The sequence below is a fragment of the Arachis stenosperma genome, chromosome 7 (assembly GCF_014773155.1).
Source record: "Arachis stenosperma cultivar V10309 chromosome 7, arast.V10309.gnm1.PFL2, whole genome shotgun sequence".
Taxonomy (NCBI): domain Eukaryota; kingdom Viridiplantae; phylum Streptophyta; class Magnoliopsida; order Fabales; family Fabaceae; genus Arachis; species Arachis stenosperma.
Genome location: NC_080383.1, coordinates 9149792 through 9293970, shown reverse-complemented (window position 1 = coordinate 9293970; position 144179 = coordinate 9149792). Strand labels below are relative to the sequence as shown.

Sequence of the window (144179 nt, the reverse complement as noted above, 5' to 3'; positions counted from 1 at the left end):
TGTTTCTCATCTTTGAATGGTTGATCAACTGCCACCACAGCAGAGATGAGCAACAATGAGCAAAACAAGCAGAAAAAGAAAAAGGGCTTGGTATTCATATTTGCCATTGTGATTAATTAAAAGATATGTAGTGAAAGTGCATGTACTATGCGTTCCTCCTCCACACTATTTATAGTGATAAATGAAAAAGAAGATAAATCAAAGTGGTTGAAAAATTAAATGATAACCTTCCTTAAATACAACCTAAAACATTTATATTTCGATTGGGTTAAATTGCAATGAAATGAAGGGTCAACGAAGCTTATCAACACCGATTGAGCCATTCGATTTTAGAGCGTAAAATGTGAATAGTAGGACGCGTGGGAAAACTTAGGTAAGCAAATTGATGAAACCATGGCAACTGGCAAGTGGCCTTGGGAATATATATGCTAACCAGTATTATTGCATCATGCATGTATAATGTAACGTAAAGGACTCTGAAGGGTAGCAATTAATATACTCTTTATTTTTAAAAATAATTTTTATTATATATGATTGATATAAAAAAATATTCTTACTTTTTATTATTACTTAAACCAAAATATTTTTTAATAAAAATACAAAATACTTACGGCTAGAATTCAAAATACTAAAAATCTAAAATTATATTGTAAAAGAATAAACCGTTAATTTGAATTACTTGATGGGATCTGATCTAATAAAATGATCAGATCGATCTTATTACTTAATAATTCAATCAGGTGCCTCTAAATACTTATTATTTTGATTTATGTTATATTTATTTATTTTTATACATATTAATAAATAAAGTGTTAATAATACATTAGTTTTAATAAAATATTTTTTAATATAAAACTTAAGAAAATAATTTATATTTTATTATCAGGACAAATAAAATATAATAAAAAATAAATATATACTTCTATATATCATTGCTATTTTTTTTTTAAGTATGACTTGCATTCCCTCCTAAGTAATGCCCTTGCATTGTACATGTATGTAAAGACTTTTGCTAATCTACTCACGTTATTGGGATTATATATTACGTTGATCAGAATTGTTTAACTCATTTGTACTTATATAGTTATATGCACCAAGACTAATCAATCTGTGGCTGATTAACTTGTATGATTAACCTGTATGGGATGTTTCATAAAGATGGATAAAACGTCTTTTTGTAAAGATGTTTACGTGTCAGTATTATTATTAAATATATTAATTAATTTGTTATTTTTGAATTTTTTAACAAATTAAAATAAAATCGATTTTTTTATAACAATAATAATAAACTCAAATTTTTTAGGAATCTAATTGTATTTTTAAATTTTTAGGAATTTAAATATCTGCAAAACAAAAGAGTCAGAGATATATTTGTTTTTTTATTGAGTAAAGTATTGTTTTTGTCCCCAACGTTTGGGGTAAATCTCAAAATTGTCCCTAACGTTTCAATCGTCCTATTTACGTCCCTAACGTTTTAAAATTGACTCAATGTTGTCCTGCCGTTAGGGATCCGTTAATAAAATTAACGGTGGGACAAAATTGAGACGATTTTGAAACGTTAGGGACGTAAATAAGACTAAAACGTTAGGGACAAAAACGATACATAGAAATAAATTTTAATTTTATTCTTCAATAATATCAATTTTTTACTATACATAGTATTCAATTATTTTTAATCATATTTACACTTAATCACCTTATTTTCATTCTAAATAAATTAATTTTTTTTATAATTTTACGCTTAAAGTAATATAATTTTTTTATAAATAAATAAATTTTATACTTTCATTCTAAATAAATAATGTAATTTTACTTTCATTACTTAATCACATTACTTATATTTTTTTTATAGTTTTACACTTTCATTATAATCACATTACATTATTTATTTAGAATAAAAGTGTAAAATTTATTTATTTATAAAAAAATACATTACTTTAAGTGTAAAATTAAAAAAATAAATTTATTTAGAATGAAAATAAGGTGATTAAGTGTAAATATGATTAAAAATAATTGAATACTATGTACAGTAACAAATTGATATTATTGAATAATAAAATTAAAATTTATTTTTATGTATCGTTTTTGTCCCCAACGTTTTAGTCCTATTTACGTCCCTAACGTTTCAAAATCGTCTCAATTTTGTCCCGCCGTTAATTTTATTAACGGATCCCTAACGGCAGGACAACATTGAGTCAATTTTAAAACGTTAGGGACGTAAATAGGACGATTGAAACGTTAGGGATAATTTTGAGATTTACCCCAAACGTTGGGGACAAAAACAATACTTTACTCTTTTTTATTAAAAAATTTAAAGATATTCGATTTAGATTATGTAATTCGATCGGATCAAATCGAGTCTAATAATTATAATAAATTTATTATTATTGTTATAATAAACTGATTTTGTTCTAGTTTATTAAAAAATAAATTATCAACCGATTTAATAAATATGTCTAATGATAACATGACACATATAAACATCTTTAAAAAAATATATTTTTAGTGTTTTTATTAAAATGGTCTCCAACTTTCGTATACTTCTTTCCTTTCCAAAAAAAAAGAAAAAAAAAAAGATAACGAACACTATAAGTATGTCTTAATAATAACAATTATAATTATCTATTTGAATATATAATTATGTAAATTGTTAGAATTCATGATGAATTACAGAATAAATTAAATTTAATATTAAGAAATACAATGAGAATGTAGAATGAGAAATATCTATTCATAAACTAAGAATATAACTTAATTATAATGATAAAATTAATCTAATATCAAATTCGTTCATAAATATAAAATTTATATGAGATATATTTAGATATTAAATAAATATATTATATCTAAATATATTCCAACATGAATAATTATAAAACATAGAACAGTAAAAGTTATTCTTGAGAGCTCTATCTCAATTGTAAAAGAAGTTTTTTTTTCTTGATAATACACTTAATTATATTGAATCGATGGTGAATAATTATTAGGCCATAATATTAAAAATGCCTTTTAATATTTTATTTTTATTCCAATTAGTAACAGTGAAAATACGTATAAATACATTTTTATATATAATTTAGTGATCATAAAAAAATACTCTAATGAAATAATAATTATTTTTGACAGTTAATAACTGTAAAAACTGCTTATTTGTCTTGAAGGTAAGTGAGTGTATTGGGTAATTTTATTTAAATTGTTAACTATCATGGCTTGCAATAAATGCAACTTAAAAGATCTAAAATCTTGATTTGATTATTTTTCTTTAAAATCCATTGATGAGAGTTTGAGACTTAAACAAATAGAATTTAGATACTCTAAATTTTGAATTTTTATTTTAGACGATAAAGTATAATCTCTTATCTTGAATGGTTTTTTTTTTATATTTTCTCTTGGTTCTACTTATAAAATAAATGGTGAGAGATCACACTTTACTCTCTAAAATGAAATTCAAAATTTAGAGGATCCAAATCCAAACAAATAACTACTTAATTTACATGAAGATGTATTTATATAAAAACGATAATTAATTTATTAAATCAATATTTTATTTAAATTGTTTAATATAATACATATTCATATTTTAATATATTTTTTAAATTTTCATGCGCGAATGTAACAACTTTTTTACCATTTTAATATTGAGAAAATATTAAGTACGTGACAAAATACGAAAATACAAAAAACAAAATTAAAAAAATTTAAAATGATAAAGTAAGATTATATTTTTTATTATATAGAATAACTGACTGTACACATTAAAAAGGATACAGAGTTAGAGTTTGTTATTATTAGTAAAGTGGGTTGAAATATTTTGGCAGGGTTGTGTTGTGAATGATGAGTTTTTTGTTCTCTCATTTTTAAGATTATATAAAACTCACCTTAACTATAATTCAAACACAATTTTATAATTTATTTTTTTCAATCTTTTTCTCTTTAATTTTCTAATTCTCTGCTCAAATTAGAATTCGTTCATGGTATTAAAAGCTGTGGTATTTTGATCCATAATTTCATCCGTCGTTGCTGATTCTGCTAACTCAAACCCTCCAAATAATAATATTGTTATTGTTCCAGCAATTTTTATCCTAAAAAATTTTCAAAATCCTATAGCCAACAAATTAGGAGAGAACAACTTCAAAGCATGGCAAGTATAGGCACTTGCAGCAACCAGAAGTCAAGATCTGCAAGATCATCTCAAGCATGATTCAATTTCTCCTCAATTTGAATCTGATGTTGATGCTCTCACTGGTACTGAATCCAAGACTTAAAAGCAATAAAGACAAGAAGATTACAGCTTAATTTATTTCCTTCCAACCTTCATGTGGACGAAGATTTCAATAGCAAGATGATTGGTAGCACCTTTTGTTATGAAATGTGGAAAAAGTTTGAAGATTATTTCGCCAAGACTGTAAGATACAAAGTTAAACAACTCAAATCTCAAATCAAAACTATCAAAAAAGTTGGGTTAACAGTTACCAATTACATGAGTAAGCTCAAACACCTCTTTTATTCTTTAGCAGCATTGAAAAATTTTCTCACTACTTAAAAATAAATTAATGTTATCATTGAGGGTCTCAATGAAAATTATCAAATGTTTATATCCACTGTTTATGCAAAAACAGAATCATTCACACTCAATGAAGTTGAGAATTTACTACAAACACATGACAACATGCTAGAAAGATTTCACAAACTAAAATCCATGATTGTTCAAGCACACTATTCACAAACAAATTTTGGGGGAAGACGTGGAAGAGGAGCTAGGTTTAATCGAGGGGGTCGTAATTCCTACACCTCAACTCGTCCACAATGCCAGGTTTATTGAAAACTAGGTCATCTTGTGTGGTCATGTTATCATCGCTTCGATCAAAGCATTCCTTCCCCAACTAATTCTCAGGGTTTTCGACCTCCCACCAACTTTCAACAATCCAGAACTTCCACCACTACAAACTCCACAAGATCCTTCACTCTTCCACCACCCTCTTCTTCTTTTCATCATCCTTAGGCCTATGTAGCTACACCATCAATGTTAATAGATGATTTTTGGCATCCAGACACTGGCGCCTCACACCATCTCACTCCTGACCTGAATAATCTGGTTTTGAGCCATGAATATCACGAATTAAAATAGGTTCGATTGGGAAATAGTTCCGGTATGTTCATCTTACATTCTAAAAATTCATATATTCTTGCAAAAGACTCAAATTGCCTGTTTTATTTAAATAAACTTTTATATATTCTTGATTTAACAAAGAATTTGATAAGTGTTGGTAAATTTTGTGAAGACAATCGGATATTCTTTGAATTTCATGCACACAATTGCTTAGTTAAATGCGAGCACACTCAAAAAACTCTTCTACATGGACATAGGGCTCAAGGAATCTACAATTTTTGTTAATACTGTCACCTATAAAAATTATATCCTTGTTGTTAACAATGCTGAAAAATCTGACTCATGTAACTCTTACACTTTATTGCATTATAGACTTGAACATGCTGCTCCTAAAATTGTAAAACATGTCCTTACAAATTGTAATCCTCTAAAATATTATGTGACTTTTATCAATGCATAATCTAGATGTACCAGTATCTATTTGCTTGTAAATAAGTCACAGATTTTTGAAGCTTTTAAACAACATAAAGCATCCATGAAAAAATTCATAGGGCACAACATCAAAATGCTTCAACCCGACAATGGTAAGGAATATCTCTCTCATTCCTTTAAAGAATACCTTCAACATCATGATATTTTTCAACGCTTTATCATCCCCATACATCCCAAAACAAAATGGACGTGCAGAAAGAAAGCATCGCCACATCACTGAAATGGATTTGGCCATGCTTTCTCATGCCAAAATACCTCTCACCTACTAGGATGAATCTTTTTTAACTATTATATATATATAATTAATCGCTTGCCTACGCTTATTTTATCTCACAAAACACCCCATGAAATGCTTTTCTTTGCTAAACCTGATTACACCTTTTTAAGACCTTTGGCACCGCTTGTTACCTTCACCTTCGCCTTTACAATCCTGCAAAATTTCATTATAAGTCACATAAATGTATTTTCTTAGGCTATTCCACTCAACACAAAAGTTACAAATGTCTTTTTTTCACTGGTAAAATTTATATTACCCGCCATGCTTTTTTTGATGAATTTCAATTTCCATTTCAAAGTTTATTCTTTCCCAAACCAGACAACACAAAATTCTCAGATCAGACACTAGTTCCTTGAATATCAAATATACAACTAATTCTATCTCCACCTAGAACACCTACTATATCTAACAACAATACTGACCCACATATAACAACCTGTCCGTCCATCCCATCCTCAACCTCATCTGATCTTATACAATCATTAACATCTCATCAAACTTCTCCACTTGATGAATCCTTGTTATCTAAGCCCATATAACAGCAGCAACGCGTCTCTGTAGTAGACATTTCACTATCTCCCAACAGCACACACCCTACTAATACTCACCAAATGATTACTAGATCAAAGAGTGGTAAATCAAAACCTAAATTATATACTACTTCTATACATAGCACTAATGATATAGAATGACTACCACCCAAAAATGCTACTTTAGCTCTCAAAGTACTAAAATGGCATGATACCATGAAAGAGGAATACAAAGTCCTCATGAACACCAAAATATGAACCCTTGTTATACCTCCACCTCATGTCAATATTATTGGCTGCAAGTGGATCTTTACAATTAAAAGGAACCCAGATGGTACCATACAACGTTACAAAGCTCGCTTGGTGGCAAAAGGGTTCCACCAAGCTGAAGGTTTTGATTTTAAGGAAGTTTTTAGTTTAGTTATAAGACCTGCCACTATATGTGTGATTCTATCTATTGCTTTATCTTGGAATTGGGTGATACGCCAATTTGATTTTAATAACGGATTTTTAAACAGAAATTTACATCAAGCTATTTATATGACACAACCTTTAGGATTTGTTCAAGACACATCAGACATGGTTTGTAAACTAAATAAGAGCCTTTATGACCTCAAACAAGCACCAAGAGAGTAATTTTTGAAACTTAGTTATACTCTACAAAAATTTAATTTTTACTCTACAAAATCAGATACTTCTCTTTTTATTAGAAATGATGGCAAAAGTGTTATGTATTTACTTGGTATTTAAGTTATTTCTTAGGTATTGAAGTCTTACACACTCATGCAGGACAACTATATTTATCTCAAACAAGATATATGACCAATAATTTATCCAAAGTTGGCATGCAAGGAGCTGCTCCCATGTCCACTCCAATGGTCTCCTCCCTTCAACTATTGTCATTAGGATCTCAAGATTTCGAAGATTCAACTTTATATCGGTTTGTAGTGGAAGCTCTACAGTATGCCATCATCACTAGGCTTGAGTTTTCTTTTGCTGTTTGCAAAGTAAGTCAGTACACGCACAAACCACTGGTATCTCATTGGAAGACTGTTAAACGAATTTTGTGCTACATGCAAGGGACAAAGACTCATGATTTAATTTTTCATACATACAATGACTACAAAATATATAGGTTTTCAGATTTTGATTAGGCAGCTGACCTCGAAGACCAAAAATCAATCTCTTGGTACTGTATATATTTGGGAACTAATTTAATTACATGGTCATGCAGGAAACAAAACACAATCTCCAGATCTTCCACTGAATAGAGTTCAGGAACTTGGCTGCGCGTGAAGGAGACATTTGTTGGCTCACAAATCTGTTGATGGAACTTGGAATAAAGCTCCAGACTGCTCCTATAATTCTATGTGATAACATGAGCACAGTTCTCTTAGCTTATAATCTGGTGTTACATGACAAGATAAAATATTTTCAACTAAATATTCAAAGTCATTCGAGACAGGCTTACCAAAAGGTTATTGCATGTGATCCACATTCCGGGAAGTGAGCAAATCGCAAATATTTTGACCAAACCCCTTACTACTGTCACTTTCGAGCAGTTGAAGAGAAAACTCAGAGTGGTTCCAAAACTAATCTTGAGTTTGAAGGGGGTGAAAATGATACGGGTTAGTCAATTAGAGGAAGAAAAATTTGTTAGAGTTTGTTATTGCTGGTAGAGTTGGTTAATATATTTTGGGTGGGTTATTGTGAATAATGAGTCTTCTGTTCTCTCATTTTTAAGGCTATATAAAACTCAGCCTAACTGTAATTCAAACACAATTTTATAATCTCAAATTCTCTTTTCAGTCTTTTTCTCTAGTTCTCTAATTCTCTGCTCAAACTAAAATTCATTTAGACATACATATATATCGCACAAGAACATGAATGGTGTATGTAATGAAGTCCGTGGTAGTCCACGTAATCGCTAACTCAAGTGGTCAATGATATAGAAAATCACGCAATGATTAACACTGCTGTTGCTCCTTCAACCGATGAGGATGAAGGATTGGACGAAGAAGAAGAAATGATTAAGAGAATAAAATTGTACAATCTTTGCTAACCTCGCCAGAGGAGAATGAAGAGTGGCACGAAAACAACGGGGCAGTAGTGGATGGGCAGTGGGTGGAAGGCGCGTTAGAGTGAGCACCAGAGGGGGTGGCGCGTTCGGTTGACCGGCGGAGGTGAGGATCGGGATGAACAACAATGTGAGTGGAGGAGCGTAAGAGTGTTGAGATGAAATGAGAACGTGATGTGACGGTATATTAAGAGGAGGTTACGCTGCCTAACCCTAATAATTTAAAGGTGAATTTTATGGTGCCTATAACTTGATGCCTAACTTTTGCCTAACTTACTTCTTATGGCGACTTTTCAATATTTAATAATTATTTACTTTTATACTTTTAAAATTAAATATTGATTTTTAACCCTTTTTGATAAGTTAGGCAAACACTTTTAGGCACTGGTGCACGAAATTGCAATCACACTTTTGCAACCCCGCACAACTAACCAGCAAGTGCACTGGGTCGTCCAAGTAATACCTTACGTGAGTAAGGGTCGATCCCACGGAGATTGTCGGCTTGAAGCAAGCTATGGTTATCTTGTAAATCTTAGTCAGGATATCAGAAATTATCAGGATTGATTGTGAAAAGCAAAAGAACATGAAATAGGTACTTGTTATGCAGTAATGGAGAATAGGTTGAGGTTTTAGAGATGCTCCATCTTCTGAATCTCTGCTTTCCTATTGTCTTCTTCATCAAACACGCAAGTCTCCTTCCATGGCAAGCTGTATGTAGGGTTTCACCGTTGTCAGTGGCTACCTCCCATCCTCTCAGTGGAAATGTTCAACGCACCCTGTCACGGCACGGCTATCCATCTGTCGGTTCTCGATCAGGCCGGAATAGAATCCATTGATTCTTTTGCGTCTGTCACTAACGCCCCGCCTTCAGGAGTTTGAAGCTCGTCACAGTCATTCAATCATTGAATCCTACTCAGAATACCACAGACAAGGTTTAGACCTTCCGGATTCTCTTGAATGCCGCCATCAGTTCTAGCTTATACCACGAAGATTCTGATTAAGGAATCCAAGAGATATCTACTTAATCTAAGGTAGAACGGAGGTGGTTGTCAGGCACACGTTCATAGTTGAGAATGATGATGAGTGTCACGGATCATCACATTCATCCGGTTTAAGAACAAGTAATATCTTAGAATGGAAGCAAGCATGATTGAATGAGAAACAGTAGTAATTGCATTAATCCATCAAGACACAGCAGAGCTCCTCACCCCCAACCATGGGGTTTAGAGACTCATGCCGTGGAAGGTATACAAGGAAATGTGTAAAGTGTCATGAGGTACAGATACAATGTCAAAAGATCCTATTAATAGTAAACTAGTAACCTAGGGTGTACAGAAATGAGTAAATGACGTAAAAATCCACTTCTGGGTCCACTTAGTGTGTGCTTGGGCTGAGCAATGAAGCATTTTCGTGTAGAGACCTTTTCTGGAGTTAAACGCCAGCTTCTATGCCAGTTTGGGCATTTAACTCCAAGTTTTATGCCAGTTCCAGCGTTAAACGCTGGAAATTCTGAGGCTGATTTGCCACGCCGGTTTGGGCCATCAAATCTTGAGCAAAGTATAAACTATCATATATTGCTGGAAAGCCCAGGATGTCTACTTTCCAATGCCGTTGAGAGCGCGCCAATTAGGCTTCTGTAGCTCCAGAAAATCCACTTCGAGTGCAGGGAGGTCAGAATCCAACAGCATCTGCAGTCCTTTTCAGTCTCTGAATCAGATTTTTGCTCAGGACCCTCAATTTCAGCCAGAAAATACCTGAAATCACAGAAAAACACACAAACTCATAGTAAAGTCCAGAAAAGTGAATTTTAACTAAAAACTAATAAAAATATACTAAAAACTAACTAGATCATATTAAAAACATACTAAAAACAATGCCAAAAAGCGTACAAATTATCCGCTCATCACAACACCAAACTTAAATTGTTGCTTGTCCCCAAGCAACTAAAAATCAAAATAGAATAAAAAAAAGAGAATATACTATAGACTCCAAAATATCAAAGAAACATAGTTCCAATTAGATGAGCGGGACCAGTAGCTTTTTGCTTCCGAACAGTTTTGGCATCTCACTTTATCCTTTGAAGTTCAGAATGATTGGCATCTATAAGAACTCAGAACTCAGATAGTGTTATTGATTCTCCTAGTTAAGTATAATGATTCTTGAACATAGCTAGTGTATGAGTCTTGGCTGTGGCCCAAAGCACTCTGTCGTCCAGTATTACCACCAGATACATACATGCCACAGACACATAATTGGGTGAACCTTTTTTAAATTGTGACTCAGCTTTGCTAGAGTCCCCAATTAGAGGTGTCCAGGGTTCTTAAGCACACTCTTTTTGCCTTGGTTCACAACTTTATTATTTTTTTTTCTTTTTCTCTCTTTTTTTCGAAATATTTTTTTTTTGTATTCACTGCTTTTTTTTTCAAGAATCAAATTGATGATTTTTCAGATCCTCAATAACAGTTCTCTTTTTCCTCATTCTTTCAAGAGCCAACAGTTTTTAACATTCTCAAAACAACAAATTCAAAAGACATATGCACTGTTCAAGCATTCATTCAGAAAACAAAAAGTATTGTCACCACATCAAACTAATTCAACTAGTTTCAAGGATAAATTTCGAAATCCTGTACTTCTTGTTCTTTTGTGATTAAAGCATTTTTTTATTTAAGAGAGGTGATGGATTCATAGGACATTCATAACTTTAAGGCATAATCTTTAAATTTTATTAATTATGAATTAAGAACAAGACTCAAAAATAGATATAAAATGAAACTAAAAGAAAAGAATTAGAAAACAAAAATTTAAACTAGGCTCCTAATGATAGAGGTTTTCACAGAGTTAGGACTCAACAACCTTGATTTTGAGAAGTGGATGCTCCCTCAGCTTGAGAGGAGAGCTTTTGGCGTTTCAACTCTTGGAGTTCACGCCGCTGCTTCTCTTGTTCCTTCAGCAATTTGCAGAGCATGCAGTTCTGATTCTGCTGTTCTTCCTTAAGTTGCTCCATAGTCTCTTGCAACTTGTTGATAGATGCTTCTAGGCTGGCCCAGTAGCCAATTTCAGGGAATTCAGGGAGGAACTCCTGCGCCCTCCTTTTGATAGAGTTGTCTTGCATTTGTCCTTCCATTGACTTCTTGGTGATTGGATGTTCAATGGGTATGAATTCATCTACTCCCATCTTCACCCCAGCCTCTTTACAGAGCAAGGAGATCAAGCTTGGGTAAGCTAGTTTGGCTTCAGTGGAATTCTTATTTGCAATTGTGTAGATCTCACAAGTAATCACATGATGAACCTCCACTTCTTTTCCAAGCATAATGCAATGAATCATCATTGCTCCCTTGATAGTGACCTCAGAACGGTTGCTAGTGGGCAATATGGAACGCCCAATAAAGTCTAGCCAACCTCTTGCAATTGGTTTGAGGTCTCCCCTCTTGAGTTGGTTTGGGACACCCTTAGAATTGGTTATCCACTTAGTTCCAGGGAGGCATATGTCCTCTAGAACTTGATCCAACCCTTTATCTGCTCTCACCATTCTCCTATTAAAGGAGTCAGGATCATCTTGCAGTTGAGGCAATTTGAAGATTTCTCTTATTTTGTCCAGATGGAAGTACATAACTTTCCCTCTGACCATGGTTCTGTAGGTATGGTAAGCAGTTCCAGTCATTCTCTGCTTATCTGTTAGCCACAGATTTGAGTAGAATTCCTGAACCATATTCCTTCCAACCTTTATTTCAGGATTGGTTAGAACTTCCCATCATCTGTTTCGAATTTGCTCTTGTATCCCCGGATATTCATCTTCTTTCAGATCAAACTTCACTTCCGGGATCACTGACCTCAGACCCATTATTTTGTGATAATGGTCTTCATGTTCTTTGGTTAAGAACTTCACTTGATTCCAAAGATTCTTTGGATTATTCTCTTTCTTCCCTCTTAAATTGGTTTGTTTTCCCTTAGGAGCCATGATATTGATGAATCTTGGCTTTAGTGATCACGGAAAAGCACACCAAACTTAGAGGTTTGCTTGTCCTCAAGCAAAAGAAAGGAAGGAGAAGAGAGAGGAGAAGAGCAAATTCGAATGGTGTGGGGGAATGGTGAGGCCGAACATGTTCTTATAAGGGGGGAGAGATTTCGAAAAAAAGAAAAATTTGAAAGAAGATTTGAGAAGATACGAAAAGAATTTGAGAGAAGGGTGAGTTTTTGAACAAGATTTGGAATTGATTTGAGAGATTTGAAGAATGATTTTAGATTTTTGAAAATTTGAGATTGAATGATGAAGGGTTGAGATGTATTTTTGTAGAAAAGTATGGGTAAGAAAAGGAAAGTTTGAAAAAATTTGATTTGAAAACAAAATTGTGGTCCCCCCACCTTTCTGGCGTTAAACGCCCAGAATGGCACCCATTCTGGCGTTTAACGCCCATTTGTTGCCCCTTTTGGGCGTTTAACGCCCAGCCAGGTGCCCTGGCTGGCGTTAAACGCCAGAATTCCTTTATCACTGGGCGTTTTTCTAAACGCCCAGGATGCTGCACACCTGGCGTTAAACGCCCAGAATGGTGCCCATTCTGGCGTTTAACGCCCAAAATGGCACCTTAACTGGCGTTAAACGCCCAGAATGGTGCCCATTCTGGCGTTTAACGCCCAAAATGCCCCTTACTGGCGTTTTTTCGCCAGTAAGTTCTTTTTCTCTGCTTTTTGAGCTGAATCCTTCTGTAACTCTGTGAATTCCTTCATTTTTGATACTTGCCTCTGTAAAAACAAATCATATAACCTCCTAATGACTGGGTTGCCTCCCAGCAAGCGCTTCTTTACTGTCTTTAGCTGGACCTTTACTGAGACTTACTCAAGTCTTAGTTTTGAGCATTCCTGCTCAAAATTACTTTCAAGATAATGCTTGATTCTCTGTCCATTAACAATGAACTTTTTGTCAGAATCAATATCCTGAAGCTCAACATATCCATATGGTGACACTCCTGTAATCACATACGGACCCCTCCACCGGGATTTAAGTTTTCCTGGAAACAATTTGAGCCTAGAGTTGAATAGCAGAACTTTTTGTCCTGGCTCAAAGACTCTGGTTGACAACTTCTTGTCATGCCACTTCTTTGTCTTTTCCTTATAAATTTTTGCATTTTCAAAGGCATTGAGTCTGAACTCCTCTAGCTCATTTAACTGGAGCAATCTTTTTTTACCAGCTAACTGAGCATCCATGTTTAGGAATCTGGTTGCCCAGTAGGCTTTATGTTCCAATTCCACGGGCAGATGACAGGCCTTTCCATACACCAGTTGGTATGGAGAGGTCCCTATAGGAGTCTTGAATGCTGTTCTGTATGCCCACAGAGCATCATCCAAGCTCTTTGCCCAATCCTTTCTTCGGGCTATCACAGTCCGTTCTAGGATTCTTTTTAGCTCTCTGTTAGAGACTTCAGCTTGCCCATTTGTCTGTGGATGATACGGAGTTGCCACTTTGTGGCTAATTCCATATCTGACCATAGCAGAGTATAGCTGTCTATTGCAGAAATGAGTGCCCCCGTCACTGATTAGTACTCTGGGAACACCAAACCTGCTGAAGATGTGTTTCTGGAGGAATTTCAGCACGGTCTTGGTATCATTAGTGGGTGTAGCAATTGCTTCTACCCACTTAAATACATAGTCCACTGCCACCAGAATGTAAGTGTTTGAGTATGATGGTGGGAATGGACCCATGAAGTCAATTCCCCATACATCAAACAATTCTATCTCTAATATCCCTTGTTGAGGCATGGCATATCCGTGAGGCAAGTTACCAGCTCTTTGGCAACTGTCACAGTTACGCACAAATTCTCGGGAATCTTTATAGAGAGTAGGCCAGTAGAAGCCACATTGGAGGACTTTAGTGGCTGTTCGCTCACTTCCAAAATGTCCTCCATACTGTGATCCATGGCAGTGCCATAGGATCCTTTGTGCTTCTTCTCTGGGTACACATCTGCGGATCATTCCGTCTGCACATCTCTTAAAGAGATATGGTTCATCCCAGAGGTAGTACTTGGCATCTGAAATTAATTTCTTTCTTTGCACTTTGCTGTACTCCTGGGGTATGAACCTCACAGCTTTATAATTTGTAATATCTACAAACCATGGAGCTTCCTGAATGGCAAAGAGTTGCTCATCTGGGAAAGTCTCAGAGATCTCAGTAGAAGGGAGGGACGCCCCAGCTACTGGTTCTATTCGGGACAGATGATCAGCTACTTGGTTCTCTGTTCCTTTTCTGTCTCTTATTTCTATATCAAACTCTTGCAGAAGCAACACCCATCTTATTAGCCTGGGTTTTGAATCCTGCTTTGTGAGTAAGTATTTAAGAGCAGCATGGTCAGTGTACACAATCACTTTGGATCCTACTAGATAAAATCTAAACTTGTCAATGGCATAAACCACTGCAAGTAATTCTTTTTCTGTGGTTGTGTAATTCTTCTGTGCATCATTTAGAACACGGCTAGCATAATAAATGACGTGCAGAAGTTTGTTATGCCTCTGTCCCAACACTGCACCAATGGCATGATCACTGGCATCACACATTAATTCAAATGGCAATGTCCAATCTGGTGCAGAGATGACTGGTGCTGTGACCAGCTTAGCTTTCAGGGTCTCAAATGCCTGCAGACACTGTGTGTCAAACACAAATGGTGTGTCAGCAGCCAGCAGGTTACTCAAAGGTTTTACAATTTTCGAAAAATCTTTTATAAACCTTCTATAGAATCCTGCATGCCCCAGAAAGCTTCTGATTGCCTTAACATTGGCAGGTGGTGGTAATTTTTCAATTACCTCTACCTTTGCCTTATCCACCTCTATTCCCCTGCTTGAAATTTTGTGCCCAAGGACAATTCCCTCAGTCACCATAAAGTGACATTTCTCCCAGTTTAAAACCAGGTTAGTCTCTTGGCACCTTTTTAGGACAAGTGCTAGGTGATTAAGACAGGAACTGAATGAGTCTCCATATACTGAGAAGTCATCCATGAAGACTTCCAGAAATTTCTCTATCATATCTGAGAAGATAGAGAGCATGCACCTCTGAAAGGTTGCAGGTGCATTGCACAGACCAAAAAGCATCCTTCTGTAGGCAAACACGCCAGAAGGGCAAGTAAATGCTGTTTTCTCTTGGTCCTGAGGATCTACTGCAATTTGGTTGTAGCCTGAATAGCCATCCAAAAAGCAGTAATAATCATGACCAGCTAGTCTTTCTAGCATTTGGTCTATGAATGGTAAAGGAAAATGATCCTTTCTGGTGGCTGTATTGAGCCTTCTGTAGTCAATACACATACGCCACCCTGTGACTGTTCTTGTAGGAACCAGTTCATTTTTTTCATTATGGACCACTGTCAAGCCTCCCTTTTTGGGGACAACTTGGACAGGGCTCACCCAGGGGCTATCAGAAATAGGATAAATGATCCCAGCCTCTAGTAGTTTAGTGACCTCTTTCTGCACCACCTCCTTCATGGCTGGATTTAGCCTCCTCTGTGGTTGAACCACTGGTTTGGCATTATCCTCCAATAGGATCTTGTGTATGCATCTAGCTGGGCTAATGCCCTTAAGATCACTTATGGACCACCCAAGAGCTGTCTTGTGTGTCCTTAGCACTTGAATCAGTGCTTCCTCTTCCTGTGGATTCAAAGCAGAGCTTATAATCACTGGAAAAGTGTCACCCCCTCCCAGAAATGCATACTTCAGGGATGGTGGTAGTGGTTTGAGTTCAGGTTTGGGAGGCTTATCCTCCTCCTGAGGAATTTTCGAAAATTTCTTTGTTTCCTCTGGTTCTTCTTGATCAGGTTGAGCATCTTTGAAGATGTCCTCAAGCTCTGATTCTAGGCTTTCAGTCATATTGATCTCTTCTACCAGAGAGTCAATAATGTCAGCGCCTATGCAGTCATTTGGTGTGTCTGGATGCTGCATAGCTTTTACAGCATTCAACTTGAACTCATCCTCATTGACTCTCAGGGTTACTTCCCCTTTTTGTACATCAATGAGAGTTCGTCCAGTAGCTAGGAAAGGTCTTCCTAGAATGAGAGTTGCACTCTTGTGCTCCTCCATTTCCAGCACCACAAAGTCAGTTGGAAAGGCAAATGGCCCAACCTTGACAATCATATCCTCTATTATGCCTGATGGATATTTAGTGGAGCCATCAACAAGTTGGAGGCATATCCTGGTTGGTTTGACTTCTCCAGTCAACCCAAGCTTTCTGATAGTGGATGCAGGTATTAGATTGATGCTTGCTCCAAGATCACATAGGGCTGTCTTGGTGCAAGCGCCTTCTAATGTGCATGGTATCATAAAGCTTCCAGGATCTTGAAGCTTTTCTGGTAAGCTTTTCAGAATGACTGCACTGCATTCTTCAGTGAGAAACACTTTTTTAGTTTCTCTCCAATCCTTCTTATGACTTAAGATCTCTTTCATGAACTTAGCATAAGAAGGTATTTGCTCAAGTGCCTCTGCAAACGGAATCTTTATTTCAAGAGTCCTTAGATAGTCTGCAAAGCGGGCAAATTGCTTATCCTGTTCCGCTTGGCGGAGTTTTTGAGGATAAGGCATCTTGGCTTTATATTCTTCAACCTTAGATGCTGCAGGTTTATTCCTTATAGAAGTGGTTGAAGAAGCCTTGTTAGAGGGATTATTGTCAGCACTCTCAGGTGTCTGATCCTCCCTTGGCGTCTGAACGCCAGGATTGGGTGGAAAATGGGCGTTTAACGCCAACTTTTCCCCCTTTTCTGGCGTTTGAACGCCAGAACTGGGCAAGGAATGGGCGTTTAACGCCAGCTTTCCTTCCCTTTCTGGAGTTTGAACGCCAATAACATTCCTCTCTGGGCTCTTACTGTCCTCAGAGGGATTTTGAACAGTGGTTTGGTTATCCTCTGTCAATTGTTCCTTATTTGATTTTTTACTCTTTGGAGTGATGTTGTTCAGTGTCTTCCCACTCCTTAATTGAACTGCTTGACACTCTCCTGTTATCTGTTTAGATATCTGCTGTTTTGTTTGATTCAACTGCAGTTCCATGTTCTTGTTAGCAACTTTAGTTTCATAGAGCATTTCTTTAAATTCTGCTAACTGTTCTGTCATCAGGAGCAATTGTTGATTAAGCTCAATCATCTGTTCTTGAGGATTAGAATCAGGGACTACTGTCATGACTTCCTCTTTTGGAGAGAACTCATTGCTAGAGTATAAATATTGGTTTCTAGCAACAGTGTCTATAAGCTCTTGAGCCTCCTCAATCGTCTTCCTCATGTGTATAGATCCACCAGCTGAGTGGTCTAAAGACATCTGAGCTTTTTCTGTAAGCCCATAGTAGAAGATGTCTAACTGTACCCACTCTGAAAACATTTCAGAGGGGCATTTTCTTAGCATACCTCTATACCTCTCCCAGGCATTATAAAGGGATTCATTATCCTCTTGTTTAAAGCCTTGGATGTCCAGCCTTAGCTGTGTCATCCTCTTTGGAGGGTAAAAATGATTCAGGAATTTGTCTGATAACTGTTTCCATGTCTTTATGCTTGCTGTAGGTTGGTTATTCAACCACCTTCTAGCTTGATCTTTTACAGCAAATGGAAACAGTAATAGTCTGTAGACATCCTGATCCACCTCTTTATCATGTACTGTGTCAGCAATTTGTAAGAACTGTGCCAGAAACTCAGTAGGTTCTTCCTGTGGAAGACCGGAATACTGGCAATTTTGCTGCACTATGATAATGAGTTGAGGGTTTAGCTCAAAGCTGCTTGCTTTGATGGGAGGTGTACAGATGCTACTCCCATATGCAGCTGTAATGGGGTTAGCATATGACCCCAGAGTCCTTCTGGACTGATCAATCCCACTTAGGTCCATAATGGATAAAGGGAAATGATATGGATTGCAAATAGATAAATTTTGTTTGTTTTGTTTTTCTTTTTTGAATTAACCGAAAAAAATAGAATAAAATAAAACAAAAGGAAAATAAAATAAAAATTTGAAAATTAAAAGAAAATAAGATCAAAGCAAATTGAAAACTGACTCAATTAGTTGATTAAAAAGATTTTGAGATTAGCAATTAGAAAGATATGATTGAAAAATTTTTATGAAAAAGATTTGATTTTTGAAAAGAGGAAAGAGAAAAATAACAAAATGACACCAAACTTAAAATTTTTAGAAAATCAAACACAATTTTTCGAAAATTTTAAAGGAAAAACACAAAGAGGACACCAAACTTAGAATTTTTACGGATCAAAAAGGGACTAAAGACATGCAAAATCGAAAATTAGAAGAAAAAAACAAAAGCATGCAATTGACACCAAACTTAAAATATGAAACTAGACTCAACTAAAAGACTCTAAACCAACAAAAATAAAACAGTCCTAATCTAAGCAACAAGATAAGCCGTCAGTTGTCCAAACTCGAACAATCCCCGGCAACGGCGCCAAAAACTTGGTGCACGAAATTGCAATCACACTTTTGCAACCCCGCACAACTAACCAGCAAGTGCACTGGGTCGTCCAAGTAATACCTTACGTGAGTAAGGGTCGATCCCACGGAGATTGTCGGCTTGAAGCAAGCTATGGTTATCTTGTAAATCTTAGTCAGGATATCAGAAATTATCAGGATTGATTGTGAAAAGCAAAAGAACATGAAATAGGTACTTGTTATGCAGTAATGGAGAGTAGGTTGAGGTTTTGGAGATGCTCCATCTTCTGAATCTCTGCTTTTCTATTGTCTTCTTCATCAAACACGCAAGTCTCCTTCCATGGCAAGCTGTATGTAGGGTTTCACCGTTGTCAGTGGCTACCTCCCATCCTCTCAGTGGAAATATTCAACGCACCCTGTCACGGCACGGCTATCCATCTGTCGGTTCTCGATCAGGCCGGAATAGAATCCATTGATTCTTTTGCGTCTGTCACTAACGCCCCGCCTTCAGGAGTTTGAAGCTCGTCACAGTCATTCAATCATTGAATCCTACTCAGAATACCACAGACAAGGTTTAGACCTTCCGGATTCTCTTGAATGCCGCCATCAGTTCTAGCTTATACCACGAAGATTCTGATTAAGGAATCCAAGAGATATCTACTTAATCTAAGGTAGAACGGAGGTGGTTGTCAGGCACACGTTCATAGTTGAGAATGATGATGAGTGTCACGGATCATCACATTCATCCGGTTTAAGAACAAGTAATATCTTAGAATGGAAGCAAGCATGATTGAATGAGAAACAGTAGTAATTGCATTAATCCATCAAGACACAGCAGAGCTCCTCACCCCCAACCATGGGGTTTAGAGACTCATGCCGTGGAAGGTATACAAGGAAATGTGTAAAGTGTCATGAGGTACAGATACAATGTCAAAAGATCCTATTAATAGTAAACTAGTAACCTAGGGTGTACAGAAATGAGTAAATGACGTAAAAATCCACTTCTGGGTCCACTTAGTGTGTGCTTGGGCTGAGCAATGAAGCATTTTCGTGTAGAGACCTTTTCTGGAGTTAAACGCCAGCTTCTATGCCAGTTTGGGCATTTAACTCCAAGTTTTATGCCAGTTCCAGCGTTAAACGCTGGAAATTCTGAGGCTGATTTGCCACGCCGGTTTGGGCCATCAAATCTTGGGCAAAGTATGAACTATCATATATTGCTGGAAAGCCCAGGATGTCTACTTTCCAATGCCGTTGAGAGCGCGCCAATTGGGCTTCTGTAGCTCCATAAAATCCACTTCGAGTGCAGGGAGGTCAGAATCCAACAGTGTAAACCCCGCTAAAATCGGTAAATTGTTAGTTAATAAATTGAATTTTAGTTAGGAATGCTAAAAATGCAAAACTAATATCAAAATAGGATAGGTCTCGTTGAAACGAAAATTTTGATACCAATTTCGAAAATTTGGTCCAAAAACGGACCGAAAGGGCCAAACCGGTTGAACCGGGGCCCAAACCGGGCCCGTGGGTCCAACCGGACCCAAACACTTAAATGAGGCAGCAGCTCTTTTCTTCCTCACAAGCTGCTGCGACGCCATTACAGCAAGGGAGGGAGAGGAGATTCACAAACCCTCACCATTCCTTCCAACTACCATAACTTCCTCATCCAGGCTCCGATCGCCGCACCGTTTGCGGCCACGCGTCGGGCTCGTCAAGCTCTTCGATTATATCCAAACAAAACAGTAAGTGAATCGGTTTTTCCTAGCTTCATTTCAGCTGGTATATGAATTTCGAGTTTAAGGTTTGAGAAACTCAATTCCTTTATGATTTTTATGTTTTAGGGGTTCACTAGACTTGATTTCTTGTGGGTATTGCCCAAGGATCAGTGGGTAAAGGTAAGAGATCTCAAACCCTAATAAAATTTCTGAATTTAGGCATTTGGGTATTGAGTTGTTATGTTGGATATGTTAATTGTGGTTTAGGTAGTGTGTATGTGAATGTTGATGCTTGTTGGAGGCTTGTTGGTGATCAAGCTTGGTTTGGGGCTGTTTGATTGAGTTGGAGGGGCTGTAATTTTGAGTTGTGAGGCTGCCTTGGGTGAACTAAGTGATCGGCCAAGGTATGGTTTAAGTTTCGCACGTTTAATATTTACGGTGTTGTGAAAACTTAGGTTAGAAGAATCATAGGATAAGTTGAATTGTTAATGGCATTTAATGAGTAGCTTGGTATTGTTGTTAGTATAATTTTTGGTAATCATATATTGGGCATAGGAGGCCTTGAGGTTATTAATTTTATGCCCTTGGACTTGCTTATGATGGATTGTGTTGGTGTTGGTATAGATTGATGATTATGGTTGATGTTTGTTCTTGAAAAATTGTTAAGTGAATTGATGGTCTAATGCATGTATGAGAGTTGATGATGGCATTAATGGATTGGTACTAGGTTGATGGAACATTATGTGTGAAAGGTTGATATTGCGTAAGTGGAATGGTAATTGGGAAGGGTTGTTCATATATATTCACAAATGATTTTTAGTGAACCTTGAAGGTGAAGAAAATTGTAAATAGTGGCTCTTATGAAGAAAATAAGGATGTTAATGAAGTTTAATGTTAAGGTTTGATACTTGATGATGCATTGATGATAATTGCCATGGCTTATGAATGATGATATCTGAGATACGAGTTTCCCTGGGTAAAAACCGTGGCTCGCCACCACGTGTTCCAGGTTGATTCCCGATACTCTGTTAACCCTACGTCGTAAGGGTGACCGGGCACGTATAAATTCCCGGGTATGGATAGCCCCCATTGAGTGATTTTATGAAATATGAATGTGAACTCTATGCATAGACTCTTGGGGATGCGCGACGGGGGACAGTCTAAGGTTTTCGGACTTGTCGGGTTGGCTGGATAACCGACAGATGGGCCCCATCAGCCATAGGACAGGCATGCATCATATGCATTTGTTTGTTTTGATTGCTATGCATTTCCTGGGTTTGCCTAATTGATATATATATCACATGCTATATGTTATACTTGCTATTTGTACTATCTGCTGATTACTTGTGCGTGACCTTGTTTGGTTGCTTGTTTCTGTTGCATTGTGAATGATGGAGGGATGGAGGAAAAAGAGAAATGGTTTGGTGTTAGATTAGGACTGAAAATTGAAAATGGAGGATTAACCACATGAACGTATTTCGGTTCAGTGGCTATTGTGATTTCGGTTCGGTGGCTAGGGTGATCTCGGTTCAGTGACTATTGTGAATTCGGTTCGGTGGCTAGGGTGATTTCGGTTCGGTGGCTATTGTGATTTCGGTTCGATGCAAGTATGATTTTTCGGTTCAGTGGTTTGCTGTTAGGTTAAGTTTGAACTTGAGTAAGTTAGGCAGATTTAGAATACCTACCCTTGTTTATGGCTTCTATTTTAGTGCTTAAGTTGGATAATTGAATAACGGAGTTCTAGGATTGCCTATGGCATTCTCAGGACCGTATTTCTTATGCGCGTGGCACTTTTACCATGCTGAGAACCTCTGGTTCTCATTCCATATTGTATTGTTGTTTTTTCAGATGCAGGTCGAGAGGCTCCTCGCTAGGCGTCTAGATTCTGGGAAGCGAAGTAGTTCTTGGGTGTATTTTGGGTTCTATTTGTATATATGTATATATATGTGTAGCTTACTCTCCAAGTAACTTATGTATGCTGCTCCTCTTAGAGGTTGAGGGAGAGATAGGAGTTTACTATGGTATTTTGGTATATTTTGGGAACACTTATGTATGTTTATATGTATATATGTATCCTCCGGCCAGCCTTAGCTTCGCAGGCTGAGTCAGAGGCTAGTTATGCTGTTCCTTGGCTTTTCTTTATCCCTTCGTTTATTGTTCTATCATATTCCTATTAGGTTTCTTAGCACGCAAGTAATCCTATTCCTTGAGCGTTGCGCTTTTTATTTTGCGATTCTTGTTTACCCACTTTGTTTCAAGGCTCCTAGTATATTAATTTTTTCAGTATTATATGTATATCCTTACTAGTAGAGGTCTGTAATACCATACTACCTCTGTTCTATGACTTAAGCGTAAAACATTGTGTAGTAGGGTGTTACATTATGGTATCAGAGCAGTTCGTTCCTATAGAGCCTGAGGACAGACTGATTGTGCTTTTGTGCATTCTCTGTGTATGTGTTTATGTGCTATTAGGATATCTAATTGATATATGTGGCATAAATGTTCGTGAGCATGCATTTGGGACTTAAAGCACTGAACTTGAGATATTGAGACTGATCAACTTGATATCACTTGTTTGGTGTGTATAGGGACCAGATGTCTACTCGCGGACGCGGACGCGGGCGAGGTAGAGGCCGAATAGGCAATGCCATGCCTGAGGCATCAGGAAACACTCCTAATCCTATAGATTTCATGGCCGCATTAGGCAATATGGCAGCAGCAATGCAAGCGACAGCTGAAGCCCTGGGAAACCAAATTAATAATGGAAACAATGGAAACAATGACGAGAATGGTCCAATGTCACTGCATTCCTTCCTGAAGGTTCACCCTCCAACTTTCAGAGGGACCTCGAATCCGACCGATGTTGATGATTGGATACAGGCCATTGAGCGAGCATTACAGGCTCAACAGGTTCCGGATGAGCAATGGGTTGAGTTTGGGACCTACCAGTTGCATGGTGAAGCTCAGCACTGGTGGCAGGGCATGAGGCGCATTCTACAACCTGATGGGATTGTGATATCTTAGGAGTTGTTCCGAGATGAATTCTATAAAAAATATTTCCCCACTTCAGTTAGAAATGCCAGAGAACTTGAATTGCTTCAGCTTAAACAGGGGCAGATGACTATCACTGAATATACCAGTAAATTTGAGGAATTGTGCCGCTTCTCACGCATCTGTCAGGGAGCTCCTGAGGACTTTGCTGAGTGGAAATGTATAAAGTATGAAGGAGGCCTTAGGAGTGATATTCAGAGCTTTGTGGCGCCTATGCAGATTCGGGTGTTTTCTGAGCTGGTGAATAGGAGCAGGGTGGCGGAGGATTGTGTCAGAAGAGCTGTAGCAGAAAGAGGGAGTCTGAGGACGCCATTCCAGAGGACCACAGGGAGAAACTTTGCACCCAGAGGCAGACAATTCAAGCATGGTGGCTTTGTTCCTCAGAACAATCAGGGGCAAGGCAGCTCCAGGAGGTCTAATACCAGTGCTAATCAGGGAAGAAGACAGGGAAAGCAGCCACAGCAGGATATGAGTTGCCACAGGTGTGGAAAGTATCACTCAGGACCATGCAGGTTTGGGACTGGAGTCTGTTACTCTTGTGGGCAGCCGGGACACTTGGCTAGTAGTTGCCCCGAGAAGAAGGGGTATGAGACAGGCAGGGTGCAGCAACCAGGAAGGGTATACACTACTTCTTCTATAGGCGCTGAGGGGTCAGAGGCATTGATCCGAGGTAAATGTGAGATGGCGGGTAAAACTTTGAATGCTTTGTTTGATTCTGGAGCTTCACATACTTTTATTGCATTTGAGAAGGCTGATGAGCTAGGACTGGAAATAGTAATACTGGGGTATGATTTAAAGGTATATAATACTACCCACGAGGCTATGGTGACTAGATTAGGGTGCCCCCAAGTTCCTTTTCAAGTACAAGGGCGTGATTTCGTGCATAACTTAATTTGTTTACCGATGACTGGTCTTGATCTCATTCTGGGATTGGACTGGTTATCCAAGAACCGCGTTCTATTAGATTGCTCGGCGAAAACAGTGTATTTTATGCCTGAAGACACTGAAGGGCCAGTTATAGTGAATAACTACTACTTGAATTCCATGATGGTGAACTGTTCTGGGGCTGAATGTCAGGGGATATTGTTTCTAGCTGCAGGTGTTTCGGGTGATGATCAAGACTTAGAACAAATCCCAGTTGTGTGTGAGTTTCCGGAGGTATTCCCTGATGATATTGATGAATTTCCACCGAAACGGGAAGTTGAGTTTGCTATTGATTTAGTACCTGGGGCCGGACCAATCTCGAGTGCTCCTTACAGGATGTCGCCTCTGGAGATGACCGAATTAAAATCTCAACTGGAGGATCTGTTGGGTAAAAATTTTATCCGACCAAGTGTATCCCCGTGGGGTGCGCCAGTATTACTGGTGAAAAAGAAAGATGGAAGCATGCGCTTATGTGTTGACTATAGGCAGCTAAATAAAGTTACAGTGAAGAATAAATATCCGTTGCCAAGGATTGATGACTTGATGGACCAATTACAGGGAGCCGGTGTGTTCTCTAAAATTGATCTACGATCCGGATACCACCAGATAAGGGTCAGAGATGAGGACATTCCCAAAACTGCCTTCAGAACGCGCTATGGTCACTATGAATATACCGTTATGTCCTTCGGACTAACTAACGCTCCGGCGATATTCATGGATTACATGAACAGAATTTTCCACCCATATCTGGATAAGTTTGTTGTTGTGTTTATTGACGACATTCTTATCTATTCTAAGACCGAGGATGAGCATGCAGAACACTTGCGAACAGTGCTACAAATTCTGAAGGATAGGAAGTTGTATGCCAAGCTATCCAAGTGTGAGTTCTGGAAGTTTGAGGTGAAGTTTCTTGGTCATGTGGTGAGTAAGCATGGAATAGCAGTAGATCCTGCTAAGGTTGAGGCGGTGATGAATTGGGAGCGACCAACTTCAGTGACGGAAATCAGGAGTTTCTTAGGCTTGGCGGGTTATTATCGGAGGTTCATTAAAGGGTTTTCACAGCTCGCTTTACCCTTGACTAAGCTAACCAGGAAGGATGTTCCTTTTGTGTGGACTCCTGAGTGCGAGGAGAGTTTCCTTGCCTTAAAGCAGAGATTGACTACCACCCCTGTATTAGTGTTGCCTGACCCGAGAGAACCATTCGAGGTGTACTGTGATGCGTCCTTGAAAGGTTTAGGATGCGTGTTGATGCAACATCATAGGGTTGTAGCTTATGCCTCACGTCAATTAAGACCTCATGAAAGAAACTATCCAACTCATGATCTGGAACTTGCGGCCATTGTCTTTGCCTTGAAGATTTGGAGGCATTATCTCTATGGAGTGAAATTTCAAGTCTTCTCTGACCATAAGAGTCTAAAGTACCTATTTGAGCAAAAAGAATTGAATATGCGTCAGAGGAGGTGGATGGAACTTCTAAAGGATTATGACTTCGAGCTAAACTATCATCCGGGAAAGGCGAATGTAGTGGCGGATGCCTTGAGTAGGAAATCCCTATGTGCTGCTTGGATGATGCTAAGAGAGGAAGAGTTGTTGAGAGCCTTCCAAGGATTGAAACTGGGAATCAGAGAGGAGTTTGGGACTTTATGCCTAAGCCAGTTACAGATCTCAAGTGACTTCAAGGCTGAACTGATAAAGGCTCATCAGAATAACCAAGAATTGTATAAGATTTTGCCGGCGATTGAGAAAGGCAAGCAATGGAGAGTGTCAGAAGATAGAGATGGGTTGTGGAGGTTCAAGGGCCGGATAATTGTGCCAGATATCGGGGATTTGCGACAGAACATATTGGAGGAAGCACATAAGAGCGGGTTCTCCATTCATCCTGGAAGCACCAAGATGTACCAAGACTTAAAAACGATGTTCTGGTGGCCAGGAATGAAAAATGATGTGGCGTTACATGTTTCTAAATGCCTAACTTGTCAGAAAGTTAAGATTGAACACCAAAAGCCAGCAGGAACCCTTCAACCTTTGGAGATTCCACAGTGGAAATGGGAGAGCATTGCTATGGATTTTGTATTGGGCTTACCAAGAACTCGGACCGGTTGTGATGCTATTTGGGTGGTTATAGACCGACTGACCAAGTCAGCTCATTTTCTGCCTATTCGGATAAGTTGTTCTATGGAGGAGTTAGCACGCTTATATATAAAGGAGATTATGAGGTTACATGGCGTACCTTCCACTATTGTATCGGATAGAGATCCTCGCTTTACATCACGGTTCTGGAGTGCTTTTCAGTGAGCTTTTGGCACCCAATTAAGCCTAAGCACTGCCTATCATCCTCAGACGGATGGCCAATCAGAAAGAACAATACAAACCTTGGAAGACATGTTAAGAGCTTGTGTTTTGGATCAACCGATGAGCTGGGATCGATATATGCCTCTAGTAGAATTTGCTTATAACAATAGCTATCATGCGAGTATTGGAATGGCTCCATATGAGGCTTTGTATGGAAGAAAATGCCAGTCTCCATTATGTTGGTACGAAGTAGGAGAAAAGAGCTTGATAGGACCGGAAATGGTAAGTGAAACCACTGAGCAAATAAAGAGAATTCGGAGTCGAATGCTTGAAGCTCAAAACCGTCAGAAGAGCTATGCTGACCGAAGACGAAAGCCCTTAGAATTCGAGGAAGGAGAACACGTCTTCTTGAAAGTTACTCCGACCATTGGAATAGGGAGGTCCATCAAAACCAAGAAGTTAAATCCCCGCTACATTGGGCCATTCGAAATCCTGAAGAGAATTGGACCAGTGGCATATAAGATCGCGTTACCACCACATCTTTCGAACCTGCATGACGTGTTCCACGTATCGCAGCTTCGTAAATACACTTTTGATCCTAGTCATGTCCTAGAGCCGGAATCAGTCCAAGTGAGAGAAGACCTGACGCTTCCAGTAACTCCGGTTAGGATTGATGATACCAGCACCAAACGTCTCCGCGGAAAGGAAGTTTATTTGGTGAAAGTAGCTTGGAGTCGGGCTGGTATTGAAGAACATACCTGGGAGCTTGAATCGGAGATGCGAAAGGACTACCCACACCTCTTTTCAGGTAATTCCCTCTGAATTTTGAGGACAAAATTCCTAATTAGGTGGGTAGGATGTAAACCCCGCTAAAATCGGTAAATTGTTAGTTAATAAATTGAATTTTAGTTAGGAATGCTAAAAATGCAAAACTAATATCAAAATAGGATAGGGCTCGTTGAAACGAAAATTTTGATACCAATTTCGAAAATTTGGTCCAAAAACGGACCGAAAGGGCCAAACCGGTTGAACCGGGGCCCAAACCGGGCCCGTGGGTCCAACCGGACCCAAACACTTAAATGAGGCAGCAGCTCTTTTCTTCCTCACAAGCTGCTGCGACGCCATTACAGCAAGGGAGGGAGAGGAGATTCACAAACCCTCACCATTCCTTCCAACTACCATAACTTCCTCATCCGGGCTCCGATCGCCGCACCGTTTGCGGCCACGCGTCGGGCTCGTCAAGCTCTTCGATTATATCCAAACAAAACAGTAAGTGAATCGGTTTTTCCTAGCTTCATTTCAGCTGGTATATGAATTTCGAGTTTAAGGTTTGAGAAACTCAATTCCTTTATGATTTTTATGTTTTAGGGGTTCACTAGACTTGATTTCTTGTGGGTATTGCCCAAGGATCAGTGGGTAAAGGTAAGAGATCTCAAACCCTAATAAAATTTCTGAATTTAGGCATTTGGGTATTGAGTTGTTATGTTGGATATGTTAATTGTGGTTTAGGTAGTGTGTATGTGAATGTTGATGCTTGTTGGAGGCTTGTTGGTGATCAAGCTTGGTTTGGGGCTGTTTGATTGAGTTGGAGGGGCTGTAATTTTGAGTTGTGAGGCTGCCTTGGGTGAACTAAGTGATCGGCCAAGGTATGGTTTAAGTTTCGCACGTTTAATATTTACGGTGTTGTGAAAACTTAGGTTAGAAGAATCATAGGATAAGTTGAATTGTTAATGGCATTTAATGAGTAGCTTGGTATTGTTGTTAGTATAATTTTTGGTAATCATATATTGGGCATAGGAGGCCTTGAGGTTATTAATTTTATGCCCTTGGACTTGCTTATGATGGATTGTGTTGGTGTTGGTATAGATTGATGATTATGGTTGATGTTTGTTCTTGAAAAATTGTTAAGTGAATTGATGGTCTAATGCATGTATGAGAGTTGATGATGGCATTAATGGATTGGTACTAGGTTGATGGAACATTATGTGTGAAAGGTTGATATTGCGTAAGTGGAATGGTAATTGGGAAGGGTTGTTCATATATATTCACAAATGATTTTTAGTGAACCTTGAAGGTGAAGAAAATTGTAAATAGTGGCTCTTATGAAGAAAATAAGGATGTTAATGAAGTTTAATGTTAAGGTTTGATACTTGATGATGCATTGATGATAATTGCCATGGCTTATGAATGATGATATCTGAGATACGAGTTTCCCTGGGTAAAAACCGTGGCTCGCCACCACGTGTTCCAGGTTGATTCCCGATACTCTGTTAACCCTACGTCGTAAGGGTGACCGGGCACGTATAAATTCCCGGGTATGGATAGCCCCCATTGAGTGATTTTATGAAATATGAATGTGAACTCTATGCATAGACTCTTGGGGATGCGCGACGGGGGACAGTCTAAGGTTTTCGGACTTGTCGGGTTGGCTGGATAACCGACAGATGGGCCCCATCAGCCATAGGACAGGCATGCATCATATGCATTTGTTTGTTTTGATTGCTATGCATTTCCTGGGTTTGCCTAATTGATATATATCACATGCTATATGTTATACTTGCTATTTGTACTATCTGCTGATTACTTGTGCGTGACCTTGTTTGGTTGCTTGTTTCTGTTGCATTGTGAATGATGGAGGGATGGAGGAAAAAGAGAAATGGTTTGGTGTTAGATTAGGACTGAAAATTGAAAATGGAGGATTAACCACATGAACGTATTTCGGTTCAGTGGCTATTGTGATTTCGGTTCGGTGGCTAGGGTGATCTCGGTTCAGTGACTATTGTGAATTCGGTTCGGTGGCTAGGGTGATTTCGGTTCGGTGGCTATTGTGATTTCGGTTCGATGCAAGTATGATTTTCGGTTCAGTGGTTTGCTGTTAGGTTAAGTTTGAACTTGAGTAAGTTAGGCAGATTTAGAATACCTACCCTTGTTTATGGCTTCTATTTTAGTGCTTAAGTTGGATAATTGAATAACGGAGTTCTAGGATTGCCTATGGCATTCTCAGGACCGTATTTCTTATGCGCGTGGCACTTTTACCATGCTGAGAACCTCCGGTTCTCATTCCATATTGTATTGTTGTTTTTTCAGATGCAGGTCGAGAGGCTCCTCGCTAGGCGTCTGGATTCTGGGAAGCGAAGTAGTTCTTGGGTGTATTTTGGGTTCTATTTGTATATATGTATATATGTGTAGCTTACTCTCCAAGTAACTTATGTATGCTGCTCCTCTTAGAGGTTGAGGGAGAGATAGGAGTTTACTATGGTATTTTGGTATATTTTGGGAACACTTATGTATGTTTATATGTATATATGTATCCTCCGGCCAGCCTTAGCTTCGCAGGCTGAGTCAGAGGCTAGTTATGCTGTTCCTTGGCTTTTCTTTATCCCTTCGTTTATTGTTCTATCATATTCCTATTAGGTTTCTTAGCACGCAAGTAATCCTATTCCTTGAGCGTTGCGCTTTTTATTTTGCGATTCTTGTTTACCCACTTTGTTTCAAGGCTCCTAGTATATTAATTTTTTCAGTATTATATGTATATCCTTACTAGTAGAGGTCTGTAATACCATACTACCTCTGTTCTATGACTTAAGCGTAAAACATTGTGTAGTAGGGTGTTACAAACAGCATCTGCAGTCCTTTTCAGTCTCTGAATCAGATTTTTGCTCAGGACCCTCAATTTCAGCCAGAAAATACCTGAAATCACAGAAAAACACACAAACTCATAGTAAAGTCCAGAAAAGTGAATTTTAACTAAAAACTAATAAAAATATACTAAAAACTAACTAGATCATATTAAAAACATACTAAAAACAATGCCAAAAAGCGTACAAATTATCCGCTCATCAGGCACCATAGCAATCACCTAATTTAAATTTAAAAATTGATTATTCTAATAAATTGAGAATCTAATTTTAATAATTAATTTAACCTTTTTTTTAAACCATGGTTCACGTTCAATATATTTTCTCATAAAACTATATAGATCAATGCGTCCCAAATATTTTGTAGTTTGACACATATTCGCCGGAGTATTTTATCAGCGAGTATATCCACTACCGCCACCCCAACCACTATATTCTCTCCATCCTCCACCACGATATTCTCCTTATCCTCCCCACCCACCATGCATATCCCTAGCCTCCTCTCCGCTAATAAAATCTTTTGTCCGTTGGGTTATATTTTTAATTAGTTGTACACATATACCCAATAATTAATACAAAACAAAAGTACACAATAATTAATTTAATTTTAAAATAATTATTACTATTATTGTTGTTAAGAATATTTTTTTAAGAAAAAGTATAAAGAATTAACTTTTATAGTTAATTAATATTAATTATTTTTCATTTTAGTTCTAAAAACTTTTATTTTTTAGATGATTTAAAGTTTATTCTATTATAATTTACTAATTTAAAATTTAAAGTTAAAAATTCATAATTTAAGATATAAAATTTAAAATAAATAAAATAAAATTTTAAAAATTAGTTAATATTAGTTGAAAAAATTAACTTCTTAGAATTTTTTTTATTATTATCACAAGTGTCATATTAACCAAAGTACAATGAAATAGATATGTTTTTAATTTATGAAAAAATTATTGTTATAAAATTACTTATTTTAATATTTTAAATTTATTATTTTATATTAAAATTTTTTAATAATAAATTATGATATTATATCAACAAATTATTTATTAAAAAAATTTAGCACATGAAAACTGAAAAATATATATCTCTATGAATCTACGTATATAGAACTTGATAATAAGATAAAAAAATATATTATGATGATATTTAATTTGATTGATTTTTTCACCAAAAATTTTGTTAATTAAGTACATGCATGAGATTATTCTTTCAAAAAATCAATACGTACTCTTATATTTTTTTGATAGATTAATATATTTGAGTGTAAAATTATATATATTACATTAATTTATACATATATAAAAAATTAAAATAGTAGCTACCATAAACTAAACCAAAAAAATATTAATCATAAAAATATAAATTATGTATGTGTATATATAAAAAGTGAAATTCACTAATATTTAATTATTTTTTTTTAAATGGAAGTCAAATGTCCAAAAAACAAAAAGATCACACTAGAATAATTTAAAAAAATTTAACATCCATTCTATTAGCAAAGAAATAATAGTAAAACAAGAGAGATAGATATTCGAATTAATGACTGTCAGTCTCCTACTTTTGATCGTATTTAATAAGTGTATCAGCATAAAAATTAGTCTTTTTGAAGATGTACCTAACTTCAATTTCGTTCAATTTTAATAAAAGCTCTTTGAATGACCTGACCAGGGTGGAACTAGCATGTCTAACTAGTACATTTCTAATATAATTCTATCACCAACTCTAAGATACTCAGGTTTGGTGGCGAGCTTGACACCAGCATAAAAGTCCCAAATTTTTACCGTTGCGATGATAATAAAAGAGCACATTTACTAATTTTTTATTCTCTATACTCAATGAACTAATATCTCTATTAGTAGTTTTATATGTATACTTTATTTCTCATAATCATTTTTAGATAATCAACAAAAAAGAGCAAATTAAACACACAAAAAGGACTTCATCCTATTCATCTTCGCCATTGATGAGATTATAAAAAATGTAGTGAAGTGTATAAAATGTATGCAAATTAACCATAACTATTTATAAGGTTTCAAATTGGTGTGATACATATAGTATTCATGAGACGTTTTTTTTTGTCAATTAACTTTACCAATATCAGTTAAGCCATCATATATTATATCAGCAGTAAAGTGATAAAGTAAGACGCATGCATGTGAAACACTTAGATGAAACAAATTAAAAAAGAATAGCAAGTGAATCTTGAGAACATGACTGATGGCATCATATATCATATCAGAGAGATATTTGTCTACAAACACATCCATTCAAACACCCTGATACCAACCAAACAAGTGAAACTCATCTATATTTAACTATTTCTTATTATTTATACTTAATGTACTAATATCTCTATTAGTAACTTTATATGTAAGTGTATCAGCTAAGAAATTGGTCTTTTTGAAGATGTGCCTAACTTCAATTTCGTTCAATTTTATTAAAAACTCTTTAATTGACCTGACGAGGATGGAACTACCATGTCTATCGGATTGTTTTTCTTCAAAAGCAATAGAAGAGTACATTGATAATATAATTCTATCACTAACTCTAAGATACTCAGGTTTGGTAGCGAGCTTAACACCAGTATAAAAGTCCAAAATTTTTACCGTTGTGATGATAACAGAAGAATACATTTACTGATTTTTTATTCTCTATATTCAATGTACTAATATTTTTATTAGTAGCTTTATAAGTATACTTTATTTCTCATGATCATTTTTAGATAATCAACAGAAAAGAGCAAATTAAGCACACAAAAAGGACTTCATCCTATTCATCTTTGCCATTGATGAGATTATAGGAAACATAGTGAAGTGTATAAAATATATACAAATTAACCATAACTATTTATAAGGTTCCAAATTTGTGATACATATAGTATTCATGAGATGTTTTTTTTGTCAATTAACTTTACCAATATCAGTTAAGCCATCATATATTATAACAGCAGTAAAGTAATAAACTAAGACGCATGCATATGAAACACTTAGATAAGACAAATTAAAAAATAATAGCAAGTGAATCTTGAGAACATGACTGATGGCATCATATATTATATCAGAGAGAGATATTTGTCTACAAATACATCTATTCACACACTCTGATACCAACTAAACAAGTGAAACTCATCCATATTTAACTGTTTTTTATTATCTATACTTATTATACTAATATCTCTATTAGCAACTTTATATGTAAGTGTATCAGCATAAAAATTTGTCTTTTTGAAGATGTACCTAACCTCAATTTCGTTTCAATTTTACTAAAAGCTCTTTGATTGACTTAACGAGGGTGGAGCTACATGTCTATCATATTGTTTCCTTCAAAAGCAATAGAAGAGTATATTTCTAATATAATTCTATCACCAACTCTAAATACTCAGGTTTGGTAGCGAGCTTAACACCAGTATAAAAGTCCAAAATCTTTACCGTTGTGATGATAATAGAAGAGCACATTTACTGATTTTTTATTCTTTATACTCAATGTACTACTATCTCTATTAGTAGCTTTATATGGATACTTTATTTCTCATGATCATTTTTTGATAATCAACAGAAAATAGTAAATTAAGCACACAAAAAAGGACTTCATCATATTATCTTTGCCATTGATGAAATTATAGGGAATGTAGTGAAGTGTATAAAATGTACGTAGATTAACCATAACTATTTATAAGGATTCAAATTGGTGATACATATAGTATTCATGAGACTATTTTTTTCGGTCAATTAACTTTACCAATATTAGTTAAGGCATCATATATTATATCAGCATTAAAGTGATAAACTAAGACGCATGTATGTGAAATACTTAGATAAAATAAATTAAAAAATAATAGCAAGTGAATCTTGAGAATATGACTGATTGCATCATATATCATATCAGAGAGATATTTGTCTACAAACACATCTATTCACATACCCTGATACTAACCAAATAAGTGAAACTTTATATCTATACTTAATGTACTAATATCTCTATTAGTAACTTTATATGTATACCTTGTTTTTTGACATCACTGCTGGATGACTGATTAATTGTTATAGCAGAGATAATAGAAAAGAACAAATTAAGCATAAAAAAAAAGAGTAGGGGTGGCAGCAATACCCGAACCCGCGGGTACCCGACCCGTCCCTACCCGGTCGGGGCGGGTTTGAAGCATGGCGGGGTGGATGAGCGGGGCGGGGCGGGGCGGGGTCGGGTTTAGGGTGAACCCGCCCCTACCCGCCCCGGAGTGCATAAATATATATATATATTAAAAATTAGGGTTACTTGACTTCACTTTCTCGCCGTCGTCACTCATTTCATTTCCATTCTCAAATCTCAACCCTAGGCATTAGGCAAACTCTAAAGCTCACTTCGTCACTTACTCACTCTTCACTCCTTCAGGCTTGAGGCTTCAGGCCTTCAGCTCTTCTCCAACTCTCCAAGGCTGTCAAGGACCACATCCTCTGCTCAGTTGCGCCAGTAAGTCGCCATCACAGCTTGTCCGATCGTTCGTCGTCGCTCACCAAGACACCAACCGTCCTCATTCATCTCGGTCGCCTCGCCGCTGTCGCTCACGGAGCTCACGTCGGCGTCGCTCCCACTTCTCGCCGTCACTGTCCTCGCCGACTCGCCTCTCCAATCTGCGGTCTTTGGTCTGTGCTCACCTTGTCGTCCCTCCTTCCTCCGTCGTCGTCTCTCTGGTGACTGGTAAGCACTAAGCACTTCTCGCTCAATACTTACCGCTGATGTGCATGCTCAGTTTTTTTAATTTAATTTTTATGATTTATGTTTTATGTTAAAATAGTTAAGATAAAACTAAAATTAATTTTGATTTCAAAAAATTAATTTCTCGCTCTGGTGACTGGTAGATTCCTGCATTGTGTAGTTCTTTTTCTTGTAAAATTCAGTCCATGGAGAAGAAGAAGTGATTTATTCTGATTTTATTCTAATTTTGCAATTGTTATTGAGTAGTGAATGGACTCTTCAAGATTAGAGTGACTTGGTTTATGAAAGGGAATATGATCAAGGTGTTATAAACTTATAATTATGAAGAGAATCAAAGACTGTTCTGTTTTTTCTGTTAAGAACAAAGGCCAGAGCAATAAGTTTAGTGTTGATTATGTTATGAACTTTGTTTATCTATTTTGGTATGTTGCAGTTTTTGATTGAATAAATTTGGCTGAATTTTGCCTAAAATTTGTGTGATTTTTGTGCAATTTTACTACACTAGTTAAACAGCAGAAGTGCAGAACTGATCAACAAATTTTGCTGATAATTCCATTCCATGCATCTTGTAAATTTCTTCCTGTCCATGTGATAAAAAAATTCAATATTTCAGTTATATCTATCTAAAGAAATAAAAGGGTATTGACATAATTCTTTCTTGGTCATTATGATTCACTTTCCTAATCTCTTAATTATAAAAGTTGAATGATGAATTATCAAATCATATTCACATAGTTTACTGCTACTACTACTGTTACCAAATGAATTTTGAATTTAATAAAAGTAATTTCTAAATTATAAATCTAAATAAGCAAAGTCATAATCCTCAAAAAATAAAAGATGTTAACAACTTCTAATTAACCTACTTGAATGGAGTTATTTTCCTTGTCGAGTTCCTTATTTTCCTTGTCAAGTCTAGTAAGTTCTTCATGGAGTAATTGGACTTCAGTTCTAAGCTTTGCCACGGATCCTTTGAGCTCTTGGAATGCTTCCTAATAAAATTAACAGTTTTGTTTATAAATTGAAATTCAAGTTTTGAAGATATATATCAATCAAGATAATGCACATTTTTATATTGTATTATGTACCTGTTCATAATTTCTCTTCCTCTGAGCACATTTTCTGCTGGCCTCTCTTACATAGTACCAATTAATTTGTTAATTCTTACATCTTTTGATTTTCAGGTTTAAATTTTGATTTGCAAATTTTTAATGATGATGAAGATGTTGAAAGTGATCAATAATAAGGGTTAAAGATTCTTTTATATCTAATATTGTAATTTCTTTATTATGGTGTTAAGTTTGTAGTGATCTAACACTTTTTTTTTTAATTTCAAGTTATTTGAGCTAATGACATTGTATGAATTTCATGTTTGTATTTTAATTTATTTATGAATTTTAAGTTTTTTTTTGTCTTAATTTAGATATGAATATGTTAAAATTAAAATATTTAATTTTTATAGAGGCGGGTAGGGGTGGGGCAGGTATCCGCAGGGGCGGGTTCGGGTACTGCAATTTACTACCCGTGGGTTGTGACGGGGCGGGTAGTACCTGAGTTACGGGACGGCGGGGCGGGGTCGGGTAGGGTAAAAACCCGCCCCTACCCGCCCCACTGCCACCCCTAAAAAAGAGCTTCATCCTACTCATCTTTGTCATTGATGATATTACAAAAGATGTGGTGAAATTTTTGTGAAATGTATATAAAGTAACTACAACTGTTTATAGGGATCAAGTTGGTGATAGATATAGTATTCATATGAAGATTTTTTTCAGTCGGTCTACCTTATCAATATCGATTAAGGCATTGAAGTGATAAATTAAGACGCGTGTGAAATACTGAAGTAAACAAACTTACGAAACAATGGCAACTGGCAAGTGAACCTTGAGAACATGCCAACCTTAAAAATATGCAAATTAATTGCATCATATATATATTCTATGGGTATTAGAATGATAAACTAAGACACATGAATGTGAAACACTTAGATAAAAAATTAAGAAATAATGTCAAGTGAATCTTGAGAACATGCGAACTGAATGCATTATATATTATATAAGAGAAAGATATTTATCTACAAACATATACATTCACACACTCTGATACCAACCAAACAAGTGAAACTCATCCATCTTTAACTGTTTTTTATTATCTATACTTAATGTACTAATATCTTTATTAGTAACTTTATATGTATACTTTATTTTTTGATATCATTATTGGATGGCTGATCAATTGCTACAGTAGAGATTAAGCAAAAAAAAGAAAAAGGACTTCATCCTACCCATCTTCGCCATTAATGATATTACAAGGGATGTGGTAAAGTTTTTTTGAAATGTATGCAGAGTAACTACAACTATTTATAGGAATCAAGTTGGTGATAGATATAGTATTCATATGAAGATTTTTTTCAATCGATCAACCTTATCAATATCGATTAAGCCATTGAAGTGATAAATTAAGACACATGTGAAATACTTAAATAAACAAATTTAAGAAACAATGACAACTTGTAGGTGAATTTTGAGATCACGCCAACCTTCAAAACATGCAAACTAGTTGCATCATATATGCTATCGGTATTAGAATGATAAACTAACACGCCTGTCAAACAATTAGGTAAGTGAGTTTACGAAATAATAACTAGTAAATGAACGTTTAAGAACATGTCAACTAATTGCATGATATATTATATCATAACATGATGTAAGTAAAGAAAAAATTAAAGTTTACAATTGCTGAATTATGGGATATTTTTTTGTCTACAAAATACATTCCCTCACACACATTATCCACTCCCTGATACAAAATAAGTGAAACTCACCAATATTTTAACTGATTCTCTAGATCAGTAAGATAACAAATTAAATACAAGAAAATTTTTTTTTATCCTACCTATTTATTTTCTCCCTTAATAAGATTATAGAAGATGTAGTAAAATGTAGAAATGTATGCAAATTAACCAAACTATTTATGAGAATTAAGTTGGTAATAGATATAGTATTTATGTAATAATTTTTTTTTAATCGGTCAATCTTATTAATATCAATTAAGGTATTAATGTAATAAAATGTCAACATTAAAAATATGTAAAATGGTTGTATCATGTATCATATCATAACATAATGTAAGATAAAAAAAAAAACTAAATTGACGGTATTTTTTTATTTTTGGTTGATACAACACATTTATTCATATACACTATTTTTTTTTAAATTTTATCCGGATTCAAACTCCAATGTAACTTTTTAGATGACCAACTATTCTTTCATTGTGTTATTATTTAAAAGTTGTATATTAATTTGGTCAACTCAGTTGAAATTAATAAAAAAAATTATGAATTGAAGCTAGATGAGTATAAGAGTACAAATGGATTTGTGTCCATTAATAAAAATAAACCTAAATAAACTTAAAATTTATAAATAATGATAAAAAAATAATAGCAGAGTATTATTTAAAAAAATGTCCTTACAACTATTATTTTTTATTTCTATTTATAATACTTAACCTATATTTAAGCCTATTTTTATTAATTAGTCCAAATACAATTATACTCCTGTATTCATTATCCTCTATTTCTATTAATTGAACCAAATTCAATTGTATTTGTATATTCATTATCATATTTATACGTGTGTTATAAACAAAGAAAACAAAAGGTGAGAAGAACATAAAAGTCATAAATCAATATAAAAATTGACAAATTTGCATCATCAATAATTTTGTATAGAATCATATAAATTATTTGTGCAAAAACTAATAAAAAACGAGTATTAAAAATTTGATCAAATAGTTCATTTTTTATATACATTTAAAAATATAAATTACAGTAATTTAATTGATTTAAATATATGGGCATATATATGAATTAGAAAAAAATTTAAGAACAAACACTTTTATTAAAATTTGGCCAACACTTAATTATCAAAATAAAAATAAATAATTTTACACCGTTAAATATCATCTTACACCATTACATATATCTCTTTTTATTTAACTTTGTAAATTTTAATTAATTTTTTATGGCTTGTCACATTACACTGTGAAATCGTCGTCTTCTGAAATCCAGTTTCTTATTTCGTTTTTTATTTTAAATATTTGTTTTTATTATATTTTAAATATTGTTTTTCAATAATTTTAATTTTTATTTTAGTTTCAGATAATTTTTTGTGATGAAGTTGGTTAAATTAACTGAAAAATAAATTAGTCAGACTTTCTAATTTGTTAGAAAAAATATGAAACTTTGGACGTTCTAATTTCTAAATAGAACAACAAAAGCAACATTCAAAATCTTCTATTTGACACATTCAAACTTTGTTATTTAGAACATCCAAAAATCCAAAATACCTTCTCAAATGAATATGATGCACATAGACATAGTGATGACTAATATCTGAATAATGACTTATTATTTTGAATATTTTCTTTAGTTTTGGTGCTTTCAACTGTATTTTGTTTTCATTGAATATGTTCTTCGATTTTTTCATCTTCTTATTCTTCTCATTTGCATCTATTTGAGAGCGCGAACCTATATATCCGAGAAAGTTACAAAATTGAGAATTTAGTAGAGAAGAATAGTGCAGCTACTACTAAAAATAAGAAAAGAAAAAGGAAAAAGGGATGGATGAAAAAGGAAATATAGAAGGAAAAAAATTTGACTGATTATTAGCAACTAAATAATAATTTTTTAAATTAGACTAGTCCTATTATAAATCATCCATTCATCCTTAATGGCAAATAGTAGTGAAAAAACAACGCAATTACATGTTTCAAGGAAAATAATAACATTCATTATTCAGCCAACAATACAATATAACACCACAAGCAAAACAATAGAATTAAGTTAAATTAAAAACTTTAGCTATCATTAAAAAATAAAAACTACAATCATAATGAAAAACATACAAGATTATGATGTTGCTCCGGAATTTGGATCGACTTTTCACTTGATGATTACCATAAACATAGATAACATTAGGACAATGAACTCGAGCACATTTGTTTAATAACATTACTTTATTGTAAGTTACATATTAAAAGTATGACAAAGAACTTATTATTTGTAGCCTCGATTTTAGCGCAATATCGTGCTTCATCTCAGTTTCCTTCGTTCCAAATTCCAAAACCTTCTTTGCGGCCGATGCTATTTCCTCCACCACCACCGTATCCTCCTCCGCCTCCATGTCCGCCACCTCCACCACCTCCATGGCCGCCCCCACCACCACCTCCTTTGCCACCACCACCACCATAACCTCCTCCGCCTCCTTTGCCGCCCCCGCCGCTACTTCCGCCACCACCGTGTCCACCACCTCCACCGCTGCTTCCTCCACCACCACCTCCATGTCCACCGCCACCACCTCCATATCCGCCGCCACCACCGCTGCTTCCGCCGCCGCCGCCGCCTTTACCGCCTCCGCTGCTTCCTCCTCCTCCTTTGCCACCACCGCCGCTACTTCCGCCACCGCCGCCACCACCACCTCCTTTTCCGCCACTTCCTCCACCCCCATATCCACCGCCTCCCCCGCTGCTTCCTCCACCACCGCCGCCTTTACCGCCGCCGCCGCCTTTCCCGCCACTTCCTCCCCCACCATATCCACCGCCTCCACCGCTGCTTCCTCCACCGCCACCTCCTTTCCCGCCCCCGCCGCCACCCTTCCCACCTCCACCTCCGTAACCACCACCACCGCTTCCTCCGCCTCCGCCGCCTTTACCGCCGCCGCCACCTTTCCCGCCACTTCCTCCACCACCATATCCACCGCCTCCACCGCTGCTTCCTCCACCGCCGCCGCCTTTACCGCCGCCGCCGCCACCCTTCCCACCTCCACCTCCGTAACCACCACCACCGCTTCCTCCGCCTCCGCCGCCTTTACCTCCTCCGCCGCCTTTACCGCCTCCGCCGCCACCCCCCTTCCCACCTCCCCCTCCGTAACCACCACCGCCACTGCTTCCTCCCCCGTCGCCGCCACCGCTGCTTTCTCCGCCTCCGCCTCCGCCACCTTTACCACCGCCCCCGCCGCCACCTTTCCCTCCCCCACCTCCGTAGCCACCACCTCCGCCTCCATGGCCGCCGCCACCTCCATGCCCACCACCTCCACCTCCATGACCACCTCCTCCTCCATGACCACCTCCTCCTCCATAACCATCTCCTCCACCACTGTCACCTCCTCCATAATGTTCTTCATGCATCAAGGCTGCACAATAAATGAATCAAATAATTAAATTAAATGATACTTTATATATTTGCATTTCATGGAGTCCACTTGAAACTAGAACAGTTGCTTAGCTAGAAGATCAATAACAGTTTTTTCGCTTACCATTATCCCCAACGCTTCTTTTTTGAACTCCATTTTCTTCTACTGTATCACATAAAAACAACATTAACATACATGAGCCATGCAACTTCAACATAATTTCAATGACATGCGTTAAATAAAATTTGGTTTAATTTTTGTACTAAATTAGAAAGAATTCTTTACATTGCATGTATATAACGTATTCTATATATAAAAAACGCAATCATGCATGCCATTTATAGGAAGCTTTTCTTTGGGAGAGGAAACAATTGATACCTTGTAACTCATCCTCTTTGGATGGCTCATGAGCCACCGCAGAAGAGATGAGAACCACCCCTAAAAGGAAACACAGAAGAATAGGTTTAAGCCTCATTTTTGTTTTGTGACACTACTTGAGAAAAACGATGAATGCATAGTGTCCTCAATACTTCCCATATATATAGATGGTGCCGCAAGCTAAGAGCACTGGTAAATTCATGGAGGGAGGGGGAAAGAGTGGAACCCACTCAACCGCATAAATAAATATTTTTTGGCTTATTATCAGTGAATTCGATGCTCATTTTATTTATTTATTTATTTCTTATCAATATCTATTCAAAAATGATAATTTTAAAAGTATTAACAAATATTTAATGATAATTTTTCAGTAAGATAAATTTTTATATTTTATTGAATACATAAACATTTAAATATTTTTATTTATTATATTTTTAGCATATTTTTAAAACATTTAATTAGATATTTTTATTTATGATTTATTAGACTAAACGGCTAATTATAAAAAATTTGAAATTAATAAAAATTAAATAATATTTTAATGTAGGATTTACATTTTTTATTATTTAAAATAATTCTTTTTTTATTTATAGTTTCTATAACTTTTTCTAGTTTATTTCATATAATAAAATTTAAAATATTTTATTCTTTACAGATAACGACATCACGTATTCTTAAACGATGATGTAACAAGTTACTAATTATGTGACATATCTTCAATTCCTACTTCAGTATTTTAACTTGGTCCTTTAAAAATTTAGTTACCAAAAGATGTTTTCTAATTACTTTTTTCCCAGTCTACGTCTCTGCATACCATGTTCAATTTTGACTGACACGGAGATATGCTGAAGATTTTGATCGGGGTGAAAGCTCAAATTAAATTACTTGAAATGTGCACCTCGACTATATTTGTTTAAAATAAAATGTATGCTATTTATTTCAATTAGTTCGTTCCATGTTATCGGCTATCCATACGAAATCTGATGAAGGCGTTTCTTGTTATTTACTATAAAAGATACGTAACATAAAATGTTGCATATCGAGAGAAACTTTGAAATCCTGGAATTCCTGTTTCTGTGCCACCTAGAGTACAGGTGTTCATGATAGAAAGAACGATTCGTGAACCAAAGGCACGTCTTCATGAGTGTAATCGGTGCAATTAATGTACTTTTCTTAAAGAAGTAAAGGACAAAGAAGATAGGGGCAAAAAGAAGCTGCATGCATGGCTCTTCACTTTCATGTTACCTTCAAGTTAACTTGCATTTTAATTTTAAGAAATGGGTTTAGTTAGGAAACTGGTAAAATTATCAATTAAATAAATTTTTATAAATAAATATAAAATTTAATTGTTTACGTATTTGATAAGTAAATTAATTTATTGTGAATTTAAATTTTATTTAAAAATCTATCATTAGAAAAATGGTAGAATTACCAATTAAATATAAAATTTATTTTTTTTATGTATTTGATGAATACATTAATTTATTAAAGTCAGAATCAATTTAGTACATCTACAATGATAACATAGTAAATGACGTGTAAACGAATAATATTGTGACACGTTGTATAAGTTCACACATAACTAAATAATATTGTGATACATGGCACATTTATTCACATAAATATGTCACGTATCACTAATCGATTCGTTATCATATCAGTAATTAATGATCCACGTTATTAAATCACATCAATATGCTGTTAATGAAAAATAAGTCAAGAATGATTAATATAATGTATTTTTATCAATCTTAAAAATATAATTAGTGCAATTAAAATTTCAAAAATAATTTTAATGCACTATGTTAATTTAAAAGACCACTTTATAACTTAATTCTTATTACTATGTGGAGAATGCACACCCCTTTTTTTTCTAGTTCTTTATTTGTTTCATCAATTTTTTTTATTTTTATGTAACAATGCATAAATATTTTAACCATTAAATTTATTTAATAATTAACAATAAAAATAAGATTATTCTTAAACTCATTTTTGTAGTTTTTGCATACATACGTGTGTATGTCTTTTTTTTTTAATGGAAAATTAAATTAAATAAAAAAAACCAGTTCCTTCCTTTTTCTCTTTACTAAAAGGTTGATGTTGAAATAAAATCCTTTTAACTACATAAAGGATTTTAAAATATTAGTGATTTAAATAACTATTTTTATTTTTTATTTTTAATATTTTTTAATATTTTTTTATTCTACTTGTCAAATATACAATAAAAAAATAAATTTTATATTTTCAAGTGAAAAAAAATTAAAAAGATCCAATTTCGTATATTAATACGTATTAACTCATATTTTTATAAAAATTTAATTTTGATGTACTGATAATACATTATTTTTCAATTCTATCCATTATTCATTTAGGTTGTATTTAGTTATGAAAATAGGATAAGACAAGTGCCATACAACAATCATAAAATTTAAAAAGAAGTTGAATTGGAAGTTCGTGATTTGGATGGAGATTCTCATTATTTGGGCGAGAAATTAGGAGTTATTAAAAAGAAAGATGCAGTTACAGAATCATTGGCTCTTCACGTGCCTGATGATCATGTTAATGAGGCATGCATGGATGATGGAGAGGGCTAGCAAGAAGTGCTGCGTAAGAAAAAATTCACAATGGGCCATCCATCAGGTTTGAAGGACCAAGATGGAAAGCAGCACAAATATGGTTCGAGAAAGGTCATAAGGTCCAATTTGCATGGTGATAAAGGCAAATCAATTGGTATTAGAATAGAACAGTGAGAAAAATATGAAATAGTGCCATCTCCATCGCACAGAACTCTTGCACGTTGTGGAATTTCTCTCTGGAAACTTCCTCGACCTTCCTCCCTGCAGAACTTGCCGATTGGTAAAAATGGTGGCGCAACGAAGGGAACTTTAGTAGATGGATGTATGGCGAGTGCAGCTTTAAGGGGTCTGAGGGAGACAATTATTGAGGATCAAAGTGCGCCAGTACCGTCAGACAAACCACCTATTCAGGGTGGTGATTCTATTTAGAGTATTATTTTCTTATTTATTCTGTCCCTATTATTTATGGATAGTTTAAATATGATTGTTTGGAACATTAGGGGGTGCTTCTAGTAAATTAACCTGGGTGCATTGTACGGAACTTGTTAGAAAATCTAGACCTATTTTTTTATTGTGGTTGAAACTCACTCCCCTTTTCAGCATTTAAAATTGTTTTGGGAAAGGTTAGGGTATTACTCTGTTGGGATAGTGGAAGCAGAAAGGCATAAGGGAGGTGTAAGACCCGGTTAATTAACGGCTAATTAACTCATAAATAAGAATTTATTCTAGAAAGTAAAAAATGTGATTTTTATGGCTTAATATGATAGAGGAGATCAAGACGAGAATTTCAGTACCAATTTTGTGGAATTCGGACCAAAATTAGACCGAACGGGCCAAACCGGGCCAATCGGACCCAAAGTGGGCCTTTGGCCCAACATAACTAAACTAAAACCCTAGTTTTCAGCCTCTCTCTCCTCACAGCACTCTCTTTCACGCTGAAATGGAGGCCATCGAGGGAAGAACACTCTCTCAAGTTCTTTATCTCATTTGATCTTCAAACCACCAAAACTTTTGATCTAGAGCTCCGATTGTCACACCGTTTGCGGCCACGTGTTCACCGCGGAGAGCTCTACAAAACCCATACAATCAATCTTGAGGTAAGCCATGTTATGTTCTTCGAATTTTCAGCTTTGATTTCGAGTTTCATGAGCAAAAATATTGAGATTTTGGCTTCTTTGATGTTATAGGACCCAACTCTCTTGAAGGAGAAGATTAATCTTGTCTCCTTGGACCTTGAGTGTGGTAAGATTCTCAACCCTAGTAATATTTCTTGTTCTATGATGTTTGGGTATTGAGATGTTGTGTATGGGTATGATGGTTGTGGCTTAGGTTGTGTATATATGAATATTGGGGCTTGATTGAGACCTTGGAAAGTTTAAAAAGAGATTTTTAGTGGTAAAAATCTGTTCTTGGAGGTGTTGAGACCTAGAGGGCTTGTGGACAAGTGGTTTGGAAGTGCTCCGGTTGAGCTTGGGAAATCGGCTAAGATATGGTCTCGATTTCTCGTATCTAATATGTAATGTGGTAGAAAATACTTAGGCTAGAGGCCCTAAGATAGGCATTGAATTGTTGATATTATTGAATGGTTGAGATATATGATGTGGTCATATATGTGATGATGATTATTGATGCCTTGATGGTATGATGTATGAGAAGTATGCATGTTGTGATATATGCTTGATAATTGATTAAGGTTGAATTATGGGTGACACCATATTGATGGTGAGTATGATATTGAGTATGTGTAATAATGGTTAATTGGAAATGGTATTATTAGAAATTGGGATGAGAAAATATGTATGACATGTTTATGTGTTTGTCTATTAGCCATTTAATTGAGAAGTGTTAAAATGGTGGGATGATGTTTTGTGGAGTGTGGTGAAGTGTTGATGTGTGAGTTGAGGAGGCTTGATGTTGATTTTGGTATATTTTGATTGATTTCAAAAAGGGATGAAATTGGCATGTTTTGGTTGATTTTGAAAAGAGTTAAAAATGGCTTGTTTTGAAAATGGCACTTTGTGGTTTTGTATGAAAACATGGTTTTTGGGCATATTTTGATGGGACATAACTTAGACTATGGATCCCCGTTTGGTATTTAGAAATAAAATTGGATTCGGGATATTCATGCCGTTCAAAGAACGGGCAAAAATGTTTTGAAACGAGAAAGTTATGTCCGTCGGAAGATTGGGGGTTAAATCTGTGAATTCTGCAGCTTTTAACTTAGAAAATTTTTAGCAAAATGACCCCCCACGCGTAGGCGCACTTGGCGCGTGCGCATCGTTCTTCAAGAAGGCACCATCCACGCGTGCGCGCGGTGTGCGCGGGCGCGTCAATGCGCTGCACCAAATGCCCAGCCTTTTTCCCGAGAGTTATGCCAGAGTTGTGCCAGTTTTGTGCCTGGGGCACAAATGCACCCGCGCGTACGCATGGCTGACGCGTACGCGTCGTTTGGCTGTTTTTCAATCTGCGTGTCCGCGTGTATGATGCTTGCGCGTCAATGAGTTTTGCGGCCATCCACGCGTGCGCGTGGAGTGCACGTACGCGTGGCCCTGTTTTCATCCCAAAGTTGATTTTTGAGTTTTAAAAGCCAAATTTCATACTTCTAAGCCTCCGATCTCACCACTTGTGTCTTAAATCATTATGATATGCCTAGCAATGAGGAAAGGAACTAGCGAATCTGGTAAATTGTGAGTGAAGCAAGGGAAAAACGAATGATCAATGAGGATCAAAGATGATTATGTGAGATGCGGAGGATAGCGGTGGAAGTGCTTGTTATGCCATGGGCCAAAGGGCCGTAATTGTTAATGAATTGGCTGGTTATGGATTTAACCGTGAGCCGGATGGCTGGATTATTGCCGTGTTACGGCGGAGACATGATTATGGCTAAGAATAAATGCATATATGCTGTTGAATGAATTGTGAATGTTGCACTTCCACTATCGGATAGATGAGAGTTTCCCTGGGAGAAAGTAGTGGCTAGCCACCACGTGCTCCAGGTTGAGACTCGAAGCTCTTTTGACCCTATGTCGTTGGTGCACGAAATTGTGATCATCAATGGTGCCATCAACATGGTACACTCAATTGCAATCTCAACTCTTTATCACAACTTCGCACAACTAACCAGCAAGTGCACTAGGTCGTCCAAGTAATAAACTTTACGTGAGTAAGGGTCGATCCCACGGAGATTGTTGGTATGAAGCAAGCTATGGTCACCTTGTAAATCTTAGTCAGGCAGATTCAAATGGGTATGGGTGATATATGAATAAAGCATAAAACAAGGATAGAGATACTTATGTAATTCATTGGTGAGAACTTCAGATAAGCGAATGTAGATGCTTTGTCCCTTCCGTCTCTCTGCTTTCCTACTGTTTTCATCCAATACTTCTTACTCCTTTCCATGGCAAGCTGTATGTTGGGCATCACCATTGTTAGTGGCTACAGTCCCGTCTTCTCAGTGAAAATGTTCAACGCACCCTGTCATGGCACGGCTAATCATCTGTCGGTTCTCAATCAGGTTGGAATAGAATCCATTGATTCTTTTGCGTCTGTCACTAACGCCCAGCCTTCAGGAGTTTGAAGCTCGTCACAGTCATTCAATCATTGAATCCTACTCAGAATACCACAGACAAGGTTTAGACCTTCCGGATTCTCTTGAATGCCACCATCAATTCTAGCTTATACTAGGAAGATTCTGGTTTAAGGAATCCAAGAGATAAACATTCAAGCCTCGTTTGCTTGTAGAACGGGAGTGGTTGTCAGGCACGCGTTCATAAGTGAGAATGATGATGAGCGTCACATAATCATCACATTCATCATGTTCTTGGGTACGAATGAATACCTTAGAATAAGAACAAGCTGAATTGAATAGAAGAACAATAGTAATTGCATTAATACTCGAGGTACAGCAGAGCTCCACACCTTAATCTATGGTGTGTAGAAACTCCACCGTTGAAAATACATAAGAACAAGGTCTAGGCATGGCTGAATGGCCAGCCTCCCAAAGAGGGTTCAATCATAAAAACATGATCAAAAGATGAAAATACAATAGTAAAAGGTCCTATTTGTAGAGAACTAGTAGCCTAGGGTTTACATAAATGAGTAAATGACATAAAAATCCACTTCCGGGCCCACTTGGTGCGTGCTTGGGCTGGGCATTGAAGCTTTCATGTGTAGAAACTTTTCTTGGAGTTAAACGCGAGCTTTTGTGCCAGTTTGGGCGTTTAACTCCTATTTTTGTGCCAGTTCCGGCGTTTAACGCCGGGCAATTTTGAGCTGATTTGGAGCGCCGGTTTGGGCCATCAAATCTCGGGAAAAGTATAGACTATTATACATTACTGGAAAGCCCAGGATGTCTACTTTCCAACGCCATTGAGAGCGTGCCAATTGGACTTCTGTAGCTCCAGAAAATCCATTTCGAGTGCAGGGAGGTCAGAATCCAACAGCATCTGCAGTCCGTTTCAGTCTCCGAATCAGATTTTTGCTCAGGTCCCTCAATTTCAGCCAGAAAATACCTGAAATCACAGAAAAACACACAAACTCATAGTAAAGTCTAGAAAAGTAAATTTTAACTAAAAATTAATAAAAATATACTAAAAACTAACTAAAACATACTAAAAACATACTAAAAACAATGCCAAAAAGCGTATAAATTATCCGCTCATCACAACACCAAACTTAAATTGTTGCTTGTCCCCAAGCAACTGAAAATCAAATAAGATAAAGAGAAGAGAATATGCAATAAATTCCAAAAACATCTATGAAGATCAGTATTAATTAGATGAGCGGGGCTTTTAGCTTTTTGCCTCTGAACAGTTTTGGCATCTCACTCTATCCTTTGAAATTCAGAATGATTGGCTTCTATAGGAACTCAGAATCCAGATAATGTTATTGATTCTCCTAGTTAAGTATGATGATTCTTGAACACAGCTACTTTATGAGTCTTGCCCGTGGCCCAAAGCACTTTGTCTTCCAGTATTACCACTGGATAGTGGATACATGCATGCCACAGACACATAATTGGGTGAACCTTTTCAGATTGTGTCTCAGCTTTGCTAGAGTCCCTAATTAGAGGTGTCCAGGGTTCTTAAGCACACTCTTTTTGCCTTGGATCACAACTTTATTTATTTCTTTTTCTTTCTTTTTTTTTGTTTTATTTTGTATTCACTGATTTTTCTTGCTTCAAGAATCATTTTTATGATTTTTCAGATCCTCAGTAACATGTCTCCTTTTTCATCATTCTTTCAAGAGCCAACATTCATAAACAACAAATTCAAAAGACATATGCACTGTTTAAGCATATATTCAGAAAACAAAAGTATTGCCACCACATCAAAATAATTAATCTGTTATAAAATTCAAAATTCATACAATTCTTCTCTTTTTCAATTAAGAACATTTTTTATTTAAGAAAGGTGATGGATTCATAGGACATTCATAACTTTCAGGCATAGACACTAAGACACTAATGATCACAAGACACAAACATGGATAAACATATGCATAAAATTCGAAAAACAAGAAAATAAAGAACAAGGAAATTAAAGAACGGGTCCACCTTAGTGATGGTGGCTTGTTCTTCCTCTTGAAGATCTTGTGGAGTGCTTGAGCTCCTCAATGTCTCTTCCTTGCCTTTGTTGCTCCTCTCTCATGATTCTTTGATCTTCTCTAATTTCATGGAGGATGATGGAATGTTCTTGGTGCTCCACCCTTAGTTGTCCCATGTTGGAACTCAATTCTCCTAGGGAGGTGTTTATTTGCTCCCAATAGTTTTGTGGAGGAAAGTGCATCCCTTGAGGCATCTCAGGGATTTCATGATGAGTGGGATCTCTTGTTTGCTCCATCCTTTTCTTAGTGATGGGCTTGTCCTCATCAATGGAGATGTCTCCCTCTATGTCAACTCCAACTGAATAACAGAGGTGACAAATGAGATGAGAAAAGGCTAACCTTGCCAAGGTAGAGGACTTGTCCACCACCTTATAAAGTTCTTGGGCTATAACCTCATGAACTTCTACTTCTTCTCCAATCATGATGCTATGAATCATGATGGCCCGGTCTATAGTAACTTCGGACCGGTTGCTAGTGGGAATGATTGAGCGTTGGATAAACTCCAACCATCCCCTAGCCACGGGCTTGAGGTCATGCCTTCTCAGTTGAACCGGCTTTCCTCTTGAATCTCTCTTCCATTGGGCGCCCTCTTCACAGATGTCTATGAGGACTTGGTCCAACCTTTGATCAAAGTTGACCCTTCTAGTGTAAGGGTGTTCATCTCCTTGCATCATGGGCAAGTTGAATGCCAACCTTACATTTTCCGGACTAAAATCTAAGTATTTCCCCCGAACCATTGTAAGCCAATTCTTTGGGTTTGGGTTCACACTTTGATCATGGTTCTTGGTGATCCATGCATTGGCATAGAACTCTTGAACCATTAAGATTTCGACTTGTTGAATAGGGTTGGTAAGAACTTCCCATTCACAACCTCTTATTCGGATCTCATGTCGAATCTCCGGATATTCACCCTTTTTGAGTTTGAAAGGGACCTCAGGGATCACCTTCTTCATGGCCACAACTTCATAGAAGTGGTCTTGATGCACCCTTGAGATGAATCTCTCCATCTCCCATGACTCAGAGGTGAAAGCTTTTGCCTTCCCTTTCCTCTTTCTAGAGGTTTCTCCGGCTTTGGATGCCATAAATGGTTATGGAAAAACAAAAAGCAATGCTTTTACTACACCAAACTTAAAAGGTTTGCTCGTCCTCAAGCAAAAGAAGAAAGAAGAGAGTAGAAGAAGAAGAAATAGAGGAGATGGAGATGGCTTTATGGTTCGGCCAAAGGGGGAGAAGTAGTGTTTATGTTGTGTAAAAATGAAGGAGTGAAGATGGGTTTATATAGGGGTGGAGAGAGGGGTAGGGTTCGGCTATGGGAGGGAAAGTGGTTTGAATTTGAATGGTGAGGTAGGTGGGATTTTATGAAGGATGGATGTGAGTGGTGAAGAGAAAGATGGGATTTGATAGGTGAAGGGTTTTTGGGGAAGAGGTGTTGAGGTTATTGGTGAATAGGTGAAGAAGAAGAGAGATGGTGGTGGGGTTGGTGGGGATCCTGTGGGGTCCACAGATCCTGAGGTGTCAAGAAAAATTCATCCCTGCACCAAGTGGCGAGCAAAAATGCTCTCTATGCCAATTCTGGCGTTAAACGCCGGGCTGGTGCCCATTTCTGGCGTTTAACACCAACTTCTTGCCCTTTCCTGGCATTTAACGCCAGTCTGGTGCCCCTTTCTGGCGTTAAACGCCCAGAATGGTGCCAGACTGGGCGTTAAACGCCCATTTGCTGCCCTTACTGGCGTTTAAATACCAGCAAGGTCTTCCTCCAGGGTTTCTATTTTTCATTCTGTTTTTGCTTTTTCAATTGATTTTGTGACTTCTCATGATCATCAACCTACAGAAAACATAAAATAACAAAGGAAAATAGATTAAATATAACATTGGGTTGCCTCCCAACAAGCGCTTCTTTAATGTCAGTAGCTTGACAGTGGACTCTCATGGAGCCTCATAGATACTCAGAGCAATGTTGGAACCTCCCAACACCAAACTTAGAGTTTGATTGTGGGGGCTCTGTTTGACTCTGTTTTGAGAGAAGCTCTTCATGCTTTCTCTCCATGGTGACAGAGGGATATCCTTGAGCCTTAAACACAAAGGATTCTTCATTCACTTGAATGATTAATTCTCCTCTGTCCACATCAATCACAGCCTTTGCTGTGGCTAAGAAGGGTCTGCCAAGGATGATGGATTCATCCATGCACTTCCCAGTCTCTAGGACTATAAAATCAGCAGGGATGTACCGGTCTTCAATCTTTACCAGAACATCCTCTACAAGTCCATAAGCTTGTTTTCTTGAATTGTCTGCCATCTCTAGTGAGATTCTTGCAGCTTGCACCTCAAAGATCCCTAGCTTCTCCATTACAGAGAGAGGCATGAGGTTTACACTTGACCCTAGGTCACACAGAGCCTTCTTAAAGGTCATGGTGCCTATGGTACAAGGTATTGAAAACTTTCCAGGATCCTGTCTCTTTTGAGGTAATCTCTGCCTAGACAAGTCATCCAGTTCTTTGGTGAGCAAAGGGGGTTCATCCTCCCAAGTCTCATTACCAAATAACTTGTCATTTAGCTTCATGATTGCTCTAAGGTATTTAGCAACTTGCTCTTCAATGACATACTCATCCTCTTCAGAGGAAGAATACTCATCAGAGCTCATGAATGGCAGAAGTAAATCCAATGGAATCTCTATGGTCTCAGTGTGAGCCTCAGATTCCCATGGTTCCTCATTAGGGAACTCATTGGAGGCTAGTGGACGTCCATTGAGGTCTTCCTCAGTGGCGTTCACTGCCTCTTCCTCCTTTCCAAGTTCGGCCATGTAGGTCATGTTAATGGCCTTGCATTCTCCTTTTGGATTCTCTTCTGTATTGCTTGGAAGAGTACTAGGAGGGAGTTCAGTAATTTTCTTGCTCAGCTGACCCACTTGTGCCTCCAAGTTCCTAATGGAGGACCTTGTTTCAGTCATAAAACTTTGAGTGGTTTTGATTAGATCAGAGACCATGGTTGCTAAGTCAAAGTGGCTCTGCTTAGAATTCTCTGTCTGTTGCTGAGAAGATGATGGAAAAGGCTTGCCATTGCTAAACCTGTTTCTTCCACCATTATTGTTGTTGAAACTTTGTTGAGGTCTCTGTTGATCCTTCCATGAGAGATTTGGATGATTTCTCCATGAAGAATTATAGGTGTTTCCATAGGGTTCTCCCATGTAATTCACTTCTTCCATTGAAGGGTTCTTAGGATCATAAGCTTCTTCTTCAGATGAAGCGTCCTTAGTACTGCCTGGTGCAGCTTGCATTCCAGACAGACTTTGAGAAATCAAATTGACTTGCTGAGTCAATATTTTGTTCTGAGCCAATATGGCATTCAGAGTATCAATCTCAAGAACTCCTTTCTTCTGATTTGTCCCATTGTTCACAGGATTCTTTTCAGAAGTGTACATGAATTGGTTATTTGCAACCATTTCAATTAGTTCTTGAGCTTCTGTAGGCGTCTTCTTCAGATGAAGAGATCCTCCAGCAGAGCTATCCAAAGACATCTTGGACAGTTCAGACAGACCATCATAGAAGATACTTATGATGCTCCATTTAGAAAGCATGTCAGCAGGACACTTTCTGATCAATTGTTTGTATCTTTCCCAAGCTTCATAGAGGGATTCACCTTCCTTCTGTCTGAAGGTTTGGACTTCCACTCTAAGCTTACTCAATTTTTGAGGTGGAAAGAACTTTGCCAAGAAGGCATTGACTAACTTTTCCCAAGAGTTCAGGCTTTCTTTAGGTTGTGAATCCAACCATATCCTAGCTTTGTCTCTTACAGCAAAAGGGAATAGCATAAGTCTATAGACTTCAGGGTCAACCCCATTGGTCTTGACAGTGTCACAGATTTGCAGGAATTCAGCTAAAAACTGATGAGGATCTTCCAATGGAAGTCCATGGAACTTGCAATTCTGTTGCATTAGAGAAACTAATTGAGGCTTAAGCTCAAAGTTGTTTGCTCCAATGGCAGGGATAGAGATGCTTCTCCCATAGAAGTCGGGAGTAGGTGCAGTAAAGTCACCTAGCACCTTCCTTGCATTATTGGCATTGTTGTTGTTTTCGGCTGCCATGGGTTCTTCTTCTTTGAAGATTTCTGTTAGGTTCTCTACAGAGAGTTGTGTCTTAGCTTCTCTTAGCTTTCGCTTCAAGGTCCTTTCAGGTTCAGGATCAGCCTCAACAAGAATGCTTTTGTCTTTACTCCTGCTCATATGAAAGAGAAGAGAACAAGAAAGTATGGAATCCTCTATGTCACAGTATAGAGATTCCTTGAGGTGTCAGAGGAAAAGAAAAATAGAAGGAAGAAGTAGAAGAATTCGAACTTATCAAGAAAGATGGAGTTCGAATTGTGCATTAAGGATGAGTGTTAGTCCATAAATAGAAGGATGTGAGAAGAGGGGAAGAAATTTTCGAAAATTAAGTAAAAGATTTTAAAAACATTTTGAAAAACTCTAATTGATTTTTGAAAACCATGAGTGGAAAAGAAATCAAGTGATTTTTGAAAAAGATTTTGAAATTAGAAATCAAAAAGATATGATTGAAAACTATTTTGAAAAAGATGTGATTAAAAAGATATGATTGAAAAGTTATGGTTTGAAAAACAATTTAAAAAGATTTGATTTTAAAAATTAATGACTTGGCTAACAAGGAAAGATATGATTCAGACATTAAACCTTTCTCAACAGAAAAGGCAACATACTTGAAATGTTGAATCAAATCATTAATTGATAGCAAGTATTTTTGAAAATGGAAAGAAATTGATTTTGAAAACATATGATTGAAAAGATATGATTTGAAAAAGATTTGATTTTGAAAAATTTTGAAAACTTGAAAAAAATTTGAATTAAAAACAAAATCTTCCCTCTTGTGCCATCCTGGCGTTAAACGCCCAGAATGGTGCACATTCTGGCGTTTAACGCCCAAAACACTACCTTTTTGGGCGTTAAACGCCCAGCCAGGTACCCTGGCTGGTGTTTAAACGCCAGTTTTCCTTTCTCACTGGGCGTTTTGAACGCCCAGCCTTTTCTGTATAATTCCTCTGCTGTATGTTCTGAATCTTCAATTCTCTGTATTATTGACTTGAAAAGACACAATTTAAAAAAAAAATTGGATTTTTAATAATCAAAATGCAACTGAAATCAAATAAACAATGCATGCTAGACACCAAACTTAGAAGTTTGTACACTATTGACACTAACAAAATGAGAATGCATATGAAAAACAACAAAACACTCAAGTCAAGAGAATTTAAAGATCAGAACAAGGAAATCATCAAGAACAACTTGAAAATCACTTAAGACAAATGAATGAATGCAAGAAGAACAGAAACATGCAATTGACACCAAACTTAACATGAGACTCTAGACTCAACAAGAAACATGAAAATATTTTTGGTTTTTATGATTTTGTAAATTTTTTTTGGATTTTTCGAAAATTAAGTGGAAAAGAAAAGATATCAAAATTCTTAATGAGAATTCCAGGAATCATGCAGTGTTAGTCTAAAGCTTCAGTCTAAAGAAATTAGACATGGCTAGCCAAGCTTCAGCAGGACATTGCATTCAAGAGCTAAATTGATGAAAATGAATCAGCTTTGGTGATGATAAGAACATCACCTTGAAACACTAGAATTCATTCTTAAGAATTCTGAAAAATACCTAATCTAAGCAACAAGATGAACCGTCAGTTGTCCAAACTCAAACAATCCCCGGCAACGGCGCCAAAAACTTGGTGTTGTTGCCGGATCAAAACTTGGCACTGTTATTGCAGGGAACAAATGCGAAACCGTAGTTAGGACATTTAATTCCCCGGCAATGGCGCCAAAAACTTGGTGCACGAAATTGTGATCATCAATGGCGCCATCAACATGGTACGCTCAATTGCAATCTCAAATCTTTATCACAACTTTGCACAACTAACCAGCAAGTGCACTGGGTCATCCAAGTAATAAACCTTACGCGAGTAAGGGTCGATCCCACGGAGATTGTTGGTATGAAGCAAGCTATGGTCACCTTGTAAATCTCAGTCAGGTAGATTCAAATGGGTATGGGTGATATATGAATAAAGCATAAAACAAGGATAGAGATACTTATGTAATTCATTGGTGAGAACTTCAGATAAGCGAATGGAGATGCTTTGTCCCTTCCGTCTCTCTGCTTTCCTACTGTTTTCATCCAATCTTTCTTACTCCTTTCCATGGCAAGCTGTATGTTGAGCATCACCGTTGTCAGTGGCTACAGTCCCGTCCTCTCAGTGAAAATATTCAACGCACCCTGTCATGGCACGGCTAATCATCTGTCGGTTCTCAATCAGGTTGGAATAGAATCCATTGATTCTTTTGCGTCTGTCACTAACGCCCAGCCTTCAGGAGTTTGAAGCTCGTCACAGTCATTCAATCATTGAATCCTACTCAGAATACCACAGACAAGGTTTAGACCTTCCGGATTCTCTTGAATGCTGCCATCAATTCTAGCTTATACCACGAAGATTCTGGTTTAAGGAATCCAAGAGATAAACATTCAAGCCTTGTTTGCTTGTAGAACGGGAGTGGTTGTCAGGCACGCGTTCATAAGTGAGAATGATGATGAGCGTCACATAATCATCACATTCATCATGTTCTTGGGTACGAATGAATATCTTAGAATAAGAACAAGCTGAATTGAATAGAAGAACAATAGTAATTGCATTAATACTCGAGGTACAGCAGAGCTCCACACCTTAATCTATGGTATGTAGAAACTCCACCGTTGAAAATATATAAGAACAAGGTCTAGGCATGGCTGAATGGCCAGCCTCCCAAAGAGGGTTCAATCATAAAAACATGATCAAAAGATGAAAATACAATAGTAAAAGGTCCTATTTGTAGAGAACTAGTAGCCTAGGGTTTACAGAAATGAGTAAATGACATAAAAATCCACTTCCGGGCCCACTTGGTGCGTGCTTGGGCTGAGCATTGAAGCTTTCATGTGTAGAGACTTTTCTTGGAGTTAAACGCCAGCTTTTGTGCCAGTTTGGGCGTTTAACCCCCATTTTTGTGCCAGTTCCGGCGTTTAACGCGGGGCAGTTTTGAGCTGATTTGGAACGCCGGTTTGGGCCATCAAATCTCGGGCAAAGTATGGACTATTATACATTGCTGGAAAGCCCAGAATGTCTACTTTCCAACTCCATTGAGAACGCGCCAATTGGGCTTCTGTAGATCCAGAAAATCCACTTCAAGTGCAGGGAGGTCAGAATCCAACAGCATCTGCAGTCCTTTTCAGTCTCCGAATCAGATTTTTGCTCAGGTCCCTTAATTTCAGCCAGAAAATACCTGAAATCACAGAAAAATACACAAACTCATAGTAAAGTCCAGAAAAGTGAATTTTAACTAAAAACTAATAAAAATATACTAAAAACTAACTAAAACATACTAAAAACAATGCCAAAAGCGTATAAATTATCTGCTCATCAATCGTCAGGGTGGCCGGGCACTGTGAAAACCCTGGATGAGCTCACCCCCATAAATATTCACCAGTGAGGGTGATGGATATGGATCATGATTATGATCAAGTTTATATTGAATATAACTCGAGTTGGGGAGACACAACAGAGGGACAGTCCAATGGTTAGCTACTAGGACTTGTCGGGTTGGCTCTATAACCGACAAATGATATCATCAACCATTAGGGACAGGCATTCATCATATGCATACTATGTGAATTGATTGAGATTGCCTATTTGACTGCATATTACTTGCTATTTGTCTAAATGCCTTATTTGTTCCTATTTGTATATCTCTTGTCTAATATAACTGTGTGTGCTATATTATACTTCTGCTGGTGGTTGGGAGGTCTGAAGGAATTGAAAAGGGAAGTATTAGTTAGACTGAAGAATCTCTAGTCAGATGCCCTTTATGGTTTAGCTTGTTTATGAGCTTTGATTTTATCTGGAGGGAGTTCTAGGATTGCCTTCGGCTTTTCTCTATTATTATATATTATATATGTAGAAGCTGTTACCATGCTGGGAACCTCTGGTTCTCACCCATGCAAATTTTGTGGTTTTCAGATGCAGGACGTAAGATTTCTCGCTGAGGCATGCTGGAGACTTCTGGATTAGCGAAAATTCTTTGTTCTCGGGATTCTGTTTTGGTCTATATGTCTTGATTAGATACCTTTATCTCCATTGAATAATACAAACTGTGATGACTCCTCTTATAGGAGATTTTGGAGAATAGGTTTTCTGTATTTGTGTCCCTTTGGGTTTCTTTGGGGTTTCCTTATTTTATTATGTGTATATATTGCTATGCTCAGACCGGTCATCTTCGCATCCGGATTTGAGTTTTGATATTTTTGTTTTTGACACTCTTTTGTATATATATAATCCCACATTAGTTTATTCTTGTTCGCTACGTTATCGATCGGAGTGTTGCACTTTTTGAGTTACGATTTTTGTTTACCCCTTTTTCTTAAAAAGGCTCCTAGTTATAATCATTTTTCACAATATTATTCGTACTAAATTTTTATTTTAGAGGTCGTAATACCTTGCCATCTCTGAATTACGACTTAAGCATAAGACTCTGTTTGGTAGGGTGTTACAAGAGGTATTTGATTTCTATCCTCTATGCAAAGTGTTTGTTGTAAGTGCATTATTGATGCTTTTGATCAAGGTGTTACTGTTGAGATTCAATTTGATAATTTGATTTAGAGGTGTAGCGATATTTATGGTAGCCCTCAATTTAATAAAAAGGTTCTCCTTTGATTTTTCAAGGACGTTGGATTGTTCTTGGTGATTTTAATGGAGTCATATTTTTTCATGAATCTAAGGGGTGTCAATTTTCTTATCAAAGAGCAGGCAAATTTGCTACTTCCTTGGGAGATAGTGATTTGTTTGATTTGAAGACTATTGGGAGACGGTTTCTTGGGTACAGATGGGTGAAAAATTATATTGATATAGCAAAAAAGCTTGATCGAGTCTGTATAAATAGTGGTTGGTTATCTATCTTTCCAGAGGCTTATGTAGAAATTTTAAATAGGTCAGTCTAATCATTGCCGTATTCTGGTGCGTTGTAAAGGTCGTCCTCAACTTAAAAGAAATCGACCTTTTCGATTTGTTGCTGCCTGGGCTACTCATCCATGGTATAAGGATATTGTGAATCAGTCATGGTGGTCTGGTAATAGAGGGATTCATGGCATGCTTTTGGAAGTGTAGAAGAATTCCTTAGAGTTTAACTCGAAGGTGTTTGGTAACATTTTTGTTAACAAAGGTGAATTAGAGCATCATATTAATTATTTACAGGAGCGCTTAGAAGTGGTGGATAGTATTTATTTGTGTCAGAAAGAGCAACCGTTGCTTGATGATTATAATAATACTCTAGTGCAAGAAGAGCTCATATGGTTCCAAAAGTCCAGAGAGTAGTGAGTAAGGTTCGGGGATAGGAATACAAGATTTTTTTATGTTTAAACTCTTGTGCAAAGGAAACGTAATAAGATTCATGGCCTTTTTCTCAAGGATGGAGTGTGAAAAACTGATTCAGAGATTTTGAGTCAGAAAGCATAATTTTTCTACAAAAGCTTATTCTGTCGTTTTGATGATGTTGATTTGTGTTGTCTTGGTGATGTGCCTCTTTATTCTCTGAACGAGGAAACTTGCAATGATCTTATGGCACTAATTACTATGGAGGAAATCAGAACAGTTATTTTTCACATGAATTCTTTTAAATCTTTGGGTCTTGATGGGTTTCAAGCTTTCTTCTTCAAGAAATATTGAGAGATCATTGGTCTTGATATTTGGAAGATGGTTAAGCAGGAATTCTCTGGTGTTGCTCTTAATTGCTCCGAGAATGACAAAGATTTTACTGGTTCTTATTCTAAAGGTTGAAACTCAGGCCGATTAGTTTCTGCAACGTGGTTTACAAGATCATCACGAAATCCTTGTTAATAGGTTCCGTCCTCATCTTGCGAAGATTGTTGGCCTACTTCAAGGAGGATTTATTTCGGGATGTGAAACCTCTGACAACATTATTATTGCTCAAGAAGTCATCTACTTTATGAAGAAGACTAAATTAAAGAAAGGCACACTGGCCTTTAAGATTGATATAGAGAAAGTTTATGACAGAATTGACTGGAGGTTTTCCAGTCTTACAATTAATTTGATTATGAATTGTATCAGTATCACTGCTTCCTCCTTATCTATTCTTTGAAATGGGAATCGTCTGAATGGCTTTACTCCTAATTAGGGTTTTAGACAAAGAGATCATATATCACCCTATCTTTTTGTGTTGTGTATGGAGAGATTGGTATGTTTTATTAGTTATCAGGTTTATTTCTAGAGGGGGAGCAAGAATATCCCACTTGATGTTTATGGATGACTTGCTTTTATTCTGTAAAACTACAAAGAGACAAGTGCAAAATGCAGTGGTGGTTTTGGAGACTTTTTGCAAAGCATATAAGATGAAGATTAACATGAGAGAAGCCTAAAGCGCTTTGTTCCAAGAATGTCTCTGCAACAAAAAAGAGATTTTCACTGGTGTGTCCTCCATCATATTTGTCCAAGATTTGGGCAAGTATCTTGGAGTTATACTTAGCCATTCTAGGGTTACCCATTCAACTTTTAATAGTGTCCTGGATAAGATTCGGGGTAGACTAACAAGTTGGAAAAGGAGTTTACTCAATTGGACAGGTAGACTCTACTTGTTTAATTCCATTGCAGCCACTATTTCCATGTACCAGATGCAGGTATTTATTTTTTTCCAAAGGGATCATTAGTAAACTGTAGTCTATGATGAAGAGTTTTTTTTATAGGATAAGTTGATAGAAGAAGATTAAATCTTGTGAGTTAGAAGGTACTGTTTACTCCTAAAAAATATGGAGATTTGTGGATTAAAAATCCTTATTGTGTGAATATTGCTTTTCTTGGGAAGCTAGTTTGGACTTTTTTCCATCAACTAAACAAGTTATGAGTCTGATTATTGGATTCCAAATACTGATTATTTCAATATAATTATTTTGGTTGTCCTAAGAATAAGGGTATTTGGAAGAGTCTTTACAAGGCTTGGAAAGTGTTGAAGGATGAATTTGCTTGGTGTATTGGAGATTTGAACCAAAATTTTTGGTATTCTAGCCGGAGGAGAGAAGGGAAATTATCTAATGAGATGGATCATGTTCACATTTCTGATTCAACCTCCGGATACAAGATATTTAATCGGTTGGTATGTGGCATTTGGATACTCTTTATTCTCCTTTATCTCAAAATCTGAAAGGTAATATTATTTTTTACAATCCAGATGTGCAAGTAGGTCCGAAAAGTAGGTTGGTATTGGTTTAGATCTGCCGCTAGAGTCTATGACTCACGTAAAAATTATTCGTGGTTGTGTAAGCAGCTGTTTAGTTGGGAGGAGTGGGAGAATTGACTTTGACTTTAGCGTCAGTTTGTTTCGAAAAAACACAAGTGTTTGGCTTAGCCGTGTCTTAAGGAGGCTCTTCCTACTGTAAGTTTTCGCTTTAGAAGAGGGATGTCATCATCGGATAGGTGTCCAAGATGCCTTTTTAGCCAGGAATCAATTTTACATTGTATTTGGGATTGTCCAAAAGCTCAACTTGTATGGCATAGGTTGGATATTTTTTATCCTATGAATTTTAAGAACTGGTTCTTGTATCATAGAAGAGAGCATCCATTCAGGTTCTTTTCGCGACTTTGGTGGATATGGTGAGTAAGGAATAATGACATCTTTAATCCTCATGAGATTTGGCCTCCGAAAAAAGTGATTTGTCTATCATTAGCTTCAGAAAAGGAGTTTAGGAGTATTTTTGAATTACAACATATGTCCCTCCTCTCTATTTTAAGTGGTTCTTGAAATCTCTATCCATTGGTACTTTTAAGATTAATTGTGATGCTAGTTATCCTGGTTATGTTGATAGTGTTAGTTTTACTTGTGTTATTAGATATTGTAATGGGAATTGGCAAATGAGGAGTTTGGGAATGATTGAGAGTAATAGTATTTTTCAAGGGAAATTGTTTGCTATTTGGAGAGGATATCTCTTAGCTTGAGATGTGGGTCAATGAGATGTTCTTTGTGAGACGAATTATGTGGAAGCGTTTAATCTTGTTACTAATCACCAAGATGATTTTGAGTTTGTTGATCTGTTGGTGCTCAAAATAAGGAATATCATGCATTGGAATTGGCATGTTGAGTTTCGTTTGATTATGAGAGATGCAAACACGGTGGCAGACAGTACACCATAACAAAGATGGCGATGAGGTTACAACTTCATCAAGTGGAGTTTCCTTCTTCTTAGGAGGAGTTTAAGAATAATCTTAAATGGGACTGTTGTAAGACCCAAAACCTTTAAAAAGTATTATTATGATCAAGTCTCAAATCATATAGTTATTTATAGCCTTAATTTCAGAAATTAGTTTATTAAAGATAATTAAGGCAAGTTTTGATTTATTGAATTTGAGATGAGTTATTATTATTATCCAATTTTATAATTATTGGATTATTTTCTATATTTGAACTATAAAGTTGTTAGTTATGAAATAATAAGAATTTTATATGATTTGGACTAAGTAAGTAATATTTTAAATATTAATACTGCTGTTTTGGAAAATAAAGAAATTAAGTGTATTATTTCTAATTTTTGAATTTGAACATATTGAAAATAATTTGTGAAATTGATGAGCAAAATAGTATTTTTCTATATACAATTAGTGTTGGATTTAATTTGGGTTTCAATTATTATATTATTCCCAATTTTATTTGAAATTACAAATTTACCCCTAACCCTAATTTTCAAAATAATGAAACCCTAACCCTGAAACCCTACCCGGTTACCCGTTTCCCCCCAAGACCCATCAGCAACCCAAACACACAGTAGGCGCATACACTCAACGCATAAAGGGGGAGAAGAGAAACGGGAAGAAGGAGAGGGGAGGGGGAGGATGCCACCGTCGGGCGTCACTGTCGCCGCGCTGTCGTGTTGCGCAGAGGAGAGAGAAGTGAGAGCCGAGGAAGGAGGCCGCTGCAGTCAAGCTTGCCGTCGTACTCATGGTACTGCCACCGTCGAGCTCACAAGCATGGAGGAAGCACAGCCGCCTCGGAGTCTGCCGTCAGGTCGAGTCAAAGGAACAGAGACACGCGGGGTTGTCATCATGACCAGAGGAGAGATCTGAGAGAGAAGGAAGAGAGCGAAGGGGTCCTCGCCGCCGTGCTCAGCCCGTCGCATGCCCCGCCGCGCCTCGCCGCCAGTGCCGTCGTTGTCACCATCGATGGAGGAGGGAAGAGAGAACACTCGCGAGGAGCTGCTGCAGAGCCAGCCACCGCTGCCGCCGAGCGTCCATAATCACCGCGTTTCACCGCGGTTGAGGGCGTCTCTACCACCGCACCTTGGCTGATGGTACTGCCGATCTGCTGCTCCTCGGTGCCTAGCTGGAGCTTCTGTTGCTGATGCTGGATATCGGTGGTTGCTGGAAAACACTACTGTTGTCGCTGTTGAAGGAGGGAGAAGCCGTGGCGCTATTCTGGCCGCCAAGAGCAGTTCTGAGGCCACTGGAACCACCGCTGGAGCTTCTGGCTACTTCTGTCGTTGCTAGAAAAGTTTCCAGTAAGGGTTTTATTTGAGGTTTCTGTTCTTTTTGAATTCTGAGGTTACTATGGTCACTGCCTGCTGGTTTCAGTCGTCGTGATTGGAATTCGTCGTCGCTGCCGCTTGAGGTGGCTGCCGGGCTGCCGAGTTGCTGCCGAGCCGGTTCGGAGACCGCTGCGGTGTCGGTTTAGCCGTTCCTCCTTCAGTTCAGTAAGCGTTTTCGATTTGAAATCCCTTTAGTTACTATTCTGTTATCATACGCTGAGGTTTGTGGCATTAATTGCTATACGATTGACTTTCGGTTATTATATGTTGCGAATAGTGTTGCTATGGTTATTGCGAAAGTGGCTGGGAGCTGAGATTTTGGTTGCCGGTGATTTCGAGTTGAGGCGGAAAGGACTCTGTGAGACGTTGGATTATGGAATTTGCGTTTTGAGGTTGGGGCGCTTTCCAAAACTATACTTTATGTATTGGAATTATTATATATGGATACTGATGTGAGAAAATGTGTATTTGGTGATTGTATCGGCCTTATGTATTATTTGATTGTCTCGAAAGCTTATGAATGTTTGTTTGGCTGAATTGCTGTACGGCTTTGTGAAATGTAATGTTTTGAAATTGATTATTTAAAGATTTGAAAAATGAGTTTAATCCGTTGAGGATTGGTTTAAATTGAGTCAATTATTTTAATGATGTGAAAGATAGAATACTCTTGAAATTCAACCTGGGTTGCTTTAATTGATTTGGTTTTGATAAATGATTTATTGTTGAACCGATTCTTTTAAACTTTGGAAATGAGTTAAATCAGTTGATATTGAGTTGATTTTGAAATGGTTTTCTTGAGATATGCCACTGAGGTGACTGTTGGATTTAGCTTGCTTTTGAATTGATTTCTGGTTTTGAGCTATTGAAAAGGAATGAGAAACGGTTTAGTTGGGACCCGAACCGGGTGGCAAAAGTCCAAGTTTTAGGGGAGGTGATGCCGAAATTTCTATAAAATTCGAGTCTTTATTGAATGTTGTCTGGAAAAATGACGAGTTAAAGACTTTTACTATTTTATTTGAATTATCAAGAAAATGATGATTCATGCTTTTAAAATGAATTATTAAAGAGGAAATTATGATTTAGTCTTGCTTCTTAAGAAAGGCATTGTATCTCTTTCAAGAGAAAGTTGCTTAGATGAAACTTATGTTTTAAAGTTGTTTTAAATGTGTCAAGGGCAATGCCTTTGAATTTGACTTGAGGGTTTCAATTAGAGGAGTTTCAATGACTTTGAAAGAACTTGAATGTCTCTTGACATGTTTCATTTTGAAATGTTTTGAGAAAGTGGCGCTGGGACGTCCGCTTGGGTCACCAATCTTGGCGAGGTTAACAACCCCACTATGGTGAAGGTAGCCCAGAACCCACTTTGATTGGCTAAGCCAAGGATGCACCTCTTACTCTCAAAGAGCTTAGAGGAAAATAAGCACGCAACTTATTTAAATATATACTCAATCAATTCAACTCTGATGAATAAAAGGGGGTACATGTGCATATTTATATTAGTAGGGGAGGGGGAGCCTTCATGACTCGGACGATGTGGGACTAACTCATAACACAATATAATAATATATGCTAAACTAGACTACTTTAATTAATATTTCTAATAACCTAATAGATGCTCCGGCATCATTCTCCCTGGGTTGGAAGAGGGTTTGGTCTTATCTTCTATTGATTCTGCATCTTCTTCATAGTAAGGTGACAGATCGACCACGTTAAAAGTGGTAGATACTCCATAGTCTCCTGGAAGCTCAATCTTATAAGCATTATCATTAATGCGCTCCAAGACTCTGAATAGTCTCCTATGTTTGTTGGCTTGGGTCTCATATCGAGCAGTCTAACGCAATATCTTCTGTCATACCTCTTTGTGGAGCTTCTTGATTTGTTCAGCACATTCATCGGCATTTGCACTATACTCTCGAGGAGTTGGTAGCGGCGGAAGGTCTAAAGGACTCAGCGGTCGCTTGCCATATACCACCTCGAACGGGCACTTCCCTGTTGTTTGACTAATGGAATTGTTGTAGGAGAACTCGGCTTGTGGCAAAACAAGATCCTACTGGCGAGGGTGTTTGCCCACAAAACTTCGTAGCAAATTTCCGAGGCTTTTGTTGACCACTTCAGTTTGACCATCTGTTTGCGAATGACTAGTAGAGCTAAACTGTAGGTGAGTCCCCATTTTTCTCCATAAAGTCCTCTAGAAGTGACTCATGAACTTCACGTCTTGATCTAAAGTTATTGTTTGAGGAATACCATGCAAGCGCACAACTTCTTTAAAGTACAAATCTGCTATGTAGGAGGCATCATCTGTCTTATGACAAGGTACAAAATGAGCCATCTTCGAGAATCGGTCAACAACTACCATAACAAAATCCCTTTGCCTCTGCGTCCTAGGCAATCCCACAACAAAGTCCATGCTAACATCTTCCCATAGGGCCTTCGGAATAGGCAACGGCTTATACAAACCAGTGTTTTGATTCCCACCTTTAGCAATGTGACAAATGTGGCATCTCTGAATGTGTCGAATGACATCCCGCTCAAGTTTTGGCCAATAAAATTTCTCTTTTATGAGAGCCAACGTTTTGTCCCTTCCAAAATGTCCTGCTAATCCTCCATTATGGGTCTCCTAGATAATTGATTGGCGTAGTGAACAACGGAGAATGCACAACTGATTGCCCTTGAAAAGGTAACCTTCTTGAATGAAAAATTGTTGATAGGGTTGTTGTAAGCAGCACGTCGAGATTTCTCCGAAATCTTGATCTCCCTCATATAACTCCCTTACAACCTCAAAGCCAACAACATTAATTTGTAGAGTGGAAAGGAGAGTGTGTCGTCGGCTTAAGGCATCAGCAACCTTATTTTGAGTCCTAGATTTGTGCTTAAGGAGAAATGGAAAAGATTGTAGAAACTCACTCCAAGTTGCATGGCGTCGATTCAACTTTTGTTGGGAGTTAATATGTTTAAGAGCCTCATGATCAGTATACAAGATGAACTCCTTAGGCAATAGATAATGGCTCCAGTGGCTTAATGCTCGTACGATCGCATAAAACTCCTTGTCATAAGTGGAATACTTCATTTTATATTCATTAAGCTTATTACTGAAGAAAGCAATTGGTCAGCCTTCTTGAAAAAGTACAGCACTGATACCAACATTTGAAGCGTCACAATCGACCTCAAACATGGAATCAAAGTTTGGAAGTGCAAGTATAGGAGCAGTAGAAATCCTTTCCTTCAATGTCTCAAAACTATGTTGCGCATTAGTACTCCATGTAAACGTATCATGCTTAAGACATTCAATAAGTGGAGCAGTAATGGAGCTAAGATTCTTGATGAATCACCGATAGAATGAGGCTAATCCATGGAAGCTCCTTATATCATGCAGCGTCTTTGGAGTAGGCCAATTAACAATAGCATCAATTTTGCTATGATCCACCTCAATACCTTGACTTGTCACAACATATCCCAGAAATATGACTCTATTCGTCAAGAAGTCACACTTCTTAAGATTAGCATATAGTTTTTTCTCTCAAAGTACCGCAAATACTTGACGTAGGTGGACTAGGTGTTCATCGTGATCCTTACTATATATTAAGATGTCATCAAAGTAAACAACAACAAACATCCCAATAAAAGGTCGGAATACCTGGTTCATCAAGCGCATGAAGGTGCTTGGTGCATTAGAGAGGCCAAATGGCATAACAGTCCATTCGTACAATCCATCTCATGTCTTGAAAGCTGTCTTCCATTCATCACCAGGCCTCATACGGATTTGGTGATAGCCACTCCTTAAGTCGATCTTAGAGAAGATAACAGCACCATGTAATTTATCCAACAGATCATCAAGTCAGGGGATAGAGAACCTATACTTGATGGTGATCTTATTCACAGCACGACTATCAATGCACATACGCCATGAACCATCTTTCTTTGGAACTAGCAGAGCAGGAACAGCGCAAGGACTAGCACTTTCTCTGACTAGGCCTTTGTCTAGGAGATGTTTTACTTGGCGTTGCAACTCGTCATGCTCCTTAGGACTCATACGATATGCTGGCTTGTTTGGGATCACCGAACCAGGGACAAAATCAATGGCATGTTGAATATCTCGCATTGGTGGTAACCCATTAGGGATCTCCTCAGGGACCACATCAGAAAATTCTTCAATTAAAGGCTTGACATCCTCATGAACGGACAAGGTCTCCTTGTTCTCCTCACAAATCAGTAAAAAACACATGAAGTTGAACTTTCGATGAGTTTTGTTAAGGTCTGACCTTGTGATTAAGGATGGCTCAACTTGCTTCTCGTACTCATCAGGTCTTAGTGGAGTCAACACAATCTTCACTCCATCCTTGAAGAAGGAATAAGTATTCTTGAATCCATCGTGGACAGCACGACGATCATATTGCCACGGACGTCCTAGCAACAAGTGACATGCGTCCATTGGGATGACATCACACCATACCTCGTCTGTATATTTACTCCCAATTGAGAATTGAACGCAACATCGCCTTGTCACTTTGACCTCGTTCCCTTTTCTCAGCCACTGCAACTTATAAGGGTGAGGATGTTCCTCAGTTGGAATCTTCAGCTTTTCCACCATATAAGCGGCAACAACATTCTCACAACTTCCAGAGTCAATGGTGACCTTGCATACTTTTCCTTGGGCAGTGCACCGTGTGTGGAAAATGTTATGGCAGAGCCATCCTTCATCTTCCGCTAGCATGGTAGTGTTCAAAATGCGGCGAACCATCAAAGCTTCTCCACAATCCGCTGGAACCTCCTCTTCAGCATCATAGTCAATATCATCCTCCTTCTCAAACTCTTCACTTGGCTCTTCATGGTCTTCTTCTTCAATTAGAGTGATAACTCTTTGATTTGGGCAATCAGCAGTAATATGCCCAAATCCCTGGCACTTGAAACACCTTCTATTGGATTCAGTAAAGCGAGAAGAGTCGTGCTCCTTATTGGCTTGTGAACCTTTTAAAGGACTCACCTTAGAGGATTGTTGAGGGGTCCATTTCTGCTTTGGAAGATTAACCACCTCCTCTCTTTTGAGAAGCGATTGTTCTTCTTCTGTGTTATTTGCCTTTCAACCTTCAATGCTAGCCTTGTAACATCATCCAACGTCCATAATGGTTGTAATTGAACAATGTTTGCAATGTCCTCATTAAGCCCTCCGAGGTAGCGAGCAATAGTTTGTTCTTCAGACTCTTGAATGTCACACTTCATAAGAAGCTCTTCAAACTCCATAGTGTACTCCTCCACAGTCAATGATTTATGTTTCAAATTGTGAAGTTTGATGAAAACTTCTTGCATGTAATGCTCTGGAAGGAACTTTTTCCTTAGTTCACGGCGCATTTTATCCCATGTCTTGATCTTGCTCCGTCTTTCTCTTTCTTGCTGCCGTTTGAGATTCTCCCACCATACTGATGCGTGCTTCTTTAACTTGATCACCACAAGCTTCACTCGCTTGTCATCTGGGATGTCTTTTAACTCGAATACTCTTTCTACTATGCAAAGCCAGTCGATGAAATCATCAGGTTGGAGTCTCCCTTCAAACTCAGGAATATCAATTTTGATTCTTAAGTCTTTAGCTTTGTGAGCCGTATTGTGTCATGCTCTTCGTGTCGACAAATCCTCAGATGAAGAAGAATAATGAAATGGAGTTTCATTATCCTCTTCACTAGAAGGACTGTCTTCAGTCTGGGTTCCATGATTATGTTGAGTAGCTTCATATTTTGCAAGTTGCTCTTGCAACTCCTTAACTTGGCGTCGTAATTCCTCCTCTTCAATTTCTTGAATAGTTCTACGCTTCAGAGCCATCTTTTACTATGCAATGAGACTGATACTTTGATGTTGTGATGATGATGATGATAATGCACCAAAAAAAGAGTAAAGAACGATATTACCCAAAACTTCACAGCAGACAATCCGTACTGACGACGACTCGTATCAACAGCAAGAGAACCGCACTAAAGACCGTACCCACGAACCAAATAAAAGTTTACTAAAGCAAGGTGAAGGCCACAAGGACCGACCTTGCTCTGATACCAAACTGACGGCGGGACGTTTGCTTGGGTCACAAATCTTGGCGAGGTTAACAATCCCACTATGGTGAAGGTAGCCAAGAACCCACCTTGGTTGCCTAAGCCAATGATGCACCTCTTACTCTTAAAGAGCTTAGAGGAAAATAAGCACGCAGCTTATTTAAATATATACTTAATCAATTCAACTCTGATGAATAAAAGGGGGGTACATGTGCATGTTTATATTAGTAGGGGAGGGGGAGCCTTCATGACTTGGATGATGTGGGACTAACTCATAACACAATATAATAATATATGCTAAACTAGACTACTTTAATTAATATTTCTAATAACCTAATAGATGCTCCGGCATCAGAAAGGTTTTAAGTACTCTTTGAATCCTGAATTCTTGCAAGACTAAAATAATTTTGAACAGTTGAAACGTTCTAAAATTTATCTTGGGGGTTGAAGTTGGTTTTGCCTAAGTAAAGAAAACAAAATTGAAAGAAGTGAATGATTACGTGACTCGGTTTGGCTTAGATCCCATTTTATTACTCAAATCAGAAAGCCAAGGTTTTAATAATTTTAAATGAATTTGGCAAACTGAGTTATATTATTCTCCCCTAAAGACTTGGGACTCTACCGAGAAACTTTGTTATAAAATCCCATTGTTGGATGGATGATTTTGAATGTTTCAAAATGAATCTTTAACTTTCCATGGTTATGGAAGTTTTGGAAAGAGGATGCCGAGAGCGGTAATGTTTTAAAAGGGAAATTTACCTTGAGTAAAAGTGGCTTATGAGCCTGAGATGATTTGAGAAATGAGATATTTAAAGCCAAGGCTGAAAAGAGTTGAAACTTGATTTCAAAGTGAATGAATTGAGAAAAGGTGATTTATGGCTTGAATACCGATTTATGAATTTGATGATGTTGAATGGTGGAGGTGCTATTTTGTTATGAGCCGAAATGGCTGTATATGATATTAATTTATGGCTGATTGCCGAATGAGTTATGGGCTGTATGGCTGACTATGAATTATGAATTTAATCCGGATGGCTGAGATGGATGTTGATCCATGGCTGGGACTGAATGAATATATACTTGAGATACCTGGGTAGTAGCAAGGGTTGTGGTTCGTCTCACTTGCTCCAGGTCAGAGACTGTGACGCCTGGGTAGTAGCGGTAGTAGTGGTGATTCCACTCGCTCCAGGTTAAGCTTTTAAACACCCGCCTGGGTAGTAGCTACAGTAGTGGTTATTCCACTGGCTCTGGGTTGAGCGGATAGTAGCAATGGGGTTGTAGCTCAAATCTACTTGCTCCGCGATGGGTGTTTCTGTCCATGGTTAGCTACGAGGACGTGTCGGGTTGGCTATATAACCGACAGATGATATCATCAGCCACTAGGACAGGCATGCATCATATGCATCTATGTGACATTGTTTGGGTGTGCATATTGTACTTGGTTTGCCTTTGTGATTAACTGCTAATTGTTCTACTTGTTGTAATTGTTTGTTTGTGCTTGAACCTTCCTATTTGTGTTTGCGACTGAGACTCTGATTGGATTGTGGTGACTGGTTGATGGTTGGAGTGTTTGGGCCTAGGGTCGTGGTTGAATTGAGATGGACCGATGGTTGGTTTCGGTTTTGTGTTTCTGGTTTGGAAAAATATGAAAGGCTATTTTGGTTCAGCATAGATAAACTTTTTGAAAGACTTTTGAATCTTGTTTTAAATTAATAGTTTTCTCTTTTAGAAAAGATTTCAGATTTCTCTTTTATTGAAAACCGTTGTTTTTGAAAAGAGGCATAAGACGGTTATTAATCACTGGTACGGTTTATCTTCACGTATCCTATTACAGTAATTCCCAAAAACCCTCTACTGAGAACCCTTTCCAGTATGATATTCTCACCCCCTACATTTTTTCCCTTTCAGGATATGGGCGCTGAAGTCACGAGGAGTTTATTTAATTGTTGTTGTGATGCTCTGTATTGTTTTAGTTATGGTTTATTGTACCCTCGCCTTTATCTTGAGATATTCTGTAAGAGGGATAGGAATTGTATTGGATACTGCTTGTAATATTATTTATAAATATATGTATCTATATGGATATATCCTTTATGAGTTTTTGTAAGTTGTATGGTATGCATGGATGTACGTTGTATAGCAAGAGTATTTTTGGGAGCGGTTTTGCGGTAAAAAGTTTTAAACAGGCTCATATTTTAATATTAAATAGTATAAGTGTCGTCGTAATGTCTGAGCTATCAGAGTAGCGCAGCCGGAAGCGTGAGCTTTGGTAGTTAGGGTGTTACAACTGTCCCTCTATTTAAGCTGATCTTTTTGTTCGTTTTGTATTTTTTAGCTTATTTAAGTCACCAAAAAATAGGGCAAGACAAGTAGATACTGAAAACAAGATACAAAAGATAGAGACACAAGTGATAGAGATACAAAAATTAGTATTGTATTTTATTCAGTTATAAACTAGGATAAATTATAAAATCTAATTTATTCTCATTTTTTATTAAAAAATTTGGGGAAAAAATATAATAATAAAAAATATAATTATAGACAATTAACAAGAATAATAAAAAAATGAGTTGTATCTCTTGTTAGTATATTTGTGTCTTTTCTGTTAGAATAAACACAAAATATACTAATTCAATATTTTTACCTCTCTATACACAATCTCTCTATTCATGTCTTATCCGTTAAAGATGATTTCCCTTTGTGATTTCTCTTATTTTTACAAACATAATAATAATTATTTAAATGTATGTATAAAATTCTTTTATCTATTAGTGCATTAAAATTAAATATAGATAAAAATAATAAATTTAATTTTTAGTCATCAAGATATTAAAACTAAAAGACCTTGGTTCAACTCTTGGAATTGACAAATTTTTTTCCTTAGATTATATATATGTAAAAATGAACGACATTTTAAAGGGAAAAGATACAAATTTTTTTATATCCCTATGATATATAGTAGAAATAGATATTTCAATTGCGCATGAATGGTAACAAAAATATGAATTATTAAGTTGAAGGGGCAAACTTTTGTCACAAACATAAAATAGAAAATTTTGTCCATATAGGTTATTCTACCTTTTGCTACATTGGATTATACATTATCAATTATATTTAGTGTCTAGCTATGATGTATATAAATATTAATACAGATATAGAATATGATATGATACGATATAAAACATGTCAATATATAAATTTAAAAATATTATAAAATATAAAAATACGCATATACATAAAATATAAAATACTTTTTAGATAAATTATAGTGATATTTTGATATTTTATTGATATTAAAAATAAATTAATTTTTTATTATTTTTAATATCTTATTTTAATTATATAAAATATTTAAAATATTTTTATTTTAAATATTTATATTATTTTTAAATTAATTTTAATAATACATATTAAAAATAAAATTAGATATATTGAAACATAATGATATTTAAGTATATTTAAATATATTAAAAAAAATTATTTTTTTAAGATACAGTTAAGTACAACAAATCGAATCTATCTACTTATAATATACTAAATTTGAGTTTTTTCCCAACTAATAAAGATGACGTGTCGATCTCTCGTAACTTCGTTTTTCCTCCAAAATGAACTTTCCTATTCTCTATTCTAAATTATTTTATAAAAAATATCTTTATTATAATTATATTATAATTAATATTTAATGAATAATACATAATTATACTAATTTAGAAAATATCTTTATTATAGTTATATAAAATTAATATTTAATACATTATTAAATAACTTATCAATTATCAATCAAAAATATTTTTAATTATTTAAATAATAATAATAATAATAATAATAATAATAATAATAATAATATTATGATAATTATATGATAATGGCACCGATTATTAATAACCAATTTATATTTCTCCAAATAAATTTATTTTAAAAAATATCTTTATTATAATTTTATTACAATATTATAATTAATATTTAATAAATAATACATAATTATACTAATTTAAGAAAATATCTTTATTATCTATCTATTTTATTTATTCTATTATATAAAAATTATATTTTTTCACTTAATGATGAAACTATGTGGTATGCTCTTGAGGTGTTTCTTGATTTATTTCATTTAATTCGTTAAAGCAAATCAATTATAATTAATTAATTATATCAATTAATTAATTTGATTAGACATTCAAATCTCACCATTTATTATAATTTATATGAATTGATTAATTATATCAATTAATTAATTTGGTTAATTATATTAATTATTTGATTTGATTGGAGAAAATATTAAATTATTTAATAATTAATTTAATTAGTTTATTTTTCTCAATACTATCTATTTATACAAGATCAAATATTTTTTATTCATTCGCTCTTTTTTCTCTCTCTCCCTCCCTCCCTCCCTTCCCCCTCTCTCTCGTGTTTAAGGTACAATTTTTATAATTTCTTTAATTTTTGTTTCTTTTATCTTTATTTATATATTTCATTTTTTTATTTTTTTAAAATTTTTGTTTATTTTAATTGATTATTGTAAACCCCGCTAAAATCGGTATATAATTAGTCAATAAATCGAATTTTCAATAGGAAAATTAAATACGCGAAACTGATATCAAAATAGGATAGAGCTCGTGGAAACGAGAATTTTGATACCAATTTCGAAAAGTTTGGCCCAAGATTGGGCCGGATGGGCCGAACTGGTTGAACCGGACCCAAAATGGGCCCAAGGCCCAACCAAACCCAATCCAATAAAGAGGCACAGCTTCTTATTTCCCTTCTTCTTCATTATTCACGCTGGGAAACATTCTTAGGGGGAAGAAGAACACAAGCAAAAACCTAACCCTCACTTTAATTTCAAATCCATGTAACTTTTGATCCAGAGCTCCGATTGACGAACCGTTTGCGACCACGCGTTCACCGCGACGAGCTCTACGAAACCCATGGAACAATTTGGTAGGTAACTCATTATTTCCTTCTCAGCCAGCTTCTCCTAATTTCGGGAATTTATGAACAATTAAGTTTAAAATTGTTCAATTCTTGTGTTCTAGGTTCAAGTTAGCTTCCGGAACTTGTGGGCTCAAGCTATTGAGCATATGGGTATGGTAAGAACACCCTAACCCTAGCTCAATCTTGTTTTAGTAATGGAGAACTGAAATTGGAATATGTGTATGTATTAGGTGTAGATTAAGTGGGTATATATGCATTGGGAATATTTGGAGGCTTGTTGGTGATCAAAGCTTAGTTTGTGGCTGTTTTACTAGAGCTTGAAGAGGCTGTAATTTTGTGTTGAGAAGCTGCCTTGGGTGAATTAAGTGATCGGCCAAGGTATGGTTTAAGTTTCGCACGTTTAATATTTACGGTGTTGTGAAAACTTAGGCTAGAAGAACCATAGGATAAGTTGAATTGTTAATGGCATTTAATGAGTAGCTTGGTATTGTTGTTAGAATAATTTTTGGTAATCATATATTGGGAATAGGAGGCCTTGAGGTTATTAATTTTATGCCCTTGGACTTGCTCATGATGGACTGTGTTGGTGTTGGTATAGGTTGATGATTATGGTTGATGTTTGTTCTTGAAAAATTGTTATGTGAATTGATGGTTTAATGCATGTATGAGAGTTGATGATGGCATTAATGGATTGGTAATAGGTTGATGGAATGTTGTGTGTGAAAGGTTGGTATTGCATAAGTGGAATGGTAATTGTGAAGGGTGGTTCATATATATTCACATATGATTTATGCTAAACGCAATCTAAGAGTATGGCTTATTAGATTGTTTAAAAATAGCTTGAAATGGCTGTCGATGAGGTAGAAATGGAGGTGTTAGCAAATGTATGTGTTATAGGTAAGAAAGTTGTAAATGGTGGCTCTTATGAAGAAAATAAGGATGTAATGAAGTTTAATGTTAAGGTTTGATACTTGATGATGTATTGATGATAATTGCCATGGCTTATGAATGATGATATCTGAGATACGAGTTTCCCTGGGTAAAAACCGTGGCTCGCCACCACGTGTTCCAGGTTGATTCTCGATACTCTGTTAACCCTACGTCGTAAGGGTGACCGGGCACGTATAAATTCCCGGGTATGGATAGCCCCCATTGAGTGATTTTATGAAATATGAATGTGAACTCTATGCATAGACTCTTGGGGATGCGCGACGGGGGACAGTCTAAGGTTTTCGGACTTGTCGGGTTGGCTGGATAACCGACAGATGGGCCCCATCAGCCATAGGACAGACATGCATCATATGCATTTGTTTGCTTTGATTGCTATGCATTTCCTGGGTATGCCTAATTGATATATATTACCTGCTATTTGTTATACTTGCTATTTGTACTATCTGCTAATTACTTGTGCGTGACCTTGTTTGGTTGCTTGTTTCTGTTGCATTGTGAATGATGGAGGGATGGAGGAAAAGGAGAAATGGTTTGGTGTTAGATTAGGACTGAAAATTGTAAGTGGAAGATTAACCACATGAACGTATTTCGGTTCGGTGGCTAGGGTGATTTCGGTTCAGTGGCTATTGTGATTTCGGTTCGGTGGCTAGGGTGATTTCGGTTCGGTGGCTATTGTGATTTCGGTTCGATGCAAGTATGATTTTCGGTTCAGTGGTTTGCTGTTAGGTTAAGTTTGAACTCGAGTAAGTTAGGCAGATTTAGAATACCTACCCTTGTTTATGGCTTCTATTTTAGTGCTTAAGTTGGATAATTGAATAACGGAGTTCTAGGATTGCCTATGGCATTCTCAGGACCGTATTTCTTATGCGCGTGGCACTTTTACCATGCTGAGAACCTCCGGTTCTCATTCCATATTGTATTGTTGTTTTTCAGATGCAGGTCGAGAGGCTCCTCGCTAGGCGTCTGGATTCTGGAAAGCGAAGTAGTTCTTGGGGGTACTTTGGTTTCTATTTGTATATATGTATATATATGTGTAGCTTACTCTCCAAGTAACTTATGTATGCTGCTCCTCTTAGAGGTTGAGGGAGAGATAGGAGTTTACTTTGATATTTTGGTATATTTTGGGGACACTTATGTATGTTTATATGTATATATGTATCCTCCGGCCAGCCTTAGCTTCGCAGGCTGAGTCAGAGGCTAGTTATGCTGTTCCTTGGCTTTTCTTTATCCCTTCGTTTATTGTTCTATCATATTCCTATTAGGTTTCTTCACCCGCAAGCAATTCGATTTCCCGAGCGTTGCGCTTTTTATTTTGCGATTTTGTTTTGTCCGTTTTTCAAGGCTCCTAGTTAAGTATCTCTTTTCCTATTATTATATATATAATCCTATTTTAGAGGTCGTAATATCTTACTATCTCAATCTTATGACTTAAGCATAAGATTTAGTATAGTAGGGTGTTACATTATGGTATCAGAGCAGTTCGTTCCTATAGAGCCTGAGGGACGGATTGATTATGCCTCTGGGCATACTCTGGGTGTCTATACATGCTATTTAGGGTATCTAACTGATATACGAGGCATGAATGCTCATGAGCATGCATTTGGGACTTTGAAATACTAAACTTGAGATATTGAGACTGATCACCTTGATATCACTTGTTTAGAGTGAACAAAAACCAAATGGCATCTCGTAGGCGCCGTCGTGAGCGTAAGCAAGGTCGAGGACGGAGAGCTGATGAAGTGGCTATACCGGTAGGTAGTTTAACCGATATCGTGACCGCAATGACGAGTGTTGTTGCTGCCGTTGGCGCCGTTGCTGCTGCGACCATCTGAGTGAAGGATGGGATGGAATCACAAGCTGGAACTGGCAATGATAGTGATAAAGAATATGAAGGTGGACATAATTTTCCGAATACATGGGTGCCAGCAGGTTATCCGGAGCTAGTTAACACGGGTCAAACAATGGGAAAAAGCTCAAGGAGAACTGAGGTAGCAAGGAATAATCGCCAGGAAACCTTCACAAAGAAAAAGGGAAAAATTACACCTAGGAGCCAAAATTTCAAGAAGAATCATTTTGTCGCTTCACATTCTCAGCGCCGGAACAATGACCGAAGGAACGATAATCGTTCGGACCCAAATTCAGAAGGGCAAACTAGTGCTCAACCGGGTGACTTAAGGTGCTCAAGTTGCAAGAGGTACCATCCAAACAGACCATGCAGGGCCGGATTAGGCGTATGTTACAAGTGCGGGAGGCCAGGGCATATGTCTTGGAATTGTTCGTACGGAGGAAGCCGGGATGCAACCGAACCCGATTTTCAAACGCGAGGTAATTATGAACCAACAGTTGAATTTTTTAATTTCCTTGCCTACCATTGATATGTAATATTCCTTCGTGACGCATGACGAGTTTCAGTAATTATGAGGTCCAAGTCGATGATTAGTCGAAAACTATTGGTTGTTGAGACGGAGTAACATTTAGCTAACTTAGAGGAGTGGTTAGGCTTGTGAAGGTTAATGATTAAGTGATGTAGTGGAAGCCGGTTAGACCGTATCATGGAAGCAGGTTGGACCATATCTAAGGAATCAGGAGTGTTGAGGGCTATGCGGAGTTATTGTTCAGAATCCAGTGACGGCAAAACTTTTAGGAAGAGGAATAGAGCGAATTCAATCTTTAGCTGTTAATTGTTAAGAGGTAAGTGAAGATGAAACAAATCCCTATACGAGAGAGTTTCTAAGACAATTCTTGAAGGTGTGTCAGAACTTCTATTTCAGAGAGAAAGCGAGTTTGCGATAGGCTTAGTACCGGAAGCCGGACTAACTTCAATCGCACCACAAGCAAAGACATCATCATAATCGGTAGAATTTAGGATTGAGTGGAAGGGAGTACTAGAAGAGGGAATCACCTAACAAACTATTTCTTTGTGGGAAGCATCGGTTATGCTAGAGAAGAAAGAAGAGAACGGTAGGAAACCTTATGCAGAGAGAGTGTGCTAACGAACCTTCGCGACTCGATCTAATCCTTCTTTTGAAACCTATATTGACATTCGATCCGGAGCTTTTCCTAAATAGCTTGACTACCTTTCTAACTTTACTCCTTGTGCACATAAATATTGTTTCTTCCAGGATGAGTCTGAGCTTGTCTTGGTATAAACGCGTAATCCTTGAATCTTGTACCCTCGCTATGACTAGAGTTGCCTTGTTCACAAACCATGTTCTTCAGAATCAGCTGAAATTTCTTTGACTCTATACGCTCTGTTCTCTCTACCAAGGGTCTTTAATTTGAACTCTTTTCTTGAGACGCACCTAGGTTCTTCTCCTTGTGCATTTCATTATTTCGGTATAATCCTGATTAACCGTGTACAAGATTTCCTTTTTCACTCATTACGAACACCGTTTGTATTGCTCATTCATTTTTCGAGCTTAATGTCCTTTTGAAAATTAACTCGAGCCTATATTAGTATCACGTATAGAATATAGTTATGACTATGGAAATGTTGATTCCTTAAGAGCATGACTTTTGGATACGGAAGATGAAGCAGGTAAGCGTGCGCCGCCAAAAAGAGTTTTGGAGCATTAATTCTTGCAGACCACAAAGCCTATGATTAGTTTAACACGCTAGAAAATACACCGGTTACATAGATACCCGAATATGAAGAGAGCTTTCAAACTCCAAGAGAAGGATTAACCCCAAATCCAGTAATTAGAATACCCGAACTTATTTCACAACTCAGAATTAGTGCGATGCATTACCAGAGGGGTTTGGGATACGTGTAAATACAATATCGTGAAGTGGTAACAGATGCCCTGAGTAAGAAGTTTTTGGGGAAATGCTTGGATATAAATTTCGGAGAATGGAAGGCTAGATAAGTTGGAACTTTAAATTGGATATTAAGGGTATAGATAAAGGAGTCAAACTAAATCTATTGCAGTATTAAAACATAGCAAAGACAAAATGCAGGAAGCATGAGGGGACGATAAAGACCTACCAAGAATGTCGAAGTCTGGCAAACGAAAGGGAATTAAGAAAAGATTTATATGTTTAATGTCGAAATAGAGATCGTAGAGTCAAGGACTTAAGGAGTGCAATAACAGTGATAAGGAGCTACTAAGAGAACCGAAGCCGGCTGAATCAAGAAGACACCATGAGTGGGTTATGTGTCGAGATTAGGAGTTAGAGTGAGAAACTGTTGTCCGAAGAATACAAGAGAGGATTTTTGAAGTTACCTTGGGGTTTCTAAGACGTATCGCGAATTCAAGAAGATATTTTGAGCCGCCAGAAGTGAAGAACAAAGTGACGATCCATGTGATTACATGTTCGACGCATGAGAAAGAAAAGAGAGACCACCAGAAGCCATGCGAATGCTACAACTGTCGAAAATTCAGCATTAGAGGTAAAAGAGAATAATCATCGATTTCATAATAGGTTGCCGACGACTAGGACAAAAGGTGATACTGTTAGGGAACTGTGGATCAAGTGACCAGGCCCGTTTTGCCCATCGGAGTAAACCACTTCTTGGGGATATCAAAGAGACTATACATCAGGGAGAAGGTGAGACTTCACAGTATGCTAAACACATTTGAATTAACCGAAAACTGGAATACCAAACGTCTTAGTTCCTGAATTTGACAGCCGAAACAACGGAGGAAGAGTGACACAAATCTAAGTTAGAATTCTCACTATGAAAGCCGACAAAAGAGTTAGGCAGATCTAAGAAGAAGACTTCTCAAGTTGGAAGGAAGAGGATACCTATTTCTGAAGATCACTTCAACGAACTAGAATCGGATGATCAATCAAAAACTAAAAAGCTAAATCCCCATCACATCGGACCAGTGGCGTATAGGATCGCTTTACTATCACAATGTTCGAACCTGCATGATGTGTTTCACATATTACAGTTTCATAAATACACTTTCGACCCAGTTATGTCCTACAACCAGAATCAGTCCAAGTAAGAGAAGGTCTGACGCTTCCAGTAATTCTGGTTAGGATTGATGATACTAGCATTAAACGTTTACGCGGGAGAGAAGTTTTCTTAGTGAAAGTAGCTTGGTGTTGGGCTGGTATTGAAGAACACACCTAGAAGCTTGAGACAGAGATGCGGAAGGACTACCCACACCTCTATTCAGGTAGCGCACTCTGAATTTTGAGGACAAAATTCCTAATTAGGTGGGTAGGATGTAAACCCCGCTAAAATCGGTATATAATTAGTCAATAAATCGAATTTTCAATAGGAAAATTAAATACGCAAAACTGATATCAAAATAGGATAGAGCTCGTGGAAACGAGAATTTTGATACCAATTTCGAAAAGTTTGGCCCAAGATTGGGCCGGATGGGCCGAACTGGTTGAACCGGACCCAAAATGGGCCCAAGGCCCAACCAAACCCAATCCAATAAAGAGGCACAGCTTCTTATTTCCCTTCTTCTTCATTATTCACGCTGGGAAACATTCTTAGGGGGAAGAAGAACACAAGCAAAAACCTAACCCTCACTTTAATTTCAAATCCATGTAACTTTTGATCCAGAGCTCCGATTGACGAACCGTTTGCGACCACGCGTTCACCGCGACGAGCTCTACGAAACCCATGGAACAATTTGGTAGGTAACTCATTATTTCCTTCTCAGCCAGCTTCTCCTAATTTCGGGAATTTATGAACAATTAAGTTTAAAATTGTTCAATTCTTGTGTTCTAGGTTCAAGTTAGCTTCCGGAACTTGTGGGCTCAAGCTATTGAGCATATGGGTATGGTAAGAACACCCTAACCCTAGCTCAATCTTGTTTTAGTAATGGAGAACTGAAATTGGAATATGTGTATGTATTAGGTGTAGATTAAGTGGGTATATATGCATTGGGAATATTTGGAGGCTTGTTGGTGATCAAAGCTTAGTTTGTGGCTGTTTTACTAGAGCTTGAAGAGGCTGTAATTTTGTGTTGAGAAGCTGCCTTGGGTGAATTAAGTGATCGGCCAAGGTATGGTTTAAGTTTCGCACGTTTAATATTTACGGTGTTGTGAAAACTTAGGCTAGAAGAACCATAGGATAAGTTGAATTGTTAATGGCATTTAATGAGTAGCTTGGTATTGTTGTTAGAATAATTTTTGGTAATCATATATTGGAAATAGGAGGCCTTGAGGTTATTAATTTTATGCCCTTGGACTTGCTCATGATGGACTGTGTTGGTGTTGGTATAGGTTGATGATTATGGTTGATGTTTGTTCTTGAAAAATTGTTATGTGAATTGATGGTTTAATGCATGTATGAGAGTTGATGATGGCATTAATGGATTGGTAATAGGTTGATGGAATGTTGTGTGTGAAAGGTTGGTATTGCATAAGTGGAATGGTAATTGTGAAGGGTGGTTCATATATATATTCACATATGATTTATGCTAAACGCAATCTAAGAGTATGGCTTATTGGATTGTTTAAAAATAGCTTGAAATGGCTGTCGATGAGGTAGAAATGGAGGTGTTAGCAAATGTATGTGTTATAGGTAAGAAAGTTGTAAATGGTGGCTCTTATGAAGAAAATAAGGATGTAATGAAGTTTAATGTTAAGGTTTGATACTTGATGATGTATTGATGATAATTGCCATGGCTTATGAATGATGATATCTGAGATACGAGTTTCCCTGGGTAAAAACCGTGGCTCGCCACCACGTGTTCCAGGTTGATTCTCGATACTCTGTTAACCCTACGTCGTAAGGGTGACCGGGCACGTATAAATTCCCGGGTATGGATAGCCCTCATTGAGTGATTTTATGAAATATGAATGTGAACTCTATGCATAGACTCTTGGGGATGCGCGACGGGGGACAGTCTAAGGTTTTCGGACTTGTCGGGTTGGCTGGATAACCGACAGATGGGCCCCATCAGCCATAGGACAGACATGCATCATATGCATTTGTTTGCTTTGATTGCTATGCATTTCCTGGGTATGCCTAATTGATATATATTACCTGCTATTTGTTATACTTGCTATTTGTACTATCTGCTAATTACTTGTGCGTGACCTTGTTTGGTTGCTTGTTTCTGTTGCATTGTGAATGATGGAGGGATGGAGGAAAAGGAGAAATGGTTTGGTGTTAGATTAGGACTGAAAATTGTAAGTGGAAGATTAACCACATGAACGTATTTCGGTTCGGTGGCTAGGGTGATTTCGGTTCAGTGGCTATTGTGATTTCGGTTCGGTGGCTAGGGTGATTTCGGTTCAGTGGCTATTGTGATTTCGGTTCGGTGGCTATTGTGATTTCGGTTCGATGCAAGTATGATTTTCGGTTCAGTGGTTTGCTGTTAGGTTAAGTTTGAACTCGAGTAAGTTAGGCAGATTTAGAATACCTACCCTTGTTTATGGCTTCTATTTTAGTGCTTAAGTTGGATAATTGAATAACGGAGTTCTAGGATTGCCTATGGCATTCTCAGGACCGTATTTCTTATGCGCGTGGCACTTTTACCATGCTGAGAACCTCCGGTTCTCATTCCATATTGTATTGTTGTTTTTCAGATGCAGGTCGAGAGGCTCCTCGCTAGGCGTCTGGATTCTGGAAAGCGAAGTAGTTCTTGGGGGTACTTTGGTTTCTATTTGTATATATGTATATATATGTGTAGCTTACTCTCCAAGTAACTTATGTATGCTGCTCCTCTTAGAGGTTGAGGGAGAGATAGGAGTTTACTTTGATATTTTGGTATATTTTGGGGACACTTATGTATGTTTATATGTATATATGTATCCTCCGGCCAGCCTTAGCTTCGCAGGCTGAGTCAGAGGCTAGTTATGCTGTTTCTTGGCTTTTCTTTATCCCTTCGTTTATTGTTCTATCATATTCCTATTAGGTTTCTTCACCCGCAAGCAATTCGATTTCCCGAGCGTTGCGCTTTTTATTTTGCGATTTTGTTTTGCCCGTTTTTCAAGGCTCCTAGTTAAGTATCTCTTTTCCTATTATTATATATATAATCCTATTTTAGAGGTCGTAATATCTTACTATCTCAATCTTATGACTTAAGCATAAGATTTAGTATAGTAGGGTGTTACAATTATTATTAGGCGCATACTTTTTTTTCTTTTAGCATCTGATTAACAAAAAAGATGTGTCATTTTTACGTTGTTTTTAAATAATTTTACTATAATTTGTTTTGTAATATTCTATTTTGTCATGTGTGCTTCAATTCATATATATATAGTCTTTTTTTTGTAATTCACAATTAATGTTTTTATTGATTCTCTTTATTATTTTTTTTTGTGTCTCTTTGATGCTCTTTATATTAGTTATATTCATTGATTTCTCTGTATTAATACTCTTTTTATTTGAAATATCGTGACAATTTAGAGTGTATGTTGTGACCTATGTGATATTCGTTAGTTTGGTGTATCTTTTTAGATGGTTTATGTTATAAGGTATTTAAGAAGTTGACTTAAAATTATAACATGATATATAAATTTATGACATGATTTATAGTATGCTAAAATATTAGGATATTATCATATAGATATTTTTTTATTTGTCCATTAGATTCAACTATATAGGATCTTGAAAATTATACAATTATGTAATTAGTTATTTTTTTATATAATTATTATATTGATCATTTACATTATTAGTGAGACTATTTTCATTATTAATATTTATAAATTGTATTGAAAGAATATAGTTTATGATATTTAATTTTTTACTATTTATTAAAAAAAAGCATAATTACTTAACGATATTTATTTTTTAAATTTACTATGTATATAATTTTATTCTTTTTTTCTGATAAAATTTTACTCATGATGGTAATTCTTCTAATGATGTAAATGTGAAAAATTATATTTTTATTTTTTGATATAGTCGATATATTATTAATAATGAATAATAATTAACCCTTCATATTTTTAATCAAAACATTTTGACGATAGTTTTTATTTACAGATATTAATAGACGATTGTTTCTTTAAATAAAATGCATTATAATTTTAGGTTATTTCATAATTAACAATAATACTTGATTATTTCTTTATAAATAAATTGCATTATGATTTTAGGTTATTTCACAGTAATAATTAATGTTCATAATATTGAATTACTCTAAATTTTTTATTTTTTATTATTAGTAGTTAATTCCAAATTAAAAAGATTATGTTGAATTGTTGAATAGTCCAAGTATAACCGAGTTAATTTAGTTTATTTGTTTATTAATATAATTGATTGAAAGTATAAATGATAAAAAAGACAAACAAATAATTAGAAAAATAGAATGTTAGTAACTACTTAAAATAGATAACAAAATAAGTTATAGGGTATTATTTTATTTAAATTATTAATAATTAAAAGAATAAAAGGTCAATAATTATTTTTAAAATAGACATTAAATTTAGTTTTATGGTACTAATTTATTTGAATTATTAATAAAATTTTATAATTTTCAGATTTATATCTACTCAATTTATGTATTTTATTTTATTCTACTTTAACAAAAAATTGAAACGTGCATTTTTAATTATTTATTTAGAAAGTATTGCGAAGTGAGTTATATCAATTAAAAATTATCGATAATTAATATCAATTAATTAATTGTATTAATTTGTAAAATGAATAACATATAATAAATATTATGAAATTAATTATTATAAATTAATAATTAATAAAAAAAACTTTTTTATTGCTTTTTAATGGCTAAACATTTTTATAATTTCACTTTCTCTTTATCTCTTCCTTTCACATTTATTTTTTTTAATTTATTGAACTAAATCAATTACACTAATTAAGTACTTTTTAATGGGTTATTATGTCTTTAGATCATAGGTTAAAAATATTATAAAAAATATTTTATAAAAATTATTCAAAAATAAATATTTTTAAAATATGTTCTTAGGATATAAATTAACTAAATTATTTTTCAATTTAATGTATTTGATTCATTCAATTGTATTAATTATAACTAATCAATTATGTAATTTGATTTGATTAGAATAAATATTTCATTATTTAATATTTTATTTGATTCATTAAATTATTTTAATCATAACTTTAAATATTTAATTTAATTAGAGTAAATATCAAATTATTTTAAATTTTGTTTGATTCATTAAACCAAATTAATTATAATAAATTTATTATTTAATTTGATCGAGATAAATATTAAATTATTTAATAAATAATATAATGAAATAAATTATATCAATTAATTCAATTTATTATCTTATTATTTTATATATCTCTTTTCTCTCTCTATCTATTTTGTACTTCAGGTAAAATATTTTTAATTTTTAATTTTTGTTTTTTTATCTTAATTTTGCTAATATTTTTCTATGATTTTGTTTTATATTAATTTTTTTATTTATTTTAATTAATAATTCTTAAGGGTATTATTATTTTATTAAAGATAATTTAAATTTTTTGTAATATTTTATAAAAGTTGATTAATAGGCTGTTCTTTAAATTTTTTTTTGAAATTTTTTTTAATAAGATCGTATTTTGATTTTTCTCTTTTATCCTTTGTATTAATTAATTATATTAATCTTCTATTACAATACATTTTTTATCTACTTCACACATTATCTTTTTTATCTTCGTTTACTTTTTTTAATTGCTATTTTTACATTATTTTTAATTATTTATTTTACTTTTACTTCTTATATATAGATTTATTCTAATTCATCACATGTTCTTTTTTAGTTTAAGTGATCTTTTAGGTTATATTTTACCATTGATGCGTTTATTTTGTTTAGTGTGTTTTTTTTAGTATGTGTTTAATATAATAATCTGTAAATATCTATTCTATTATATAAAAATTAAATTTCTGCACTTAATGATAAAACTGTCGTGGCATGTTTCTGATGGTGTTTTTCGATTATTTCTTTTAACTCATTAAATTTAATTTATTATAATAAATTAATTATATCAACTAATTGATTTGATTAATTATTTAAATATCATACAATTTATTATAATTTCAATCAATCAATTAATTGTAATTCAAATTAAATGATTATTTTGTTACGAAATTATTATTTCCTAATCTATTTATGGGTAATATATATATTAATTATAATCGCAAATTAAGCTATTTTACATTAAATGACTTATATAATGGTCATCTCATTTATTATCATAAATGCTAAATTAAATAAATTATTATTATTTTTTATTTAAAATTAAATGAAAATAAAACCAGGGATACTATTTTATTTGACCTTTAGGGTTTAATGTAAAACCTGGTTAATTAACGGCTAATTAACCCATAAATGAGAATTTATTCTGGAAATTCCTAAATGTAATTTTTATGGCTTAATATGATAGAGGAGATTGAGACGAGAATTTTGGTACCAATTTTATAGAATTCGGACCAAGATTGGACCGAACGGGCCAAACCGGGCCAACCGGACCCAAAGTGGGCCCTTGGCCCAACATAACTAAACTAAAACCCTAATTTTCAGCACTCTCTCTCCTCATTAAACACACTCATACGCTGAAAATAGAGGCCAAGGGGGGGAAGAACACTCTCTCAACTTCTATCTCTCACTTGATCTTCAAACCACCATAACTTTTGATCTAGAGCTCCGATTGCCGCACCGTTTGTGGCCACGCGTTTATCACGGAGAGCTCTACAAAACTCATACAATTAATCTTGAGGTAAGTGATGAGCGGATAATTTATACGCTTTTTGGCATTGTTTTTAGGTAGTTTTTAGTAAGTTCAAGCTACTTTTAGGGATATTTTTCCTTAGTTTTTATGTTAAATTCACATTTCTGGACTTTACTATGAGTTTGTGTGTTTTTCTGTGATTTCAGGTAAATTCTGGCTGAAATTGAGGGATTTGAGCAAAACTCTGAAAAAGGCTGACAAAAGGACTGCTGATGCTGTTGGATTCTGACCTCCCTGCACTCGAAATAGATTTTCTGGAGCTACAGAACTCCAATTGGCGCGCTCTCAACGGCGTTGGAAAGTAGACATCCAGAGCTTTCCAGCAATATATAATAGTCCATACTTTATTCGGAAATTGACGACGTAACTTGGCGTTGAACGCCAAGTACATGCTGCTGTCTGGAGTTAAACGCCAGAAAAACGTCATGATCCGGAGTTGAACGCCCAAAACACGTCATAACTCGAAGTTCAACTCCAAGAGAAGCCTCAGCTCGTGGATTGATCAAGCTCAGCCCAAACATACACCAAGTGGGCCCCGGAAGTGGATTTATGCATCAATTACTTACTCATGTAAACCCTAGTAGCTAGTCTAGTATATATAGGACATTTATCTATTGTATTAGACATCTTTTGACCACTTTAACTCTTTATTCATTCGGTCACTTGATCATGGAGAGGGCTGGCCATTCGGCCATGCCTGAACCTTTTGCTTATGTATTTTCAACGGTGGAGTTTCTGCACACCATAGAGTAAGGGTGTGGAGCTCTGCTGTACCTCAAGTATTAATGAAGTTCTATTTTCTTTTATTCAATTCCTCTTTTATTCTTATTCCAAGATATTCATTCGTACCCAAGAACATGATGAATGTGATGAGTTAGATAACCCTCATTATTATTCTCACTTATGAACGTGCGTGATTGACAACCACTTACGTTCTACATGCAACAGAGCTTGAATGTGTATCTCTTAGATTCTCCAACAGAATCTTCGTGGTATAAGCTAGATAGATGGCGGCATTTATGAGGATCCGGAAAGTCTCACCTTGTCTGTGGTATTCCGAGTAGGATCCTGGGAATCCGGAAAGTCTAACCTTGTCTGTGGTATTCCGAGTAGGATTCCGGTAATGAATGACTGTGACGTGCTTCAAACTTGCAAGTGCTGGGCGTTAGTGACAGACGCAAAAGAATCAAGGGATTCTACTCCAGTAGGCGCGGGAACCAACCAGTGATTAGCCGTACTGTGACAGAGTGTGTGAGCATTAGTTTTCACTGCGAGGATGGGATGTAGCCATCAACCATGGGTGATGCCTCCAGATGATTAGCTGTGTGAGTGACAGCCGCATAGGATATTTTTCCGAGAGGATTGAAAGTAGCCACCGCTGATGGTGAACCCCTATACACAGCTTGCCATGGAAAGGAGTAAGAAGGAGTGAGTAGAAGCAGTAGGAGAGCAGGCGTCCTTGGGCCATACAGCATCTTCATATACTTAACTGAAATTCCTACCAATGAATCTGCATAAGTGTTCTATCCCTTTTATTATTTCATCTATTTCTTATTATTAATTTCCGAAACCATAAACAATTTTAATCTGCCTAACTGAGATTTGCAAGGTGACCATAGCTTGCTTCATACCAACAATCTCTGTGGATTCGACCCTTACTCACGTAAGGTTTATTACTTGGACGACCCAGTACACTTGCTGGTTAGTTGAACGGAGTTGTGAATTAAACAAGAGACACAATAGTTTTTGTGTACATACCAAAGAGCCAATATCAAGGATCACAATTTCGTCCACCAGTAAGCCACATTTTGCTCTTCGAATTTTTAGCCTTGATTTCGAGTTTCATGAGCAAAAATGTTGAGATTTTAGGCTCTTTGATGTTATAGGACCCAACTCTCTTGAAGGAGAAGGTTAATTTTGTCTTCTTGGACCTTGGGTGTGGTAAGATTCTCAACCCTAGTATAATTTATGGTTCTATGATGTTTGAGTTTTGAGATGTTGTGTATGGGTGTGATGATTGTGGCTTAGGTTGTGTATATGTGAATATTGGAGCTTGATTGGTGATATTGAAAAGCTTGAAAAGGGATTTGGTGGTGAAAAATCTGTTCTTGGAGGTGTTGAGGCCTTGAGAGCTTGAGGAAAAGTGGTTTGGAAGTGCTCCGGTTGAGCTTGGGAAATCGGCTAAGGTATGGTTTCGGTTTCTCGTATCTAATACGTAATGTGGTAGAAAATACTTAGGCTAGAGGCCCTAAGATAGGCATTGAATTATTGGTGTTGTTGAATGGTTGATATATATATGATGTGGTCATATATGTGATGATGATTATTGATGCCTTGATGGTATGATATATGAGAAATATGTATGTTGTGATATATTCTTGATAATTGGTTATGCTTGAATTGTGGGTTGAACCATGTTGATGGTGAATATGATATTGATTGTGTACAACGATGATTTATTGGAATTGGTGTTGTTGAAAATTGGCATGAGGAAGAGTATGTGATATGTCAATGTGTTTGGGTTTGAGCCACTTGGGTGAAGTGGGTTAAAATGATGGAATAGTGATTTTGGTGAATTGTGATAAAGTGTCAATGTGTGTGTTGAGGAGGCTTGATGTTGAATTTGATATATTTTGATTGATTTCAAAGAAAAGGGATGAAATTGGCATGTTTTGATTGATTTTGAAAAGAGTTGAAAATGGCTTGTTTTGAAAATTGCACTTTGTGGTTTTGTATGAAAAATATGGTTTTTGGGCATACTTTGACGGGACATAACTTGAACTACGGATCTCTGTTTTGTACCAAATCTATTTAAAAATGAAATTGGATCCGAGATGTCCATGCTGTTCGAAGAACGGGTGAAAAAGGATTCAAAATGAGAAAGTTATGTCCGTTGGAAGATTGGGGGTTTAATCTGTGAATTCTGCAGATTTTAATTTAGAAAATTTTTAGCAGAATGACCGTGCGCCTACGCGCCGTTCTTCCAGAAAGTGCCATCCACGCGTGCGCGTGATGTGCGCGGGCACGCCGAATGTGCTGCACCCAATGCCCAGCCATTTTTCCAGAGAGTTGTGCCAGTTTTGTGCCTGGGGCACGAGAGCAACCACGCGTACGCGTGGTTGACGCGTACGCGTCGATTGGCTAATTTTCAATCCACGCGTTAGCGTGCATGACGCATACGCGTCGATGAGTTTTGTGGCCATCCACGCGTGCGCGTGGAGTGCGCGTACGCGTGGCCCTGTTTTTATCCCAAAGTTGATTTTTGAGTTTTAAAAGCCAAATCTCATACTTTTAAGCCTCCGATCTCACCACTTATGTCTTAAATCATTATGATATGACTAGCAATTAGAAAAGGAGCTAGGGGATGTGGTAACTTACGAGTGAAGCAAGGGAAAAATGAATGATCAATGAGGATCAAAGATGATTATGTGAGAGGCGGAGGATGGCGGTGGAAGTGCTTGTTATGCCATGGGCCGAAAGGCCGTAATTGTTAATGAAATGGCTGGTTATGGATTTAACCGTGAGCCAGATGGCTGGTTATGGATTTAACCGTGAGTCGGATGGCTGGATTATTGCCGTGTTACGGCGGAGCCATGATTATGGCTAAGAATAAAAGCATATATATGCTGTTGAATGAATTGTGAATGTTGCACTTCCATTATCGGAGATGAGAGTTTCCCTGGGAGAAAGCAGTGGCTAGCCACCACGTGCTCCAGGTTGAGACTTGAAGCTCTTTTGACCCTATGTCGTCAGGGTGGCTGGGCACTGTGAAAGTCCCGGATGAGCTCAACCCCATAAATATTCACCAGTGAGGGTGATGGATATGGATCATGATTATGATCAAGTTATATTGAGTATAACTCGAGTTGGGGAGACACGACAGATGGACAGTCCAATGGTTAGCTACCAGGACTTGTCGAGTTGGCTCTATAACCGACAGATGATATCATCAGCCACTAGGGACAAACATTCATCATATGCATACTATATGAATTGTTTGAGATTGTCTATTTGACTGCATATTATTTGCTAATTGTCTAAATGCCTTAATTGTTCCTATTTGTATATTTCTTGTTTGATATAACTGTGTTTGCTACATTATACTCCTGCTGGTGGTTGGGAGGTTTGAAGGAATTGGAAAGAAAAGTATTAGTTAGACTGAAGAATCTTTAGTCAGATGCCCTTATATGGTTTAGCTTGTTTATAAGCTTTGATATTATCTGGAGGAAGTTCTAGGATTGCCTTTGGCTTTCCTCTATTATTATGTATTATATATGTGGAAGCTGTTACCATGCTGGGGACCTCTGGTTCTCACCCATACGGATTTTGTGATTTTCATATGCATGACGTGAGGTTTCCCGCTGAGGCATGCTGGAGACTTCTAGATTTGCGAAGATTCTTTGCTCTCGGGATTTTGTTTTGGTTTATATGTTTTGCTTAGATACTTTTATCTTCATTAAATAATACAAACTGTGATGACTCCTCTTATGAGAAATTTTGGAGAATAGTTTTTGTATTTGTGTCCCTTTGGATTTCCTTTGGGGTTTCCTTATTTTATCATATGTATATATATGTGCTATGCTCGGACCGGTTATCTTCGCAGCCGGATTTTGAGTCTTGATATTCCTGTTTTTGACACTCCTTTGTATATATATAATCTCGCGCTGGTTTATCCTTGTTCGTTACGTTATCGATCGGAGTGTTGCGCTTTCGAGTTGCGATTTTTGTTTACCCCCTTTTTCTACAAAGGCTCCTAGTTATAATCAATCATTCATACTACTATACGTACTAAACTTTTATTTTAGAGGTCGTAATACCTTGCCATCTCTGAATTATGACTTAAGCATAAGACTCTGTATGGTAGGGTGTTACATTTAATGGGTGTCACACTCAGTGACTTCCAAATTTTGGTCTCCAACACGTCAAAACCACATCTGTAACTCTTTTTCCATAAAAAGAATTGCGATTCAACTCTATCAGGGATACGAAAGGTTTTCAAAGAACAAGGGAATAATCTAAATTTGCACGAATTTCAAATGTTCGAACTTATGATGTTGTTTCAGTTGGTTGTCGTTAAGAGAATGACTCTAATCTATACATGTCTAAGAACTAGAATAGATTAAATATTATTTAAGTAATTTATTTCTAATATTGGTATTTGATTAAATTAATTTTAGAGAAATTTAAATTGTTGACTCATTTATATATTACGACTATTCCATTTGAATATATTATTTTTATATTTTTTAATATAATTTTTTTCTAATTTTTAAGTTTATTTTTTTTCTTGGATATATGTATCACCTTTTTTTTCTCATTTTATATTTTAGATTAGTAATGTAATTATTAAAAAAATATATTTAAAAAATATTAAAATATCACTATTTAAAAAAGGAAAGATACGTTAAAAAAAGGAAAACAAAAAATTAAAACATCACTATTAGAAAAAAACCTGTTAATATGCGTATGAATGGGGTTGAGATTGAGGAATTTATATAGATATAAAAAATAAAAATTATTGCACGATTATAGAATAAAAAATAATCATATATATAAAATGAAATAATTATAACAAAAAAATAATTAATATATGTGATTTAAATATTTTTAATAACCGGTAATATAGAGTTTAACAAAATATAATTCATATATTTTTTTTATTTATGTATTTGTATATATATTAGGAAAACTATTATAATATATATATATATATAATTATTTAACAAAATTAATATACGTATATATAAATAAAAAAATATTATAATTTTTGGAAATTACACATGAATTCTTTTTTTCTCTCAAATAAATTTATTCTAATTATATTACAATTAACTCATAAATAATGCATGATTATATTAATTTAAAAATTTTTTTATTATAATTATATCAATCAATATTTAATGTGTTATTAAACTACTTATCAATCATCGATATTTTTAATCATTCTAATTATATCAATTGATATAGTTCTAATTCTCATTCAAGTGCAATAATTTTATTAGGAGATAGTTGATGCACACATTAATAGTGACCCAAATTAATCAATTAGTGGATAATAATAATAATAATAATAATAATAATAATAATAATAAGGTCTATACAGTACAAGCATTATATTTTAAAAAAGTAAAATATATTTTAAAAAAATTAGGGTATCAATAATCAATTGTGATAATATCAATATCAATAATTAATTTTTATAATTATTTTTTGCACTACTAAAGGCTACGTATAATGTTTTTTTTGGAGAATAAAAAATGTTGTCATTCATAACATTTTCGTAAAGTTATATCATATGGATACAAGATTAATTAGATAAAAAATTAAATTTTACTTAATATGTTTTATTTTCTACTCATATTTTTTCATTAATTATTTTACTTTTTATATTTACAGTAAATATTGAATGTAAAAAAGAAAAAAAATAATATTGAATGTTATCTATTTTATTTATTTAGAGTTATAATTAAATTTGATATAATTATATCAAGTATCTAGAATTAATAATAACATGATAGTATAATTTTTAAGTTGTATAATATAATAAAAAAATATAGCAATTTATGTATGCTTCCTATATATCAATAATATTATATATATTTATATATCTCCTCTTTTAGCTCTTTCCTAAAAATATTGGCATATAATTAATGTCGATAACATATATATTAAGCAAGTATTCTATTGAATCAATCATAAAGGTTAATAAAATATAATGGCATAAATTTCACCTAATTGTAGCAAGTATCTCTATTGAAAATATTTGCTAATTATTACCCTGTATAATTTTTGTGTGTATATATATAATAGTGAATTGTTACAATTATTTATCATCTAAAAAATTCGTACCTCAGACATAGAATTTCTTCTATTTATTATTTTTCATACCTAAGAAATACTTACTACGATTCTATCAACAGTATTACTTATGGTAGATTATGTAATGAAAAAGTTTGAAAAATAAAAGCAAGAATTATAAGGTAAGTTGATTATTTTCCATGATTTTTTCAAGTGATGCTAGGTCTATTTTATAAATATTTTTTTTCATATTTTAAGTTTTTTTGATAAGTAAACCCTTGCACGAATCAAAGACAGTGCGATTTTATAGATTTATAAGTACGTGCTAATAGCCTTTATATTTAATTTGTTTTATAGTGTGATAATAGCTAATATATTTGTTGGTGGATTTAACTATTACTATATTATTTATAATCACATTCAGTATATATGTCTGATTTATCGAAGAAAATAGATTATTAAAACCGATTAATAACTATTTTAGAGTTAATCTAATTAACACTAAATTAAAAAAAACAAACAATACATAACATATTACTTTTTTTATTAATCAAATTATTATAATTCAAATTAATTTAAAAAATAATTTAAAATTATAATTTCAATCTTATCACGTACATGCCACGGATAATTACACTCGTATATATATATATATATATATATATATATATATATATATATATCGCGGTTAAGAAACACTAGAAAATTTAGTGTCAAAAAATTAGTGGGATCACATAACTGTTTACATAATAATAAAAGAACTTCCTTATTCATTGCATGAATCTTGGCCTTTTATCTCCTCATTTTCAGTTTGACTTGGTAAAACGTTTTTAACCTTTAGTACCTATCTTGCGGAGGGAACATAATCAACATATAATTCGATTTTTTTCTATCTTCACAAAAATAATGAGATCTTTTAATACAAAAAAAAAGCCGTTTTATAATTCTTAAGTTCAGTTTGAATAAATAATTTAATTAATTTTAAAAAAAATAATTTAAATAATATATATTTATATTAAAAATAATTTATAAATAAATTATTTTGTTTTTAGTTTTTTAGTTTTAAAAATGTTTATTTTAAGAAAAAATAATAAAAAACTTTTTATTATAAAAAAATTTATTCTTTTTTATTTTTTTATAAATACTAAAATAACTTTTTAAAAAGTTACAATTTGATTTTAAAAATTATAGCAGACATTATTATATCTTTTTATAAGTTAAAAATTAAAAAAAATTTATAAACCTATCCATACGGACTCTTAATCTTATTATATTAAGATAATGTGGTCTTCCGTTAAAAAGTCTATCAAATTTCAATAGAAATTATTTTTGTAAATGATTTTAAATATAATATGTTGGGATTTTAAATCCCATTTATTATTTTCGTTACATCTTTATCATCATAATTTTTATTTTACTAATTCTATTATGTTTTATGTTTTCATACATCATCACCATCAATATAAACTTTTTTGTCCCATTTTTTTGTCGATGCAATTGTTTTTTTTTTTAATCTTTTTAAAACCCCACATATTATATATAAAAAAAGACCGTCATTAAATCAATTTCTATTAGTATTTGACAAATCTTTTAACAAAAGAGTCACATTGTCTTAAAATAATAAATTTATATTAAAGAATTATATTGAGTCTTCACTCTATTTTATAGAAGATTAGTTTAACATTTCACATTAAACCATTACTATTGTAACAAAGACACTAACATACTTATTCTGTTATTTTATATTTATTAAATGTGTATAATAATAGATTAATAGTACTAAAATATAATTAGTTGAAATAGTAATAAGTTGCTTATAATATAATTAAAAGATCTTGAGTTTAAGTTTTGTAAATAACAAAAAAACTTATGAATTATATATAATGAAATAACTAACTGATTTTTTATTTTATTTAATTTTGCGTTAAAAAAGAGTGAGACACACATATGCGCGCATATACAAAAACTACAAAATGAGTTTAAGAATGATATTTTTTATTGTTAATTGTTAAATAAATTCGTTGATAAAAATATTTATATTTTTACACAATTAAAAAGAAACTTTTTTAACAAATAAAGGTTTGAAAAAAAATGAAATACTTTTATTTTCTCCATAGAGGAGTAGTAAGCATGCATCACATAAGTCCGTTTATAACATATACAAATTAATTTTTTTTTTTTTAATGAATACACTGAAATTTTAAATGTTATGTATTTTTTTATAATTTTTGTAATTGATATACTTTAATATAAATAAAATATCGAGATTAAACATTTCTTATCAAATCCGACCCTAATTAATGTGGGGACTTAGTAAAGTATTGACTACAAACATGATGTTAGTGTATTTTACTGTGAAAAAAATTATATAGTTTATAAACTACGAGTTGCTTAATATATGATCGATTATGCATATATATCAAATTATTCAAATCATGTATGAATGGCAACAAAAATATGAATTATTATGTTTAAGAGGCAAGCTTTTGGCACAAACAAAACATTAAATAAATAGAAAATTTTGTTTATAGGATGATCCTCCTTCAGTTAAATTGGATTATAGATTATTAATTACATAATTTTAGTGACAATTTAGTATTTGCCACTACCGGCACCACCACTGGCACCACCACCAGAACTTCCTACATCACCTCCTCCGCTTCCTCCACTTCCACTACTGTAACCACCCCCCCAATAATAACCTCCACCACTGCTGTCACCTCCGCCACCACCATAACCACCTCCTCCATTTCTGCCGTAGCCGCCACCATAACCTCCACCGTAGCCGTCACCATGATATCCTGATATGTACACATATTATTACATGATTTAAAATCTCAAATATAATGTATTTCAAAATAATGTGACTTTGGTAATTATATTAAAACGAATTGAAATTGATTTTGCAAACTTCAAAGTTATAATTTAGTATGTATAAATTAAACTAAAAACATGTTTAGTTACCTAAAATTAAACATGAATTAATTGCTATTTTGAATCAAATTCGTATACCTTGCACATCATCTCTAGATGACTTATCAGCAATCACAGCTGAGATGAGGGCCAATCCCAAAAGGCAACACAAGAGAACTGATTTGAGCCTCATTTTTTTTTTTTTAGTGGTCAGTGTAATTTCTTGAGAAGGATGAAGAAAAAGGATGCTTCCACACCCATATATATAGCGGTAAAAAAAAACACTGAAATTTTGAATGTGTAAAGAATTAGTGGGATCCACCTAACTATTTACATAAATACGAGTAATAAAAACTTTCTCTTTTAATTGCGAGAATCCTGGCATTTTTCTCCTCATTCTCAGATTTGACTTTTGGTTGAAAATTTTTCGCATTTAGTACTATTTTTCTCTTTCGTCCAGTGGTTATACTTAAACGAATATTAAAAATTTGAATCTTATATAATTTTTTATTTATCAGATTAAAAATATCATAAGAAATAAAAAAATTATACATATAATTTTTATAATTATATATTTATTATATCTAATATTATTTAATTATTTTAATAATTATAAATTAATACAAAATAAAATAATTTTAATTGAAAAATTTTAAAATAATTTTTATTATCTCCTAAATATTTTTGTAAACCATTATTATTACTCTACTATCTTAATTAACTGTTGCTTTCTAAATATTCCTCTAATTAAATTAAGAAGGTGATCTATTATTGAAGTTATCAGAAATAATATATTAATATGCACTAATGAATCTATTAATCTATTTTTTTATAAATTAAATATGCATAATAATAACAGAATTGAGATTTTTTAAAATCGTAAATATCTATCTATCTATCTACTTAATATATTAAAATTGGGTTTTCCCCTAACTAATGAAGGTGAGGTGTCGATCCCTCGTGATTCCATTTTCCCTCCAAAATGAACTTTCTTATTCTCTATTCTAAATTATTTTATAAAAAATATCTTTATTATAATTATATTATAATTAATATTTAATGAATAATATATAATTATACTAATTTAAGAACATATCTTTATTATAATTATATCAAATCAATATTTAATACATTATTAAATTACTTATCAATTATCAATTGAAAATACTTTTAATAATAATAATAATAATATATGATAATGATATGATAATTGTACCGGTCGTGGTAATCATGATAAAAATATTTGAATCTAATCATAAAATGATCAAATTTTATGATATTAATAAGTCACATTAACTTTAAATATTTTAATCATTTTAATTATATTAATTTTAAAATATTGATATAATTCTAATTCTTATTCATTATCCAATAATAATAATAATAATAATAATAATAATAATAATAATAATAATAATAATAATAATAATAATAATAACTTGAAAAATCTGTATATAAACTATTTCACTTACCCGTGTATTATTATTAAAATTCTATTACTTAATATAGGAAAACTGGGTTTTTTCCCGACTAACAGAAGTGAGGTGTCGATTTCTCATGAATCTATTTTCCTGTCAGAATAAATGCACTATTTTCACTTATAAGTTTATTTTATAAAAATATCTTTATTATAATTATACTATAATTAGCATTTAAGTAATAATACATAATTATACTAATTTAAAAATATCTTTATTATAATTATATAAAATCAATATTTAATGTATTATTAAACTACTTATCAATTATCAATCAAAAATATTTTTAAGCATTTTAATAATAATAATAATAATAATAATAATAATAATAATAATAATATATGATAATTATATAATAATGACACCGATTATTAATAACCAATTTATATTTCTCTAAATAAATTTATTTTAGAAAATAACTTTATTAAAATATTATAATTAATATTTAATGAATAATGCACAATTATACTAATTTAAAAAAATATTTTTATTATCTATCTATTCTATTATATAAAAATCAGATTTTTGTACTTAATAACAAAACTTATGCGACATGCTCTTAAAGTATTTACTGATTTATTTCGTTTAATTCGTTAAAGCAAATCAATTATAATTAATTAATTATATCAATTAATTAATTTGATTAGACATTCAAATCTCACCATTTATTATAATTTATATGAATTTATTAATTATAATTAATTATATCAATTAATTAATTTAGTTAACTATATTAATTATTTGATTTGATTGGAGTAAATATCGAATTATTTAATAAATAATAAATATGATAACGAAATATATATATTAATTTAATTAGTTTATTTTTTTTCAATACCATCTATTTATATTAGATCAAATAGTTTTTACTTATTCGCTTTCTTCTCTCTCTCCCTCCCTCCCTCTCTCCGCCCACTATCTCGTGTTTAGGTACAATTTTCGTAATTTATTGAATTTTTATCTTTTATCTTTATTTATACATTTCATTTTTTATATTTTTTTAAAAATTTTGTTTATTTTAATTGCTTATTATTAGGCGCACACTTTTTTTTTAACTTTTGATTAACAAAAAAATGTGTCATTTTTATGTTATTTTTAAATAATCTTACTATAATTTTATTTTGTAATATTCTATTTTGTCATGTGTACTTCAATTCATATATATATATATATATATATATATATTTTATCTTTTTTTTGTGATTCACAATTAGTATATACATTATTCGTATATGTGGTTTATATGTTAATGTTTTTATTGATTCTCTTTTTTTTTTGTGTCTCTTTGTTACTCTTTATTTTAGTTATATATATTCTTTGATTTTTCTGTATTGATGCTTTTTTTATTTGAAATATTGTGACAATTTAGAGTATATGTTGTGACCCATGTGATATTCGTTAATTTGGTGTATCTTTTTAGATAGTTTATGTTATAATGTGTTTAAGGAGTTGACTTAAAACTATAATATGATATATAAATTTATAATATGATTTAAAGTATGCTAAAATATTAGGACATTATCATATATATATTTTTTATTTGTCTGTTAGATTCAACTATTTAAGATCTTAAAAATTATGCAATTATGTAATTAATTATTTTTTTTATATAATTATTATATTGATCATTTATATTAGTGAGACTATTTTCAATATTAATATTTATAAATATGCTATTATTTATACAATTGATTGAATCATCTTATTTTTTTAAATTTAATTCTATTGAATTAATTATTCAAGGTGCTATCGCTATTTCTATTTTAATTTTTTTTAATATTATTTAACCATTCTAATAACACAATAACAATTAAAAAAAAGAAAGACGGTACAAAATTACAATGACGATAAAATTGAAATACCCGTAATAAAATTATTTTGATAATATACACTTGGGTATTACTAACAACTATGTTACTAATTACTTAAAATAAATAATAAAATAAGTTATAGGGTATTATTTTATTTAAATTATTAATAATTAAAAAATAAAAGGTCAGTAATTATTTTTAAAATATATATTAAATTTAATTTTATAGTGCTAATTTATTTGAATAGTTAATAAAAATTATAATTTTTATATTTATATCTACTCCATTTATATATTTTATTTTATTCAAAAAATTGAGACGTACATTTTTAATTATTTATTTAAAAAGTATAGCGAAATGAGTTACATCAATTATAATTAATTTTCAATAATTGAAACCAATAAATTGATTGTATTAATTTATAAGATGAATAATGTGTAATTAATTATAATAAATTAATAATTAATAAATAAAAAATTAAAAGGGACTTTTTTTATTTCTTTTTAATTGATATACATTTTTATAATTTTACTTTCTCTTTATCTCTTCCTTTCACATTTATTTCTTTTAATTTATTAAACTAAATCAATTATATTAATTATTTATATTAACTAATTAACTACTTTTTAATGGATTATTATAACTGTGCCTTTATACCATAGGTTAAAAATATTATAAAAAATCCTTTATAAAAGTTGTTGAAAAATAAATATTTTTAATGTGTTTGAATAGGATAAATATTTCATCATTTAATATTTTATTTGATTCATTAAATTACATTAATGATAGCTTCAAATATTTGATTTAATTAGCGTAAATATCAAGTTATTTTAAATTTTGTTTGATTCATTAAACCAAATTAATTATAACTAATTTATTATTTAATATGATCGAGATAAATATTAAATTATTTAATAAATAATATATAAAGCAATGAAATAAATAAACTCAATTAATTCAAATTATTATTTTATTATTTTATATATCCCTTTTCTCTATCTCTATTTTGTACTTCAGGTAAAATATTTATAATTTTTTATATTTATTTTTTATCTTAATTCTGCTAATATTTTTCTATAATTTTGTTTTATATTAATTTTTTTATTTATTTTGATTAATAATTCTTAAGGGTATTATTATTTTATTTAAAAATAATTTAAATTTTTTGTAATATTTTTATAAAAGTTGATTAATAGGTTCTTTTTTAATTTTTTTTAAATTTTTTTAATAAGATCGTATATTAATTTTTCTCTTTCATCCTTTGTATTAATTAATTATATTAATCTTCTATCGTAATACATTTTTTATCTACTCCACACATTATCTTTTCTATCTTCTTTTACTTTTTTTAATTGCTCTTTTTACTTTATTTTTAATTATTTATTTTACTTTTACTTCTCATATATAGATTTATTATAATTCATTACAGGTTCTTTTTTAATTTAAGTGATTTTTTAGGTTATATTTTACCATTGATAATTTTATTTTGTTTAGTATATTTTTTTAGTCTGTGTTTAATATAATAATATGTAAATATTTATTCTATTATGTAAAAATTAAATTTCTGCACTTAATGATAAAACTGTCATAACATGTTTCTGATGGTATTTTTCGATTTATTTCTTTTAACTCATTAAATTCATTTCATTATAATAAATTAATTATATCAACTAATTAATTTGGTTAATTATTTAAATATCATACAATTTATTATAATTTCTATTAATCAATTAATTGTAATTCAAATTGTATGATTATTTTGTTATAAAATTATTATTTTCTAATCTATTTATAGGCAATACATATATTAATTATAAGCATAAATTAAGCTATTTTACATTAAATGACTTATATAATGGTTATTTCATTTATTATCATAAATGCTGAATTAAATAAGTCATTATTACTTTTGATTTAGAATTAAATGAGAATAAAACCAGAGATACCATTTTATTTGGTCTTTCAGGTTTAATGGGTGTCACACTCAAATATAAATAGTGACTTCCGGATTTTAGTCTCCAACACATCAAAGCTATCTCCATAACTCTTTTTCTATAAAAGAAATTTCAATATAACTCTATCAGGGATACAGAAGGTTTTCAAAGAACAAAGGAAAAATCTGAATTTGCACGAATTCTAAATATTTGAACTTACGGCGTTGTTTCAGTTCGTTGTCGTTACGAGAATGAGTCTAATCTATACGTGTCTAAGAACTAGAATAGATTAAATATTATTTAAATAATTTATTTCTAATATTGGTATTTGATTAAATTAGTTTTAGAGAAATTTAAATTGTTGACAATTTATAAATTACGATTATTCGTTTTGAATGTATTATTTTTATATTTTTTAATATAAAATTTCTTTTTTTTTCTAATTTTTAAGTTTATTTTCTTTCTTGGATATATGTATCACCTTTTTTTTTTCTCATTTTATATTTCAAATTAGTAATATAATTATTAAGAAAAATATATTTAAAAAAAGAAATATTAAAATATCACTATTTAAAAAAAAGAAAGATACGTGAAAAAAAAATGAAAAATTAAAACATCACTATTAGAAAAAAAACTGTTAATATGCGTATGAATGGAGCCGGAATTGAGGAATATATATAGATATAAAAAATAAAAAATTATTGTGCGATTGTAGAATAAAAAATAATCATATATATATAACGAAATAATTATAACAAAAAATAATTAATATATGTGATTTAGATTTTTTTAATAACTGATAATATAGAGTTTAACAAAATATAATTCATATAATTTTTTATTTATGTATATGTATATATTAAGAAAAACTACGGTAATATATATATATATATATATATATATAGAATTATTTAACAAAATTAATATATAAGGTTATGGAAAGTTCAATCCAAATTTGACAAGAATAAGACGACTTATATAAAAATAGTTCTCATGAAGGTAAGTTGATTATTTTTCATTATTCTTTCAAGTGATGATAGGTCTATTTTATAAATATTTTTTGTTCATATTTTAATGTTTTTAATAACCGATAACATAAAATTTAATAAAATATAATTCATATATTTTTTTATTTATGTATATGTATATATATTAAGAAAAACTACCGTAATATATATAGAATTATTTAACAAAATTAATATATAAGGTTATGGAAAGTCTCATCCAAATTTAACAAGAATAAGACGAATTACATAAAAATGGTTCTCATGGATGAAAAGGTAAGTTGATTATTTTTTAGAGAAAATTCCATTTCCCTCCCCTGCGAGATGCTAAAATGGCACTCCCCTCCCCTCTATTTTATAAATATACATTCTCCTCCTTTAATCTAATTTAATTTTTCTGTGTTAATTAATGTTAACTTTATCCATTTTAAAAAAAAAATTATGAAAAATACCCATTTACAAAAATTTTATTTTTTATCATTAAATTTTTCTTACCAAAATACGACATTTTAATAAATTATTTTTTTATTGATTAAATTATATGTTTATTAAAATATTTTCAAAAAAATTAATAATTAAATTATTTTTTTCTTCAATAATTTTTTAATTATTAAATTGTGATTTTACTAAAACTTTTGTTAATAATTATTTTTATATTTACTATTAATTTTTTTATATCAATATATATTATTTTAATATTAAATAAAAAATCTTACCACTATTAATATGTATAACAATTAATATATATTGATATTGAAAAATAATCTTACTAAAATTTTTTATATAATGTTAAAATAATATATATAGATATCAAAAAATTAATAGTAAAATATAAAAAAATTGTTAATGAAAATTTTGGTAAAATTATAATTTAATAATTAAAAAATTATTGAAGGGTGTTTTAGAAAAAAATAATATAATTATTAAATTTTTTAAAAATACAATTTAAACAATAAAAGAATAATTTATTAAAGAATATTTTGGTAAGCAAAATTTAATGATAAAAAATAAAATTTTTGCTAATGGATATTTTTTAAAAAATATTTTTTTCTTAAAAAATGAATAAAGTTAACATTAGTTAACACAAAAAGTTTAAAATGGATTAAAGAGGAGGTTTTTTAAAAGCTAGAAGGGAGGGGAATGTACATTTATAAAATAGAGGGGAGGGGAGTTGAATTTTCTCTATTTTTTATTATTCTTTCAAGTGATGCTAGGTCCAATTTATAAATATTTTTGGTTCATATTTTAAATTTATTTGATAAGTAAACCTTTGTATGTAACACCCTACCACATTAAGCTTTACGCTTAAGTCGTAAAACAGAGGTGGTATGGTATTATGACCTCTAAAATAAAATGAGTACTCATAATAGCAGAAGAATTATAATATGCTAGGAGCCTTGAAGAATAGAAGAAATAAAAATCGCAAAAATAAAAGCGCAACGCTCAAGGAACGAGTTAACTTGCGTGCTAAGAAAGCTACAGCTGTCAAGTGTAAAGTAACCCAAAACAGGAACAGAGAGTCAAAGATACAAAATAACGAGCTCCTGACTCAGCCTGCGAAGTCAAGACTGGCCAGAGAATATACACACATATATACATATATATACATATCTAAAACTCAAATGTACATAAACAAAATCCTGCCTCTCTATACACCTCTAGGAGGATCAAAAAGAATAAGTTATGTGGAGAGAAAACTAAGTACATATATATAAATCATAGCATAACAAAATAACCCAGTAACCACTCCGCTTCAAGAGTCCAGACGCCTAACGAGATGCCTCTCGACCTGCATCTGAAAAACAACAACATAGTATGGAATGAGAACCGGAGGTTCTCAGTATGGTAAAGGTGCCACACACATAATATATAAGGTTCTGGGAATGCCAGAGGCAATCCTAGAACGCCGACACTCAGATTGTAGAGCTTAAAGTATTAAGCAGAAGTCATAAAAGGTGGTTTTCTAAGAGTATCTAAGCCTAACTAGCTTAATTTTACATCTAAATCTCATGCTGCCATTCCTCCATACCTCCAACTCCATCATGCATTTCACAGACATTTAAACAGATAAAGGCAAGCACAAGAAGGTTACAAATACTGCAGGTAACAAATACACATTTAACATGGCAAGTACATTTAGACACACCCAATTAAAGCACAAGCAAGTAATTCAAGTAATATGCATATGATGCATGCCTGTCCTATGGCTGATGAGGCTCATCTGTCGGTTATCCAGCCAACCCGACAAGTCTGAATTGTACTTAGATTGTCCCCCGACGTGCATCCCCATGAGTCTATGCATAGCTTTATCTCAAATAATCAATATTGCTCAATGGGGGTAACATTCCCGGGAATTTATATAGTGCCCGGTTACACTTACGTCGTAGGGTCAACAGAGTATCGAGTTTTCTACCTGGTACACGTGGTGGCAAGCCACGACACTTTATCCAGGGAATCTCGTATCTCAGATCATTCAAATTCATAAGCCATGTAAATAATTCAATTATAATTCATCTACATCCACATCATTCTCAATTGCATCTCATTCATCATAATACATTAAACATATTCAATCCTTATCCTTCATTATCACACCTCTCATTCTGTCCATCAATAGTTCCAATTCAAAACATAATTCATTCTTTTCTAAGAATCAAACTTCAAACTTAAAACATATTCATTTTCTTAATAACTCTAAATCAAACCATATAACCTTTGAATCTAAATCTTTTTAGATAATCATATAAACAAAATCTCTAATTTTTATAAAATTTTGGCAGCACCTCCTCTAAAACCCGGACTTTGCCACTCTTTTCGGGTCCAAACCTGCTTTCTTTTCAATTCAACATACCCTTCCTCATTATCATAATAGTCACCACAATAAATCTACCTCAGATCAACAATTATACTCATACAATATTCAAATCCAACAACCAAAATTCAACTAAGGATCATAGTTCACTAATCCTAAACTTCTAACACAAAATACCTCAAATCAATAATTCACCAAATTATTAGTTAATCAACAAGTACCTAACCAGCTATGTTCATCAACAATAACATTCAACCATGATTCTCTCCAAATTAACATAACAACATTCACCATCCAAAATTAATAACTAATTATCCAATAAACTTCAACCAAATATATTCATCGACAAATTACTAAACATTAAACATACACCTGCTTTCCAACTTATCATATGGTCGCCTAGCCTAAGTTTTCACAGAACATTATATATTAAATGTAAGAAACCTAAACCATACCTTGGCCGATTTTCACGTAACGACCAAAGCAAATTATTTAAAACCAAGGTAGCCCCTTCAAAATTCAACTAATCAGCTTCCTCCAAGTTCCAATATTCACAATTTCAAGCTCCAATTATTTATTCACAACCTAATACACATTCATAACACATATATATCCAATTTAATACTCAAAGCTCAAATTCAAAGAAAATAAAATAGAATTATCGTATCCTCACCTTACCCAAGCTTCACATAAGCAAGAGTGAACGTTTTTCTCAAGCTAATTGGATCCTAAAACATCAGAAATCAAAGAAATTCAACATTCCCACTTAAAATTCAAAAATTGGGGAAAGAGAAGGCTGAGAGTGATTAAACAGGTTACCAGTGAAATTGTTCTGGTAGAAACGTAGAGCTCGACGCGGTGAACGCGTGGCCACAAACGCTGCGGCGATTGGAGCTCAGACGGAGAAGTTACGGGGATCGGAAATTTACCGTAAGGTTACGGAAGCTTTCTCCCCTCCCTGGAAGTGTTTCACGCTGCTGCATCCAAATGAGGGAGAGAAAGGAGTTTGGCTTCTTTTGATGAGTTGGTCCGGTTGAATCAACGACCCGGTTTGGGTCCAGTTGAACCGACGACCCAGTTTGGGTCCGGTTCAACCATTTCGACCCGTTCGGTCCAATCTTGGACCGTTTTCTTCGAAATTGGTGTCAAAATTCTCGTTTCAATGAGTTCTATCCTAATTTAATATAATTTTCACATTTCTAATCTTCCTTATTAAAAATTAATTTATTGACTAATTATCTACTAATTTAACCGGGGTTTACATTCTACCCACCTAACAAAGAATTTTGCCCTCAAAATTCAAATCTAGTTACCTGGAAAGAGATGTGAATAGTCCTTTTGCATATTTGATTCGAGCTCCCAGGTATGTTCCTTGATACCAGCTCGACTCCAAGCTACTTTTACCAATGATACTTCCCTTCCTCGTAATCGTTTAACCCTGGTGTCATCAACTCTTACCGGAGCTACTGAAAGTGTTAAATCTTCTCTCACTTGGATTGGTTCTGGTTCTAGAATATGACTTGCGTCAGGAGTGTACTTCCTAAGCTGAGACACATGAAACACGTCGTGCAAATTCGAAAGATATGGCGGTAAGGCAATTCTATAAGCCACTGGCCCAATCCTCTTCAGAATCTCAAAGGGTCCAATATAACCAGGATTCAGTTTCTTAGTCTTAATAGCTCTTCCCACTCCAGTGGTTGGTGTAACTTTCAAAAAGACATGTTCTCCTTCTTCAAATTCCAAAGGCTTTCGCCTCTGATCAGCATAGCTCTTCTGGCGGCTTTGGGCTATAAGCATTCGACTACGAATTTTCCTTATCTGCTCAGTCATTTCAGCTATCACCTTAGGCCCTAATAAACTCTTTTCTCCAGTTTCATACCAACACAATGGAGATTGACATTTTCTGCCATACAGAGCCTCATATGGAGCCATTCCAATGCTCGCATGATAGCTATTATTATAAGCAAATTCTATTAATGGCATATACCGATCCCAGCTTGCTGGCTGGTCCAAAACACAAGCCCTTAGCATATCCTCCAAGGTCTGAATAGTTCTCTCTGACTGACCATCTGTCTGAGGGTGATACATAGTACTCAAACTTAGCTGAGTTCCAAATGCACGCTGAAAAGCTCTCCAAAACCTTGATGTAAAGCGAGGATCCCTGTCAGATATAATGGTAGAAGGCATGCCATGCAATCTGACAATCTCTTTAATATACATTCGAGCTAATTCTTCCATTGTACAACTTATTCGGATAGGAAGAAAGTGAGCCGATTTTGTCAGTCGATCCACAACCACCCAAATAGCATCACAACCAGATCGGGTTCTAGGCAAACCTATCACAAAATCCATTGCAATACTCTCCCATTTCTATTGTGGAATCTCCAAAGGCTGAAGGGTTCCTGATGGTCTCTGATGCTCAATCTTAACCTTCTGACACGTTAAACATTTAGATACATGTAATGCCACATCATTCTTCATCCCTGGCCACCAGAACATCGCTCTCAGATCCTGATACATTTTAATACTTCCTGGATGAATTGAGAACCCACTCTTATGAGCTTCCTTCAAGATACTTTGTCGCAGGTCTCCAACATTAGGCACAATAATCCGGTTTTTGAACCTCCATAAACCATCCTGACCTTCTGACACTCTCCACTGTTTTCCCTATTCAACTACTGGTAATATCTTACGTAACACTTCACTATCTCGTTGAGTCTTCAAAAGTTCTAATTTAAAATCACTTGAAATCTGCAACTGACTCAAATATAGGATTCCGGATTCTTCTCTAATTCCCAAATTCAAACCTTGAAATGCCCTTAGTAATTCTTCCTCCTGTAGCATCATCCAAGCTGCATATAAAGACTTCCAACTCAAAGCGTCTGCCACAATGTTCGCTTTTCCTGGATGATAATTCAATTCAAAATCATAATCTTTTAGAAGCTCCATCCATCTCCTCTAACGTATATTCAACTCTTTCTGCTCAAAGAGATACTTCAAACTCTTATGGTCTGAGAAAACTGATGAGCGGATAATTTGTACCTTTTTTGGCATTGTTTTTAGTATGTTTTTAGTATCTTTTAGTTAGTTTTTATTATATTTTTATTAGTTTTTAGTTAAAATTCACTTTTCTGGACTTTACTATGAGTTTGTGTGTTTTTCTGTGATTTCAGGTATTTTCTGGCTGAAATTGAGGGTCCTGAGCAAAAATCTGATTCAGAGACTGAAAAGGACTGCAGATGCTGTTGGATTCTGACCTCCCTGCACTCGAAGTGGATTTTCTGGAGCTACAGAAGCCCAATTGGCACGCTCTCAACGGCATTGGAAAGTAGACATCCTGGGCTTTCCAGCAATAGATGATAGTCCATACTTTGCCCAAGATTTGATGGCCCAAACCGGCGTTCAAAGTCACCCTCAGGAATTCCAGCGTTAAACGCTGGAACTGGCATAAAACTTGGAGTTAAACGCCCAAACTGGCATAAAAGCTGGCGTTTAACTCCAGAAAAGGTCTCTACACATGAAAGCTTCAATGCTCAGCCCAAGCACACACCAAGTGGGCCCGAAAGTGGATTTTTCTGTCATTTACTCATTTCTGTAAAACCTTAGGCTACTAGTTTACTATTAATAGGATCTTTTGACATTGTATCAGTACCTCAGGACACTTTACACGTTTTCTTTGTGTACCTTCCACAGCATGAGCCTCTAAACCCCATGGTTGGGGGTGAGGAGCTCTGCTGTGTCTTGATGGATTAATGCAATTACTACTGTTTCTTATTCAATCATGCTTGCTTCCATTCTAAGATATCACTTGCTCTTAACCCGGATGAATGTGATGATCCGTGACACTCATCATCATTCTCAACTATGAACGTGTGCCTGACAACCACCTCCGTTCTATCTTAGATTAAGTAGATATCTCTTGGATTCCTTAACCAGAATCTTCGTGGTATAAGCTAGAACTGATGGCGGCATTCAAGAGAATCCGGAAGGTCTAAACCTTGTCTGTGGTATTCTGAGTAGGATTCAATGATTGAATGACTGTGACGTGCTTCAAACTCCTAGCAGGCGGGGCGTTAGTGACAGACGCAAAAGAATCAATGGATTCTATTCTGGCCTGACCGAGAACCGACAGATGATTAGCCATGCTGTGACAGAGCATAGGAACATTTTCACTGAGAGGATGGAAGGTAGCCACTGACAACGGTGAAACCCTACATACAGCTTGTCATGGAAGGAGCCTTGCGTGTTTGATGAAGAAGACAGCAGGAAAGCAGAGATTCAGAAGATGGAGCATCTCCAAAACCTCAACCTATTCTCCATTACTGCTTAACAAGTACTTATTTCATGTTCTTTTGCTTTTTCACAATCAATCCTGATAATTTCTGATATCCTGACTAAGATTTACAAGATAACCATAGCTTGCTTCAAGCCGACAATCTCCGTGGGATCGACCCTTGCTCACGCAAGGTATTACTTGGACGACCCAGTGCACTTGCTGGTTAGTTGTGCGGGATTGCAAAAGTGTGATTGCAATTTCGTGCACCAAGTTTTTGGCGCCGTTGCCGGGGATTGTTCGAGTTTGGACAACTGACGGCTTATCTTGTTGCTTAGATTAGGACTGTTTTATTTTTGTTGGTTTAGAGTCTTTTAGTCGAGTCTAGTCTCATATTTTAAGTTTGGTGTCAATTGCATGCTTTTGTTTTTCTTTTAATTTTCGATTTTGCATTTCTTTAGTCCCTTTTTGATTCGTAAAAAATTCTAAGTTTGGTGTCCTCTTTGTGTTTTTCTTTTAAAATTTTCGAAAATTAGTGTTTGATTTTCTAAAAATTTTAAGTTTGGTGTCATTTTGTTGTTTTTCTCTTTCCTCTTTTCTAAAATCAAATCTTTTTCATAAAAAATTTTTCAATCATATCTTTCTAATTGCTAATCTCAAAATCTTTTTTTTTCAACTAATTGATTCAGTTTTCAATTTGCTTTGATCTTAGTTTCTTTTTGATTTTCGAATTTTTTTAATTTCCTTTTGTTCTATTTTATTTTAATTTTTTCGGTTTATTCAAAAAAAAAAAACAAAATTTATCTCTTTGCAATCATTATCATTTCCCTTTTGTCCATTATGGACTTAAGTGGGATTAATCAGTCCAAAAGGACTCTGGGGTCATATGCTAACCCCATTACAGCTGCATATGGGAGTAGCATCTGTACACCTCCCATCAAAGCAAGCAGCTTTGAGCTAAACCCTCAACTCATTATCATAGTGCAGCAAAATTGCCAGTATTCCGGTCTTCCACAGGAAGAACCTACTGAGTTTATGGCACAGTTCTTACAAATTGCTGACACAGTACATGATAAAGAGGTGGATCAGGATGTCTACAGACTATTACTGTTTCCATTTGCTGTAAAAGATCAAGCTAAGAGGTGGTTGAATAACCAACCTATAGCAAGCATAAAGATATGGAAACAGTTATCAGACAAATTCCTGAATCATTTTTTTCCTCCAAAGAGGATGACACAGCTAAGGCTGGACATCCAAGGCTTTAAACAAGAGGATAATGAATCCCTTTATAATGCCTGGGAGAGGTATAGAGGTATGCTTAGAAAATGCCCCTCTGAAATGTTTTCAGAGTGGGTGCAGTTAGACATCTTCTACTATGGGCTTACAGAAAAAGCTCAGATGTCTTTAGACCACTCAGCTGGTGGATCTATACACATGAGGAAGACAATTGAAGAAGCTCAAGAGCTTATAGACACTGTTGCTAGAAACCAATATTTGTACTCTAGCAATGAGTTCTCTCCAAAAGAGGAAGTCATGACAGTAGTCACTGATCCTAATCCTCAAGAACAGATGAATGAGCTTAATCAACAATTGCTCCTGATGACAGAACAGTTAGCAGAATTTAAAGAAATGCTCCATGATACTAAGGTTGCTAACAAGAACATAGAACTGCAGTTGAATCAAGCAAAACAGCAAATATCTAAACAGATAACAGAAGAATGTCAAGCAGTTCAACTGAGGAGTGGGAAGACACTGAATAACACTGCTCAAAAGAGCAAAAAGCCAAACAAGGAACAATTGACAGAGGATAACCAACCCACTGTTCAAAATCCCTTTGAGGACAGTAAGAGCCCAGAGAGGAATGTTATTGGTGTTCAAACGCCAGAAAGAGAGGGAAAGCTGGCGTTAAACGCCCATTCCCTGCCCAGTTCTGGCGTTCAAACGCCAGAAAAGGGGGAAAAGTTGGCGTTAAACGCCCATTTTCCACCCAATCCTGGCGTTCAAACGCCAAGGGAGGATCAGACACCTGAGAGTGCTGATAATTATCCCTCTAACAAGGCTTCTTCAACCACTTTTGTAAGGAATAAACCTGCAGCATCTAAGGTTGAAGAATATCAAGCCAAGATGCCTTATCCTCAGAAACTCCGCAAAGCGGAACAGGATAAGCAATTTGCCCGCTTTGCAGACTATCTAAGGACTCTTGAAATAAAGATTCCATTTGCAGAGGCACTTGAGCAAATACCTTCTTATGCTAAGTTCATGAAAGAGATCTTAAGTCATAAGAAGGATTGGAGAGAAACTGAAAAAGTGTTTCTCACTGAAGAATGCAGTGCAGTCATTCTGAAAAGCTTACCTGAAAAGCTTCAAGATCCTGGAAGCTTTATGATACCATGCACATTAGAGGGCGCTTGCACCAAGACAGCCCTATGTGATCTTGGAGCAAGCATCAATCTAATACCTGCATCTACTATCAGAAAGCTTGGATTGGCTGGAGAAGTCAAACCAACCAGGATATGCCTCCAACTTGCTGATGGCTCTATCAAACATCCATCAGGCATAATAGAGGACATGATTGTCAAGGTTGGGCCCTTTGCCTTCCCAACTGACTTTGTGGTGCTGAAAATGGAGGAGCACAAGAGTGCAACTCTCATTCTAGGAAGACCTTTCCTAGCAACTGGACGAACTCTCATTGATGTACAAAGAGGGGAAGTAACCCTGAGAGTCAATGAGGATGAGTTCAAGTTGAATGCTGTAAAATCTATGCAGCATCCAGACACACCAAATGACTGCATGGGCGCTGACATTATTGACTCTCTGGTAGAAGAGATCAATATGACTGAAAGCCTTGAATCAGAGCTTGAGGACATCTTCAAAGATGCTCAACCTGATCAAGAAGAACCAGAGGAGACAAAGGAATTTTCAAAAATTCCTCAGGAGAAGAATAAACCTCCCAAACCTGAACTCAAACCACTACCACCATCCCTGAAATATGCATTTTTGGGAGAGGGTGAAACTTTTCCAGTGATTATAAGCTCTGCTTTAAATCCACAGGAAGAGGAAGCACTGATTCAAGTGCTGAGGACACACAAGACAGCTCTTGGGTGGTCCATAAGTGATCTTAAGAGTATTAGCCCAGCTAGATGCATGCACAAGATCCTGTTGGAGGATAATGCCAAACCAGTGGTCCAACCACAGAGGAGGCTAAATCCAGCCATGAAGGAGGTGGTGCAGAAAGAGGTCACTAAATTACTAGAGGCTATTTATCCTATTTCTGATAGCCCCTGGGTGAGCCCTGTCCAAGTTGTCCCCAAAAAGGGAGGCATGACAGTGGTTCATAATGAAAAAAATGAACTGGTTCCTACAAGAACAGTCACAGGGTGGCGCATGTGTATTGACTACAGAAGGCTCAATACAGCCACCAGAAAGGATCATTTTCCTTTACCATTCATAGACCAAATGCTAGAAAGACTAGCTGGTCATGATTATTACTGCTTTTTGGATGGCTATTCAGGTTACAACCAAATTGCAGTAGATCCTCAGGACCAAGAGAAAACAGCATTTACTTGCCCTTCTGGCGTGTTTGCCTACAGAAGGATGCCTTTTGCTCTGTGCAATGCACCTGCAACCTTTCAGAGGTGCATGCTCTCTATCTTCTCAGATATGGTAGAGAAATTTCTGGAAGTCTTCATGGATGACTTCTCAGTATATGGAGACTCATTCAGCTCCTGTCTTAATCACCTAGCACTTGTCCTGAAAAGATGCCAAGAGACTAACCTGGTTTTAAACTGGGAGAAATGTCACTTTATGGTGACTGAGGGAATTGTCCTTGGGCACAAAATTTCAAGCAGGGGAATAGAGGTGGATAAGGCAAAGGTAGAGGTAATTGAAAAATTACCACCACCTGCCAATGTTAAGGCAATCAGAAGCTTTCTGGGACATGCAGGATTCTACAGAAGGTTCATAAAGGATTTTTCGAAAATTGCAAAACCTTTGAGTAACCTGCTAGCTGCTGACACACCATTTGTGTTTGATACACAGTGTCAGCAGGCGTTTGAGACCCTGAAAGCTAAGCTGGTCACAGCACCAGTCATCTCTGCACCAGATTGGGCATTACCATTTGAATTAATGTGTGATGCCAGTGATCATGCCATTGGTGCAGTGTTGGGACAGAGGCATAACAAACTTTTGCACGTCATTTATTATGCTAGCCGTGTTCTAAATGATTCACAGAAGAATTACACAACCACAAAAAAAGAATTAATTGCAGTGGTTTATGCCATTGACAAGTTTAGATCTTATCTAGTAGGATCCAAAGTGATTGTGTACACTGACCATGCTGCTCTTAAATACTTACTCACAAAGCAGGATTCAAAACCCAGGCTGATAAGATGGGTGTTGCTTCTGCAAGAGTTTGATATAGAAATAAGAGACAGAAAAGGGACAGAGAACCAAGTAGCTGATCATCTGTCCCGAATAGAACCAGTAGCTGGGGCGTCCCTCCCTTCTACTGAGATCTCTGAGACTTTCCCAGATGAGCAACTCTTTGCCATTCAGGAAGCTCCATGGTTTGCAGATATTGCAAATTATAAAGCTGTGAGGTTCATACCCAAGGAGTACAGCAGTGTGCAAAGAAAGAAATTAATTTCAGATGCCAAGTACTACCTTTGGGATGAACCATATCTCTTTAAGAGATGTGCTGACGGAGTGATCCGCAGATGTGTACCCAGAGAAGAAGCACAAAGGATCCTATGGCATTGCCATGGATCACAGTATGGAGGACATTTTGGAAGTGAGCGAACAGCCACTAAAGTCCTCCAATGCGGCTTCTACTGGCCTACTCTCTATAAAGATTCCCGAGAGTTTGTGCGTAATTGTGACAGTTGCCAAAGAGCTGGTAACTTGCCTCACGGATATGCCATGCCTCAACAAGGGATATTAGAGATAGAATTGTTTGATGTATGGGGAATTGACTTTATGGGTCCGTTCCCACCATCATACTCAAACACTTACATTCTGGTGGCAGTGGACTATGTATCTAAGTGGGTAGAAGCAATTGCTACACCCACTAATGATACCAAGACCGTGCTGAAATTCCTCCAGAAACACATCTTTAGCAGATTTGGTGTTCCCAGAGTACTAATCAGTGATGGGGGCTCTCATTTCTGCAATAGACAGCTACACTATGCTATGGTTAGATATGGAATTAGCCATAAAGTAGCAACTCCGTATCATCCACAGACAAATGGGCAAGCTGAAGTCTCTAACAGAGAGCTAAAAAGAATCCTAGAACGGACTGTGATAGCCCGAAGAAAGGATTGGGCAAAGAGCTTGGATGATGCTCTGTGGGCATACAGAACAGCATTCAAGACTCCTATAGGAACTTCTCCATACCAACTGGTGTATGGGAAGGCCTGTCATCTGCCCGTAGAACTGGAACATAAAGCCTACTGGGCAACCAGATTCCTAAACATGGATGCTCAGTTAGCTGGTGAAAAAAGATTGCTCCAGTTAAATGAGCTAGAGGAGTTCAGACTCAATGCCTTTGAAAATGCAAAAATTTATAAGGAAAAGGCAAAGAAGTGGCATGACAAGAGATTGTCAACCAGAGTCTTTGAACCAGGACAAAAAGTTCTGCTCTTCAACTCCAGGCTCAAATTGTTTCCAGGAAAACTTAAATCCCGGTGGAGGGGTCCGTATGTGATTACAGGAGTGTCACCATATGGATATGTTGAGCTTCAGGATATTGATTCTGACAAAAAGTTCATTGTTAATGGACAAAGAATCAAGCATTATCTTGAAAGCAATTTTGAGCAGGAATGCTCAAAACTGAGACTTGAGTGAGTCTTAGTAAAGGTCCAGCTAAAGACAGTAAAGAAGCGCTTGCTGGGAGGCAACCCAGTCATTAGGAGGTTATATGATTTGTTTTTACAGAGGCAAGTATCAAAAATGAAGGAATTCACAGAGTTACAGAAAGATTCAGCTCAAAAAGCAGAGAAAATGAGCTTACTGGCGAAAAAATGCCAGTAAGGGACATTTTGGGCGTTAAACGCCAGAATGGGTGTCATTCTGGGCGTTTAACGCCAGGAATGGTGCCATTTTGGGCGTTAAACGCCAGAATGGGCACCATTCTGGGCGTTTAACGCCAGGTGTGCAGCATTCTGGGCGTTTAGAAAAACGCCCAGTGATAAAGGCTTTCTGGCGTTTAACGCCAGCCAGGGTACCTGGCTGGGCGTTAAACGCCCAAAAGGGGCATCAAGTGGGCGTTAAACGCCAGAATGGGTGCCATTCTGGGCGTTTAACGCCAGAAAGGTGGGGGGACCACAATTTTGTTTTCAAATCAAATTTTTTTCAAACTTTCCTTTTCTTACCCATACTTTTCTACAAAAATACATCTCAACCCTTCATCATTCAATCTCAAATTTTCAAAAATCTAAAACAATTCTTCAATTTTATCTCAAATTAATTCCAAATCTCATTCAAAAACTCACCCTTTTTTCAAATTCTCTCCATATCTTCTCAAATCTCTTCTTATTTTTTTTCGAAATCTCCTTCCTCCCCCCTTATAAGAACACGTTCGGCCCCTCATTGCCCACACCATTCGAATTTGCTCCTCTCTCTTCTTTCCTTTCTTTTGCTTGAGGACAAGCAAAACTCTAAGTTTGGTGTGCTTTTCCGTGATCACTAAAGCCAAAATCATGGCTCCTAAGGAAAAACAAACCAATTTAAGAGGCAAGAAAGAGAATAATCCAAAGAATCTTTGGAATCAAGAGAAGTTCTTAACCAAAGAACATGAAGACCATTATCACAAAATAATGGGTCTGAGGTCAGTGATCCCGGAAGTGAAATTTGATCTGAAAGAAGATGAATATCCGGGGATCCAAGAGCAAATTCAAAACAGAGGATGGGAAGTTCTAACCAATCCTGAGATAAAGGTTGGAAGGAACATGGTTCAGGAATTCTACTCAAATCTGTGGCTAACAGATAAGCAGAGAATGACTGGAACTGCTTACCATACCTACAGAACCATGGTCAGAGGGAAAGTTATGTACTTCCATCTGGACAAAATAAGAGAAATCTTCAAGTTACCTCAACTGCAAGATGATCCTGACTCCTTTAATAGGAGAATAGTGAGAGCAGATAAAGGTTTGGATCAAGTTCTAGAGGACATATGCCTCACTGGAACTAAGTGGATAACCAATTCAAAGGGGAGACCTCAAACCAATTGCAAGAGGTTGGCTAGACTTTATTGGGCGTTCCATACTGCCCACTAGCAACCGTTCTGAGGTCACTATCAAGAGAGCAGTGATGATTCATTGCATTATGCTTGGAAAAGAAGTGGAGGTGCATCATGTGATTGCCTGTGAGATCTACACAATTGCAAATAAGAATTCCACTGAAGCCAAACTGGCTTACCCAAGCTTGATCTCCTTGCTCTGCAAAGAGGCTGGGGTGAAGATGGGAGTAGATGAATTCATACCCATTGAACACCCAATCACCAAGAAGTCAATGGAAGGACAAGTGCAAGACAACTCTATCAAAAGGAGGGCGCAGGAGTTCCTCCCTGAATTCCCTGAAATTGGCTACTGGGCCAGCCTAGAAGCATCAATCACCAAGTTGCAAGAGACTATGGAGCAACTTAAGGAAGAACAGCAGAATCAGAACTGCATGCTCTGCAAATTGCTGAAGGAACAAGAGAAGCAGGGGCGTGAACTCCAAGAGTTGAAACGCCAAAAGCTCTCCTCTCAAGCTGAGGGAGCATCCACTTCTCAAAATCAAGGTTGTTGAGTCCTAACTCTGTGAAAACCTCTATCATTAGGAGCCTAGTTTAAATTTTTGTTGAGTCTTGTTCTTAATTCATAAATAATAAAATTTAGAATTTATGCCTTAAAGCTATGAATGTCCTATGAATCCATCACCTCTCTTAAATGAAAAATGCTTTAATCACAAAAGAACAAGAAGTACAGGATTTCGAATTTATCTCTGAAACTAGTTGAATTAGTTTGATGTGGTGACAATACTTTTTGTTTTCTGAATGAATGCTTGAACAGTGCATATGTCTTTTGAATTTGTTGTTTTGAGAATGTTAAAATTCTTGGCTCTTGAAAGAATGAGGAGAAAGAGAACTGTTATTGAGGATCTGAAAAATCATCAAATTGATTCTTGAAGCAAGAAAAAGCAGTGAATACAAAAAAAAATTTCGAAAAAAAAAAGAAAAGAGAAGAAAAAGAAAAAGAAAGAAATAAAGTTGTGAACCAAGGCAAAAAGAGTGTGCTTAAGAACCCTGGACACCTCTAATTGGGGACTTTAGCAAAGCTGAGTCACAATCTAAAAAGGTTCACCCAATTATGTGTCTGTGGCATGTATGTATCCGGTGGTAATACTGGAAGACAGAGTGCTTTGGGCCACAGCCAAGACTCATACACTAGCTTTGTTCAAGAATCATTATACTTAACTAGGAGAATCAACAACACTATCTGAGTCCTGAGTTCTCATAGATGCCAATCATTCTGAACTTCAAAGGATAGAGTGAGATGCCAAAACTGTTCGGAGGCAAAAAGCTACTAGTCCCGCTCATCTAATTGGAACTGTGTTTCTTTGATATTTTGGAGTCTATAGTATATTCTCTTCTTTTTATCCTATTTCGATTTTCAGTTGCTTGGGGACAAGCAACAATTTAAGTTTGGTGTTGTGATGAGCGGATAATTTGTACCTTTTTTGGCATTGTTTTTAGTATGTTTTTAGTATCTTTTAGTTAGTTTTTATTATATTTTTATTAGTTTTTAGTTAAAATTCACTTTTCTGGAATTTACTATGAGTTTGTGTGTTTTTCTGTGATTTCAGGTATTTTCTGGCTGAAATTGAGGGTCCTGAGCAAAAATCTGATTCAGAGACTGAAAAGGACTGCAGATGCTGTTGGATTCTGACCTCCCTGCACTCGAAGTGGATTTTCTGGAGCTACAGAAGCCCAATTGGCGCGCTCTCAACGGCATTGGAAAGTAGACATCCTGGGCTTTCCAGCAATATATGATAGTCTATACTTTGCCCAAGATTTGATGGCCCAAACCGGCGTTCAAAGTCACCCTCAGGAATTCCAGCGTTAAACGCTGGAACTGGCATAAAACTTGGAGTTAAACGCCCAAACTGGCATAAAAGCTGGCGTTTAACTCCAGAAAAGGTCTCTACACATGAAAGCTTCAATGCTCAGCCCAAGCACACACTAAGTGGGCCCGGAAGTGGATTTTTCTGTCATTTACTCATTTCTGTAAAACCTTAGGCTACTAGTTTACTATTAATAGGATCTTTTGACATTGTATCAGTACCTCATGACACTTTACACGTTTTCTTTGTGTACCTTCCACAGCATGAGCCTCTAAACCCCATGGTTGGGGGTGAGGAGCTCTGCTGTGTCTTGATGGATTAATGCAATTACTACTGTTTCTTATTCAATCATGCTTGCTTCCATTCTAAGATATCACTTGCTCTTAACCCGGATGAATGTGATGATCCGTGACACTCATCATCATTCTCAACTATGAACGTGTGCCTGACAACCACCTCCGTTCTATCTTAGATTAAGTAGATATCTCTTGGATTCCTTAACCAGAATCTTCGTGGTAAGCTAGAACTGATGGCGGCATTCAAGAGAATCCGGAAGGTCTAAACCTTGTCTGTGGTATTCTGAGTAGGATTCAATGATTGAATGACTGTGACGTGCTTCAAACTCCTAGCAGGCGGGGCGTTAGTGACAGACGCAAAAGAATCAATGGATTCTATTCCGGCCTGACCGAGAACCGACAGATGATTAGCCATGCTGTGACAGAGCATAGGAACATTTTCACTGAGAGGATGGGAGGTAGCCACTGACAACGGTGAAACCCTACATACAGCTTGCCATGGAAGGAGCCTTGCGTGTTTGATGAAGAAGACAGCAGGAAAGCAGAGATTCAGAAGATGGAGCATCTCCAAAACCTCAACCTATTCTCCATTACTGCTTAACAAGTACTTATTTCATGTTCTTTTGCTTTTTCACAATCAATCCTGATAATTTCTAATATCCTGACTAAGATTTACAAGATAACCATAGCTTGCTTCAAGCCGACAATCTCCGTGGGATCGACCCTTGCTCACGCAAGGTATTACTTGGACGACCCAGTGCACTTGCTGGTTAGTTGTGCGGGATTGCAAAAGTGTGATTGCAATTTCGTGCACCAAGTTTTTGGCGCCGTTGCCGGGGATTGTTCGAGTTTGGACAACTGACGGCTTATCTTGTTGCTTAGATTAGGACTGTTTTATTTTTGTTGGTTTAGAGTCTTTTAGTCGAGTCTAGTCTCATATTTTAAGTTTGGTGTCAATTGCATGCTTTTGTTTTTCTTTTAATTTTCGATTTTGCATTTCTTTAGTCCCTTTTTGATTCGTAAAAAATTCTAAGTTTGGTGTCCTCTTTGTGTTTTTCTTTTAAAATTTTTGAAAATTAGTGTTTGATTTTCTAAAAATTTTAAGTTTGGTGTCATTTTGTTGTTTTTCTCTTTCCTCTTTTCTAAAATCAAATCTTTTTCATAAAAAATTTTTCAATCATATCTTTCTAATTGCTAATCTCAAAATCTTTTTTTTTTCAACTAATTGATTCAGTTTTCAATTTGCTTTGATCTTAGTTTCTTTTTGATTTTCGAATTTTTTTAATTTCCTTTTGTTCTATTTTATTTTAATTTTTTCGGTTTATTCAAAAAAAAACAAAATTTATCTCTTTGCAATCATTATCATTTCCCTTTTGTCCATTATGGACTTAAGTGGGATTAATCAGTCCAAAAGGACTCTGGGGTCATATTCTAACCCCATTACAGCTGCATATGGGAGTAGCATCTGTACACCTCCCATCAAAGCAAGCAGCTTTGAGCTAAACCCTCAACTCATTATCATAGTGCAGCAAAATTGCCAGTATTCCGGTCTTCCACAGGAAGAACCTACTGAGTTTCTGGCACAGTTCTTACAAATTGCTGACACAGTACATGATAAAGAGGTGGATCAGGATGTCTACAGACTATTACTGTTTTCATTTGCTGTAAAAGATCAAGCTAAGAGGTGGTTGAATAACCAACCTATAGCAAGCATAAAGATATGGAAACAGTTATCAGACAAATTCCTGAATCATTTTTTTCCTCCAAAGAGGATGACACAGCTAAGGCTGGACATCCAAGGCTTTAAACAAGAGGATAATGAATCCCTTTATAATGCCTGGGAGAGGTATAGAGGTATGCTTAGAAAATGCCCCTCTGAAATGTTTTCAGAGTGGGTGCAGTTAGACATCTTCTACTATGGGCTTACAGAAAAAGCTCAGATGTCTTTAGACCACTCAGCTGGTGGATCTATACACATGAGGAAGACAATTGAAGAAGCTCAAGAGCTTATAGACACTGTTGCCGATAGTCGACACACAGCCACATACTCCCATCCTTCTTCTTTACTAGTAACACTGGTGCTTCCCACGGAGAAACACTTGGTCGGATGAAATGCTTACCTAACAGATCTCCCAGCTGAGCTTTCAGTTCAGCCATTTCTAAAGGTGACATCCTATAAGTAGTAATTGAAATTGGACCACATCCAGGTACCAACTCGATTGCAAATTCAACCTCTCGGTTAGGTGGGAATTCATTAATATCATCCGGAAACACATCTGGAAATTCATATACAACCGAAATCTGCTCTAAACTCTAATCATCACCTGATACTCCCGCAGTTAATAACATAATACCCTGACATTCAGTTCTAGAACAGTTTACTATCATAGAATTCAAATAGTAACTATTCACCACAACCGGTGCTTCTGACCCTTCCGGCATAAACTGTACTGACTTCTTAGAACAATCAAGCAAAATATGATTCTTGGATAACCAATCCAATCCCAAAATGAGATCAAGACCAGTCATAGGCAAACAAATCAAATCATGCACAAATTCACGATGTTGTACTCGAAAGAAAACTTGTGGACATCCTATCCTAGTCACCATAGCTTCATGAGTAGCATTATATATTTTCAAATCATAACCTAAAACCACCATTCTCAATCCTAACTCATGGGCCTTTTCAAATACAATAAATGAATGACTTGCTCCTGAATCAAATAAAGCATTTAAGATTTTACCAGCCATTTCACAATTACCTCTAATAAGTGTCTCAGATCCCTCAGCACCTATGGTAGAAGTGGTGTATACTCTCCCTGGCTGCTGCACCCTACCAGTCTCATACTTCTTCTTCTCCGGGCAGTTAGTGGCCATATGTCCGGGCTGTCCACAGGAATAGCATACTCCAAGTCCTACACTGCACGAAACTCCAAGATGATACCTTCCGCACCTCTAACAATTCAGATCTTGCTGTGGCTACTTCCCAAACCTTCTTCCCTAATTAACATTGGTATTCAGCCTTCTGTAATTACCTTGACCCTGAGTTTGCTGTGGAACAGAGTTTCCACGCTTGAAATTCCTACCTCTCAGAGCAAAGTTCCTTCCTGAAGGTCTCTGAAAAGGCACCCTCAAACTTCCTTTCTCTGCTGCCGCCTTCCTCACACAATCTTCAGCCACCCTACTCTTATTCACCAATTCAGAAAACACCCTGATCTCCATTGGGGCAACAAAGCTCAGAATATCACTCTGAAGGCCTCCCTCATACTTAATACACTTCCATTCGGCAAAATCTTCTGGTGCCCCTTGACAGATACGAGAAAAGCGACACAACTCCTCAAACTTACTAGTATACTCAGCAACAGTCATATGTCCCTGTTTTAACTGCATTAATTCATGTTCTTTGGCATTTCTGGCTAAATTAGGAAAATATTTCTTATAGAACTCTGCCCGGAAAACCTCCCAAGGAATTGCAGCACCATCAGGCTGCAGGATACGTCGTGTTTCCTGCCACCAATATTGAGCTTCACCTTGCAACTGATAAGTTCCAAATTCAACCCATTACTCCTCAGGAACCTGCTGTGCCTGTAACACCCTTTCCATAGCCTGAATTCAATTATCTGCATAAGTGGGATTTGAGGTTCTCCTAAAAGTCAGAGGGTAAACTTTCAGAAATGTAGCAAGTGTCATTGGACCGCCCTCATCATTATTGTTCCCATGATTACCCTGATTTATCTTATTACCCAGTGCCTCGGCTGTCGCCTGCATAGCTGCAGCCATATTTCCCAGGGCAGCCATAAAGTCTACTGGATTAGTCCCTATAGGGGCAGGAGTAACGATGCCTGTCCTACCTCTACCTCGCCCGACACCTGCGACCGCGTTCGCGAGTCGACATCTGGTCCCTATACACACCAAACAAGTGATATTAAGTTGATTAGTCTCAATATCGCAGGTCTAATGCTTTAAGTTCCAAATGCATGCTCACAAACGTTTATGCCATATATATCAGTCAGATATTCTAATAGCACATAAACACATATACAGAGAATGCACAGAAGTACAATCTGTCCGTCTTTCAGGCTCTATAGGAACGAACTGCTCTGATACCATAATGTAACACCCTACCACATTAAGCTTTACGCTTAAGTCGTAAAATAGAGGTGGTATGGTATTACGACCTCTAAAATAAAATGAGTACTCATAATAGCAGAAGAATTATAATCTGTTAGGAGCCTTGAAGAATAGAGGAAATAAAAATCGCAAAAATAAAAGCGCAACGCTCAAGGAACGAATTAACTTGCGTGCTAAGAAAGCTACAGCTGTCAAGTGTAAAGTAACCCAAAACAGGAACAGAGAGTCAAAGATACAAAATAACGAGCTCCTGACTCAGCCTGCAAAGTCAAGACTGGCCGGAGAATATACACACATATATACATATATATACATATCCAAAACTCAAATGTACATAAACAAAATCCTGCCTCTCTATACACCTCTAGGAGGATCAAAAAGAATAACTTATGTGGAGAGAAAGCTAAGTACATATATATACATCATAGCATAACAAAATAACCCAGTAACCACTCCGCTTCAAGAGTCCAGACGCCTAACGAGATGCCTCTCGACCTGCATCTGAAAAACAACAACATAGTATGGAATGAGAACCGGAGGTTCTCAGTATGGTAAAGGTGCCACACACATAATATATAAGGTTCTGGGAATGCCAGAGGCAATCCTAGAACGCCGACACTCAGATTGTAGAGCTTAAAGTATTAAACAGAAGTCATAAAAGGTGGTTTTCTAAGAGTATCTAAGCCTAACTAGCTTAATTTTACATCTAAATCTCATGCTGCCATTCCTCCATACATCCAACTTCATCATGCATCTCACAGACATTTAAATAGATAAAGGTAAACACAAGAAGGTTACAAATACTGCAGGTAACAAATACACATTTAACGTGGCAAGTACATTTAGACACACCCAATTAAAGCACAAGCAAGTAATTCAAGTAATATGCATATGATGCATGCCTGTCCTATGGCTGATGAGGCTCATCTGTCGGTTATCCAGCCAACCCGACAAGTCTGAATTGTACTTAGATTGTCCCCCGACGTGCATCCCCATGAGTCTATGCATAGCTTTATCTCAAATAATCAATATTGCTCAATGGGGGTAACATTCCCGGGAATTTATATAGTGTCCAGTCACACTTACGTCGTAGGGTCAACAGAGTATCGAGTTTTCTACCTGGTACACGTGGTGGCAAGCCACGATACTTTATCCAGGAAATCTCGTATCTCAGATCATTCAAATTCATAAGCCATATAAATAATTCAATTATAATTCATCTACATCCACATCATTCTCAATTGCATCTCATTCATCATCATACATTAAACATATTCAATCCTTATCCTTCATTATCACACCTCTCATTCCGTCCATCAATAGTTCCAATTCAAAACATAATTCATTCTTTTCTAAGAATCAAACTTCAAACTTAAAACATATTCATTTTTTTAATAACTCTAAATCAAACCATATAACCTTTGAATCTAAATCTTTTTAGATAATCATATAAACAAAATCTCTAATTTTTATAAAATTTTGGCAGCACCTCCTCTAAAACTCGGACTTTGCCACCCTTTTTGGGTCCAAACCTGCTTTCTTTTCAATTCAACATACCCTTCCTCATTATCATAATAGTCACCACAATAAATCTACCTCAAATCAACAATTATACTCATACAATATTCAAATCCAACAACCAAAATTCAACTAAGGATCATAGTTCACTAATCATAGGCTTCTAACACAAAATACCTCAAATCAATAGTTCACCAAATTATTAGTTAATCAACAAGTACCTAACCAACTATGTTCATCAACAATAACATTCAACCATGATTCTCTCCAAATTAACATAACAACATTCACCATCCAAAATTAATAACTAATTATCCAATAAACTTCAACCAAATATATTCATCGACAAATTACTAAACATTAAACATACACCTGCTTTCCAACTTATCCTACGGTCGTCTAGCCTAAGTTTTCACAGAACATTATATAATAAATGCAAGAAACCTAAACCATACCTTGGCCGATTTCCACGTAACGACCAAAGCAAATTATTTAAAACCAAGGCAGCCCTTTTAAAATTCAACTAATTAGGTTCCTCCAAGTTCCAATATTCACAATTTCAAGCTCCAATTATTTATTCACAACCTAATACACATTCATAACACATATATATCCAATTTAATACTCAAAGCTCAAATTCAAAGAAAATAAAATAGAATTATCGTATCCTCACCTTACCCAAGCTTCACATAAGCAAGAGTGAACGTTTCCCTCAAGCTAATTGGATCCTAAAACATCAGAAATCAAAAAAATTCAACATTCCCACTTAAAATTCGAAAATTGGGGGAAGAGAAGGCTGAGAGTAATTAAACAGGTTACCAGTGAAATTGTTCCAGTAGAAACATAGAGCTCAACACGGTGAACGCGTGGCCGCAAACAGTGCGGTGATTGGAGCTCGGACAGAGAAGTTACGGGGATCGGAAATTTACCGTAAGGTTACGGAAGCTTTCTCCCCTCCCTAGAAGTTTTTCACGCTGCTGCATCCAAATAAGGGAGAGAAAGGAGTTCGGCTTCTTTTAATGAGTTGGTCCGGTTGAACCGACAGCCCGGTTCGGATCTGGTTCAACCGGTTCGACCCGTTCGGTCCAATCTTAGACCGTTTTCTTCGAAATTGGTGTCAAAATTCTCGTTTCAATGAGCTCTATCCTAATTTAATATAATTTCCACATTTCTACTCTTCCTTATTAAATAAATAATTTATTGACTAATTATCTACTAATTTAACCGGGGTTTACATTGTACGCGAATCAATGACGATGCGATTTTATAGATTTATAAGTGCTAATAGCCTTTATATTTAATTAATTTTATAGTGTGATAATAACCAATATATTTATTGGTGGATTTAACTATTACTATATTATTTATAATCATATTCAGTATATACGTATGATTTATTAAAAAAAGTAGATTATTAAAACCGATTAATAACTATTTTAGAGTTAATCCAATTAACACTAAATTAAAAATAAAATATACAATACATAATATGTTACCTTTTATTTTTTATTAATCCAATTACTATTTTTTATTAATCAAATTATTATAATTCAAATTAATTTAAAAAAATAATTTAAAATTATAATTTCAATCTTATCACGTGCATGGCACGGGTAATTATACTTGTGTTATATTAAAATCAAGACGTCACGAGTTTATTTCTTAGAATTAATAAAATAATTATGAAAGAAATTTTAATAAAAAAAATTGTATACTAACTATCATACCCCTATTATATAATACTAGTGTAGGATTTATTGATTTATTTTCTTATTTATTAAATATGTATAAAAATAATAAAAGTGAAACTAGTTGAAATCATAAGTAGTTTATAACTTAATTAAAAGATTTTGTGTTCAAGTCTTAAAAATAATAAAAAAAATTATAAATTATATATAATAAAAAATATTTTAGAAAAGAATGTTCTACGTCAACCTTTTCATATTTCCATTATATATAGAAAGTACAAAAATATAAATGTAAAAGTATATAGAATTTATCAGGTACAAGTTGCTTCGTATTATAATTATATATTAGTGTATTAATAAACACTAACATATTTATATATTAATCTATATTTTAATAAATTAAATATAAAAAATAGCAAATTTAATTTTAATTAAGATTATAAATATATTATTATACTAAAATTAAAAGGCCATATATTCATATGTTCGAATTAATAAAATATTTTTTTATAGATTATTTATGATAAACAACATCTAAAAAAATTATATATCAATTTTCTTTTATATACCTAGTAGAAGCAAATATTAAAAACTAGCTAACACTACTGTTTTATCTTAACTTTAAAAATTGCCACTAGGGTTTTGAGTGTTCTGCTAGGATTTTGGGTTTAATTCTAATTTTTAAATACGTGAGTTGTTGATTTTTTATCTGGTAGTCTCTAAATAGATGAATAATCACGCTGAACTTGTTAATCAGCTACAGAAAAAGTTACTGGAAAAAGAGAGTAGGGATGTTATTGGATTTGAAGACACTGACATACAAACTGGAATTTATAAATGCTCTCAACAGGTAAGATTTAAAGTGCAGAACCACGGAGGCACAACAGTTTTCAATTCTACTTTGATAATGAGGTGAATGTAATTAGAATTGAGATGGGGAGCCACGGCTCTTTAAAAACTTCGTTATCAACATAAGGAGATTGAAGATAGGAGAAAATGTGGAAGATAAAGACTTTGCTAATGTCCTGATCTGGCTCCAATCACTACAAAAAAAAAGCTGAGTATCGTCGGATTTATACTTGGAATTATCGTCATAAAATAGCAGTGAATTTACTGACAGAAAAAAAGAGAAATTCGTCACCATAAAAAATTATCGTCAGAATGGATTTTTCGTCGTCACCATCGAATTTTTCGGCTGTATAATCCGTCAGTATAACAGTTTAATGAAACGTGTCCTTTTGATGATTTACCATCAGAAAAATCCGATAATAAAGATGGCTTAAAATTCAAACGCGAAACTCTTCTCTCTCACTTGTTTGAACCCTCTCTCTTCGGGCGTGCCCTCTCCGTCGCCGTCAAGAACTCACCATCGCCAATGCTGGTGGCACGTTGGAACGTTATCGTCGTCTTCATCACCTATTTTTTGCATATGATTCTATTTTATTTAGTAGAGCTACTAAAGATGACTGTCATAATTTAATGAATATTCTAAATACTTACTTATTAATTAGCGGTCAAGTCATCAACTTAGATAAATCTTCATTATTTTTCAATCACAACTCTCCAGCAAAGTTAAGAGATCTTTTGGCCGTAATCCTTCAAGTACCTCAAGTAGAAAATCAAGACATGTATCTAGGTTTGCCATCAGTGATTCCCAGGTCTAAGAAAGCTACATTTACCTATATTAAAGACAAGGTTTCTAATAAACTTCAACAGTGGAAACAGTCTCTATTATCGGCGAATGGGCGGGAGGTACTTATCAAAACAGTGTCAACATCAATACCTATCTATACACTCAGTTATTTTAAACTTCTAGAGACTCTCATGGAAAAAATTCACAGAATGATCATCTGATTTTGGTGAAGCCAACAGGATACAGAAAAAAAAATATAATGGATAAGATAAAATATAATATGCAGACCAAAGAATTAAGGAGGTCTAAACTTTAAAGATCTCACAGCCTTTAATTTAGCTACGTTAGGAAAGCAAGGTTGACGGCTACAAACAAGAACAAACTCCCTAATGCACAAAGTTTACAAAAGCAAATATTTCAAGTATTCTAATTTTTAAGAGTAGAGATTGAAAATAATCTTTCTTGGAGATGGAGGAGCTTATTAAAAGGCAAGAAGGAAGTCAAAAAAGGAGTTAAATGGAGGATTGGGGATAGACATACAATCAGTATGTATCTTAGAAGACACTTGGATTAAAAATTTTTCATCTTTGGCAACTTAGATAATTTCTTATAGTGACTCTCAATTAATTTGGGTTAACTAGCTCCAAACACAAAATAGATAATGGAACCAACAACTTATTACAAAACATCAGTTCAATTTCAATCCAGACATTATTCAAGTAATTTCGCAAACAAAAATCGTTGAAGGCGATGATTTGGTTACCTGGTCATAAGAAAAAAAGGGTAACTACACCCAGTGACGGATCTAAAAAATTTTATTAGTGGAGGCAAAATATATATAATATGATAATAATTTTATTATTATAAAATATAATTAGTCTTTTAATTATTTAACTGATAAATTAAAATATTTGTATAGTAATTTAAATAATAACATATAACTTAGAATTTTATTCTTCTAAGTTTTTTATTCTGAAAAGATTGAATAATATTTTTATTGTCAATACAATTAAATGTCTGTTTTTTTATATATGTCACTAATAATTATTTAAAAATTTATCTCTCATAGAATTACGAAATTGACTCTTTATAATATTTATAACTAATTTTTTTTTAGTTAATGTCATTATTACCAACAAAACTAAAGCTAACTTTAAAAGAAGAAACACCAATGAATATCCATATATTTAGATCTTACTTTTTATTTCAATTGTTATTTGTTGCTAACTAATATTACATATTTCAAAATTTAAATAGACAAAAGTACACTCGAATTTTTACACGAAATACAGATGTACTCCTCAATTTTTTAATGAGTCATTTGCACACATGAATATAAAATTCTATTGTCAATTCTATCCTTCCGTGGCCTGAGTAAATTTTCTGGCGGTGGTGGAGGCCAGGTGTCACGGTATTGTATGATGTGGCCAATTTGAGGTGACATTGTGAAAAATAGGAATATTCATTATGAAATTTGTTGAAATAAATATAAGAAAAGGGAATAATGAAATCATTGTTCATCCTCTTCCTTCTCTAATTTCTTCGAACCATATGAACCCTAACACAGGGTGTAGACCTTTCATTGGCCTTGATGGCACATTCTTAAAGGGCTTCTATGAAGGACAGCTACTCACTACAATAGGTCAAGATGCGAACAACCAGATTTTTCCAATTGCTTATGCCGTGGTGGATTCAGAGATAACTGAAAATGATTTTTGGAGCATTTACACAATGACTTGGGCAACTACAAGGTTCATGGTTGGAACTTCATTAGTGACCAACAAAAGGTATGCAGTTAGTTGTTGTTAACATGGTTGGAACTTCATTTGTATTAACGACTGACATATTAATTGAACAGGGTCTGATTCCAGCTATGCAACAAGTTATGCCTGGAGTTCATCATCGCTTCTGTGCTATACATATTTGGAATAATTTCACAAAGAGATAGAAGGACAAATAACTCAAAAGGGGCAGTGTGGGAGTGTTGTCGAGCCGTGGAAGAATGATTCGAAGCAGTGGAAGAAAATCAGCTACTGGAACCATGGCTGCAACTCAAAATTATTAGTTGCTTTGGACAAAGGAGTTTTTTGGTTTTGGTGTTCTTATTTGGACCTGCAGATTTCTTGTTGGAGTTTAAATAATTGTTGTTATCATTTCCTGTGTGATTGTGTTAGGGTTCATATGGTTCGAAGAAATTAGAGAAGGAAGAGGATGAACAATAATTTCATTATTCATTTTTATTATATTTATTTCAACAAATTTCATAATAAATATTTTTATTTTTCACAATGTCACTTCGAATTGGCCACATCATACAATACCGTGCCACCTGGCCTCCACCATTGCCGGAAAATTTACTCAGGCCACGGAAGGGTAGAATTGATAACAGAGTTTTATATTCATGTGTGCAAATGACTCATTAAAAAATTGAGGAGTACATCTGTCCACCGTGTGAAAATTCGGGTGTACTTTTGTCTATTTTCCTTTAAATTACTAATAAATCTTATTATTCAATAACTATTAACCATGTAATAAAAATAGGGTAAAATGTACTTTTACATCCCTGAAGTTTGACAAAAATTTTAAAAATATCTCTAATTTTTATTTTTTTTCAATTTTGTCCCAAAAGTTTTCGATTTGCATCAAATATACCCCTGACGGATAATTTTTCAAAAAATTTAAAACCTATTCAACAACAATTTCATAAGAACAACTCTTAACACAAGCAAATCAAGAATAATTTTCAAGCATTGATTGTTAGATTGGTCTTAAATTTTTTGAAAATTTAGCTGTCGAGGGTATATTTGATGCAAATCGAAAACTTTTAGGACAAAATTGAAACAAAATAAAATTTAGGGATATTTTTAAAACTTTTGCCAAACTTCAAGGACAAAAAGTATACTTTACCCTAAAAAATATATACAATAACATAACTACAAAATAAAATACAAAATAATTGAATGAATAAAAAAATATAAAAAGATAAAAATAAATATTTAATTAAATCAAAAGAAATTAAAGAATGAAGTTAATGAGTCTTATTAGAAAATAGAAAATGAAAAATGAATAAGAGAAGAGAATTAAAATTTTAGAAAGTATAAAAAAATGATGCTTTTAATATTTAAATTAAATTATTGACTTATTTCTTCATTATTATTTTTATTATTATTATTTAATTTTTTATTAAATAATCAAATATAATATTGTTATAAGATAGTGAGATCTTCTCTTTATACATTATAAAGATAGAATGAAATGAATTAAAAAATTTAAAGTGGGGTCAAATTTATTTATTGAGTGGGGGCAAATAAATTTTTATCCCATGTAATACATAGAATTTCATAAAATCTCAATGGGGACACTTGCCCCCACACTCTCCCATATAGATCCATCTCTGACTACACCATTGCTTTAGGTTATACACTAGCTCATCAATTCTACCATCTGCCTCTTTATCTACTGCCGATTCAGTGCAAATAGAAAAGGGTATGGATCTCCATTTGGAACCAGAATGTTAGCCAAATATTAGGGTCTTCTTATGGAAAGTGGTGCACAATGAAATCCTAATGAGTAAAAAGTTAAATAAAAGAATTCATTCTAACTTTTCTATTTGCAGAAGATGTCTTGCTGTAGAGGAGCCAATTTTCCATTGCTTTCTGTAAGCAATTTTGGGCAGTTTGGACCAATGCTTGAATTGAAGTTCCCAATTCACAACAAATTCTAGAAGCATGACAATGGTGGATGGAATTAGTCGTGAAGATGAAAAGAAGTAGAAATAAAACCCAAAAATTGAGAGGAGCAATAAACATACTTTGAGAGATCTGGAAGGCACGTAACAAGTTTGTTTTTAAAGGTGAAATTTTTGAGGAACAACACATCTTGGACATAGCAAGGAGTAACATGACTGATTTCTTCACCAACTACAGGTCATAGGTCGAAGAAGATGAAAACCTTTCTTGAACACCTTTAATTTTCTTATTTCCTTTTCTTTGTTTCATTTGGTTTATTTTAGACATGTCTTTTGTTGAAAAGCCTAATTTTGGCCGTGTATATGGTCTATCATAGACCCAAACTTTTCTATTTCATTCAATGAAATCTTAACTTTGATTAAAAAAAAGCAAATATTAAATCACGCAGGAATGGCAACAAAAATATGAATTATTAAGTTTGAAAGGCAAGCTTTGGACACATAGTCTCTTATTCTCCTTTTTTTTTATTGTCACCACCACTTTCATAATCTCTTTCACCACTGTTATTACTATCACTTTCATTGTTGTTGGCCACCGCTGAACACTCCCTAGTCATCGCCTTTGGCTATCTGCCATCAATCTTTCAAAAGAAGTAGAATACATCGGAGTACATGATGTCTGAAAGCACCCCTTTCTTCGAGAGTGCACCTAGGAGTTCTAAAGAAAAAGAATATCAGATGAATCGAAGCACTAAAAAAGTTAAACAACACGAGAAAATTGATCCAAATATACATAGTAGAACCATGGAGATTTTGACTGAAGAAGTTTCATCGGCTCATACAAACAAGGCTGCCTCATATAAGGATATGCTTCTAACACCTCTTGAGTCATCTAAGAATGCGATTCCATATTCTTTGGATGATGTACAATAAGAGGATTCAAATCCCAAAGATAGGTGGTATAAAGAGGATGGAAACGTAATAAGGAAAACCATATCTTTTGATTCTTGCCCTATCATTCCGGTCTCCAGAAAAGAATTCGATGAATGGTGTAAACCTTGGTATGCATCCCTCATCATTAAAGTCCTGAAAAAAAGGATCAACTTGGGTTTCATGGAGTAAAGATTAAATAGAGACTGGGCAACAAAAGGTAAGCTTATTGTTATTGACATGGACTATGACTACTTTTTGGTTTATTTTTCATATGAAGAGGACTACAACCATCCACTTATGGAAAGACCATGGATGATTGATGAAAATTATCTTATTTTTCAAAGATAGAGACCCTTATTTCTCACATCAGAACAAAATGTCAAAAAAATTACAGTTTGGATCAGGATTCCAAATCTACCTATTGAGCTATATAACCACCATTTTTCTGGCTGGTGGGATCAACTATTGGAAGTATGTTAAATATCGATAAGGCCACATTTATTTACTTTTGAGGGCGGTTTGCCAGAATCTATGTAAAAATAAACCTATCTAAAAAACTTGTTCCTAGAATCTTGGTGCTTGGAATGACGCTCAACATTGAGTACGAATAGTTGCATCTCATCTGCTTCACTTGTGGTAAATATGGGAATCGATCGGAGCTGTGTGGTGAGGGTGTTGTTGGAGAAGGTGATCCGGAGATAAAAGTTGCCACAGGTGGTCCAACGATATCAAAGTTGTCCCAAAATTTCGTCGATAATCATGATCAAGGAATTGGTAAGGAAAGTCCTAACGGGCAATAAAATCCTCGGCCAAATCAGGAACCCCTCAAACTTTGGGTCGTGGATCATGGTTAGATGGCAGGTGAGAAGGAAGCAAGAAAAGATTACGCCAAATCACAAGAGATCTCTTCATGGGAAAGAATCTCCAATGCTTAAGGAAGGAAATAATTTAGATATGGTCAAGGTCACAATTAGTGGCTCTAGGTTCGTTATCCTTAACGAGAAAACCCAAGACGTTGCCACCACAGTTTTTATGCATAAAGATCCCTGCCTCCACAAACCATGTATATTAGGCCTCCCAAACCTCAAGCTATAAGGAGATCCAACCCCTTAATCAGATCCAGAAAAAATTCTCAAACCAGGAGTTGGGAAAAAATCTATAAGGCTTGAAAAAGAATATCTCTATAAAAATTGGGTTTTCTAAACCTAATAAAACCTCTAAAGCTAAACAAAAGGCCATCACGATAGCCCTAGAATCTCTAACTGTCACCCTTCCTTTGGCTAAGACCGAGAGCACGTGTTTAAAGAAATCAGATGTGGTAGCAATGGAGTTAATCATGCTTGAGGAGATGAGAAGGCTGCAACACGAACATAATGAAGCTTATGAAGTGTCAAAGCATGCCAATTCATTTTTAGAGAACCATATGGTGAAAAATCAATTGTTAATCCAAGTTATGGGACATAACCTTGTGGCCTTGCGCGTCGCTCTTTGCTTCTCAGCTCTTTAGTTTCTTGTGTTCCTTCTACTTTAACATGCTTCATCTTCATTCTTTGAGCTATTCATGCTCTGTAAACCTGAAAACACTTCACAAACATATCACAGCATCGAATGGTAATAAGGGAGAATTAAAAATTAACAATTTAAAAGCCTAGGAAGCACGTTTTCAATCATAGCACAAAATTAAGAAGGATTTGTAAAATCATGCAGTTTATATGAATAAGTGTATGAATGATTGATAAAATCCACTCAATTTAGTACAAGATAAACCATAAAATAGTAGTTTATCAGGCCTCAACTTCAGGTTCGTGTTAGAGCCCAAGGTTACCTCCGGATAAAACTCTAGATACCTCTGAAAATGTTAGTGACACCAACCATAACAACGAAGATCTTTTATTGATCAGAATGTGACTGGCAATAGGGGCCTGGCCCCGAAAGAACAATGTTAAGGTCTCCAGTGACCATCTCTTTCTTTTCCATTGTTATGATGAATTTAGTCGCTTGAAATTGTCGTGGTGCTGGAGCTAGAAATTTTCCTTCCCTTATTAAAGATCTAACAATAGAATATAATTCAAGCTTTCTGATTTTGTTGGAAATACATATTAGTGGGTCTATAGGCATAGTTGTGAGAGATAAATTGGGGTTTGATAACTATTTCATTGAAGAATCTATGGGGCAAGCATGTGGTATCTGATGTCTTTGACAATCAAACATCTAAAAAGTGGAAGTCCTTCATCATAATTAGTATTTTATTCATATGAAAGTGGAGTGTAATGGAGCTCCTCTCTGGGTTCTCACAGCTGTCTACAAATACCCACAGAGAGCACAACAAAAAATTATTTGGGATAAAATCTGTGAAGTGTGTGTAGAAACAAGCCTCCCTTGGTACTTAATTGGTTATTTCAACTCTTTCCTTCATAATGATGATCATAGAGGGGGCGCTATTTTGCATTGACTTCCAAAGGTGTATTACTGACGGTGGTTCATTAATTTAGGCTTCTCAGGCTGGCCTTTTACTAGGAAAAGGGCCAACCTGGCTAAACGGTAGAAGGTTAAGCAATTTAGATTGACAAATTCTCTTTCTAGAAGCCAGAATTAAGAGCCTCCACAGTTTTAAATCTGACCATTTTTCGTTGTGGCTGCAACTCTGCCCTACTCTCTCCCCCAATAGAAGAAGACGCCCCTTTATATTTCTTGTAGCTTGGATGGACCATCCAAATTTCAATAATTTGGTAACAACTATTAGAGATATAATTATTAATGTTGTCTTCTCCTATCAGCTTAAGTTTTTGGGATGAGTGGTTTCATAACATGGTATCATAGCTCTATGTTCCAAAGGTCAAAAGTTCGATCCGTGGTGGACTCTAAAAATAAAAAAATAGCATAAGGCAAATAAAAGACAAAAGAAGGCCTATGCAAAATCAGATAAACCTAAAAGAGGCTCTTGTTTGAAGGGGAGTATTAGAGATATAACCATCAATTTAAACTTTTGGAAGATCGGAGATTCATGGACAGTGGGTATCTTAGACTTCCTGAACTCTCTCAAGACATGGAATGAAAATATTTTTTTGTCACATCTTAAAGAAGAAAAGTACTATTATCAGACTACTCCAAGAAATTCAAAATAGCCTTAACCACAATGGAAACAGGTTCCTAGAGAAGCTTCAAGTTGACCTCTGGAAGAAATACAAAGAGATACTTTATCAGAAAAAAACTTTTTGGTTCCAAAAATCAAGGTGCAAGTGGATTGAATTTGGGGACCGCACTACTAAATACTTCCATGGCACTACTAGAAGGAACAAGATTGATGCCCTTCAAGATGATGACGGAAATTGGATATCCAACACAGCCGACTTGAAAAAATTGGCCATAGATTTTTATTCTAAATTTTTATTTTGATAATCTGTCAAATATTCCATTTATTTTTAGTAACTCTTTTCCTCCTTTAAATAATAATGACTTGTTTTTTTTTTTTTTTGGATTGCAGGATATCTCCTCAAGAAATAAAGGAGTTTGTTTATGATATTAGCAGCTTGAAAACACTTGAAAGGGATGGTATTGGCCATTTTCTATTAAAATAAATGGGATGTAATAGGAGCTGATCTATGTCGTTTGGTTGAGAATATTTTTTTACTTCCAGCCAGATAAAAGATATAAATGACACTCTCATAACTTTAATTCCTAAGGTGGAGGCGGTCACTAATATTAAACAAATGCGCCCTATTAGTTTATTTAGCATTAGTTACAAGATTGTTACAAAGATCTTGGTGAAAAAGTTTCGAAAAGTGATAGAAAAACTTATTCAACCCACTCAATGTAGCTTTGTGTTTGGAAGACATAGTTCAGTCAACATCATCATATTGTCTGGGCTCTCACGCCAGATGGTAGCTTTAGTCTAAAATCCGCTTACCAGGAGATTGCCCATAATTCCTCTAACCCGAATTAGATTTTTAAACTTACATGAAATTGGAAGGGACCTAAGAGGATTTGTAGCTTCATTTAGTTGGTAGCAAACAATGCCATCCTTACGAGTTTAGAGAGAAAAAGACAAAATTTATCTGCGATTGCTAATTGTCCTAGGTGCAATAATGATGACGAGACAACCGAGCACACCCTTTGAAATTGTCTTTTGCTCGAATTGTTTGGAATTACTTTATCCCCTAAGAGTTTTGTAACATGTTTTTCCAATCCAACTCAATACCATGACATCCAAAGAGCTCTGAATACGAAGATGTACCCCAAATTTTGTAAGAAGAACTACGACCGGTTGATCAGATGGTTCTCTCCCCCTAAAAACGGTATCAAAATTAATGTGGATGGGTCCTTTCATTCCCATAATAATAGTGTGGCATGTGGTGGAATATTTTGAGATCATTTTAAAAGGTTTGTCAAAAACTTTAGTATAACTTGGGAAGCTGCTCGATCATGCATGTAGAACTGTGGGGCATAGTCAAGGGGTTTTAAATTGTCGTCGCTAATAACATGCAGCATGTCATTATTGAGTTTGATTCTTCAATGGCCATCAATATAATCAGAAAAAGACGTTCCAGCTAGCCACCCCTGTGCACCCTTGGTGGATAAAGTCATGATACACGCTAGGCGTATTCAACAAGTGGCTTGGAACCATACTCTTCACGAAGCAAACACTGTTGCGGATATTCTAACCAAGAAAGGGCAAGACCTTGTTCTTGGACTTTACTTATTTGATGTAGCCACTCCAGACATCTTTTTAGTTATGTATTTCAATTGTAATGGCTTTCTAAATATAAGAAAAGTTAGGTAATTTTTTCTATTTTTATTGTGTTCTATTTTTTGGGATGTTTAACCTCTTTTTTTTCTATAAAAAAAAGACTTTTGCTAAAAATATCCTAAAAATACTAGCAATTGAGGTAAATGTTTTTTTGCAAAGCTTTACACTTTTATACATTTTCTATACAATAATAAATACTTTAGAAACTTGAAAATTTTGAATTTTTCACAAATTTTTTACATTCTAAAATGTAGCCTTAAATACTGTGGGTTAAATTTATATAAAAAATAGTTAAAATTATAATTAACTAAGAGAGAGAAAATTAGTTTGCGAGTATTTACTATTGCTGGTCTTAGGATCTATTTGAAAAGTTTCAAAAGCTATTTTTTAATTTTTAACTTATAAAAAATAAAAAATAGTAGTATTAATATCTGGTACAATTTTTAAAGTCAAATTATAGCTTTTTAAGAAGCTATTTAAATGTTTATGGAGAAGTTAAAAAAATGACTTCTCTTATAATAATTTTTTTATCGCATTTCTTTTAAAATAAATACTTTTAAAACTAAAAAACTAAATACAAAATAATTTATTTATAAGTTATTTTTAATATAAATATTTATTATTTAAATTATTTTTTTAAAAAAATCTTAATTAAACTATTTATTCATACTAAGCCTTAATCGAAAAATTTAGTAACAAGAGCAGAAGCGGATATATGTGGAGCCGTGGAGGAGAAACGCTGATTTTAAAAAATATAGTTGAATTAGCTATAATAATATATTAATAAACTCTTTTGCTGTAACTCTGTAAGTATCAATTCTAGAAGCCTTTTATCCTTTTACTTATCAAATTGATTTTTATTTAATCATCAACCTTTTAGTAAAAGAGAAAAAAGGAAGGAACTGGTTTTTCATCATTTTATGTAAGTTTCTATTAAAAAAGAGACACACATACGTACGTATACAAAAACTACAAAATGAGTTTAAGAATAATCTTATTTTTATTGTTAATTATTAAATAAATTCATTGATTACATATTTATGTTTCTACATACTTAGAAAAAAAACTTGAAGAACAAATAAAAATTTAAAAAAATTTGAAATACTTTTTTCTCGAGAGAGTAATAATTAAGCATGCACCACAAAAGTCCGTTTTTTATAACATGTACAAATTAAACTCACGTTAATAAGTACATACTAAATATATTAAAACTTTAGTTTTATGTATTTTTTATAAAAAAGAAATTTAATTGATAATCTTTATTTTTTAAAAAAGTAAAATATCAAGATTAAACTTTTCTTATAAAATCGAATCCTAATTGAGTGTAAACATCATGCATGTTAGTGCGTTTTACTGTGGAAAAATTTATATAATTTATCAATTAGAGTTGCTTAATACTATTATATATTAAATCATGTATGAATAGAAACAAAAATATGATTATTAAGTTTAAGAGGCAAGCTAAGCTTTTGGCACAAACATGAAATAGAAAATTTTTATAGGCTGATCCGCCTTCAGTTACATTGGATTATAGATTATGAATTACATGATTTTAGTGACATTTTTAATATTTGCCACCACTATAATGTCCTATTATTATATTCCACCTCCTCCACATTCACTATCACCTCCTCCCCCATAACCTCCTCCACCACCACTTCCGCCGCCACCGCTGCCACTTCCTCCACCACCATAACCACCTCCACTGCTTCCCCCACTGCCTCCACCGCTGCTTCCACCTCCTCCGCTTCCACCGCCGCCGCTGCTTCCCCCGCCACTTCCGCCTCCACCATAACCACCTCCTCCGCTTCCACCGCCGCCGCTGCTTCCCCCGCCACTTCCGCCATCACCATAACCACCTCCTCCGCTTCCACCGCCGCCGCTGCTTCCCCCACCACTTCCGCCACTACTTCCCCCTCCACTTCCACCGCCACCATAACCACCTCCTCCGCTTCCACCACCGCCACTGCTTCCCCCACCACTTCCGCCGTCACCATAACCACCTCCTCCGCTTCCACCGCCGCCACTGCTTCCCCCACCACTTCCGCCGCCACCATAACCACCTCCTCCGCTTCCACCGCCGCCGCTGCTTCCGCCGCCACCATAACCACCTCCTCCGCTTCCACCACTGCCGCTTCCGCCACCGTTTCCGCCGCCACCATTACCACCTCCGCTTCCTCCACCGCCGCTTCCGCCACCACCATAACCACCTCCTCCGCTTCCGCCACCGCCACTTCCACCACCGCCACTTCCGCCACTGCCATAACCACCTCCTCCACTTCCACCGCCACTTCCACTGCCACTTCCGCTGCCACTTCCACCACCACTTCCGCCGCCGCTGCCGCTACTGCCGCCACCTCCACCGCCACAATTGATTGTAAAACCCAAGCATCTTACATTGGGATTATTTAGGTCTTCCGTCGTTACAGCTGCATGATAAAATTACGTACATATATATTATTACATGATTTAAAATTAATTATATTACATGATTTAAAATTAAATCTCAAATATAATGTATCTCAAAATAATGTGGCTTTGATAATCATATTTAAAACGATTGAAATTGATTTGCAAGTTTCAAATGTATAAATTAAACTAAAAACATAATGATTACCAAAAATTAAACATGAATGAATTAATTACTGTTTTGAATCAAATTCACATACCTTGGACAGCATCTCTAGATGGCTTATCAGCAATTACAGCTGAGATAAGAACCAATCCCAAAAGGCAACACAAGAGAACTGATTTGAACCTCATTTTTGTTTTTCTTATTTTTAGTGGACACTGTAATTTCTTAAGAAGGATGAAGAAAACGGGTGCTTCCACACCCATATATATAGCAGTAAAAAACACACTAGAAATTTTCAATATGAAAGAATTAGTGGGATCCACCTAACAATTCATATAAATACGTGTGATGATAAATTTTTCCCTTCCATGCGAGAATCCTGGCCTTTTTTCTCCTGATTTCAGTTTCATTTAGTTGAAACTTTTCAACATTTAGTACGTATTTTGTGTCTAGTGGAGATCTTTCATCACATATCAAATTAAACCATTATATTCACCCAAAAGAAAAAAATTAAACCACTACCATTACTCTATTGTCTTCAATGAACTGTTGCTTTTTAAATATTAGTCTAGATTAAAAAAAAAAATTAAAATTCTACTCAACCTCCTCTAAAATAACATGTAAGTTATCTTTCATGATATATCACATTTTAATTGATTATTATCTTAACCATAATTGGATTGTAATTTATTATTTGAGATGGGTAATAGTATAATTTTTTAAAATATTAAAATTCTACTATCGTTGAAGCACATTTCCATTCCTCCGTTTTTTCTTCGTCACATAACTTCAGTCCTTTCAAGAATCACTGTCGCGGTTGTGACAAGAAGCAGCGCGATATGGTCGCGATCTATTGTCCTCTCATCCAATCTCTCTTTATTTAGTCCATCATCCCTTGACGTTGTTGAATTTCCAAGCCGTCCTTGCCAGTATAACCAGCCGCTGACGTCCTCTCACTCGATTTCTCTTTCTACCGTGATCACTCCTTACTAACATAATGGTTAATTTGGTTATTAAATTTTTATTAAAAAATATATTTTTATTTTTTTGGTGACTAAACATATCTTTATTTAATTACATAATGAAACATATATTCATATATAAAATATAATATAATAAAATAAATCTATTCATAATACTTAAAAGTATAATTAAAATCATAAATATACAAATATAATAATAAAATTTGTACTCTAAATAACTAAACATATTTTTTATCATACATAAATTATTTAAAAACTAAATATATTATTAAAATTAATAACATAAATTTAAAATGATAAAATCCAACTTTCTTACTTATTTTTTATAGTATTTTTATTTTTTTAATTTTTAACTCATTAGTAATTTTTCATTTAATTAATGATTAACCAAATTATTTTTATGAGAACTTTTTTTTATTATCTTAAAGAAGAGACCAATATAACAGTTTAAAAAATAACGTAAAAATAATATTTTAAATAAAAAATATTTAATATTAAAATTTTTAAATATAAAAATAAATTGTATAAATATTTAAGAGATAAATATGAAATACATGCCTAAAATAAATAAAACAGATAAAATACGAATACTCTTGGAAAATAGAGAATTATTTTTGTTTGTTTTATTTATTTTAGGCATGTATTTCATATTTATTTCTTAAATATCTATATAATTTATTTTTGTATTTAAAAATTTTAATATTAACTATTTTTTATTTAAAATATCATTTTTACATTATTTTTGATTATATTCGTCTCTTCTTTAAGATAATACAAAAAATAATTTCTCATAAAAATAATTTGTTCAATCATTAATTAAATAATAAATTAAAAAATAAAAGAATAAAAATACTATAAAAAAATACTTGTAAAAAAATTAGATTTTATCATTTTAAACTTTGTGTTATTAATTTTAAAGATGTATTTATTTTTTTAAATAATTCATGTATGATAAAAATTATGTTTACTTGTTTAGAGTCCAAATTTTATTATTATATTTGTATGTTTATAATTTTAATTATATTTTGAAGTACTCTAAATAGATTTATTTATTATATTATATTTTATATACGAATATATGTTTCATCGTGTAATTAAATAAAGATATATTTTTTGAATAAAAAAATTTTAATAACCAAACTAACCATTAATTATACTGGTAAGGAGTGATCCAACGCAGAAAGAGAGATCCACTACAAAATATAAGGGGTTAGCCACGGAAAAATTCGAGGCTAAACTCCAAAAAACTGTGGCAATTATGCTTTCGCAACCATGAACGGCTAAAGAGGGCGACGCGTTTTTAATTAGCCACGCTTTTTACTCCAATAACCACAGTTTTAACACCATCGATGCTCCGTTGCTTTGTGTGATCCAATAAAATCTGTTAAACAGGATAGAGATCAGCTAAGAAATTATTTGACTCTTTTAAAGATGATCAGAAAAATTAAGGTTCAACACTTACTTTTCGGATGTAATTTGCAGCTGCTTTAGAGCTGTCAGTTGCATAACATTTTTGAAAATGTTAATTAGTAATTTAAAATCCATCTACAATCAGCAACAAAAAAAAGAATGTATATTGGAATAACAAAAAAGAAAAGTCTAAAATTAACTTTTATTATTGACTAAAAGAAATATAAAAAATAAAATGATGCCATGAAAATTAACCTAAAGAATGTCACTTTATCCAACTTTGGTGATAGAATTCCAACGATAACATCAGGTTTCTAGCACTATCTTCTACATAGTTTAAATCTGTCCATATTCGTATAAGTTTCAATAATTACAAAACCACAAAACTAAATCAAAAGTTGAGCAATTTAAAAGAAAACACAAACTTAAATTTAGCAATAAAAAAATCAAGTAGAATAGATGCATACCAAGTAAAGGAGTGATATTAAGGTATCCGACACTGAAGTTATAACTTATAAGATCATGCATAGGGACTCCAATACCGAAGAGTCAAAGGTTGCAGCATTGATATACGCAGATCTAATTCATACACAAAAAATATTGGGAAAAAGAGTTATTAAGCATGCTTTCGAAAGAATTGCTCAAATTCAGGTCATGCCTCAGACAACGTACTCATCTCCATTAAACGTAAATCGACCAGGAGATTCGTATTGCAGTGTTTTAAAGGCAAAATTCAGAGCACTACCTTTAAAGAGAGTGATGGTAAAGGAGGTACAATGAAACAACTTAAATTCTTTTTAAATCTTCTTTGCAATTTGGGTTCGCTGGCAAAATCAAATTCTGCCAATTTTGTTTGCTTCTTTGGTGACTCGAACTGACGGTGCTTGAACTGCAAATCGTGGTTCCCTATTCTTTCGTAAAACATTAGTTGTGGTCGTACTCAAAATCTAAATAGAAACGGATTTGCTCTAAAGGTTATGAACGGATTTGCTCTGAATGGATTTGCCGCTTGATCTAAGTGCATGAGCTAAGAAATTAGGATTTGGAGAAACCGAAGAAAACGTTACTAGCGAAAAGAGATTGGTTGCATGTTATCAAACTTAAATCAATTGCAGAAATTAACAGTCAAGGAATTTAGTGGGAGGAAGTTATTGTTAAAACTGGGTGAATGAACTACTAAATATTATAGATGTTAATTTGAATTTTATTTAGTGAAATAACTATAACTTTTTAATTTAGATTAAAATTTAATTTTAATAAAAAATATCAAATTATAAAATTTATAACTTTAAACTATATTTCAAAAATTTCACATACTAATTAGAATTTAGAATTTTGACTCGTTGAATTA

At 34.9% G+C, this 144179-nt stretch overlaps 1 non-coding gene and 1 pseudogene across 1 annotated transcript; both read left to right on the top strand.

Annotated features, from left to right (window-relative positions):
- Positions 1-40246: 40246 nt before the first annotated feature.
- On the top strand, positions 40247-140126 carry LOC130939354 (uncharacterized; annotated as a pseudogene).
- On the top strand, positions 53523-53630 carry LOC130942646 (small nucleolar RNA R71). Its single transcript, XR_009071211.1, has one exon. It is a non-coding gene; the product is annotated as a small nucleolar RNA R71 (small nucleolar RNA).
- Positions 140127-144179: the final 4053 nt, after the last annotated feature.